This window comes from Pararge aegeria, chromosome Z (genome assembly GCF_905163445.1).
Source record: "Pararge aegeria chromosome Z, ilParAegt1.1, whole genome shotgun sequence".
Lineage (NCBI taxonomy): Eukaryota > Metazoa > Arthropoda > Insecta > Lepidoptera > Nymphalidae > Pararge > Pararge aegeria.
This window is the reverse complement of record NC_053208.1, coordinates 14,848,063-14,988,107: the sequence shown is the minus strand read 5'-3', so window position 1 is coordinate 14,988,107 and position 140,045 is coordinate 14,848,063. Positions and strand designations below refer to the sequence as shown.

General features: G+C 33.8%; 5 protein-coding genes and 1 non-coding gene across 17 annotated transcripts; 2 read left to right on the top strand and 4 right to left on the bottom strand.

Annotated features, from left to right (window-relative positions):
- Positions 1-8,275: 8,275 nt before the first annotated feature.
- LOC120636602 (pyruvate dehydrogenase [acetyl-transferring]-phosphatase 1, mitochondrial) lies at positions 8,276-12,934 on the bottom strand. 2 transcript variants are annotated; one of them, XM_039908148.1, is made up of 5 exons: positions 12,634-12,934; positions 11,652-11,790; positions 10,175-10,341; positions 9,218-9,392; positions 8,276-9,100 (listed from the first exon to the last, which is right to left on the bottom strand). In XM_039908148.1, the coding sequence occupies exons 1-5, from the start codon at positions 12,820-12,822 to the stop codon at positions 8,406-8,408; spliced, it is 1,365 nt and encodes a 454-aa protein (XP_039764082.1). In that variant the 5' UTR covers positions 12,823-12,934; the 3' UTR covers positions 8,276-8,405. The 2 variants fall into 2 exon arrangements, with proteins under 2 accessions (XP_039764082.1, XP_039764081.1); XM_039908147.1 differs by having other exon boundaries at positions 8,276-9,392.
- A 4,956-nt stretch (positions 12,935-17,890) lies between these two features.
- On the top strand, positions 17,891-40,721 carry LOC120636212 (vesicle-associated membrane protein-associated protein A-like). 4 transcript variants are annotated; one of them, XM_039907577.1, is made up of 8 exons: positions 17,891-18,063; positions 20,884-21,036; positions 21,473-21,576; positions 22,664-22,744; positions 24,149-24,226; positions 26,240-26,317; positions 27,211-27,324; positions 38,451-40,721. In XM_039907577.1, the coding sequence occupies exons 1-8, from the start codon at positions 18,012-18,014 to the stop codon at positions 38,607-38,609; spliced, it is 819 nt and encodes a 272-aa protein (XP_039763511.1). In that variant the 5' UTR covers positions 17,891-18,011; the 3' UTR covers positions 38,610-40,721. The 4 variants fall into 4 exon arrangements, with proteins under 4 accessions (XP_039763511.1, XP_039763510.1, XP_039763512.1 ...); XM_039907576.1 differs by having other exon boundaries at positions 20,872-21,036; XM_039907578.1 differs by lacking the exon at positions 26,240-26,317 and having other exon boundaries at positions 20,872-21,036.
- Positions 22,222-22,311, bottom strand: LOC120636702. Its single transcript, XR_005659394.1, has one exon. It is a non-coding gene; the product is annotated as a U6atac minor spliceosomal RNA (small nuclear RNA).
- An 11,936-nt stretch (positions 40,722-52,657) lies between the features above and the next one.
- LOC120636552 lies at positions 52,658-53,370 on the bottom strand. The gene is made up of 2 exons (XM_039908082.1): positions 53,062-53,370; positions 52,658-52,968 (listed from the first exon to the last, which is right to left on the bottom strand). Exons 1-2 carry the CDS (start codon positions 53,190-53,192, stop codon positions 52,752-52,754), a joined length of 348 nt encoding a protein of 115 aa, XP_039764016.1. The 5' UTR covers positions 53,193-53,370; the 3' UTR covers positions 52,658-52,751.
- Positions 53,371-77,994: 24,624 nt separating this feature from the next.
- Positions 77,995-94,703, bottom strand: LOC120636089. Of its 5 annotated transcripts, XM_039907385.1 has the most exons (11): positions 94,494-94,703; positions 90,985-91,110; positions 90,444-90,617; positions 89,813-90,354; positions 87,320-89,716; positions 86,829-87,009; positions 86,685-86,756; positions 85,641-85,818; positions 84,206-84,443; positions 81,882-83,045; positions 77,995-81,592 (listed from the first exon to the last, which is right to left on the bottom strand). In XM_039907385.1, the coding sequence occupies exons 2-11, from the start codon at positions 91,092-91,094 to the stop codon at positions 81,150-81,152; spliced, it is 5,499 nt and encodes a 1,832-aa protein (XP_039763319.1). In that variant the 5' UTR covers positions 91,095-91,110; positions 94,494-94,703; the 3' UTR covers positions 77,995-81,149. The 5 variants fall into 5 exon arrangements, with proteins under 5 accessions (XP_039763319.1, XP_039763315.1, XP_039763316.1 ...); XM_039907381.1 differs by having other exon boundaries at positions 87,320-90,354; XM_039907382.1 differs by having other exon boundaries at positions 77,995-81,589; positions 87,320-90,354.
- A 6,180-nt stretch (positions 94,704-100,883) lies between these two features.
- On the top strand, positions 100,884-138,798 carry LOC120636352 (MAGUK p55 subfamily member 7). Of its 4 annotated transcripts, none has more exons than XM_039907797.1 (11): positions 100,884-101,014; positions 101,761-102,035; positions 102,136-102,267; positions 102,581-102,610; positions 104,333-104,500; positions 105,750-105,946; positions 106,857-106,972; positions 108,248-108,565; positions 134,277-134,447; positions 135,891-136,063; positions 136,204-138,798. In XM_039907797.1, exons 1-11 carry the CDS (start codon positions 100,984-100,986, stop codon positions 136,378-136,380), a joined length of 1,788 nt encoding a protein of 595 aa, XP_039763731.1. In that variant the 5' UTR covers positions 100,884-100,983; the 3' UTR covers positions 136,381-138,798. The 4 variants fall into 4 exon arrangements, with proteins under 4 accessions (XP_039763731.1, XP_039763730.1, XP_039763734.1 ...); XM_039907796.1 differs by having other exon boundaries at positions 106,857-106,999; XM_039907800.1 differs by lacking the exon at positions 102,581-102,610.
- Positions 138,799-140,045: the final 1,247 nt, after the last annotated feature.

The following is a 140,045-nucleotide window of genomic DNA, read 5'->3' as shown; positions in this document are numbered from 1 at the left end:
ATTTCACCTTTGGTCGGCTTTTGTAACAACAGAAATCGGAAAGATAATGTTAATTGACAATGGGATTGAAAAGACAACTTATTTTTTTTTCTTACGGTGCTTTATTGTACTGAGGATTTTGATGATACCAAAATTTTTTCAAATGTTTTAATTAATATTTTACAAATAAAAAAAAGGGTTTGTTTCTAGCGACGTCGTAGCGGCGTAGGTAGTGGTTTCTAGTTGTCTCACACCGAACGGCCGCGAGGAGATCTATTTTCAACGTTGAATAAATATAATTTTTAATAAAAAAGTCCGGACTATTTTACTTGAAACTTGAGTCCAGTTTAAGGATCTTTTTTTAAAATTCCTTAAACAATAATAATTCTTTTTTTATAAGCTTGATTATATCTATAGCATCGCATTCTCGTCGTATGGTGATTAATAAAAACAAAAAAGTTTGATTGTAGGCCAATTATATTTAAACATTGCAACCCACACAAATACTTATTTCTATTTATAGGTATTACAATACATTATATTTAGCCTAAAATTGACAATGTTATTATATTTTATTCAGTAACGAAATACAAGTTCAAACGGCGTATTCTTCGAATCACATTCGTATTTGAACTTAACTAATTTAAAATGATCTGATTTCCTAATCTATTAATCATTTTAACAAAATTACCTTAAGAGTGCAGTAAATCCAGCAAATTTCCACGAATCTGTCAGGAGGACCGAATCCTTTATACCAAATGGCAGATTTACGCTCACGTGGGTGGGATTTTAGTTTACTCTAAGACACTCAGTAGTATCAAATAAGTCGCTGGAAACAAGCAGCTCATGACTGTTGATTTTGGCTTGACAAAAGACATATGCCCAGCAGTGGAAGTCAATTGGTTGAAACTATGATGAAGACTGCAGAGCCATTAGGATATGTTTTCGAATAAACAGACGACAAAAAACAAGAGACAGCGATTGTACTCTGTTTGCTGAATATATGGAGGGTAGAGGTAAGGAGAGTCATCTTATATGGGAGAAAAGTTGAAAAAGTGTCCAGTTGTATGCGCTAAATAATAGTTCAAAAATCCTCCACAATGGCGCTGGTGGATGCACAGGGTATGGTATGAATGTAGCAATCGTAGATGAATTGAAGTATGCAGAGTTAAAAAATTTAATGTCATTATCGACTAAAGTTTTTAATTATTGAGAATTTCAACAACTTACGTTGTACAAAATATTGTGGTTAATATAACCTTACTTCCTTGTTTATTTTTCAAGCCTACTCTAACAATATTTATATTTGGCGCTTCTTTTAAGAGTTACCTTGATGCAAATGTGGCGCCATCCTAATTTAATACATTTTGACGACACTTTTTCATATACACAGATGATCCTCCTTACCTCTACCCTCCATAGCTGAATATACCCTCGCCCACCATATAACAGTCGAATCGTGTCAGATTGGCTTTACTTCAAAGTTAAGTTTGTCAACTTGATAATAAGTAGGTGTATAGATGGCCTTACTACCATCGCTTACACCAGTATTATATATATTGTTGACGTTTTGTTACAGAATTATAATCCTATTTTTTAAGACGTTATATTTCAAATGAAATGTTTAAAGCGATGGTAGTAAAGACGCAGAAAGCATTAATTTTGTCTGTCATTGCACAACATTTGACCCCACCACAAGTTGCTGATTTACGCTAACACTCCGATACCTTTGTTTACTTAAACTTAGATACCGCTATGTGTAGTGATCACTATACTTATTATTACTAGATATATTTGAAACACAATACCGCAACGATATACACATTTCTAAACTACAAGAAAAGAGAAGGTTGGTACTTAGCGAGTAAAATATTAAATTTTAGTCTGGCTTGCTTACTATACCCTGAAAAGCTATCAAAGTTTTACTGCTTTTCTTTAGTGACAACCGACATTAAAATATTTTTATGGTAATCCAAATCTAAATCAACAAAAGAAAAGTCAGTATATTTCTAGGGTTTTATTAGATAGACGTAGTAAGTCTAGACTGGAATTAACTTAACTCATAATTTAGGGCCAATAATTTAGGGCCAATTTGTATGTACCTTTTAATATAATGCATCAGTAACTGCGCAGTTAAACTTTCATAGCTCATATCTCGGATCGTCAAACCGTAGAAGGTTGTTTCGTATAATACTTATTTGTATGAATGTCAGTTAAAACCCATCATAATACAGATTTAAAACGTGAGTGTTAATTAAAATATAAGTAAATTGCAATTCATACGCAACCAACGTCAGTAAACAGTATTGTAAACATCAATTTGTACTAAGTTATTAATTACTCATAAAAAGTGCTTGCTGATGTCATAATATTTTCAGTAGGTACTGAAAAAATGTGTGGAGGCTCTAGTGTCAGCCTTCGATCGACTTATTACTCACCAGATAAATACATACTACACCAGGTTAATACATGGGCGTACCCAGCTTCTGGTCCAGGGGAGGGGGGCAAGTGAGTTTTTTAAGTCACATCGATCGCGGCTGTTTTGTGAAATTTTTAGAAGACCCTCTTTAATCGCATTTTTTTGTCTGTCTGTATGTATCTTGGCCGCCATACATTTTGAAGACAGTTCATTCATTTTCTGAGAGATTCCCAGAGGGGGGCAGGGAAGGGCAGCTGCGCCGTGGGTACGCCCATGATACTTTTTAAACGTATTGCTAGACTATTTTATAATTCTTTGTTTATTTTCTTATATAACTACAGATAAACCCAAATTTAACCAGCCGGTTTTCTATTTAAATACATTTTTTAAATCGGGTAATACCTATATGTAGCGGAAGACTTAAGTTCTTTGTATATCATGTTTTAAAATATTTATGCTACATATTTTGTTACGTTTTAATTTTGATTATTTTTCAAATATTTATTCTTCAAATTAATTTGCATAACAAGTAATTCCATAGTGTCAAAACAAGCGGTAATCTGTTTTTCTATATATACAAATTTCACATGAAATTTAGTATCACATTATGTTATTTATATATAATGAAAGGGTTAAGTAGTTCTTTGGATTTTCAGTTTAGTGTAAATATACTTCTGTAAGGGTTCATCTATAATAATTGTACTTTGTGAAGAATAAAGTTTATAATTGCTCTTAAATACATAATTTATAATGTGATAATTTGTTATTTTTTGTGGTAATAATTACTCCTAATTTTAATTCTATCTAGCAGGAATATAATAAAGCATGTTCGAGATAACACCTAGGACACTGTATCTCCCAGGAAATCAACAATTCTAGCGGATATATCCATATAATTTATCGGCGCGTCCCCTATTTTAAATATCTGATAATCACAGTAATTTAAGTTTTGCACCAAGTACCTTTGATATGAAAATATATTTGAAAATGTTATATAAAATAGACACCTACTCAAAGGCTACGCCCGGCTCAACCTCTGAACTGAGCCTATATCCTAAAGACAGATAAAGCTATAAGATTCATTCCTTATTTTGTTCCTTCGGTTTAAGTATAGATATATAAGGTGGGTCAATTTTTAGGATTCTGTACCTAAAGGTTAAAACCGGAGACTATTACTAAGACTAGCAGCAGTGGCGTGCACTTTCTACATGCACAAAAGCACTGCATACCCATATTATTTTAAATAACTCGTACTGGAGGGGAATTTTTCAATTTTATGCCATGTACCTACTTTGACACGCCACGCGCCACTGACTAGCAGTGGCGTGCATAGAGGGTATGCACAATGTATGGAGATAATATAAAATTAAGGAAATCTCCAGTACAAGTTATAAACACTTAAGGATAGGCTTTTTATAACTCTTACAATGCCTATCCTTAAGTTTTTTATTACTCATTTTCTTTCATTTCATATTCACTCATTGGAAATTTTCTTCATTTTATATCATCTGCATAACCTGTGCATACCCTCTATGCACGCCACTGAAGACTAGATAGTTAACGCTGTCTATCTGTCGGTCTATCACAAAGCTCTCTCATGAACCGTGAGAGTTAGACAGTTAAGATTTTCACAGATCTATTTCTGTTGTCGCTATACAACAAATACGAAAAAAAAACGAATAAAACAGATATTTAATTATTTAAAAAAATGCCGTTTTTGTACTTAATGGTACGGAACCCCTAATCTCGAGTTCGAATCTAACTTTGCCGATTTTTATCAGTCAAGTGTGTGAGATTTTAACGACTAGTGTGGCGTCTGTACACTGGGACATCGATCAGGATAAGAATTAATCAGGCAGATATTATGAAAGCCAAAAATCCAACACAAAAGCGATAAATAAAAAACTTAGGATGTAAACTTGTATGCATATCATCTGATCGAATCTATTAAAATGCAAACATTAGTTTTTTAGTTTTCTTTTCCGTTAAAATAAGGTTGATAACGGCACTACTTTTAGTGGAGCACTCAATACATACACAGTATCACTAAATACCTACGTGTTTTTATAACGTATTTGAGAATAAGTTTTAATTTAATTACGTCATTATCATTATACTGCATAATGGTCAAAAAACGTACTACTATTATAGGAAACTGGCCTTATAGGAACAACCGCTAGGGGTAATAAACGCTGTGTCCCATAGATGCTTGTAAGCATAAGCTAAAGTAGTGCTTAAGAATCACATTAATAGCTCACAACATCGTTTTTATCAAGAAAGTTACAAAATATGTACCTATTTAGATTGCTACAATGCACGATGAAAAGAGAAGTCGAGGCGCAAATTTAAAAAACCAATTTAATAGGTTTGATTAAATTTAAATCTATACATATAATAAAATCGTAGACTAGCCTGTCTGCACATTAAAGATTTTTGTGAATATCTATTATAATGTAGTTACTGCCAGACATCTGTCAGATGAACTGTTCCTACGGGATGCTTTAAAAACAATCACAAACGCGGACAAAGTCGCCGGACAAAAGCTATTTAGTTAATAAAAGCTATTAAATTGGCTAGAGTTTAATTTCATCAATGCGCCATAATTTTTTCAATACATTTGTAAGTAATATAACGTATTTATTTGAAGCACCATTCAATGAGGGTCTAAAACTCCGGGAAAATATTATTTATCTCGTTTTAAATTCAAGATAATTAGTATCCCGTTACACAGGACGATATGTCAATAACTAGATCGAAGTAAACATTCTCAGCTATTTCCAAATTGTGATTCATAGGAAATGCCTGACGAGGTATCAGTTAGCCAAAGAAAATAGGCTTTGTCGTAGTCGGGGGTTTACTATATTGAAGTGGGATTATTATACCTACTCTCTTTTTTTTTTAACTGTCTTATTGTGTAAGCAATCAAATCATAGTTTTTATAAAAAAATATGTTTTTCAAATAAATTAAAAAAAGAGTACGCAAATAATGTTTTAAAATAATGAAAAGATTATTTGTGTAGGAGAAGTAACTAATGGAGAACGTTGGATTTTAGGCAGGAATCTAATATAAATATCCATAATAATTTATAAACAAACAAACATATAATCTGTTTAAGTCAAAAAAGTTTAATTTTTTACATAAAGGACCTTCTTTTGATATTTGAACGCGACCATTTTCTGTCAACTTGGCAGACAATTAGTTTTCACACACAATATCTCTCATATTCATCACCAACTTGACTCAAAATAAAGCAATGAAATTAAAGCTTCATAACACGTATCCTTTTTTATCTAATTTCACTCTTAAGATATTTTTATTCTGTATTTTTTTTAATGTAGGTACACCACGTGAAATTAAAGGATATCATATCATCACTCATGAATTCATAATGTGAAAATAATTTAATTGTTCACAATATTTGTTAATTTACGGCATACTTTCGTATAATCAACAAATAATAATTTACCATATAGAACGTGATATAAAGTTCACATGTACATACTTTAATTTAAATCTAGTCGGTGTGGAGGCGATATGGTATGCGAAGTACTTAATTGCCCGTTGGCTATTGTCGATGAACGTAACTATTATGACGTCATAACATCTTACAATGGATCTGCAGGCCTCTGCAGCAGGTAAACGAACTCTATCGCAATCAATGAATTTATCGAACGCTATAGAATGGACAACACCTAAACATACAATAATTGTCCTCGTTACAGTTTTATATCAAACAAATAAATGTTTTAGTCATAAAGCAACGTCTTTAAATGTATCAATTAATATAAATAAATAATTATACGACAACACACTCATCGCCATCTAGCCCCAAAGTAAGCCTAGTTTGTGTATGGGTACTAAAATGACTGATGAATATTTTTGTAAATAATATATTGAAATACTTATAATATACTCATAAACAAAATAAAACTCGATTGTTGATCACACAAACATTTCCCAGTTGTAGGAATCGAACCCACAGCCTTGGACACAGCAAGCAGGGTCGCTGCCCACTGAGCAAAACGTTATTAAACGTTCAAGTCAAAACTGTTCAAATTATTGACGGACTAGTTTACCTACTGTTGTGCCAACGGTTGTATAGTGTGTACACTAATACTAAAAGTACAAATCATAGATTGCACTGTGACTGACTAGTTATCAACACAAATTTAAAATAATCGAAATATAAATCAATTAAATAAAACAACCAATAGAAATATTACAATTACAATTCATAAACAAAATACATGCGCCAGCTGCAAAATATTGTAAATATGAAGTCCTTTTTGGCAGATATATTTCGTATGTTTTTAGCTTAGAACTTCTTGATTAGAATAGGTCCATCACAAACTTTCACTAGTCATCCATAGCGTATATTTATATGTATGGTATGTATGTATCCTTTTATTGAGAGCGACCTTAAAACTTAAAGTAGTTTTAAGGTCGCTCTCAATGAAAGGAAAATTGACTGAGGGTCCTAAACGACCCCTGATCTCATAGAAGCCCTCAGCTTCGGAGGTGGACAGCACCAAGTGTTAAAGATGCCAAAGTGGACTTCGTATTTCAAAAGGCAGAGCCCCGAAGCTCGTGGGAAATTATTATACTAAACTACGGATGTAGGTTGCAATTTTAGTAAGCCTTAAACTGTACAATTAGAAAATTGATTTTTTTTTAATTGTCATCTAACTTTTTAATACTTAATAGCCACGCTTAACGTCAATACATTTTGTGATTAATATGTACCTTTCTTATTCAACTAATAGGTGTTGCTTGGGGAAGAAAGGTTAATAGTAAAAAGTAATAGATTTACTTTTAGAAGGGGATGCAAAGCAATGTAAGGGAATGCTAAAATAGTTAACACATTTATAGTCAAACGGCAGGGTATCTAACGACAGGCTATCTTGTTGTCAAACGTAACTTTATTTTTTTTTGTAAGAAAAAGTGACGTTTGACAGCAATGATCGCAAGATTTACCCGTGTCGCAAGCCTATTGTGAGATATGAAATCACCTTGCGGGTGGGTATTGAACAGTCATTGTCAGTCGTTACGTAAACGGCGATTTACAAGAGAAAAAAATGGCTACATGGTCTCGACATGTAGTAGATCAAAGATTGATCTTAAAAAACGTGTTTTTTACGTGGTCTTACAAAATTATTTTTAATCAAATTAGATTTACTAAAATAATTTAGCTTTCTTTTTAGAATTCGGTATACCAAAAACAAAATGGATCATCGTCTTTTATGATTAACTAATAATTTTAAATGTTTTTATAACATGTTTCAAAACATTGGCAGGCCTGCCTGGGCTATATTGGTGGCAAGGGAGTTCAAACTGTTGTCGTAGATGTCAATTCCAAAAATAGAACGAAAATAATGTATTGAACCCTCAAAATACCATGTACACAACACCAGGTTGTTTATTATCCTAAATCAATTTGAAAGGCTACAATTTTTACCAGTTTCAGTATGGTTTTTCGCAACCAGTTAAGCATTAATGAGTAGCTTAGGATTAGAATAATTAAAGATGGCAGCCAGATATTTATTAAACGCTAATTCATCAAAACAAAACAAACTTTCAGCTTAAAAGTAAGGACGTTCTCGTAATTTCCCATGAGCTCCGTCTTTATAATCAAAATAATACTATTAATTGCAAATTATAGGAGCTATTCTTGTCTAAACATATGCACACAAACTAAATTAATTACAAATAAAAATTAATAAATTATAATGTATTCAAAAATAAATGTAGCGTTTTCTAGTGAAACAAAGAAAATGTAATACGAGTTTTCTTGTACCCATACTTCTTACATTTTCTTTGTCCAGTCAGTTTTACAATTTCAATTAAAAAATATTTAAACAATCACACATTTCTAACATTGAAACAAATAAATAAATTACATTTAAATTGTAATCATCTCATACTGAATAAAATAAGGAACAGTAAAATTCAATTCAAGTTTTGTTACATATAACATCCACAATTCAATGTAAATTATTGGATATAAATTTAAGCCGGACACTGCCTCAGAAATTCAGAGTCAAAATAAACAATGGTGACAGTCATATCATCTCTAAACATGCGACTAACATCAGATGATAAACTCAATAAATGTGCCAACCTTGAATGGTCTATTCCATATTCAGTACCTCCTATGGCATGCCTAATTAGATGAGTAGCCGCGTTCCTATCTTTTGGTTTACTTTTCAGACTCTCTTTTCTATGCAACAGTAGCTCATTTATATCACCAAGCTGAATATTCTTTTTCGGAAGTTGAAGAGGATTAAAAAATACCTTTCCTTTCATATGCTCTCCAACTAGTTTGACTGATTGTAACGGCGTCATCATATCCCACAAACCATCAGAGGCAATAATTAAAAATTTGTCCTTTGGTGTTAGTCGATGATAATAGACATCGGGTTTAGCTGTAAGATATGGCGGAGTGTAATAATTTGCCGGTATAGCCTTTTGACCAATCAAAGGTACTGCCACTTCGGATAAAATTTCAGCTTTCCACTTATATCTACAATCTCCTAAACTTCGTAATGGTGCAAGTTCTCCTAAGAGTCTATCCCTTCGTATCACAGTCTTGCGTTCTTCATCTGGATGCTCATTCCATATCCTTTTTAATTCGTCGAAATTTTCTGTGTTATGTTCTTTTGTTATTTTTCTAGCTACCCATTCATTATCCTCAGTCATTGTACCTACAACAGCATTACAGTCACCAACATTTGCTATGTACAAATGCGGTCCGTCTATATAAGACACACATGCTACTGCACCTGACAGTGCAACTGATAGTGTTTTATGATTAACGTTACCATTTTCTTTAAACGGTTCTACAACTTCTCTCGAAAGATCTTCATCTAAATGCATAATGCTTTTTTCCAAACATACTTTGACATCAATCTCATCTTTGGCAGTATTCGAGAGTTTACTCAAGTATTCGTTGAAACTTTTATCATAGATAAACTTTAGGTCTTGTACTATTTCTGCCTGAAAGTATAAATGTATTTGCATAAAATTAATGGACATTTTCAATTTAAAAGAAAACTTACGCGAAGCTAACACTCGCACTGGAGCTTTAGATTTGACAGCACCATTGATTTAATATTTTACTAATATTTATAAGCTCACCTGACAGCATTAATACGTTGATTGTCATGGTTTAAGTACGACACTGGATTGATGAATGAATTTAAATGTACCTTTATTCCTTGCATAGGAGAGTACATCGAGCAAAATCTTAGTAGACCCAATCTTCGAACAGTGCATGTTGCCAGTGATGACTCTTATGGCTCCGACACGTGGTCCGCTGACTATGGGTCTCATAAGTAGCCTCAGAGGCACACAGCGGGCGATGGAGAAAGCTATACGAGTGGGGAGATCCGTAGAAGCATCAGAGTTACCGACATACCTCAACAAGTCACGAAACTGAAGTAGCAATGGGCGGGGTACATAGCTCGGATAACCGATGGCCGATGGGGTCCCAGTTGCTAAAATGGAGACCTCGAGGTGGACAGATTACATCAAACGAGTCGCAGGGCGACGCTGGACCCAAGCGGCACAATACCGTACTTTGAACTCCCTACAAACGTCCTATGTCCAGCAGTAGACGTCAATCGGTTGATATGATGATGATGAATCTTATTCTAACAGTCACGTTCGTTACTTACACCCACAAACCCGCATCAATGGAGCTTGGCATGTTTACTACGACGGAATGAAACTATGCCTGTATTAATTAGTCTGAAAGTAATAATGAAAGGAACACTTACTCTGTCATTAAATGTATCGATTAATAGCTCTCTAGGTTCTTGTTTGATGTAGTTTTCCAATAACTCTTGAGGGAGGAGAGCAGCAGCAATATATTTGAACAGCCGCTTAGATACCACTTGGGCACATGCTGGACCACCATGACCATCAAATACTCCCATTAATAAACCTGTTATAAACAGAAAATTAAATATATTTTTTTATTAGGTGTATAAAAACCTATTACATACTGGGTCTTTTGGTATAGAAAATAAACGGCCTTGTGATTAAAATGCATTTAAAAACTTTTAAAAAAAAAATTAATATATATAATTAACTGGCCATACAAAAAAACCGATTGTTAAGTACGTCATAAGTATTACTTAAAGAAATGTTAATTTTATATGTAAAGTTTACAAGTCTGAAGAACTTGGAAATACATGCCTACATCTAATTTTAAATATTGCATTGTAACACGTGCGTTCACCTAAACCACATAGTCCTTAATCCACAAGAACAATGTTATTGAACATAACATAAAAACAGTACAGAAAATATGAATACATAGTGTTTTTGACAGGTCCAATACTTGTAGTTTTTGTAATACACAAAAATAGGTTACAAAGGAAGACCTGGAGGAAAGTATGAAGTAAATACAGGAGGTATTTACTTCATAGTTTCATCCACGTATTTATATATCAGCCTAATCGCCAATAACCATAAACCTATGGCTCCGAATCATGGTCGCTAACTAAGGGCCTCATAAGAAGGCTCAGAACCACTCAGCGGGCGATGGAGAGAGCTATGCTTCGAGTATCTCTAACATGATCAAATGTGGAGATCCGTAGAAAAACCAGAGTTACCGACGTAGCTCAATGAGTCGCGAAGCCGAAGTGGCAATGGGCGGGGCACATAGTTCGGAGGAGGGATGGACGTTGGAGTCCCAAGGTGCTGCAATGGCAGCCCCGCACTGGTAAGCGCAACGTTGGTCGACTCCCGTGGTGGTGGGTGGTACATTAGGCGCGTCGCAGGTAGCCGTGGTATTCAAGCGGCACAAAACCGTGGAATTTGGAGGCTATGTCTAGCTTTAGACGTCTATTTGATTGATATGATGATGATGATGATGAATTTACTTGAATATGTAGAACAAACATATTGGACGTTATATATTTAACATTATTTAGTTAATCTGAATAAAATTAATTTGATATGATTTGATATCATTAATATATATTACATTTATTTTGTTATTAATAACATATTTTTTGTAGATTTGGATACAAAATCTAAAGTTAGGTTAGGTTAAATTAGAACAAAGATATTCATGTGGTCATTCATACATTTGATGATATAGCCAACAAAACAATCTCATTTATAACATTTTCCATAACAAAAGCAGTCAAAACTGTTGACTTTGTGGTCTATGATGTCTGCATGAAATTTGCAGTTAAAAGTGATTTAAACTGGTTATAAATGTTGACTGTATCATAAATTGTTCACCTGGTGTCATCTTGCACTGTGCTTCACATCGAGTATCTTCAATAGGGTCATTTGATTGCAATTGATTGGAATCATATGATTTAACAGACCCATGCGAGAAATCTTTATTAAATTCATTTTTTCGAAGAATTACTGTCACCTGAAAAGTAATAATCAACATCATCGACCGTTCCAGTTTCTTCTGACAGAAATAAAAATCTCAACAAGCATTTGGTAAGGTGAGTGGTGCAATGATAGGTGTTCACGCTTGAGGTATCTCATATATAACACACAGTGGACCCAGGTAAACTGGCCACTGTCTAACCCAGCACCCTATGTCTTATATTGCATGACATGTCTATTATTATTGAATATATTTTTGAAAATCTTCACCAATGTAGAAAATGCATGATTGAAGGGGCTAAAACGCATAAAATCTAATCACAGGATCTGCAATTTTTCTATTTACAAGGTACTCTTTTGTAAAAAGTTCCTGCCTATAGGAAGCTTGCGCTGCCTATAGGGACTTAGGAACTACTCTATACTCAGACAAATTCGTTAGTTTGACACTGGCCTGCAAAATATTTGTCGCATTACAGATAATATTACTGTATATAGAGTGGACCCCTGAGTACCGACATTAACTACAACCATATTAAGCTGCTCATTATACTTACGTGACTTCTGCACAAAAAGGTTGAATATTATTTGTATAAAATTATTCACAAACACATCTCTTTCCACAGGTGTTGCAATATACATTTTGCAATGTAGTGCCAAAAAAGGGATTCAGAAGATTTAGGAGATATGATTGCTAATTATAAAACAGATGAACAATGAGCGAGTGGCTCTTTGGAGAGCATGCGAAGACGTCGGTCAGGGTTGCATCAATAACATGTTATAATACTTTGCAGAGGGTCAACTTTAAATCCTCTTTCTAGGAGAGGAGACCTGTGAGGAAATAATATTTAAAACACACTTAATTCAAGTAGCTGTAACTTACTTCTTGTGGTGACAAGAGGACTTCAACATCGTCTTTCTGGGTTTGACATATTGTACGAGAAGAATGAAAATAACGAGTCCTATCGCCCAAAACGTAACTTTTGTACCAAATACTTGACAACTTTTGTCTCAAGCTGCGATCTATTTTTGCGCATGTATTAAAAACTATATTTATATTTGAACAATTCATATTTAAATGAAAACCCAATTATTAAACGGGCATGTTACGCAATCACAAAATAAATAAATAAGGCTTTTTGTCTTCTTTTACTTAGTAATTGGTTTCATACAATACACCTTATTTTTTTTTTCTGGATCTAATCAATAAATTATATCACGAATGAAAATTTATGTAAATAAAACAATTTTTTTTATTTTTTTTTATTCCTTTTTTTTTTATTCACTGACAGTTTTTTTGGATCTGGGTTCTAGCTTTTTTATTAGCCTGAGGAACATAAAAATTCATGAGTAAAAACTTATGCAGATGGTATGCCACTGACGTCTGTTATTATTATTATATAATCATATACAATCGGTGTTTTACTAAAAAGATAACGTAATTATTATCTTAAGGAACCATAAGAAACACAATAGAGAAGTGAAGAACACCTTCATAATTTATATGTTTGATATGACAGGATTAAGGGGAGGAAAATAGGCGACTACGTGAATGATAGCCCAATTCTCAATTGCCTTTTATGCTGTGGGGTTCATTTTAATTTATGGAAATTTAAAATGCTCTGTCCTGCCATCCGATGTTGCCAGCCTTATTGAATAGTTTTAATATTAAACTATTTGATGTTTACAAAGGTTATTCATTGTTTGTTGTAAGGATCTTATAATATTAGTATTACAATAAAATATTATGTAAGCTTAATACGTGATTGGATCTCGGGGTTTACCGTTGATGATATCGACCATGTTAAAAAGCTTTTATTCGAGTTTTGCCAACAAAAATATCGAGTCGGAAGGATGGTAAAACACAGCGGGATATAGAAGACATCATCAGTGTTTTCAGGGATACAGATCCTGAGTACATGCCTATATTTATAGCGAAAGATCTGCAAAACTGAGTGAGTTGTGAGTTTTGATCACGTGGACGTGACTAGCCTTTTAAATGATTTGTTAATATTACAGGCAGCCATAAAAAATATGAAAGAAACATGTTCAATGAAGGAAATTATTTAAAATAGATAAATAATAAACGTATGACAATAAATCTCGGAGACTGCAGTAAATTGTAAACGAGGTGCAAGGCTGTCTAAAAGAGATTGTCATAGTGGACGGATCAATTTGCCGTATATTGATATAAGTGAGTCTGCGATCAATGAAGCAGCCGACGAACGTGCGGTTATAAGTACCACATTTTCTGTATCGCTAATGAAATCGCATTATCGCCAGTGTAATAAGCTGTCTATGGTTAAATAGTAAGTCTTAGAAGGGAGGAAAACTATGACAGAGTTAATTATAAATGGCAGAATGTCAGTCACAGGAGTCAGTAACGCTTGAAAAAATGGGAAATTTTGAGGAAAAATATTTAAATTCTGTAAAGTTGTATCCGCGAGGAAGCATACGCTGTTTTTAAATGAAGAAATATGGTCTAGGGGTATTTGTTTTAAGAGGGTCTGTTGTTTGTCTTTCAATTGATATGACTGCTGGCTTGGTGAAGGGACGGTCAAATCGGAGCGTAGCAATATTGTGGACAAAAGGTCTATTCGATTCAGTGTTATGTCGGTGCTAAAGTGTCAGAGTGATCAACTTGCTACTAATAATATTTGTGTGATGGCCGAGTAATGATAATATGTAGTATTTGTATGCCTGTAGATGTAGTAGAAAATATGCTTGAGTTTACGAACTGTTTAAGCGAAGTCAGTGCGCTAATAGAGAGCAACGATTCCGAGAGCATTTATATACTAGGAGATTTTAATGCACATGCAGTTGTTTAATTTCTGTGCAGAACATCGATGGGTATACGCCGATGTTGTGACTCTTGGGCGTTCGTCATAATTAGACAAAAATATTTCGTGACATACCTAAATAATAGTAAGAGATGGCTTGATTATTGTCTTTCGACAACGAATTCTGCACCGTTAGGGAAACTAAAATAGATTACAGAATCTACTAGTCAGATGACTTTTCGCTTATTGTGAAATGTAATATACAAACGATGATTTCAAAAAGAACAGCCGATTTGGCTGATTTCGTACACCAGCAGAGAGTGATCTGAGGAGAAAGAAGTGAAGACCAGATTATAAGTAGTAAGTTAAGGGAAGTGGATATCCCAGGGCAGTTTCATAATTGTGCTGATCGGTTTTGTAACAATTTCGACCATAGGCTTGTATTGGAGAGTATGTTTGTAGAATTTGTAAAAATATGATCTGATACAGCTATAGAGAACAGCTAAGTGTATTTAAATGTAGCAGAAGCGTAAATGTGTCATAGGGTGGAATAAGCACGTTCCCGCAGCTTACAAAAATGCTCAACAATCTGGAATCTGGTGTAATCTAAAAAATGGTGTTAGAAAAATCAGAACCAAATAAAGATGGATATCATGGAATCACAGGGTAAAATAACGATTTTAAGCAATTTTGGAAGTCTACAAATAAATGTTAGACCTAGCCTACCTAAGACCGTTGCAGACCATAAAAATCGCGAGCATAAAGATACATGTTTAAAAACCACTTTGCTGTTGCGTCTCCTTTAGGACCGTCGAGTAGAGGTGTCGATGCTGAGTCTAATCGTCTAGAAAATGTTTTACGTTTTTCAGCTAAGCAAGTAACGAAGATTGTTAGAAACATGAGCACAAGGAAGTCACCAAGACATGATTGTCTCAGCACTGAACACCTTAAATTTTTCATTTTTGTAGAGGTATGGTAATGTTTTACTCTTTACGCATGAGTCACTCCTATATTCCCAATGATATGATGTGTGCTGCTGTCGTGCCTATTCCGAAGAACAAGACTAGAGATATTTCAGATAAGCGTAACTACCAACCTGTCTACCTGTGGGCTACCATTATAGGCAAAATATTGGACAGCTTGCTTGACACGAATTTAAAACAAGTTTTAAATGCCCATGACGGACAATTTGATTTCAGATGCGGGATATCAACGGAGAGCATGATATTGTGTCTTAAGCAGAATGTACAATATTATACAGGGAGACGAACAACTGTGTATGCTTAGTTCTCTCGAGGGCATTTGACATGGTGTCATACGATGTTCTTTGCGAAAAGCTAAAGAAAGTTATTGTACCAATGGCGATTAAAAGGTTATTAAGATTTTGGAACTTAAACCAAATGAACTACGTTAGATTGAGGAGTGCGTTTTCCCTCGATTATAAGCTCGAGTGCGGTGTAAGACAAGGAGGTTTAACCTCACCAATCCTTTTTAACCTTTATGTGAATGACCTAATTGTTGAACTGAGCAGAAGACTGAACTGAGCATCTTAGTTATGCGGGGTCCAACGGTTAGAAAAAAAAGAGTTGTTAACAATTTGTGAGGGGTACGCATACAGACGTAGGCTCATATTTAATGACAAAAAGAGCGAATACATGATCATTAGGGCGAAATTTATATGCGATATAAGTACATATAAGTATACCGACGAAAGAGTGTGAAGTAAAATATAGTATCATACTGAATGGTTGCCGGCTTTAATATGTTTAGCATTTTAATTATGTAGGACATGTTTTTACCAATGACCTTAATCCTTAAGGTCATCGGTAGACATAGAACGAGAGCGTAGGGCTTTTGCTTTAGCGTTGGTCAACAGGTTTTACTATTGCAGCCAGGAAGCAAAAGTTGGTGCAAAGCCTTTTGTCAAACCTTTTACACTGGATCCCTGTGGACCAGCTATACACATACATCGCTAAACGCCATATTATTTCAGAATAATTATGGTTTTAGAACGCCGCGCTGTTGGGATTACTACGTTAATGTAGCGCATCTGAAATGTTTGCAAAGGCGCATACTGATGACATTTTTGCCATCAGAAAGAAACTAATAGCATCCTTCATAAAAAGAACGTGGGTGAGCAGTAACGGCATTCTGAAGGCATTTAGGCCTGTAAATATTTTAACTCCATGTAGGGCTGCCTGGAGGCAGAAATTCTAGTTTGTAACTATTATGTATATATTTTAAAATTAATATTTCATGTAATTTGTTTTTAAATTATTTGTTATATAATAGTGTAGATGGGTCATAGTTACCTTGGATAAAGCATTATACTTCGTTCTTCTTGCTAGGCATTTAGTAAGAAACCAATGTTATACTTTGGTATATCAATGTATAGCATAATACGTACTATAGAAAGGTTTACAAACAAAAACGTGTGTGTACCTATTAGTGCGTTAGTAGTTATACTTTTGTAGCTTTACAAGGTAAAAACCTTCTTAAAAATTTTATTTTTTCTAGGTTTGTAGCAAAAACAACACTAACAATAGAAAAAAAGGTGTTTAATCAAATTATCGGACAACCAAGTTTCGCTCAACACTAAAATTTGAGATTTTAGTACAATTGAATCAATTAAATCGCCGAAATGAGGCAACAGACTTTGACAATTGAAAGTGAAATGATACCCTTTTTTAGAAAAACTAAAATGTTTACTATAGCTAACTTCAGGGTGTCGGTATTCAGTGATGGAGTGCGCGCGCATCGTAAAAATTTAATCGTCATTTTTACCTAATGCGCCAAAAGGAGTATAGAGAAAAAATTTTTTCTTTAGAAATGCTAAATTAATAATTTAAATTTCTAGTTTTAGCAAATTTTGAAAATTGATAACTTTATTTAATTTACAAATCTCGTTCGTGCCTTCCTTAATCTACTCAATACATAGTGAATAACATTGATGGCTTTATGTATCTGGTTACCTCTTAAATCATTTTTAATGTTTGTGTAATGTATATTTTTAGATTAAAAAAAAATATTAATATATCATCATTATATCATCATTGGTCGGTAATTAAATTACTTAAAAATCTTAAGGTCAAAAGTCAACAGAATAAATAAGGTATTTAACAGTATGAAAAATATCGCTTGTGCTGGTGTAATCTTTAATTAATAAAACTTCATAAGACATAACTAGAAAATTTACTAGGTATATTTTTTTCTGCATAACATGTACAACAAATAGAATTATTATATTTTAAAAAATATTTTATAATTATTAAAATTGCTTATACCTAATATATAAAATGGCAACATTCAAACTATATAATTGGCAGTTGGCACTTTTCCACTTCCACACCGAAAGAAAGAGAACGCATGTTTAATGCGCATGTCGTATTCGTCATTCATCTTCACTGTGGCCGACATCTCGGAAATATCTGTAAAACGAAAATCTATCAATTTTTGCCTTCGGATACAATTTTAATACAAAATGCCTAACCAAGTGTTAATTATAGAGCCACAAAATGAACTCAAGTTCAAAGGTAAGTTATTATCGTTTAGTACTTCGAAAACTGCAACCGCCGCATTACAACTTGGGCAGTACCTATAGGTCGTGTTAACTGCTGACAAAATATGGAGTTTCTATTTCCAGATATCGGCATTTTGTCAGGGTGCGGCTTTATTTATTTGATGTTATTAAGTACAAATTTATACTTTGATGCACTAATAGTAATGTTTAATGTCCGAAACTAAGCCATCTTCTCGATCCGGGAAATGTAAAAATCTGTCAATTACATAGCGAAATCTGACCGACACTGATAGTGGATTGAAGCTAGCATAACGATTTTATGATCGCTTTACATCATCTTGTACAACTATTACTTTGATACACATGGTTCATATTGAGCATATTATGACATATCTCTAAACTGCATTTTGTGATACTACTGATACTATTCCAATAAATTTGTAGCTGTTATAATTCAGTGTTTTGCTAAATAAATAAATTTGTTGTTATGTCTTAAATTAAAAGCAACAATGTAATGTCACAATTTGTATTCTATGCATACAAGACAAAATAGGATGACAGGACATCACCCTATCCTTTTGAGTGTAGTTCAGGGCCAGAACTTGTAACTTGACTTATTCAAATATATTCTTCTTTACTACTTAAGTTATCCTGGTAGTGATAACGCCTTGTCATATGCTAAATCTTATGCTTAAATAGTTAAAATAGTAAACATAATATGATAATAAGCCTTGTAAACAGAAATTTTAGAGAATCCCTCAAATCAAAGATTAAACATGTGGTGTCATCCTTTGCCTACTCTCTTCTCTGTCTATAAGAATGGCTCTACTAAATTTATGATGTGATCTTATGATTTGAGATGAGAGCAATTATTAATTTCAGGCATCACTTAACCTCTGACAAAACTGAATTACCTATTGGTGTATTGTTTAACTCTAACAGTATGCACATACAGTTTTAAACTTGATTAAAGTTTCAAGAATATGTCAGTACATAATTTACAACAAATAAAAAACAAATAAAGTTCATTTACAGCATTGACAACTATCTCTGAGAAACAGATAAAAATAGTATCTTGGGATGAAAAACTCATTTAATGTATCCATTGAATCAATAACCCACACCCACATAATATATATACACACCCATACATGCATTTTATACCTAATCTCAGTATCTTTATTATTGTTGTAAGATCTATCATTAGCTATACAACCACCTAACCTTGAAAACAACTTTGATGTTAACTATTGATTTTCATGGATTAATAAATAAAATGAATATAATTGCATGTGAGTATGACATGCAAGCATGACAGGCAGGTGGACATTACATTTCCCAAAGGCTAAGTAAGCCTTTAAAATTCACATCTTATGTAACTAGTTTATAACTAGTTCTTAATTTGTGTAAAAAAATATTCATTTGGGATTTTTTTTTTTCATTTTAAATAATCTGGCTGGCTTGCACCACTATTGCGCTGATTTGAAAAACTTGAATGTAAAATATGCAATGATAATGCAATACTTGCAAATGTTAAATATAAGCAAAGTAAGCATAGTTATTGTAAGACAATACACTTGACCTGTGTAGGACACATTTACTAACAAGTCAAGTTATTTAAGAAGCATACAAAAAAGGAGTGCTTTTCTAATTTCACATTTTAATACACAAGTCACCAATATTTAATTATTTCACTAAACAGCAGGCCTTTTCTTACTAGTTTTTAGTTGTTCAAGAAACTTTTCTTATTGATGTTGAATTATGTGCAAGATTCAGTACTTAATTGAATTCATTTAAAACAAAACATGGTTAATTTTTCCAAAAAAAAAATGTAATACCTAAGGTTTTAAGCACTTGTTATAAAATGAATGTTACAATGACATCCCAATGAATTATAGAGTATTTTGATTCATCAATAAAAAATATACTACAGCTTAATCAAATTAGATTAAATGATACATTGCAAGGTTGTATTGTTTGAGTGATAATTTGCTGTTATTGTTTGAGTGTAAGATGTTTGATCTATCAAACAATTGATGTGGTGACCATAATGTTATGTAAGCTAATTTCCTGCTACATAGGTTTATAGACTGAATTTGCCAACCATTTCATAAAGTGAAGAACTAGGTCAGTCACATATGTCTACTTAGGGCCAGATAAATAGTGGTTGCTAAGCGATGGCTTAAGTTAAGTAAGTTGCTTAGCATCTACTTTTGTTGAAATTCAACCTAATACTAAGCCAATGTTTAACTTAGCCATAATATAAAGTTTTGCAGATTTAGCACTTTCTAAGCATAGAATTTCAATATTAATGATAATTTTTTCACTTTAATGCAATAGCATGCTTTATGATTTATGCCACAACTCTATGGGTACTGTCAAAGCAAAGTTTAGTCAAGGACTTTGTTTGACTAAGAAAACTTTGTTTGACTTTGTTATTGACTAAGAAAAAAATAAATATTGATTCAATTTTAATATATAGTTAAGGTTACATTAAGGACTGTACTTGGGCTTGAACTATGACTATGCTGGTGCTAAGCAAAGCAATGCCCTTAGACCTGTTTATTTAAATTGGTATGAGAGACTGTGCTTAGCTGAGCTGAGCTGAGAACTTTTGATTAAAGCAATGACTATTTATCAGGGCTTCAGACACTGATACTACTATGTAGATGTTAGGAACAGGCAAAAATAAATCTAGTAGAGAATAATACAATAATATCATTTATTTTGCATTTTCTGGTTTATATCTACCCCAAAAATTAATAAACATTGGCAATACATTTTGTCTGCAATGATATGGTTTTATTATTGATTATTTTAGTTGATTATGCAGGAATCTTCGAGCTGAGTCATACGACATACATGCAGTTGACAAACCCATCTGAACATACGGTTTTGTTTAAAATCAAGACAACAGCGCCTAAGAAGTATTGTGTTCGCCCTAATTCTGGAGTGCTGAGTCCTAATTCTAAAGTTGACATAGCCAGTAAGTGTATGAATATTTAAACATTTACCCTTTATGAACTTATACATTGTTCTTATAACGATTCTGTGTTCCTAAAATAAAGTAAAAAAAAAAAGTATTAAAACAGAGAATATAATTTTTCTTTGCCAATATTACTTTGTACTATCTTGATATGAATTATCTTTCTAGAAAGATACTAATTTTTTGTATTTATTTCATTTCTTATATAAATTTTTTGTGTGTAACAAATATTTCAAACAATCAAATAATCATGAAATCTTCCTAAGAAAAGTTTATTTATTCATTCAAAAGAAACAGAATGTTTTTCAAAAGGTCAATTCGAACATTCAGCTGTGTGATATCATTATAGGTGTGTCTCCACACAACATCCAACTCATTAAGTGTCCATTCAATATGTAAGTATTTTAATAATTGTTCTACCCGTCTCTTATTACAGTTACACCCCAGCCGGTTCATGTTGATAACACTGAGAAACATAAACACAAGTTTATGGTGCAAAGTGTGATTGCTCCAGAAGGAAAGACGAACATAGATCAAGTGGTATGTATACTTGACATCAATTGATAGTAGTCCAACCATGATATAACTATAATACATAATACTTATAATTGTAGAACATTGATTTGTAGCTACATGGGTACTGCATGAAGGTATAATTCAGCAGACAACCAACAACACCTATTTTAGTAATCAGGTTATTTTTTGCGATACATCAGGGATTATGTGCTTATTAGCTGTATTATGCTCAATAGTCCTAATTAAACTAGTCTGGTTAATCGGATTAAGTATGTCTCACAATGTTTTTTTTTTTGTTATACAAATTTTGATGACATTTTTGCCACAGACGCATGCGTTGAGCCCTTCGATTTCAGACTACAATCAATTTGATATACCTATTTTACTAATATTTTAATTTTAAAAAGTATTTGCGAAAGTTTGTAAGGATGGCTGGATGGATGTTTGTTACTATTTCACCCAAAAACGTATGAACCAATTTGACTGAAAGTGGAATGGTGATAGATTATACCCTTTTTTTTATTTTTCGTTGGGAAATCCTCATGGATACCACCACACCACGGGGAGGCACAGTGGTTATGTCGGACTCGTACCGGCTAAAACCCCACGGTTTTCCAACAAGTCGCCTGGTGGCAGGGCCACGGGAACGCTTTCGTACACAACCGCGACAAAAAAATGTGGTAAAGATGTGCCTTCATAATTGTATGTGTTCCATCCTTGTCAAGGGGAGTGCTAACCGTCCCTCCTTTCGATAGACACAATAGATTATACCCTAGGATATCGCGGTCAACCGTTTGTAGGTGTTGGAGCCCGTTGACCTGCATCGGGACAGCGTTATAGGTCTATGCTCCAAATGCCTCATTCTTACGACAGGAGGCCAGCATTGGGACACATTAATATCATAGAAAATCATAGTCATATTCCTGAATATGATATTCTATGTTTGTAAAGCTCTAAGGCACCCTAGAAACCCGACAAAGATGTACCTGCCGTCAACCCAAGTTTTAGTACTACGCCGCGTAGAAACCAATAGTTAGTTCCGTTTTCATCTAAGACAATCAATCGCGTACTTTTCTTAAAAATAAAAAAACATGTTGTTTATATTTTTCAGTGGAAGGAAATAAGTCCTGATCAACTGATGGATTACAAACTGAAGTGCGTTTTTGAGTCGCCGCGAGGTGCCAATCAGAATGTAAGTTTACATAATAATTCTAGCGAGATGTTTATTTTTTTACAAACACAGCCAACTAGCATTATAGTCAGTTTCAGAACTTATATTATACGAGTCGCAGGGAATTATGGATACAAGTGGCACAACAACTTAGCGTGTGGCAATCCGTACAAAATGCAGTGTACGTTATACAGCTGAATTAATGATTAGACAGTTAATTGACAGACAAATAAATGTAATCAACAAATGCGATTACGGGAATTTTTGATTGAAAAACGCTCCTACTTCACCCTGCCTATAGTTTAATGTATTACGTCTATGTTGTCTTATGTGTGGTCACATGTGGATTCGAACCGCGACAGAGACAATTGGGAATTTATAATTTATGCATTTTCATTGGTTTGTTGGAAATAAGAACGTCAAATGAAAAACCTGCAATATACCTTTATTTAACTATGGAAAAACAGATTATACAAGGTTGGAAACGGGATGTAGTGAAAAACGTTTTCAAATACCGTGGGTTTTATTCAAAAGTAATCCAAAAAAATATATACAACGTGTAAATGAATACTGATATAATACTTCAGAGGCTTTAGAGGTATTATTTACTGTGTCTGAGACTTATCTGTGAAACCGAAACGCTAATAGTTCTTGAGTAAACCGTTGCCATTGTTTTTACTGAAAGGAATCAGATACAGCCATCACATGCAAAAGTAGAATCAAGTGCCTCCTGTCACTTTGTTAGGTACGTGTTGTGTAGCGAAGGTACTATGCACGTGTGGGCCTTTTATCTTGAATTGGGTTGTCATAAATAAACAGTTTGTATGGAAAATTAAATATGCTTCTTTTGATTATTTTCAAAGGATGATTCCTTATGAAATATACTTATGCGCCCTTCAACAGTATTTTGTAATTCTGTTACACGTTGTATATATGTATGTATTTTATTTATTATTTTATGTAGACCACCAATCCGCACTTGGCCAGCGTGGTTGACTACGACTAACCCTACTCATTAAGTGATTGGGCCTCTAATGGGTTGTACATGATGATGATAAATAACTATTATTTTTTAGACTAGAAACTACAAGGTTTAACTACAGTTTGTTTCGGTAGGCCTACTACAATGAATTACTTTTTGATTTATTTGCCACAGTGCAAGTTTGCACAATAAAATTAATATATACGAGTATACTATGATAACCACCACATAACATATTTCAATAATACGATGGATTTAACTTACACTGTATATTGAAAAAGTGTGACATTAAGGTACTTAAAGCTCAAGAAAACAGTATCTGTTTAAATATTTTACTTAAATGGAGCTTTATGAGTTTATCACTTCAACGAATTCCGAATCGGATTATCGTTCCATTGAAGAATGACACTTTTTTGTATATTAAAAATAAATATTACCCCAAGGATTCTGGTGACACTGCGGCGCCAACCGAAATCATCAAGAAGAGGGCGCCAGCGGAAGATGCTAAGCTATTAACAAAGGTAAGGACCACTTATAATATCACACTTAAGGTATTTTATATCTTTTATATATCTCAACAGGACACATGTATATAGTGACGCAATTCTGGGACAATTGAGACTAGGGAAGAGTAATACATATTTTGACACTGTAGTGTTTGTGCGCTTTTTCGAGGTTTATTTGCCCTATTTCATTAAATGAATATCCTTTCTATCGGAAACTTTTACTCTCATTTTAATCATGAAATCGTCAAAACAACTTGAGTGATTTTAATACTCATCTTAATGCATTTTAGTCACCTCAGGATTTCATTGTTTTCAATAGATAATAACAGAGGCAGTACACATAAGAATCTAAACGATTTCTGAGTCATAACTACAATTAATTTGTATCTAATATTGAAATATGAAAAATTATTATACTCTATAAATAACACAAGTGTTTATTTTTATTGCATTTAAAAGATACGCTTGTGCTATTTATAAAAAAAATGTTTATTACAGTATTTTTGTTCAAGTAATTGATATTTAAGTAAGTAAGTTAACGTAGGGCCAATAAGGCTAGACACATAATAAAAAGATACCGGAGATAATTGCGCGCCTGAGTTTAAGACAGTAGGTGTTACTGCCCTTTTTTTTAGCTCGCAATAAGTTTGAAATAGTATAAGAGTGTAAAACATACAATAGTTCAGTCAAAATAAACGAAATAATTACGTATTTAATCGACGCCTATTTCCGTTGGATTTAAATATTGAAATGTATGATTTTCTATGATATGAATAAAATCTATTATCACTGTATATTAAACACATAAATATATTAATATGATTTTGTTCCATCCATCATGTTAGTTACATAAAGAAAAATACACTTAAACTATAGCATTCATAAATATACGATAAATTTATTTTGGATTCAAATGGAATAAGCGATTTCTTTATATTTCGTATTTTAATAACCCTGAGAAGAAAGAAAAAAATAATCTGCCCGTGTCCTGAATTCCAAAATATCTGGCAATTATAAAATTTTATCAAAACTAGTTCAGCATTCTTGTTTAATGTTTAATGACCATAAATTATATTTGATTGGATTTGTGCAAGCAGGTTTTGAGCAATCCCCTTTTCAAAACTTCAGAGTTGGTACATATTTTTTTAGATATAAAAGTAAATTACAGATATGAAATAAATTACTATAATTTTTATTCAAGATTATCTTCTTCTAGCTTTTATTTCACGTTATGTCTTGTCGAGGTACAGCCGACACAACATTGCCTAATCGAATTGAAGACTGACTTAATGTTTTAGTTTTGGTATATTTTTACTACAATCCCGGGGAATGTTATTGCTGGTGGAATAACAACCTATATTGGTTCTTTTAACCCTACTTAATTTTTTTTATCTATTTAATGCCCCTAATTTGAGAAAGATTATTGACTAAAAAACTTAAGGATAGGCATTGTAAGAGTTATAAAAAGCCTACCCTTAAGTATTTATAACTCGTACTGGAGATTTTCTTCATTTTATAATATCTGCATACCTTGTGCATACCCTCTATGCACGCCACTGGGTACTAGGCTTCTTACACTCCCCATTTCAGCAATTTAAAAAGATAGTTTTTTCTTAACATCTTTTACCAGATGCCTATTTTCTATAAGGAACCTACCTACTCTTTCAAGTTTTATATACGCTATATAGTTCCTAATAGTTTGTGAATAGTTCGTTTCAGTGAGTGAGTTGTACTTCTCTTTTATTTGTACCACTAGAATGACCTTACTGAACTGGGTAATAATGCATGGAATTCTTTTATACCGCATTCACAATCATTACTATAAATACTCACAAGAGATCTGAACGCACTGTGTCTTTTATCCACACATCAGATTATTAAAAAACGGTGATACTCATATTGCCTGCATTTAAATGTGTTTTTTTTTCTGTGGATAACAATATTATCAGCGATCATAACATGAAAGGTATTCAAAAACAGCTGCTTTTAAAATTTGTCCAAGCTTGGCATGATAAATATATATTCCAGGATGCCGAAGGTCCCATCCAGAATGAAGTTAAGAGGAAGGATGATGACCACACGCCGGTATCTCCTAATGCAAAGACGGTACCGCTTTCATTATCTCACACTAAAATACGCATCACGTAGGTTACATCGCATAGTGCGAAGTGTTAAGGCTCATTTAGTTCTTACGCAATAAAAAATACGTTTTAATTAAAACCGCTGTTCTACTAGCCAAATAACAGCTATGCTATGTTACCTGTGGAGTCAAAAACAAATAAATAAACCTATTGGGAAAGGAACGATTTAAATAAATGAATCGCGTCATGACAAACTTTTGCGTTTTAAAACAATTTATTTATACCTGTTAGGTAAAATATAATTGATAAAACCCGAAAATCTTGAAAAAACTTGAAAGTCTGCTGTCAGAGCAAAATTAAAGGTCTAGTGAAATAACAAATATCAAACTTGCAAGTATCAACTCTTAAAGATTGACTCATATTCACGAACTTAACAAGAAGTGTTATAGTGTACTCAAACGCACAGTGTAGTGTCCACCGATAGTGTTTTATGAATAAACGAACTATAAATAGAAGAGATGGTTGATGAAAGGGAGAAAATGGCAGTTTGTATTTGTATCCTTTTCTCTCTGAAGCAAATAACATCCAAGTTTTTGAACATTGATCATCTCTTATATTTGGCCTTTGTTTAATCTGATTGGTAGAATCAATGCACATTTGGATGCACTTCAAAGAACTTCATAAAAACATGTTTGTGACTATGTGTGTAAAATTATAGAGTTTGGTATTGCCCTTACAATATAACTCATTCTTGGTTGCTCGCTATCCCTTCCAGCTATAACTGTAGTAAATAACGTTTCATTAGTTACTAAATGTTGCCTGATAGACTGCATGTTTGTTTTTCTTTGCATTCATAAACACGTAGTGGTGATGGTGAATATGCCATTGTATTTTTTTTATTTTTATTTATATTTCCAGACTTCTTTCCCAAAATCTGAAAATCTCGAAAGCGATTTGCAAAAGGCGACGAACGAAGTCATTCATTTGAGAGAGGAGGAAAGCAAATTAAGACATGAAAATCTGCGATTAAAAGTGAGTTTTCTTTTTGGGCATACATTTAATAATTTTTTACTGAATCTCAAGTGCAACATATAAATAAGTCTGTTGACTTTTGTCACTTGCTTACATAATATATCTTGTCCAGAATATCATTATTTTTTTTCGCTTTCATACAAGTAAACAACCATTTTTTTCACGATAAAAATTGTCTTTTTGACTGGCTTACATTGGCGTGATCTTGTATGCATCCACTGTTAATTATATCAAGGCAATCTTCAAAATTTGCTTCATTTACTATGATGAAAAATGACACTAATGATGAAAACGTTAAAGCATAATGTGCCCTGTGAAACGGCTGATTTCCTTTTCACAGATGATTACTTACATATTTTTTCACAATTATTTTCGTATATAACAAAACAAAATTTATAATTATTATTTTCTATAATATTACTTTTTAAAACATGTTAATTTTTTTAAAATGGATTTAATGGACATTGGACACATCAATTAAATTGCTTTTGTAAGTAAGAGAAAAAGACTCCATGGTTTCTTTTTTGAAATAAATGATAACAGATGGTCATGAGCTAAAAGCATAATGATACTGGCCACAATATACATTGGGGGTGGTTGATGAATCTAATGAAAGGTGTGGTAAGTTTGTCTAACATAGAAAATGTATTTTTCTAAACTATAAACAACGCAAGGTTTACAGGAACCCCACATGTTTGTAATGGTGTTGTCGCATGATTGTTCAATGTTAAACCGTCGTGGTAGTTCCTTACCGCGTAACTAACTTTGTTAAATCTATACTTAATCGAAACCGCTTTAGTGGTTTTGTGTACCGGAGTATTTTGTGTATCGGAAACGTGGATTATAATCCGGCCCCTGAAAGAGTGTGTTTCTGACAGTTGGGCATATAAAACTCAAAACAGTTGACATATCATTGTAAGGCAACGCCACTTCTGAGTTACTACACTTCTACTCATTAATGTCCTGTTAGAACGCAATCTTTAAACAGCCGAAATAGTTATTAGTTAAAAGCGAACAAAACTAAATACTTTAAGCTGAAAAGTAGTTTTCCGGCTCACCTGTAGAACTCCAATGTACTTACGTGATATTAGACAAATGTTAGTTACGCGCTATTGGACATAATGTGTATTAAGTAGATAAAAATCTTTGCATGGTTTTATCTGATGTCCCCCGCAAAAAACCTAATGTATGCAAAATAAAGGTGTGCCAATAAACACATTGAAAACTATTTATAACCAAAGGGATTATTAAAAAAGTCCAAAATTAGGTTGTCCGAAATCTAATACAATTTTTTTTATCCGTTGTTTTTCTGACTTAGTCCTTACAGTTACCAGCACTAAAAAAAAATGTTTTCAACACAGACACACTTTATTTATTTATTGCATAGCGAATGGTGTGTATAATGTTTTGATAATATACATATTATATAAATACATATTGCTGTACATATTATATGAATAACATTATTTATTAGAGTTACTACACAATAACCCAAATCTCACTAAAGGATTTTTTTATGACAACTCAAAAGGCATTAAACATTGTCCCTTTTACATATATGATAACAGCTGGCAACACCTATTGGTGGTCAGTAGACAGTCTAGCCTCGACTGGATTCCATTCAGCATGTTTAAAAGTGCCAGCAAATTTGGGATCCCAGTTTAATAGCTTTTTTAACTATATATATATATATATATATATATATATATATATATATATATTTAGATGGCAACTGTCGGTTACATCTAATCGCTACAACCTATAAAGTAACTGCAAATATTATCCCTAATCTATTGCCCGTTTTTCCGCATTGAAGAAGGACAGACGAACAAACACACATGAAATTAACGTATAATATGGGTTTCCATGATTTCGTTTACTGAAAACAAATTCTGAATGTTTTCTTTTATATTGCTCCAGCACTGAATACAACTTTTTTTTGTAACAGTTATATTATGAATATAATCTGATATGAAAGTTTCCATTTTTTTTGCATTATCATGTTATGCAATAAGCAAATAATGTCTTCAAGCCCTCATCTACTTATATACAGAACACATCAAATACATTCAACAACAGAGAAAGTACAGAAGAGGGCTTTCCTAATACCTTCCTACTATAGTGCTAATATTATTTTGTATAAAACGCGAATTTCAATTTTGCTGTCTTCAGCTTTGAATACCTATTTTTACCCGCGAATGCGTCCTTTACATTTCTGTCCCCGGGATTAACATTTCAAGTCGGAGTGGCATAGGTGAATCCGCACGAACCTTGCAAGGTATGCGCGTCAAATGCCTCTAGACGCGTTAATCATGTCGAACTTTTTGTGAAAGCGGGAGAACGTAAGATATAAGGGAACTCCGACTGTATTATATACCATCATGTTCAAAAAAATAAGAATTGTTATTATTGAATAAAATACATACTAACAGCAGTACAAGCTAGAAGGAAAAATAATTATGAAATAATGCCGATCGAGTATTAAAGTATTCTATCAATTGATTTTTAGAGAAATAGCTGTAAAAAGTTTATAAAAAAAATTGGGTGTGAGAGCCATAATATTAGCCAATGTAAAAAGATTCCAAGATAACATTAACATTATTCACACATACTATAACACACATATATACAATGTCTATATATGTTAATGTGAAATCATGTTATTACAAGAATTTAGTAAATAGATGAACTAGTAATAGGTACATTACATTGTTCCAAATTACCTACAACAGATAGGCGGGCATTAATATGTTACGGAAGATGGAATTATGTTAAGGAAGAATTGTGATTTAAACATTTATCGTTTGTTTGTCTGTATGTTGGTTTAACTGATTCCTAATATTCTCCGTAGAAACAACTTTGAATTGCTATATTAGGGTTGGATTACGTAGCTATCTTGTTGTTCTGGTTGTATCTTGAAAAGCTTTACTTTTATGATTGGATAAATAACCCGCACTTGCTTACGCTGCGTTTTTTTAATAATACGTATTTTCATAATCAAACTTAGCATCGAAAACGGGAGCTTAAGATAGGTCTCAGCCAGTCGGGTTACTTTTGAACTCAAGTTTGGAATATTTGGACTTTATTATTTACATACTAAATGCTTTGCGTTAAGATAAAGAAATAGCGAATTTATGTTGTTATATAATGTTATAACATATTTTGTTCACCATGGTTAACATTTCAATGAAAAATTACAATGAAAAAACTAAAATGCAAAGATGTAAAGTAAGCTTGATTTGCTTATAATCTGTGACAACCAAAAACCTGATAATTCGGCCACTGAAAGAATGCATTCTAGACGTCTGTCAGTTTGCCATATGAAACTAAAATTGATTTGGGGAAATAAAATAATTAATGCGCCATTGTTACAAGTTTATGACAAATGGAATATTAAATTGATGATATAATTCAGGAAATATTATGAATGCGAAAATGTATTTCTTTGATTTGAAAGCAACCAGCCGGCACGATTTTGACATTTACCAGGAAAACAAGCGGTTCTCACGGAAAAAAGTAATAAGCGCAGACGAGAACTTGGGCACAGCTAATCCTTTACTAGTATATAAAGCTGAAGAGTTTGTTTGTTTGGTTACTGTAACGCAATGTTATCGGGAACTACTTGTCTGATTTGAAAAAATATTTCTGTGTTAGATAGCACCAATGTAGAATGGTTTCAGAGTCGGAGTTTTTTCTTTTTGAGAGTTTCCGCTGCGTGCGCTGCCTAAACGGTTAAAGTTTAAATTAAATCGTGTATGACAAAGTTGTTTCCATTTAAGAGGTCTAAAAAAAGTCCGCGACAGCATATATCTATCTTTTAAGGTTGACGCGGACGAAGTTGAAAGGGACCGCTACTATAAAATAAACTATAAATTATCGTAAAGCAAGTCGCGTCGAAATTTACATCGTCCATTGAAATATGACCTGTCAGAAACTACAAGCTTAGTATTATTTTTTGTATAACATGTACTTTTGCAAAGTAACAACAAATTATCCCGTATCTTTCACAATCGTATACAATAACATAACCAAATTGGTACTTAGGTTAGTGACATTGGTCTTTGATTACACTTTATCACTTGTAACTGTTAGTGCTAGATTTTTAGCAAACAACTCAGTTCTTTTTTTATGTAGTTTAAAATCTATAGCTTTTGCGTCTAAAACTACGATAACTTAATAGCAACAGTTTTCGCTTTATCCGATTTAGGTTGAATTTCAAGAATAACATTTGTTAATTTATTGAATATATATTGTATTATTTCGACATTACGCTGAATATATATATATATATATTAATAATGAGTTGCATTTTGTGAAAACATGCTTTTATGCGCACATTGCGATTATTATTATGCCAAGGCGAAGCTTTTACAAAATGACCAGTTTATTAGTACTTGTATTTTCGACAACTTAATTAATATATATGGGCATCTTATTTCTTAAGTCCCTAAGGTTTATCCTTCATTTTGCATACTGTTCAAGAGTTTTATCGTAAGGAGCAAATTGTTTGTTAATACACGCGTTACTTACTCAATAATCAAAACACAGGTGTCCTCTCACTTAGGATGATTTGACCCGCTTCGCTGACCATCGACATATTCATCACCATCATCTTAACAATATCCCACTACTGAGTAGAAGCCTTCTCTCATATGGGAGATAGGATGGTTAATCTTTAACCAACCTCGATGCTCCAATGTGGCTTGGCGGACTTTAACGATTATTCATTATCACATGTCAGTGATAATAACCGAACCAAAGACCTAACATACCTATACTGAAGCATGCGAATGAACCGAACATTCGTTACTTCAGGCTGAAACTGACAATTTCTTATCAAATTAACTCAATACCTTACAATTTTTAGTCGGACCCCGGAATTGAACCAAGGATCTTGTGATCCGTAGTCTAATCACTAAACCAACGCGGCATTCGAGGCATCGATTTAATGAAAGTCACTCAATATTATAATTATGGGAATTCAGCTTTGATATCCTCGCCTTTATTTGCTTACATAAACATAAACGAAATAAAAAGTACCCTATCAATTCAACACCTTGAATTTGATAAATATGTAATAGCTTAATCATCCGATTTTTCCTGATCCTTAGTACCGTGTTATAAAGTACTAAAAAAATCACTTCACTCCGTTGCTGCGTGAAATAATTGCAAAACAAGAAACATATTAGCATTGATATTATTAGAAGGCAGGATCTAATGACATTCATGGAAAAATTGAACAGCGACTCGACCTTCGGAATCCGCTGCGCCATCGTATCAGCCACTTAGTAATCCTGCGGACATGACTGCGTTATCAAAGTAGCCTATTATAATAATTTACAAATATTCGTCTCTTAACTTACACCATACCGCGGAAGTGAAATTAAAGTTTTTAAAAAGAATAAAATTAAATAATACTTACGGTTTATCATGAGGTTATTTGTATATAACTATAAGAGAGATGCTAGCGACCAACTACTTCAATATGATCACCACGAGATAAATGTCTCACTGTGGAGCTCAGGCCATCATATTTCGTAGAAGGAAGATATTTTCGAGTGTAACATGATAATTTAAAAAAATTCACTATGCTTTGTCTAATTTAGGATGATAATATGGGCAGGTGCTAATGAAAAATAATGTTCCGGTAAAATATAATACAGATAATGACGTACTTTATTGATGGTACCGCTCAGTTAGTGAATGCCACGCGTAACCAACCACTAAAAATTATCGAAATAGGTTTTTTCAATAAAACTATATCAAGTCGTAACGTTCAATAAACAATAATTATCTACTAATATTATTATTTTATGTAAACATTAAAGCTATTTGCAATTATCTATCATGAAATTATTTGTTTAAAAATACTATTAGAAACATAAGAAACTATTTTAGTTTTAAAAATTAGAAATCATTACACTGTTATTCGTGTAGCAGTCGCGCAGCATCCAAAATTTAAAGATGGGAATGATTTTATCAAAAAATAAATGAAACATAAGTCAAAGTCAAAAATATCTTTATTCAAGTAGGCACATAGGTGGCACTTTTGATGCTTACATAAGAATTACACGGTAGTGAGATGATGCCGATAACCGCATTCGTAAACTATAATATTTTTTATATTTTTATAATAAAATATGATCGTGCATAGTTTTTTTTAAACCTTTCTATTCTATTTTCAGTTAGGGGATTGTTATGTGCGAATCTCTTCGTAGTGGTTTTTTTTAAATTTATTGTAAGGACTAATTTGTTTTAAGAGTTATTTTATTTTTCAGTCAAAAAACCCATTTTATCCTTTTTTTAAATATTACTTTTGATCTGACATGGGATTCGAACCTTAGACCTCCAACAAATTTCCTCGCAATCGAAGTGAAAAGCAATGTATGTATCTCGGTCATAAAACCTATTGTATGTCTTTGTATCTCAATCTACTATTTAAGAATTTTGATACTTAATTTGATCGCAATATCGATTGGTCGTCGGTCAAATAAAATCGATTTTAAGGTTATATTTTGTTTCATGTTTTTACACTTTCGATGAATGAAATGAAAAAGCACAAAGTTAAGTAATATATAGCATTCTACAACAAATTAAAATGGTAACCAAATTGAAAATCGAAGCTGACAATATTAATGCAAGTAATTCCGTTTGATTATCTATTATTTGCATAAGATTACAACAATGGAGCCCATTTAAAAGAAACAGCGCGCCCTGCACTTTTCTATTACTTTTATTTTGTGTATATATAGTATTGTATTATAGAAAAGTAATATTTATTTATTATAAATTACCATATTAGATACGGCGAAGACCTTAGAATTAAAATGAGTTTGATGCGCCGAAGATATTCTACGAAAAGGTCCGGAGTGATATCAGCAGATTATCTAGGAGACTGATAGACTTATCGAAATTGGATTACCACCTACAAACCGAAAGATAGTGGTCGGTGCACTAACAAAAATACATTCCCAAGGGTTCAGGCAGGCGGTCCGGTCGAAAAACATGCCAAAACCAAGACAACTAGTTGGTCTTCAAGCTTATGTCGACCCCAAATAACGTGGTATGAGGCCATGAAGAAGTGAAAGGACTGTCGGGATTACCTATTTAATTTGAATGCAATCAATCAATTTATCATTTTATCTTTTAATTTATTTATCTAATCAAGTTTATTATCTTTAGCCTTTAAGCGTTTTGGGTTATCTGTTAATCCGAATAGATTATTATCTAGCTCCTCGATACGTATAAATAAAAATTATAGTTATTTTCATACAAGTATACTATGTATGACGTGTGTATGTACGTATTTGCGTATGTTGCCTCTTGTTTCTCTTTAATGTTAAAGTTATCACCGTTTAGCTTATAAAACATACGTTTCATTTGTTAGATTTTTTACTTGTCACTTGCAAATAGGATAAAATCCTAACAAAATACTAGGTTACTTTTGTACGATGGGCCACTTATATATTGGAAAGTTTTTTGTAACGATACAAACACGAAATATTGGTTTGGTTGAAAAGGATGCGTTAGGCAAACGGGGCCAGGGATGGCCTGCTTATGCAACCAAAATATAAAACTGGTTTGTATTATGCCAAGGGACATCTATCATTTTGATACTTTCATGTAATTTTATCAATCACTCTGTGCATTTAGAGCATTTCCTGACGCGACCTTACTCATAAGGAAACACAAAACTGCATTTATTTGGTTTGCCTAAGTGATTAATATGTATTTTTTTATGTTTTAATTGTTATTGTGAGTTTAGAAAAAAATACATACAGTATTTAAGACGGACACACGTATGGCACCTGTCCGAACCTATAGATATAAAAATAGATAACATTAATCTCGAGGTCTTCACACCTATTTATTCGTTTTGAGTTTGGGTAAAAAATGCACTTTTACAAAAAAAAAAAAAAAATTTAGTTAATGAATACATTTACATTGTAATAAAAATTGCTATAATAATAGGCTACAAGGGGTCCACATCTCAGACGGCTAAATAAGTATAATACCTTTTTATTTTTCATTATAGACATTGTGACAATGATTTTAATTTCATTTGATTAATTATTTATACAGCATCATACATTAAATATAAGTGATACTTGCTGATACTGCACGCGCTATATCTCTACATAGTATAAAACAAGGTCGCTTTCCGCGTGATGTCTTTTTATCCACTAACTTATCCACCATTATGAATCTGGTTTCAGCAGCATTCTTATTAAGTGCAAAAGCGGCGATAGGCCAGTGGGTAGGCCTTCGACTTCACTTTCGGGGGGACGAGTTCGAATACCTAACTTTTCTAAGTTATGTGCGTTTTAACCCCTTCTAACTTGAGGAGACCCTGTAGTTTCAGTTTAAGTCTTTAGGTTTTTAAAGAACTTAAATTACCTCTTACATTATTTTTAAAGACCCTTTTAAAGTAAACCTACGGAAACCACGTAAATTTATTTTAGGGTGACTTGATTGCTCATCATCAATATCATTGCATATATTCTTTTAAGACTTTTTCATCATCATCATCACCATCATCACCATCATCACCATCATCTTCATATCAACCCATTATCGGCCCACTACAAAGCACGGGACTCCTCTCATAAGGCCGTAGTCCATCTCTCGGGCTAAGTGCGGATTATTAGACTTCACACATCTTTGCAACGTTATGAAGAACTAAGGCATGGTTGCCTTACAATATTTTCCTTCAAGTTTAGATCGAGTGATTTTAAAAACACACATAACTCCGAAAAGATAGAGGTGCGTGCCGGCAGTGGCGTGCATAGAGGGTATGCACAGGGTATTTAGATGATATAAATTGAAGAAAATCTTCACTTAGAGTTATAAAAAACTTAAGCATTAAAAGTTATCAAAAGCCCTACCCTTTAGTATTACTGGAGATTTTCGTCATTTTATATGGCGGGGATCAAACTCGGTGCCCCCGAATGAGTGACCGAAGTACTAACCATTATGCTATTTAGAATAAATAACAAATAACCATTAATTTCACACAGCAAAAGGCAAAACATACTGGAATCACTCTGATATGGCTCAGCAATCTGTAGTTGTTTTCTATGAAATATGATCATATCAAGTTACTATATGACCTCACTATCAACGGTATCGAATTTAATAGCGTTTACTATTAATGTTGTCATAAATTTAAATCAGGAAACATTAGCCAGGTAAGTAGATATGCTGTTTAATATATATAAAACTAATTAGTAATTAGTCGGGCTGATTTATGAATCTAAACCATCCAGGGTGCCCACCTAAACACATACCGAAAAATTCATTCAAATCGGTCCAGCCGTCTAGGAGGAGTTTAGTGACATACACACGCACACAAGAAATGTAAATTATATATAAAGATATATATTGATTCTTACTGATATCAGTAGGAATCAACAGTTTGTACCTAGCCTTTCTGAATCTCTAAATGATTTCTACAATTGGGAATCAGACTACATTTCAGTTTATGTTTTAAATAAATAATACTGCTTAAATATAACCATATTTTTTTTCGGTGTTTTATGTACCCAGAAACAGTTAGTTTTTAAAACTACTATACCTTTCAATTTCTTTCCAGTTTTATTTAGATAAAAAGAAAGTAATCGTGTAAAGAGCGCTGTCAGTAATGCTCGCTTGAACATAGGTGACGTCACGCCGTGTGTGACGTTAAATTATAAATAAATATTATTTCACAATAATATTAATTGCACAATCGTTTCGTGCTAAGAACATTTTATATAAATATATATATATTTTTTTAATTAACCAATATATATAATAGGCAGTAACGGACAGTACTGCCTATTATATATACTGCCTATTATATATCTTGGTGCTGCGTTTCTTCACTGTTTTTTTTCTAAATTATACCCGTGCGACGCCGGACGAGTGGCTAGTTTTAAGTTTTGAGGTGATTAAAATTATTTTATATACCTAGGTTTTTTCTTATCGTCTCTGAAAAAACAATGTGTGCCCCACGGTTTTACGTTTGTAATTATGGGTACCGTAGAGAAATGTTATATTTAGCATTTTCGATGCGCCAGTACCTTACTGACGAACGTAAATTATCTCTGGGTACCTTATTGACATACATATACTTTCCTATTATAGCGCTCGGTCGCGCAGTACTTCAATATCATATTTCCTAAACTATGTACATAGTATTTAGTATGATTATGTATGATTTAGATCAGTCAGGTCATCTTATGATTACCGCGATTGGGTACATTATCTTAGTTAATTCCCTGTGTATAAACTGTTCTGCCTGGAAGTTGGTGTACTGTGGCTCATACAAAAAAAAATGTGGCTGAACTGAATGGCTAATGAATAAGTATAATCTTTTATATAACTACCTCCCTAGCAGAGAGGGGAACGCTGTGGTTTTTCCCGGTGATTTTTATCTGGTCTCGTGGGAGGCTTCGGCCGTGGCTAGTTACGACAAAGATGTGCCAGGGGATTTAGCGTTCCTGTTCTAGCAGGAACGCTAAATCCCCTGGCACATCTATCCTAGCCCGACTGGAAGTATCTTTGCACTGGAAATATCTTTCAACAAGACTGAAGAGTACCGCTAATGCTATCGTATTGATATCAAAGTAGCAACCGTTACAGCGTAATGAATATTCGCTGTGAATTTTAATTATTTCTAGAAAACTACTGAGTGAAAACTACGAATGAGTTAAACATGAGTTATGAAGCAAATTTGTAAAAAACTAATCGTTTTATACAAAATATCTGGCAGATTAAAAGTTAAAGTTACTAGAAATTTAACTTTACAAAAATATTATAACTTGTTAAGGTAAACATGTATGCCGTGGTGTAATGACGGTGCGGTTAAGCGGCGATAGCCTAGCCGTCAGAACTTCGGCTTCATTTTAGTGGGGCCGAGTTCGTATACCACTACGGTAAAGGAAAACATCGTGAAGAAACCCTTGTGCAGTTCACCAAGAACTGTGCCAACATGGTGGACTAGGCTCTTTCTCATTGTGGGGGGAGACTAGTGCCGTGTAATGGATTGCGCTATGATGATCTTCAAACTTTTCTAAAAACATCTTTAAGGTCCGACTCCTTGTTAAAGTTGGCGAGCTTTCTATAAACAAGTGTATGTATTCCAGGAGGAGTTGCTCCGCGTCCACCAGGGGGGTGAGTCTCGCATGCCGCGCGGCCACTCGTACGGGCCGGAGAAGACTGAGCAGGTGGCGTTGATGCCGTGGATCGCCACCGCGATCGGCATGGCTCTGCTGGGAATTATCATCGGCAAGTTCCTCATGTGAATGCCGCTCGACGCTGCGGTGATGCGACGCCACCTCACAGATGCCGCTGTTACAACACTCCCAACGCATCCCTCACATACGGCAGCTTAAACATTTTAATTACTAGCCACTTCTAACTTTAAATGACTCGGTCGTGAGTGCGTCTCACGGCTCCGTTTTGGTTCCATCTCGGTTTCCGCTTTGTCACACTGAAAACATAGATAAAACATTAGCTATAGAGTCGAGCTTGAAAGTTAATTTTTTTCCGTGTCGCCTATTTGCTACATGAATCCCCCTTCCGTAAGTTTTCAAGTACAACTTGACATAGCGTTAGCGTTAATCTGTCACTATGACATGGACGGACCAATGATCCTCATGACGACTCCATACAAAATTTGTGGATTAATATTATCTTGAAAACTCACACTAGGGGCATAGTTCATTAAAATCTTGTACAATTGTTATAAGATTTACGCGCTTACAATTATAGTACTTAACTACCAAGTTTTAAAGCTCCAATTCGTATACCATACAGCCAGCGATATTGATAACGTTGGTAGGATAAAAATCAGTACTGCACATGAATGGTGACTTTTAAGCCTACAAACATTAGGTCTATTTCACTTTGAGATTACAGGTGATTGATGCACCAAAACCACTCCACGATTGTAAGCGTGAATATCTTATACATCATTTTTAAAGAATAACAGTTTTCTACTACAAGTAACTTCGGTTCTTGTTATTTGTAACCTCCTTGGATCCGAGAATCCGAAATAATCTAAGACTCATAAAATTCAAGTGCAAGTCGGGTACTGTTATGCGAGCAATAATCATTGTAGACACAGTTCTGGGACTTTACTGCTATAAGTTTAAAGCAGTGTTAAAATAATATTGTTGACGTTTAATTTCAGAACTATAATCCTATTTTTAGGACGACAAGATATTTCAAGATAATACTGTTTTAAGCGATGGTAGGAAGTTCTAATGCGTATGCGATGCGATGCTAAGATCTCTGAAACCAAACTAGTCTTCAAGTATTAACGCCGCTACACATTAATTCGAAGCTTAAAGTGTATTCCAGCAACATGGTAACGAGTTATAATGAGCAGGTTACATTGGGAGGGACAAGGAATAAATTTATTACTACATTATATGACTAACTCAAGCCCGTCGGTCAGTCTGTATCGTATCTTTTTTTATTTAAGTACTCTTAACTTATTTATATTGGTACGGATAAATATCCTTTCTAAATGATGAAGGAAATGTTCCTCCGAAGTTTATGTTATTAATTTTATTTGTATCTATTTTAAGTACGGACGGATCTTTGTTACATCGGCTGGTATCTGTCTTTAATAATCATTCGTACCTACTGTATTTTTTACAAATGAATGTAGGTCTGAACTAAAGATGCTTTTATTAGCACGCTTTAATATTTATGTATATCATAATCTTATAAACAACTAGCTTGAACTCCTTCTACGACTTCGTTTCCGTCTCCTATGGGAATACCAGAAAGTGTCAGGGAACCGTGGCTAGGAAAGGCTCTGTGCAAAGTTTCAAGTAAATCAGATGAATGATATTGGATATAAAGATATGCATAGATCACGGAAATATAATTTATCGTTTATACTTATCTATTTGATTTTGAAATAATACTTGACATTTGCACTTCGCACTTGCATAAACAAGTCGCAACTTGTTGACGGGGATAGCGTCAAGTATTTATCACGTCGTAACAGCTCTGCACCCATACTGACAACTCGTGGAGCCTTTACATATTAAAATTGGTGACGCTTTTGTAATAGTATAATCCCCGGGCCTTAATACAATCGCATGAAAAAATTAATATTGTCGACGCTCTTTTTTCAGTACTTTTCCCTAAAACAGTACCTATTATCTTAAAATTTGAAGACTTCCTTGAAATAAGGATTATGATTCTGAAACAAAACGTCAACAATATTAAAATAAAACCGCTTTAGTAGGCCTGCAGTCCCTAAACTGTATTCGCGAGATGGAAGTACCTGTAAAAGCAAAATTACTCAACATGACAGTTTTGTTGATAAAAGATGTAAAAGAGTGTGTGAAATGATTAATGGAAAATAATTATTTCACGATATTAAATTAGTAATATGACGATGTAGTTTTCTATATAATTAAATAAAAAAAAGTGATATAGCCAAAGCCCTTATGAAGGCAAAGAGCGTGACGATTCTAATATGTCCAAATTTACATCCGACCCGAACAGCGCTGTCTTGAGTACATGTTTGAATTGTATCGTTTTGATACGAACTTGATAGATCTACGAAGGTATTAGGTATATAATTTCATTGTACCGTTGTTTCTGATCAACGTTTCATGTTGCAATTGAAGCTAGCCGTTTGTCAAGAACTCCGAAAGGCCTTTGGCTCTAAGAATGGAACCTGATTTCGAGAATGCCCATTTCATTCCAGCTTCAATTACATTTTGTCGCGATTCGTATATAAAATCTACATACGATTTGATTTTTAAACGTATTGCAGTCAATTATAAAGAAGTAATATGTACTAACTAATATTACCTAATTTAATATTTTTTTATTTCGTCAAATTATCCAGAAATACGCAATAATAAGGAGAAAACAACTGCCTTGTTGGTCTAGTGTAAATCAAGGATCTCGCGATCGCAGGATTTTCTGTAAATACTTTTCAGTACCAGCCCGGAGTTAGTGAATTTGGAGTCAAGCTAAGTCGGACCAAATTTATCTTTCAGTTTCGGTCGTCAGTCGTTAAAGCCCCCAACATAGTTTGAAGCCTGTAACCTGCAGTGAGACGTTCACAGGCTATGATAAGGACTTATGAAGGGTTCAAATGTAATATAGGAACCCAATATTATAGACTTGTTATATACTACTAATAACTTAATATTACTAGTTCCTTTTTCTTTATTAATTAGGTTATAAGACGTTATCTATATTCAATCATATTGTTAATTTAGTCTGTAAGACTTATAAAATTTTTGGTACACAATTGACTTTCCTTAGGAGTAAAAATGAAGCCTATTTTACTCCCTGAATAATATTCTACTTGTCTATGAAAATCCCATTTAAATACCAAACAGACAAAATACATTTTCAAAAACTTTGGTTTGGGTTTTGCAACCATATAAAACCAGAAATTGACGATAATTACTAATAAAGTAGTTAAAACAGCTTCCATGGACAATATAACTGAACGATTTTTGACTTGACCATATTTCTGACTAAAAGGCTATCAACTTTACATTCATACTATTCATTCAGTAAAATGTTCTCTGTAGAAAAAACCTCTAGTTAATTTATATATTATTATATTTCTCCCAAGTTTCGGTAAACACACTATTAAAAATATAAAATTTTATTATTTTCAACGTCGCATGTTGAAAACATGACACGCTCTTAAGAACAACCTATCTTTTGGCAAAGTAGACTTAACAGTGAGTACTAGTTTATTTTGCTGGTCCAATTAATCAATTTATTTCTTTTTGGTGGTCTAATTCCAATTCCTCGGTCCAAATACTTGAGTAGATTGACTTAAGTACCGGGAAATTTTATGTTTAGTATCGACATCTGACATTAAGGCATATCCATTTAGTGACACAATTCAATATATTGTTCAATAATATATTTAATAAATTAAAAAACTGATTGTTATTAAACTAGTTAACATTTTTCATGACATCCATTACATCTGGTACCCTGAGAGGAAGCCAATGTTTAAGACATTGCAAATTAATGATTAATTAATTATGATAACAGTGATTAATAATCCTATTCGCCCAATAAGGATGATGGTACATTGATGGTACATAAGATCTATACAAACAAACAATATGTTTGTTTAATATGTAATCCCCTTCCTTTGCTTCTCTATAATATAAAAGTCCCCAGTTTAAAAAAAAAAAGCTCGCCTTATCGAACTTTTCACCTTGGCTCGCCTTTGTACCTACTTTTATAGTGTGCAGTATCATTGAAACAAACCAAGAATGTTAAAGTGGATAACAAGATGTACTGTATCGATATCATTTTTGTTTAGTTCCCAAGTGGTAAAGTTGATGGCTAAAGGATACTATGTTAAGCTTAATGTGAAGAATTATTGTTATTCTCCAAGTCATGACTTTTTGTTAAACGAGATACGATGAGAGATTAGGAGATGTGAGGTAAAGTTAATTTTTATCGAAAATAAATGAAACGCTAGGTGTTACAGTTACTGCTCGCATAATATAAGTACCTGGCATTACTAGTTTACTATTGTGATGTTCTCTATAATGCACGTGACTATATTATGATAATGTGTGTTAATTAGTTTATTGGAACTGTAGGGTACATGACTTGCAAAAATGGTTCACTTTTTTAATATGAAATAAAAGTTTTGAGAGATATTGCTTAAGGGGCGTTCAATATATACTCAGTGTAGGTTCTGCTAGTAATTATGATAATAAGAAGCGCACCGCGGTTTATGCGTGTTAAATTTTAAATTGTTAACTATCCTTTCCAAATAAACGTTATATCAAACACAAAAAACATTTTTCAATTCCTGATATTAGCGTAGTCGAATGCACCATTTCCTCAGCTGTATACTGGGATACTAAGCCTTTTTGTTGTTTCCTTTTTTCTTTTATACCCTAAGTTGTGGAGTGGTGTGCAAATAAAAAGTATAAATAAATAAATCTACAGTTATATTAGTCTCGATTAAGCACTTATCTAATTCGCTAATCTATGTGATTGATACTTTGTCAGTGCGAAAATAAAAAAAATGTTTCTCACCGACATCTACTTATAAAAAGGTATGAGAAGGAACTACAGGTGACGCCTTTTACGAACCAGAAATTTAGTGTCAATAAGAAAATACTAGATGAATAGGAAGCTGCCCAAATTAATAAAAAAACTGATTAAATCCATTGGAACCAATTTTATTCATTACATCTATCATTTATATCTGTCTGGACCCTGACTGACTGATCTATCATCGCACAACCTTAACCGATGGAGCAAGAAACTTGAAATTTTGGCAATAGGTTTATTTTATGACGTAGGAACCCACTAAGAAAGTTTTATTGAAATCTCCCAAAGGGTTAAATTTTAAAGGGGTTTTGTATGAAAGTACTTCATTTTTCAAGTTTCATCCATGGAATAGAATGGAATTTTGAATTTCGGTTAGAATGACCTGTTTCACGGTTTTTGTAAATTCCATATTCAATTGGTAATTCGTAATAAAGTTTGAACGCCCTAACCTCTTGAACAACATGTCTGACTTTTTTTGTATTTGATAGCTCAGAGAAAGGTTATTTAATATCACGCTCACTATCTTAATTTGCAAAAGAATGAATATCGAGGGTAGATTACGCAGTAGTTATATATCGTGTAGGCGAATGAAGTTTGTATGGGAAACTCTTGTGGTACGCGGGTAAAGTTGTCGGAAACCGCTTGCTACTTGGTATTTGTACCTTACAAGATCGAGGTGTAAAAATTTCAGGAATGAGTGCGTTCTTTTCGGAGGTTTTCTATGTTGTTTTCATAATTGTGACATTTACAATGTATTTTATATATACTAGAAATTAGGGCTAATGTAATTAGGGCTCGCTAGTGTTTGGTGAAAGTAAGCGAAAGATTATGTTATGTAATAACAAGGTTAATTATTCATAATAACTTGTTACGCTAGAAGGGGTTTTGTAATAAGTAGTTTGTTATAGCATCGCACTGAATAATATCTGCACAGGATACGAGGGTTAATCGTATTAAATATATAATATACTAAATTCACACGAGAAATTTAAGTAAGCATAATAACTAATTTTAGGCGTTACTTCTAGTGGTTTTGGTCAATTTTATAGTGAACTAATACATTTGTTACTATATAAATACATCGCTAGGTTTTTCCTTCTTTAAACCTTTTTTTATTCCAATCATGCGATGCCCTTTAATGCGCTAGCTTGTAGAATTGCTGACTGTTGCTTTATAGCTAATTTGGCACTGATTGTACTATAAAGATCCTTATCATATTGTATATCTAATAATAACGATATCTGTACGGAGAGGTACCAGTTACATTACACAGTTGCCTTACTATCAATATAAACTTTATATGTGTATACATATGAATGTTAATAAACGTATTAGATAATTTAAATAAAAGTTGTGACACACCAAAAATAAGAGTTCCTCAGTCCTAATATATAATTTCTGTGTCGACTGGCTTTGGATGGTATATTGAACGCTCCTCGTATCATGTATTTGAGAACCGTCCGATCCCGCAATGTGCATATCACGAACATTTTTCCCTTTATCCTTCGGTCAACGGGATCTGAGATAATTAAGATTATCACGTATATACAGAAGCAGAAGTTGCCTTGCGTTATTGTACGACATTTAGACATAATAGCAAAGCTTTAAAATATAAGGGTTTGATGGTATTTTGTACTAAATTTAAATCTTAAAATACGCATTGTCACTCCCCCGCGTCATTCCTTAGTATATGTAGATATCATTGTCGTGTGTGTACCTATCTCGGTTCTTTATGTTTTTAAAGTGTTTATATTTTTGCAATACAAATAATGTCATGTACCCAATTCCCCTTTATTTCCCCCTCGCTATCGGAATACTACTACTGCCTACGTATGTGTTACTTATGATTAGATGACGGAATGTTTAGAGTTTTTTCGTTCAGTAACTTTGTAATAATAAGATCTTTTAATTTTATTTTCTTTATTTAATATAATACATATATATTTATATATTTATCTATGTGTGCGGGACTGAGCTGCAAATGATAAATGAAACTACATTAGAGATATTTTATTAAAAGTATTTCTAATAAGCTCTTATATATATTATGTACGTATGTAAACCTTTCATAACATTGTGATTCGGCGTCTAAACAATTGAGCACAATGTACCTAATACAGTCATATACGTTTCGCAATCACTTGAGATTTGGCTGTCAAAGTTACGCATCGATAATTTTCGCTTTTAAATTAATTTGTGTAAGTGTCATACCAATCTCGTATTCAAATTTGTATCTTTCTACAAACTTAAATTCATTTTGACCAGAGTAAGTTATATTCAAATGCATGAATATCAAACAAGCTGCTTTCTAAATACGATTCACCTAAAATCGACACATAAATTCTCATATAAATAATGTATATGGGATGTTTTCGAATCGTATATTTTATATAGCATTGAATATTTATAAACAGATGTAAGTCCGTAAATATTATCGTTAGTTCGAAAATCTTTAGCAATTCATGTATTGGCATATAACTTACTATGAAATCTTCAGAAATGTAATACTTGAAAAAGGGAATATAAATATTTTGTGCAATTGTATGACATAATAAATAACCAATTTATGTTTCGATACTAACCGACATTAGGTGTAAGATACTTCAAACTTGACATTTTCTAACTAATATCGAACTTTGCATTTATATAATTATTTTTTAAACCTAGTACTAATAGTACTTACATTAATATAATCGCATTTAGGGGGTTTCAAAACATTATTTTGATATAATTAAAATACAAATAAAGAATATTGGAATTGTTTGACATTAGGCTTATTTTCTTGTTTCCATTACTGTTTAATGATGGAATTGTATCACAATATTTCCAGTGACATTGCTCTCTTGGGAAACTAAACATTTATTTGTCTATAATTCAACTGACATTTCATATTTTTCACATTTATTTTAAGTTACATATCTACTCAATTTTCTAAATTATTATTAATTTAAATTATTTCTGCATCTACTTCGCTTTTGTTTTGTAACGCTATGTATAAAGATACCTACTCTAATGTGTAATTCAAATTCTTCTTTCCAAATTTTTTTTTCTCAAATGTGAAATAACTAATATGAAATGAAAATACCCTGTACACAAAAATTGTAGTAATACAAAATACACAAATAGCAAAATATACAATAAATTGTATGAGATTCCTACAAATATTATATCATACAATGTATAAGCAAGCCTTAAAAAAAGAAAATGACAAATAGCCAGCCATAAACAATATAAAGAAAGAATTACATTTTCTTTAGAGATGAAAGAACTACAGTGATAATAACTGAGAAACTCAAACCGTTATTTAAAATAAAAAGTAGTTGAATTGATACAGTACAAGAGAGACAGAATATGAGTAAATGACGAAATTCTTTCTACCTTAGAAATTTAGGTTCTTATTAAATAATCTCGAAATTATTATTATATAATTGACCATATTTGCTTTTGATCGGAAGATAAAATATGAAGATTATTTATTTTAAAGATTTCAACTTAATATATATATTGTATTCGCAAGAAACAGTCTTACGGAGCAATCGAGCGCAAAACGTAGGTTCCAATAAACAGCACAATTACAATGAATGAAAGAATCATAATCTTCTCGAGCTGCCTTATATGTAACTATTTGAAATAAACACTATATACAATCTCCACACAATTAACACACTTCTTAGTTTAGTACATTTAGATTAAAATGATATTTCTAATGTGATAACAATATTGCTAATTTATATTTAACAAAGTGAGGCTACAGCTAATTCTTTCTTACAATCAATGGATATCAAAAACATTATGAAACTAATTAGAGATTTACCTTATTAACTTCAGCGAAAAAAATTATTAATTTTTTGATTTTTCCAATTATTAAAACTTGTACTTTAATAACGTCTGTGTTGTGAAAAGGGAAATCAATATTTTTTTACAAAAATTAAAGCGCTGTATTATTCATCTACATCTACAATGCGGTCGGGTGTACTAAGTTTCTTCACAATGATATTCGGATATACGTATTATACGCGTACTCCGGGATATGATGTCCTTATATTACTGTATAATGTGTGCTTCTGCAAATATAATAAATGTATATATATATATATATAGAGCAATTAATAATGTCAGAAAATGTTAGCTAATTGCAGTGGTTACTTCTTCATATAATTTTCGGGCGCACTTCTTATAACTTGCATGCGTTTTTAGAGCACATACGCATCTGGTGAGGATTTCTTATCACTAGCTTTTGTATGACGAACTTGTAGTTAATTTACCTATATATCAAATAAAAATATAGCAATAGTAATTTAACTGTTTATAAGCTTTTGATATTTAAAAATTTTAATGAGTAAATAATTTTGACTGCGTATCAAATTATTCTTTTATACACCAACCTTCATCATTCTCAGCCTATTAATGTGCTAGTAATGTGCACCGGTCATCTCACTTATAGGAGGAAGGAATTTACAGATTACATCAACTACCGCAGCTCAAGTGTGGGTTGGCGCATCTTGAGCATATGCACTTAAATTAACCATATAAAATTAAGGACAGTCTCCTCGTTTACTTTGTATGTCTGTTCTGTACTTTTAGAGAATTAACTGTATTAAGTTGTCAGAAAATTACGCAGTGACAACCATAACTTGAACTGTTGAGCTTTTAAGAGCAAATGGTCGCAGTTTACAATAGAAGCAGCAAGAAAAAAAAACTTGATAATATAACACAATAATTCACTCAACATTCATTACAATCAGGGTTGCCAATTTTTTAAAAGGCTACTTTTATAAAATCTCTGAAATACAAGTTATTTAAAGGTGAAACATTTTCAACCTAGTCTTGTATAATTAAAACTGTTAGCGGTTTGCAAATTTTATATTCCCTTCGTCATAAATATAAAGTATTATTACAAAATCATTTCTCAAATGAATGCGACGTTCATAAATAGTACACCTTATAATAACAGCAAATAATAAATGTATTACGTTTGATGAATAATTTCTGCCTTTTTATGCATGTATCGTGATTTTTTGTTTTAATTAGATGAGGCGTACGTGAATTTCATTTGAAGCGAGAATATTTTGTATTGAATATGGTCGTTTTTTTTTTTACAATAAGCATTAAGCTCTATTCAAACTGAGGCGAAATCCTTGGGACAAATACTAAAACGATCAAACGACGCAAAAGGCTGCCCTCACACAGCTGGAACGAATGTCTCTCTGAATTCATAATAATATTTCAGAAGACCTGTAAGAATGATACTGGCAAGAGTTACGAATTCCGGTTCGGATTATTTGAGAATATGATTTCAGAACGCACGTACGGGAAGCAGATTATGAATAATTTACTATGCATATACCAAAAGCATTGCGATTAGTATTAATTCCTCTTCCATAAAGGCGTTTGCCCGTGTCGGAAATCACGAGGCTACTGATTAATCTGAATTTAAGATTATCAATTCAGAGAGACAATCGGGCTGTTTGAGGCCAGCCTAAAGCAGGATGCCGTATCTTGCACGGCCGGAATAAATTTTAATATCACGGGCTAAACACGAATGTGCTTATCTTGTGTCTTAATAACTAACGTACGTTATCTTGAATACTGTGATACTTCTGTTGCTAATACTACTTGCAAACCGTAATGCTTCTTCTTCTTCGCAGTCTTAAAAATTAAGAGTTCCTACATTAAGGAACCAAGAATAAAACTTCGAAGTCAAGTCAGATTGAAAGGCCGAGCGAGCTAATTGCTCATAATTGCGTCCTCGGCAGGTTTCGACTGTGTTTGAATAGAGATTTACATTTCGAACCTGTCGCAACAACTCTTAATGTCTTAACGCGTCATTCTAATACAAAATAATTTAGTGTAATTGCATAAAACATCAATGATTAGTGATATTGATTCATAATTTTGTATATTAAAGAACTTTAAAGTTCTGTTAAAGTGCGGCATTATTATAATAAAAAACACTATAATGTAATTCAATTAAAATTCATGTTACTGATTAATAGTTTTGTAAAATATATTTAAATAATGTAATGACTTTTATCAACTCATCTGTATAACTTTTTTCAAAAGCGTTTTTACGTAATCTCCTAAATGAATGAGACATTGGGAAAGATGGTTTTAAATTTTTCAATAAAAATAGCATGCTTAATATAAATTAAAGGATGCAGACATTGTATTGTAATTTGGAAAACGAACATTTATTTTTTATGCGAATGTTATATATTTTTAGGCTAAATTGTTATTGTTTTATTTAAATATACAAAATTCAGTCGTCAAATGGTACAAAAGATCTGAGCCTGTTTTTGTTTCTTTAATTTGACATAGTGCACACAAAATAACACATTCCTTTTGCCAGTAAACATTGTTTGCGTTTACAAATTTTAAAATAAAGTCATTAGTTATTCAGAGAATCCTTTACCCTAATTGGAAGAAAAAAGATAATTTTTACACAAATTCAACCAGCTGCAACGTAAAGGATGTATGCGTTAATTTAAAACTATTTCTGTTTTAGTGACGCCCGATTTCATTTTAATTTGTTTCTTCAGTCTACAGTTAATAAAGCTAATTAAACGTTTTCGTTTGCTTTCAAACATGAATTCTATCTTCGTGCAGGATAAATACGCGCGATAAAATACTTAAATAGTAATTATTTAAAAATACTATAATTTAACCCATATATTTTATAATTTTTGCAGTATGGTAAAAATAACACATTCAGTCAGTTACTTACAAGAATTAGTGTGAAAAATATAACCATTAATATTTTTTCTATAAGTATGTTTTAAATTTGTTGGCAACAAAGATTAAGCGGCCAGTGAGAGAAATCGCTTTTGAAAAAACAATAGTATTATAAGCGCCTATTGTGGTATTCAATTAAAATTATTTTCAATTTGGTGGTGTCATGTAAGTTATCTTTTATGGGAGATGATGTATTGGGAAAACGCCATTTGTGCATAAATCTGTAGGGCTTTTTTTTACAATAGATACATTTTAATTAAATTTAACGTATGGTATTGTTGTTATATTAAACTATTATGCTATATTGTATCGTTTTCTGAAATAAATTAATTTATTTGGAATGTCCGAAATTCTTTATAAAATTATTCAAGCAGATGATTTAATTATTTGGTTTAAGAAAACTGAAAGTTTGAATAATTTAGACTCCCATACTCGATTCTAGTTCTTTAGCTCCGGCTTTTGGCCGTTTGTAAAACAAAAATTAGAAGCACAGGATTTGTGACTCAAAAACGAGAGACATTAGGTTCATTTAAATTTGACAATACAGAGCTCAATACTCGAAAACGACCCCCTGGATTTCGAGGGAGCAAATTTGGTAATAAGTCTACTGCTATAGGAACTTCATCATCTTTTATATGATAGCAGTGAGATATACATAGATAGTGGTGCCAATCAAGTTGTACACAAATCTCTTAACAAAATTGAAGTTTAAAAGTAGTGTCCATTATTATTTGCGTTCTTTACAGCCATATGAATCAGCCATTTTCAAACTGTAATCAGAAATGGCAGTATTGTAAGACTAGCCTATGAATGTCTTTCAATGTCATAGGCTCACGATATTCGCGCATGTAGAATTATGTCTGCACCCATTTCGATATTTTTTTCTGCAATAATAGGTTTATTTTTAGTTTATTCAATTATTAGAAGACAAAACAAACCGACGTGACGGTGGTAGTTCAGTGATTTGTTGTCAACAGAGTTAAGGCGCAGTTATGTTTCAGATTTTAGGGGTTTACGCGCTCTTATAATATTTAAAATGTTTTATATTTGTAAAAAATAAGTATGTTGTGTAACACACATTCATTGCTTAACCCATTTTCGATTGAAAAACTTCAAGATGGCGGCCCCAAAATGAATCTGTCAGAATTAAAAAAAAAAAGTTTTTTGAAAATCTGATAACAGATTCATTGTTAAATACACTAAGCGGACGCCCATATCGATTTTTAAACCAATCTGCTCAATGTACAACAACTTCAAGATGGCGGCCACTTTTTTTTATTCTGATAGCAGATTCGTAGGTGGTGTACACAAGGCCGCTCAGATATCGATTTAGGAAGCAATCAGTTCAATAACCAAAAACTTCAAGATGGCGGACACTTTTTTTTTCTTAACTTTCTTCCACGAGGCCACCCAGATTTCGTTTTTGGAAGCAATCAGTTCAATAAACAAAAAGTTCAAGATGTTGACCACTTTTTTTTAAATTCTGATAGCAGATTCATTGTTGGTGTCCGGGAGGCCGCCCAGATTTTGATTTTTCTTATTCCACTACCTTTACTCCAATCTCACCTGATGATAAGTGATGATGCATTCTAAGATGGTAGCGGGCTAACCAGTTTAGAGAGTATGTTATAACTAACATACTAAATATAACTATTGAAACCATACCCCTTATCAGTTTCTAGGCGACATCGTACCGGACTGCTAAATCGCTTAGGCGACGAACGAAGCCCACCAGACCAGACCAGAGAAAATTCAGAAATTATAAATTCCCAAATTGCCATAGAATTGAATCGAACCCGAGACCTCCAACTTAGAACTTTTGGAAGATTATAACTTTTTATTTTTTTGTGAAATTGCGTTTTCTGTAGGTTACCTATGCTAAAACAAAACAAGAAATTCTTTTTTCTGCTAGTTGCGATATCCGTCTGATAAGGTAACAACCTAATTAAATGACTACAGGAGCACGGGAGCAATAGCGGCGTAGGTGTCGCGTCGTTAACGTGGCGTGCCATACTGGCGCGTCGCGAGAGGAGGTGAAATTAAGGAAAATCGGGCCGTAAATACGAAACAACGAATATTTACTAATTGAAAAAGAGCGCGACAAGAATTGGGTTTTTGAATTTTTTTTTTTTTTGTCATTAATGGAAAGATCATAATATATAAGTTTTATAACAAAACTATTTTTTTTTTTTTCTTAATAATTCAAAAGTTATTTCAAAATAAAAATTAATTTTTGAATCCAGTACCGAAGACGCGCCGACAGCGTCTGAACAAACCCGAGCGCGTGTGACGTCATAATGTTAGTTTTCACTCATTGCAGTGGATGTAGAAACAATAAGTACAGTGTTTTGATCTATTTAATTTTGTTGTCATTGTTAAATATTTAAATTTATATTGAAAATGTCGAACCTCAAAAGTTATCGTTCTTGTTTTGTACCGTTATGTACTAATACTACAAAAACAACTTCTGACAAAATGTTTTTAAATGTTCCCCAAGATGACAAACGACGAAATAAATGGTTAACGCTTCACTTCTGCGATGGGTCCACATAAGTAATGCTAATGCATGTTTGCAACCACTTGTAGACATAATGTAAAAGATTTTATTGCTGATAACATCAAACAACTTAGATTTAATAGGAGTATAAATTACCCGCGGAAGCTGCACAGTCATGGCACTGAACATCCTGAATTTTTCTTGACTTTTCATCAATAGTTAAAGTAACTGAATAAGCTTTACTCCAAACTCGGTGTTCTGGGCAGACCCGTCCTTTTACAATACAAATATTTTTTTTACGACTTAGTTGAACATAACCTATAGCTTTGTCGCCATAACTCTCACGCGATGCTCTACAATTTATGAAATAAATAATTATATTTAATATAATGGTGAATAAATACTTAAATATTTTTATTTATTATATTATTTTTTAACAGACTTACCTTGATGCCTTGGCACCTCGAACTTCAGCAGAATTAAACCGAACGTCATTTTTTAAAAAATTGGTTATCATAAAAATATCAACATCAGGAATATTATCAGACTTTGCCTTCATAAATCCTTTATCACACATAGCTAATCGGAACCAACTAACAACTCGTTTTTTAGCAATAAATTTTCAATATTATTGTTTAGTCACGTATAAGCCGTAAACGCCGTACTGTTATTAAATAGCTACAACATTATGACGTCACAACTATGGTGACCAATCATGGCGCGTTTATAGTCACGTGATTTTTTTTTAAATTTGATCAATTTTTAATTGTTTATAATTTATTGAAAAATTTTTTTTTTTTAAGTTTTTTACATCAAATATCAATATTATTAATAACAAAGTTTTAAAATACATAAAAAAATCAATAATTTTTTTTTTTCAAAACCCCAATTGCGTTATAATATTTTAAATTTTATATTATACTAGTTGTACCCTGGCCCGCTTCGCTGTGGCACATTGTGATTGAATGGTTGAGAAAAATAGATAAAAACAATCCTTGATGCGTATTATTATCATGCTAAAATTTCAGCCCGATCATTGCAGAACTTTTTGAGTTTTTGAAGCGTACACAAACCAACATAACATATATATATATTTATATATAAATAGAAATGTATGTGTTTTAGCACTAAAGATGTCCCTCCTACTTCCAGAGGCAACCAGTATTATTTGGAAATTATAGATAGTTGGTTGCAATCATTGACCCCATGCCTATTTAAGCTGCTAAGCTGCGTTCCAGTCCGAAGGGTGTCATTTCATAGGATGTGTTCCTTGCATGGCATTCAGTGTTCCTCTGTTTATGTAACAAATTATGGATTTTCACTAACCATTAGGTTACCACAGCTTGGTCCATCATTTATTACTATAAATAAACCTTTAGGATGGTATCAACAATTATAATTATATAAATAATTTTAACGCCCCCACAATCTCCTCTAGGGCTAAAATTTTTCGAAATCTGATAGTAAGTTACCTTAATTTAACAAACATGAAAATTTATTAAATTTTAAGTCTGTGGGAATTTTAGTATAAATTTTTTTCATTAGCACCCCCGTAACCGATTTTGTGATTTAAACTTCATTCAATACATTCTTGTTTGCTCGTAACATAGCCCAAAAAAATTCTGTCCAAATTTCATGTCTAAAAGAGTTAAAATTCAAAATTTTGTTTTTTTATGATTTTTCTAATCATTAACACCCTCGCTTTACACTTCGGAGATTTAACACTTATAAAAAAGTTAGCCTATCCACACGTTGACTGCTGCCTAACATTAACAAATACGGTACACGAGTGCGGCAGGATTACACGCTAGGCGTGTTTTCAGCACTGGTGAAGCGTATTCGAAACAGGCGCTACGAGCATGCGGCCCCACACGCCTGGCGTGTTTAAACTTATCGCGACAGCTATGCGGCCTTTACGCTACAGGTGTGTTATTACATCACTCGAATTTTCTCATTTATTTATTGAAAAACATGAAAACCCAACACTTGTCGCATTTGAATAGCAATTTGTATTTTTTTGTTGAATAAAATAGAATAAAACTTTAATGTAGTCAACACAGATTTTCTTTTTTTCAAAAATAATCATTTTCTAAAGAGCTTTAAATATAGTGGCTTTACATCTGGTAGGTACACTATTTTACTATATTCAAAATCGCGGCAACGTTAACCTGTGTGTAACTTGTGAATGTCATTAACAATAAATAAGTAGAAAAACAGTATGAAATACCTACTTACATACGAATGCGGATTGCCGACAAAGAAGCAAATTTTAAAATAATATGCATTTTAAATATAATAATCCTTCCAGTAAATATACAGAACCATTGTTAAATTTACTTTTAAATTCGAAACAATAGTAACTCATTCCTGAGTAGTTTATTGGTACCGCTGGCCGCACCGATAAAGTTTATTTAAGACGATAAGAAAAAATAAGGATGCGGATGCATCGTTTTGTAATTCTGTCGGTATAATGGAATGCAAACCGATATTTATAAAATAAATTATTGACGATACCGATACCAATGAAAATAGTGCAGTTCGCCTGCACTATTTTCATCACTCAGGCGTACACATATTAAAAAATATACAAATAGTCGTCAAACTTATGTTGCGGATACCTTTATTGCAGAAAAACGTTGTAGAGTATGCTAAAATATAGGACGACGATCCTATATCGATATCAATATCTATTTCGCGTCCCTATAAAATATTTTAAAACAATGCAATTATCTATTATTATTTAGTGATCGATGGTATTATACTATTGTTGCAAATATTTGGTCGAAAACATGTTTTTTATATGAACTAGTTAGTTATACGTGTGATGGTCGATTCTCTCGATGGCATGGGACTTATTAAGAAATCTACACTCATGTATAATGATTAGATAACTCACAAAACAACGAATTTTAAGTAGGTATATTGTCTAATATATAATAAAACGTGATTGCGTTAACGTTTAACTAATATTTAATAAAACGTACTTGCGGTAACGTATAAAACACTTGTTGCGTAAAGGCCGCTCTAACAGTATATTTAAACAACACAGCGTTTATGTTTGCCGCACTCGCAGAACGCCGAAAAAACACGCCCAGCGTGTTCGGCCGCATCCTTGTAGGTATATTTATTTTAACACGCCTAGCGTGTTCGAGCCGCACACGCGTTACGTAGTTTTAAAACACAAACGTTGTGATTTCAGCGGCCAACGTGTTAAGTCAATGTATCCTCTACATGGATGCAAAATTTCAATTCAATCGGATGTATAGTTTAATAGTTTTAACGGAACAACCGTAAAAAACTCTATAGAAATATATTAGTATAGATATAGATTAAAATTGTATCCCGCTGGCCAGCGGTCGACTATTTAGTATTGAAATAGGTAGGTAGCTATTTTATTGTTTCGCAGAAAACAATCAGTTTTTAATCAAACTCTCCTACGACATGCGAGTCCTGTCACAGTAAATTTAGTAAATATATCTACTGTGGTCCCGCCGCGTCTGGCCACACAAAGTCAATATTATTTACAGTATATAAATATACTCAATGTTTTACCATTACTTCAATTCTTCAATACGAACCGCACTCAGGCCACATTATTGTCAATAATATTGACTTGTAAATGCGAAGAGCGTTAAGCAGTGGACTGGGTTTCTCACCATATGTATGCATACCGTAGGAAAATGGCATAAATCGCAAAACTCCTAATCCTACAAGAGTTATATATCAATTTTAGGGTAAGCACTGCTTTTGTGCATGTATGAAGTGCACGCCACTGGCATTAAGGACACAATTTTAACACTTGCTTAAAAGCACTGTTGTTTCATCAATTCTAAATGCCTAACCTGGTCGAACACTGTTCACACGGCTACCATAATGTATAAAGGAAGTAGTGAGTCAATTTATTTCTAGGGTACGCGTTTTATAGTCACAGTATATGTATTAAAACTACTGCTTTAACACATTTGGAAACTACGAACAAATTTTTGCAACGGTGCACTCACACAGATGTACGCACCGACAATGCCCCAAAGCTAATATAGCAGAATTTTAGTTAGGGGTACTAGCTTTTGGGCCTCGTACGTACGTGCATCTGTGTAAGTTTTCAGCTTTGAACATTTGTTCGTACCTTTTCTCCATACTGCTTTGATATATTGACCCTCGATATAGTCGGCTAGTCGCCAGTCGGAAGGTATAACAAAAAGACGGTAATATTTATGCACATGAACTTTAATAATATAAATATTTTAAATGACATACCTACATAGGTACAATAAACAATTTTGCTAACAATATACACATTCAAATAAACTCCAAGACTAAACAACCAATGACCGAACAACAAGTATGTTGTATAGGTAACATTAATACGTAAAAGTAGATACCTAAAAAATGGTGCTCTTAGTATAAAATTTACAAATTGAAAGCAAAGTGTTTTCAGTGTGTTGCATGTAAACTCCCCAAAAAGATTACAAAAAAATATAAATAATTGGTTGTTTATAAGAACGAATAAAACAAAAAAAAATATGTTAAAAAAAATTATAAAAGTTTGTAGAGTCACTTAAGGCGAAATTAGTCTAACTTGTAATAAATATGATGACAATTTACTTTTTTTTTTTTTTTTTTTAAATAATGGTTTTTTTAACCGACTTCAAAAAAGGAGGAGGCTGAATGTTCGAATGTATGCTTTATGTTATTTACTGATATCTTCGACAATGTGGTCAACATTTGAAAACAATTTTAATGTATGAAACGGTATATCTACCCTCGAGGTGGTCCCGATTTAAAAACGATTTTATTGTTTGAAAGGATACATTTCTCTCAAGGTGGCCCAATTTAAAATCCACAACTTATAAAATTTACATAGCTATAAAGCTATGTACGGACTTACTATGTTTGTTTTTCGCATAACAAATAAAATCTAGTGATGATTAAGGTATAACAAGTGATCTTGAAGTCGGTAGATTATTTTTATGTTTTTGATTTGCTGTATGAAACACGGTAATGAGAAAAGGTATTTGAAACAGACCTTTAGTAATTAGGTACATGCAATAATTATAACTAGGACTATGTAGTTGTGTATCAAATTTAGAACAGCGCTCGAATTAAAATTAGCCTTGTTTCTTTTTTATAAACCGTAAATATATTAATTTAGTCTTTAACATTCTTTGAACTCATCTAATTCTTTCTTTCGCTTAAATAGCTCGCGCGGTTTGAAAGAGCCGGCTCATCAGGCATGCGTTGGCTACTTCAAAGACACGGCACGAACATTTTGCGCCGCGATTCGGAGGTTTCAGGCGAATTATACTTTGTATTTAGATTTTCAGCGAAAAATTATATAAACCCTTCTGAATGATTATATTATGATCATTTCATTTAATATACAATAATTTATTACAAAATATCTTATGGGTTTATTTAAGCGGACGAACGATTTACATTGCATTAAGATCCTATAATTGAGGATTAGGTACTTTTATCCGTTAGATTATCGAGATTTGAAAAAAATGGAATCTAAAGGTATCAGTTTAAAAAACAAATTATTGGCTAATACTTGAACATGGCGATAGTTGCGACACAATCATTTACTACATTTTTAAAATTCGGGTGAGCGATTTATACATTTATATATGGAATAATTTTAAGAAATGTCTTCAACAGTTTCGAAATACTGATAATTAACAAAAGAAAAATCTAAAGAAAATTATATATCTATTATGTACGTATATGTTAAAGTTAAAAGTTTTCTCAGCTTAGTATTGCCCTCCTTAGCTACCGTTTACGTACCTACTTTCAAGTGTTTCACAGAGCGGAAGTATCAATAAGTAAATATCTATTGTGAGTTGTGACTCTACTGTTTCATAATAAAATGCTCTAACCAAATACGCATAATGACAATCATTAATTGTGTATGAAAATATCTAATAGATCGACATATATAGATAGATAGACTTTATCTATATTTAAAACTTCCTAAAGAATGTTGGTAATAAAATATACTATTTACTCTATATCCGAATAAGTAGTTAAGAAGGTACGTAATGACATTATTAGTATATTTTTCAAAACATTTGATTGTTTTTACCACCGTCGTGAAACCTAAATACATAAAGATATAGTCGGTAACTACGTTACATCTACGCAAATACAAACTGTGTAATAGGAAAATATAGTGCCGTTATTCAATGATCTACAAAACTGTTAATAAAAAAATTCTTTATACCTATTTTTTTTAACATAATACAGTAGAGTTAATACATACGTTACATACTATATGATGCTGGTAATAAGCCACGATAGCATAATCTAACTATTATTATTTTCACATCCCTACTACCTAAACCATATTTAATTTGGTGGGGTAGACTAATACCTGAATCTAACACTGAAATGCATAGTCAAAAGGTGAAATACTTATTACATTACATGTCATAGGCGGATCAAGCGTTTTGGGCTTAAAAACATTAATGCCATTTTCCCGCGAGTACGAAAATTATGAGCACCAACAAAATTTGTATCAAAAATAATTCTCACGACAAAAAATCGCCGTTAAGTTAAACCATTAGCTTTTATATATATAGCAGCATCCAAACTAAAACCAAACTATAAACTTTTAGTCTCAATAGTGTTAAACATATTGTGATTTTTTAAATACTTAATACCATAATGCTGGAAGTCGAGTCAACAACATAATGCAATGCTAAAATATATATTTTTGCAATGTTAAGTTTAATCTAGTAATGACGAAGCACGTCATTTTTCAGCATAAATTATTATTGGGCTAAAATAAGTTATAATTCCAATAAATAGAATGATATGAATGTACGTTTATCATTTCTGCATAATTCGCGCAACTAAATATCTTGCTACAATCGAAAACGATCGTTTATTTAACATACCTTGACGTGATAAATATAAGAATTATAATTCTAAAGCAATTCGTCGACAATATTAAAATAATACTGTTTTAAGCTAAGGTGGTAAGTCCGCAGCAATATCTTCTCTTCTAACTTAACTAATCTCCTGATATAAAGAAAGGCAAATTCTAGATGTTTGTTTGTATGTATGTAAGGGGTGATATTTGGAACTGCTAATCGGATTTCTAACGAAATGATATAAAGAGAGACTTTATCCCGGAATAATATAAAGACCATTTTCATTCTTTTCTGATCAGTTATATATAACATTTTTTTAATTACTTTCCAGTAGTATTTTTTAAATGTTAAAAAAATCTTATGTTATTTTATTTGTTTTTATGAAATTTAACATTTTTCTATTTTTAGTTAACATAAACTCACAACACAAAAATTTATCTGTTTTGATTGTTGACATAGTACGACAAGTAAAAAAGAATAGATTGCCATGCAGGTGAAACCGCCACTTTATTTTTCAGGAAATGATTTTTTTTCTACTGAACATTTGAGCAAGCCCATTCCAAAATTCGATTCCGAAGGCCAATCGAAATTGTTTCTGAAGTCATTAGACACGAAGAAGATCAAACAACTGATGCAAGTAATTTAACATCTGGTCGAATGCGATACAGTAGCCTTGACTTGGAACTATTTAATAGAACGTAAGTAGGTATATTTGTATATTAATTATAATAAAGTAATAATACTCATGGCTTAAATGTTAATAACAATGGCTGATGCAAACCCGAAAAGTAAATAATTGAATACTGAGAGCATCATCGAGATCATTCATAGGGCTATAAGTTACCCTCATTAAATATTTTTGTTTTATTATTTGATTATTTTTTTAAAGTATCTTATTATTTCGTAACATTAAAAGTACAGAAATATTTGAAAAATAATTTCTTTACATTCTTGTGACAATAGATTGTAACAGTTACAAAATAAATTAAATATCTAAATAATGAGCTTACAAACTATATCTACAAAGAATATAATTGTAAAAACAAAATTCTAAAGAGATTCTAATACAATCGAAGTCCGGTGTGAAGCTTTTGTAATAAAAAAAGTCTTACGCACTACAAAAAATAATTATAAAATTTTAAGAATATTAATACTTATGATTATATTTTAAAAATTACACATATTACCAATTAATTTTGAAGTGCCTAATTTCAAAAAGGCAATGCCTGTAATACCTACAGGTTTAATAAAAAAAACTACCTACACAATATGCATTTATTTTTTGCTAAGTTAATTATACAGTTGTTATTTAGGAAGCGGCAACACAGATAAAGAAATACGGAATAGGAGTTAGAGGAACTTGTAAATGAAATCAATTGCCCCGATTTTAGGGAACGCTCGGTATAATTTCTTTTAGCTTTATTTAGATAGTGGTTATTTCGCTTCATTCCACTTCTTTCGATTGCCGAAAAATAAAATTATATTTTCACAGGCTTCTTTTCTGCTAAATCAATTTCATGGACCCAAAGGCCAAGGCAAAAACCCAACCCAATTTCGCCTCAGTCACCACTCCCAAAATAACACTGTACATCAAGGGCGTTTACAATAGTACCTATAAACCTGTCTGAAAAACTATGACTCTATTTATTTCGAGTTATTAAGTACTTTATAAGCGTAAATAGATGGGAGGTCCGAGTTTTAAACTGGCTTGCCACGTTCGGTGATAATATATTTTCCTGATTTGCCTTCAATAATCGGATCTTTCAGTCACATATCTGGGTTATCTTGGGTTAGCCGAAATAACAGGAGTTCTATTTCGGATAAATTATATTCAATAGATAGAATTGTATAAATTTATAGCACTTGAATTGCCATGCCAAATCAGACAAACAGAAAAATATAAAAAAGTTACCAGAACTTCGGCAACTTTCAGAAACCTCATAAAGAGTTATTAAGCTAGTTCAAAATTACAACATTAAAATAGTTTAATCTACAGCTATGTTAATTACGGTTATATACTATAATAATAAAGACGTGTACTTTAGACACTTCTACTCATTGGAATAACATAGCACTTATTCATAGAATTTTTCTATATGATACTATAATACATTCTAAGAGACATCCCGAACAGGCCTTTTATTAGTTTGCCGACCAACGGCACAAAAACCGATTTATGGTGTGGTTTTCCATGATAAAAGGCTTAAAGTTGGTCGCCAAAAAAATTGTATTAAATTGTATACTGTTATGACTTAAAAATATTCATTAATTCTGTATTGAATCTTATAATAATAAAATCCCAGCGACTAGTAGACGTTAAATCTATAAAATAGGAGACTAATTAAATGGATAACAACTATATTACAAAATTAAAAATTTCATTACAGTGATTAAATGGAATAGATTTGATATAAAAATAACACAATAAGTTAAATAAAATAAATTATCATTATAATTATCTGTATCAATTATATTAAAATATATATATATATATATATATATATTATAAAAAAAATAAACACTGAATTAAGTACCAATTTTAATGTAAAACTGGCACCTGTATGATTGTTTTTCACTGTGAGACTTCAAAGTAACATAGTTAGAGCCCTACTAACGGACTGCTATCCAAACCTATAGGGTACTTCCCAATGCCCTGCAATCTTGATTTTTGGCACGAGTATTTTAGTACATCTTTTTAAAAGGTTTCTTGCACGTGTACACGGTGTCAAAGAAACATAGTGTGAATGCATGCTATCCGCCGCGCTAGTGCGAGATCAAACACGAGTGGTCAATCAACCCGATCAACTATCCTAGGCTATAAATATATAATATTACTAGCTGTTGCCCGCGACTTCGTCTGCGTTTGATTTTGTATTTTTAAAGCATTCAGTATCGCTAAGCCTTAAATTAGTATAGTAGTATTATATATATATAACATGTGACTGTCAATTAATTATAGAAAAATTATTTGCAATAAAATAAAATGGCGACTATAATTAAAAATCTAAACTATCCTATCTCTTAAGTTGGAACAGACTGCTCACGGTGTGCCAATTTAATTTAAAATCGGTTAAGTAGTTTAGGAGTCCATCGCGGACAAACATCGTGACAAGAGATTTATATATATTAAGATGTAATATTAATTGTAGTACGAATTATGGAAATACTCTAAGAAATTTATCAAAATCTTTTTGGGTGGTGAATTGGATAAGCAGTTAGTTCAACTACCGAATGGGTTTGAAGATTTGAATACTGGCTCACCTACTCCGTCCGTCTATATTTTTTCTTCTATATTGGGCCCATCCTAAAACCAGTTCATAATAAAACATAATTAAAAGTCAGGTAATCGAGAGAACTGAAAAAAATTAAAACCCGAATCATAGGGATTGGACCTGGAATAGCGTTTTATGGTTATTGAAGTTTAGTCAAAAGTCAATCTCAATCTATATTGTATTTTCAGGGTAGGAATATTTGATTGTACTTATTTAGTAAGTGAGTGAGTAAAAAGTCTGGATTTAACTCAAAGCCGTTAAAGAACGTTATTCTAACAGCATTGAGGTAAATCCAGACGTTGGTGAACAAAAATCAATACGTTTGAGCTTATTTGTTAGTTTAATATAGTTCAAACTTTTTACTGATTCCACCACCAATTACAACTTTAATAGCGTATAATTTAGAACATTTTATCTCCTTTAGAATATTTATTTATAAATGCTTTAGGTCTGGTCGCTAATTTGACAAAGCAGGAAATGGCTTGACAAATACCAGAAAATGGTAGAACAAAATACATAAAGGTCTTCGTGATTTCTATTTGTAATTGTTTCACTAGCAGGTTCTTAAAATACATTTAAGAAAAGTATATTAGTTTTATGATTTTTAACTATGTTAGAGGGATATTGTGATTTCTATCACATATAGTGATGGTAAAAGTCTGATTATATAAGGTAGGTAATTATTAATGCTATACTTAAGAACGCTTTGGTAAGTACCTACTGATTCGACATAAAGCGCTGCACAAACGTAGAAACTTTTTGTTACCGACAAGGAGTAAATAATTAATAACTAATAATAGGATAAAATAATAATTAATAAGTAACATGCAGCGAATATTATATATTATCATACGAGCTTCACTACATTTTATTTTCTTAGGGATGGAGTACCGAAAAATCTTTACACTCACGTTAAACTTTGCTCGAGTGCATAGACAATACAGAGAGTCACAAATGTAACGAGTAGGTATGTAATTCATGTTTTATAGCCATAAGCTCCTTAACATGGTCGATAAGTATTAGCCCGATAATCTCAAATAAAAAAATATATATACATACGTGCATAAATTATAAAAGACGAAAGAAATATGATGAAAATTAATTTTATATAATACCGGTATCGGACTAGAATACGCACCATAAATTGCTAAAGAATATCACAGAGAAAGCAAAATAAATAAAAAATCTTACAATAAATTCACGAATCTGATTGACTAGATAGCTGTGCAATTATGATACCCTACACACAATTAATAGTTTTCCCACATAATATAGGAACAGTTGCCGGAAATTAAACAATTCAGTCATAGCATCACCGGTCGTGCTATGTCCAGACACTGCCACAGTTTCCTAACTAAAGTCTCATGATCTACACATACGCAGCGCCCAATCTGGTTACTGAATTTGCTAATCAAACGTCCAAGGTTTGTACTAATGACTAAGACCTCTGTAAGATCTGAGGAATGCCTAGTCAAACCTAGAAGCCGTAGAGCTTCCTCCATTGACTAAACTATTTTTATCCAAAAAAAAAGTAAAGTAACAAGGAGCCTTTCCACTAGATTTGTACGAGAATTAGTTGGTCAGCATCGTTTGACACTGAGCGATGGATCGCTTTATTTTTGTGACTAAGTTTACCTTTCTATTTACATGCTAAAGCATGGCATGGGTTTGGTGAAGGCTTTAAGCATAAGAGATATGTTATGGACTTACTAAATTCGTTAATTTAATTCGATTCAAACATGCTAATAAATCATCGAATATCACCAATAAAACGCCTGCCAGTAGAATATATATGATAGAATGAGCCTAATGCTGGAAATGTGTGTGCACCTGATAAATATTTTCGTTTTATTTTCTTGGTTTTCAATTTAGTAGATTAAGCTCAGTATGCGCACTGAGGATGCCAGTGAAGGCGTCAAGCTAGAGACGTGTGTACTGAATTAATCAAAAGTTTTTTCTATACATTTAAATCATCAATTACAAAAATATTTCTAGGCACGCTAACGAACTCGCCCTAGCTCCCTCGGGCATCACTTTTCTAAAACTACATAGCTTAGCTAGAAAAATAAGCTTGGTAGAAAAAGTCACACACTGGAGGTGTTCACAACTTTCACCACTCAACTACCTCGCGTATTTCTACTGGAAAGTCGGCTTTACAGTGCAAATGCAATAATACTAAGTTAAGCGTGGAAAATTTTCTCGACAGCAAAAAGATCTAAATGTATGTACAGAGCCACTCAATTCGAGTTCAATTAAATACACAGTATTTTAAGTACCATAGAAAATCAATATGTAACGATAATACACATACGTATGACTACAAATTTGGGTTGTAACTAAGCAAAACAACATCTACATATTATGAGAGATTACTTTACATGCATTACTTAATTTTAATTCATCGTTTGAAATTATCAAAATATATACATTACGAGAAAATACATTCGTATTACTACGAGATAGAATGAGAATTATGGTAGCATTATTTCATGACGCGCATTTAAGCGCTTCCGTTATTTTTACATTACTTTAAATAATTACAGCGACGTAACTTATCCAACAAAACCTACATATTATGAGAATATACATTCGTATAACTACGAGTTAGAATGAGGACTATGGTAGCATTATTTCATGGCGCGCATTCAGCTATACCGTTATAGCTAAATTCATCAATAGCCTATATCAGTCCACTGCTGAGCTAAAGGCCTCTCCCAACGGGAGGTTTTCTGATTATCACTACGCTAGACAGACGGGTTGGTGATCGCAGTAGATCGTAGTAGTAGTACAGAGGACGCTGCTGCCCGTTCTCCGTAATATTCCCTTAGTCGCCTCGTACGACACCCGCGGGAAGAGGTGGGGTGGCAACAACTATATTCTGATCTGCCGTCACCACACAGCAAATAACTAAATTACTATATTTGAATTCAGCGTTTTAAATTATCAAAATAACATACATGTTTCGAGAAAATACTTTCGTATTACTACGAAATAGAATGAGAACTATGGTAGACATTATTTCATAGCGCGCATTTTAGCGCTACCGTTATAACTACACTACTTTTATTTATTACAGCAACGTAACATATCGAAACAACAGCTACATATTATGAGAATATTAATTCGTATAACTACGAGATAGAATGAGAATTATGGTAGCATTATTTCATGGCGCGCATTTAAGCGCTACCTTTATTTTTACATTACTTTGAATAATTACAGCGACGTAACTTATCAAACAAAACCTACATATTATGAGAATATACATTCGTATAACTACGAGATAGAATGAGAACTATGGTAGCATTATTTCATGGCGCGCATTTAAGCGCTACCTTTATTTTTACATTACTTGAATAATTACAGCGACGTAACTTATCAAACAAAACCTACATATTAAGAGAATATACATTCGTATAATTACGAGATAGAATGAGAATTTTGGTAGCATTATTTCATGGCGCGCATTTAGCGATACCGTTATTTTTACATTACTTTAATTAATTACAGCGACGTAACTTATCAAACAACATATACATATTATGAGAATATACATTCGTATAACTACGAGTTAGAATGAGAACTATGGTAGAAATTATTTCACGGCGCGCATTTAGCGATACCGTTTTAACTAAATTCATCAATAGCCTATATCAGTCCACTGCTGAGCTAAAGGCCTCTCCCAACGGGAGGGTTTCCCATTATCACCACGCTAGACAGACAGGTTGGTGATCGCAGTAGATCGTCGTAGTAGTACAGAGGACGCTGCTGCCCGTTCTCCGTAATATTCCCTTAGTCGCCTCGTACGACACCCGCGGGAAGAGGTGTGGTGGCAATAACTATATTCTGATCTGCCGTCACCACACAGCAAATAACTAAATTACTATATTTGAATTCAGCGTTTTAAATTATCAAAATAACATACATGTTTCGAGAAAATACTTTCGTATTACTACGAAATAGAATGAGAACTATGGTAGACATTATTTCATGGCGCGCATTTTAGCGCTACCGTTATAACTACACTACTTTTATTTATTACAGCAACGTAACATATCGAAACAACAGCTACATATTATGAGAATATTAATTCGTATAACTACGAGATAGAATGAGAATTATGGTAGCATTATTTCATGGCGCGCATTTAAGCTCTACCTTTATTTTTACATTACTTGAATAATTACAGCGACGTAACTTATCAAACAAAACCTACATATTATGAGAATATACATTCGTATAACTACGAAATAGAATGAGAACTATGGTAGCATTATTTCATGGCGCGCATTTGAGCGCTACCGTTATTTTTACATTACTTTAATTAATTACAGCGACGTAACTTATCAAACAACATATACATATTATGAGAATACACATTCGTATAACTACGAATTAGAATGAGAACTATGGTAGAAATTATTTCACGGCGCGCATTTAGCGATACCGTTTTAACTAAATTCATCAATAGCCTATATCAGTCCACTGCTGAGCTAAAGGCCTCTCCCAACGGGAGTGTTTCCCATTATCACCACGCTAGGCAGACGGGTTGGTGATCGCAGTAGATCGTCGTAGTAGTACAGAGGACGCTGCTGCCCGTTCTCCGTAATATTCCCTTAGTCGCCTCGTACGACACCCGCAGGAAGAGGTGGGGTGGCAACAACTATATTCTGATCTGCCGTCACCACACAGCAAATAACTAAATTACTATATTCGAATTCAGCGTTTTAAATTATCAAAATAACATACATGTTACGAGAAAATACTTTCGTATTACTACCACTATGGTAGACATTATTTCATGGCGCGCATTTAAGCGCTACCGTTATAACTACTCTACTTTTATTTATTGCAGCAACGTAACATATCGAAACAACAGCTACATATTATGAGAATATTAATTCGTATAACTAAGAGATAGAATGAGAATTATGGTAGCATTATTTCATGGCGCGCATTTTAGCGCTACCGTTATAACTACACTAATTTTATTTATTACAGCAACGTAACATATCGAAACAACAGCTACATATTATGAGAATATACATTCGTATAACTACGAGATAGAATGAGAACTATGGTAGCATTATTTCATGGCGCGCATTTGAGCGCTACCGTTATTTTTACATTACTTTGAATAATTACAGCGACGTAACTTATCAAACAACATATACATATTATGAGAATACACATTCGTATAACTACGAGATAGAATGAGGACTATGGTAGCATTATTTCATGGCGCGCATTTAGCGATACCGTTATAACTAAATTCATCAATAGCCTATATCAGTCCACTGCTGAGCTAAAGGCCTCTCCCAACGGGAGGTTTTCCCATTATCACCACGCTAGACGGACGGGTTGGTGATCGCAGTAGATCGTAGTAGTAGTACAGAGGACGCTGCTGCCCGTTCTCCGTAATATTCCCTTAGTCGCCTCGTACGACACCCGCGGGAAGAGGTGGGGTGGCAACAACTGTATTCTGATCTGCCGTCACCACACGGCAAATAACTAAATTACTATATTATTTGAATTCAGCGTTTTAAATTATCAAAATAACATACATATTACGAGAAAATACTTTCGTATTACTACGAGATAGAATGAGAAGTATGGTAGACATTATTTCATGGCGCGCATTTTAGCGCTACCGTTATAACTACACTAATTTTATTTATTACAGCAACGTAACATATCGAAACAACAGCTACATATTATGAGAATATTAATTCGTATAACTACGAGATAGAATGAGAATTATGGTAGCATTATTTCATGGCGCGCATTTAAGCGCTACCTTTATTTTTACATTACTTGAATAATTACAGCGACGTAACTTATCAAACAAAACCTACATATTAAGAGAATATACATTCGTATAATTACGAGATAGAATGAGAATTATGGTAGCATTATTTCATGGCGCGCATTTAGCGATACCGTTATTTTTACTTACTTTAATTAATTACAGCGACGTAACTTATCAAACAACATATACATATTATGAGAATATACATTCGTATAACTACGAGTTAGAATGAGAACTATGGTAGAAATTATTTCACGGCGCGCATTTAGCGATACCGTTTTAACTAAATTCATCAATAGCCTATATCAGTCCACTGCTGAGCTAAAGGCCTCTCCCAACGGGTGGGTTTCCCATTATCACCACGCTAGACAGACGGGTTGGTGATCGCAGTAGATCGTCGTAGTAGTACAGAGGACGCTGCTGCCCGTTCTCCGTAATATTCCCTTAGTCGCCTCGTACGACACCCGCGGGAAGAGGTGGGGTGGCAACAACTATATTCTGATCTGCCGTCACCACACAGCAAATAACTAAATTACTATATTCAAATTCAGCGTTTTAAATTATCAAAATAACATACATGTTACGAGAAAATACTTTCGTATTACTACCACTATGGTAGACATTATTTCATGGCGCGCATTTAAGCGCTACCGTTATAACTACTCTACTTTTATTTATTGCAGCAACGTAACATATCGAAACAACAGCTACATATTATGAGAATATTAATTCGTATAACTAAGAGATAGAATGAGAATTATGGTAGCATTATTTCATGGCGCGCATTTTAGCGCTACCGTTATAACTACACTAATTTTATTTATTACAGCAACGTAACATATCGAAACAACAGCTACATATTATGAGAATATACATTCGTATAACTACGAGATAGAATGAGAACTATGGTAGCATTATTTCATGGCGCGCATTTGAGCGCTACCGTTATTTTTACATTACTTTGAATAATTACAGCGACGTAACTTATCAAACAAAACCTACATATTATGAGAATATACATTCGTATAACTACGAAATAGAATGAGAACTATGGTAGCATTATTTCATGGCGCGCATTTGAGCGCTACCGTTATTTTTACATTACTTTAATTAATTACAGCGACGTAACTTATCAAACAACATATACATATTATGAGAATACACATTCGTATAACTACGAATTAGAATGAGAACTATGGTAGAAATTATTTCACGGCGCGCATTTAGCGATACCGTTTTAACTAAATTCATCAATAGCCTATATCAGTCCACTGCTGAGCTAAAGGCCTCTCCCAACGGGAGTGTTTCCCATTATCACCACGCTAGGCAGACGGGTTGGTGATCGCAGTAGATCGTCGTAGTAGTACAGAGAACGCTGCTGCCCGTTCTCCGTAATATTCCCTTAGTCGCCTCGTACGACACCAGCGGGAAGAGGTGGGGTGGCAACAACTATATTCTGATCTGCCGTCACCACACAGCAAATAACTAAATTACTATATTCGAATTCAGCGTTTTAAATTATCAAAATAACATACATGTTACGAGAAAATACTTTCGTATTACTACCACTATGGTAGACATTATTTCATGGCGCGCATTTAAGCGCTACCGTTATAACTACTCTACTTTTATTTATTGCAGCAACGTAACATATCGAAACAACAGCTACATATTATGAGAATATTAATTCGTATAACTAAGAGATAGAATGAGAATTATGGTAGCATTATTTCATGGCGCGCATTTTAGCGCTACCGTTATAACTACACTAATTTTATTTATTACAGCAACGTAACATATCGAAACAACAGCTACATATTATGAGAATATACATTCGTATAACTACGAGATAGAATGAGAACTATGGTAGCATTATTTCATGGCGCGCATTTGAGCGCTACCGTTATTTTTACATTACTTTGAATAATTACAGCAACGTAACATATCGAAACAACAGCTACATATTATGAGAATATACATTCGTATAACTACGAGATAGAATGAGAACTATGGTAGCATTATTTCATGGCGCGCATTTGAGCGCTACCGTTATTTTTACATTACTTTGAATAATTACAGCGACGTAACTTATCAAACAAAACCTACATATTATGAGAATATACATTCGTATAACTACGAAATAGAATGAGAACTATGGTAGCATTATTTCATGGCGCGCATTTGAGCGCTACCGTTATTTTTACATTACTTTAATTAATTACAGCGACGTAACTTATCAAACAACATATACATATTATGAGAATACACATTCGTATAACTACGAATTAGAATGAGAATTATGGTAGAAATTATTTCACGGCGCGCATTTAGCGATACCGTTTTAACTAAATTCATCAATAGCCTATATCAGTCCACTGCTGAGCTAAAGGCCTCTCCCAACGGGAGTGTTTCCCATTATCACCACGCTAGGCAGACGGGTTGGTGATCGCAGTAGATCGTCGTAGTAGTACAGAGAACGCTGCTGCCCGTTCTCCGTAATATTCCCTTAGTCGCCTCGTACGACACCCGCGGGAAGAGGTGGGGTGGCAACAACTATATTCTGATCTGCCGTCACCACACAGCAAATAACTAAATTACTATATTCGAATTCAGCGTTTTAAATTATCAAAATAACATACATGTTACGAGAAAATACTTTCGTATTACTACCACTATGGTAGACATTATTTCATGGCGCGCATTTAAGCGCTACCGTTATAACTACTCTACTTTTATTTATTGCAGCAACGTAACATATCGAAACAACAGCTACATATTATGAGAATATTAATTCGTATAACTAAGAGATAGAATGAGAATTATGGTAGCATTAATTCATGGCGCGCATTTTAGCGCTACCGTTATAACTACACTAATTTTATTTATTACAGCAACGTAACATATCGAAACAACAGCTACATATTATGAGAATATACATTCGTATAACTACGAGATAGAATGAGAACTATGGTAGCATTATTTCATGGCGCGCATTTGAGCGCTACCGTTATTTTTACATTACTTTGAATAATTACAGCGACGTAACTTATCAAACAAAACCTACATTTTATGAGAATATACATTCGTATAACTACGAGATAGAATGAGAATTATGGTAGCATTATTTCATGGCGCGCATTTAAGCGCTACCTTTATTTTTACATTACTTGAATAATTACAGCGACGTAACTTATCAACAACATATACATATTATGAGAATACACATTCGTATAACTACGAGATAGAATGAGGACTATGGTAGCATTATTTCATGGCGCGCATTTAGCGATACCGTTATAACTAAATTCATCAATAGCCTATATCAGTCCACTGCTGAGCTAAAGGCCTCTCCCAACGGGAGGTTTTCCCATTATCACCACGCTAGACGGACGGGTTGGTGATCGCAGTAGATCGTAGTAGTAGTACAGAGGACGCTGCTGCCCGTTCTCCGTAATATTCCCTTAGTCGCCTCGTACGACACCCGCGGGAAGAGGTGGGGTGGCAACAACTGTATTCTGATCTGCCGTCACCACACGGCAAATAACTAAATTACTATATTTGAATTCAGCGTTTTAAATTATCAAAATAACATACATGTTACGAGAAAATACTTTCGTATTACTACGAGATAGAATGAGAAGTATGGTAGACATTATTTCATGGCGCGCATTTTAGCGCTACCGTTATAACTACACTAATTTTATTTATTACAGCAACGTAACATATCAAAACAACAGCTACATATTATGAGAATATTAATTCGTATAACTACGAGATAGAATGAGAATTATGGTAGCATTATTTCATGGCGCGCATTTAAGCGCTACCTCTATTTTTACATTACTTGAATAATTACAGCGACGTAACTTATCAAACAAAACCTACATATTAAGAGAATATACATTCGTATAATTACGAGATAGAATGAGAATTATGGTAGCATTATTTCATGGCGCGCATTTAGCGATACCGTTATTTTTACTTACTTTAATTAATTACAGCGACGTAACTTATCAAACAACATATACATATTATGAGAATATACATTCGTATAACTACGAGTTAGAATGAGAACTATGGTAGAAATTATTTCACGGCGCGCATTTAGCGATACCGTTTTAACTAAATTCATCAATAGCCTATATCAGTCCACTGCTGAGCTAAAGGCCTCTCCCAACGGGTGGGTTTCCCATTATCACCACGCTAGACAGACGGGTTGGTGATCGCAGTAGATCGTAGTAGTAGTACAGAGGACGCTGCTGCCCGTTCTCCGTAATATTCCCTTAGTCGCCTCGTACGACACCCGCGGGAAGAGGTGGGGTGGCAACAACTGTATTCTGATCTGCCGTCACCACACGGCAAATAACTAAATTACTATATTTGAATTCAGCGTTTTAAATTATCAAAATAACATACATGTTACGAGAAAATACTTTCGTATTACTACGAGATAGAATGAGAAGTATGGTAGACATTATTTCATGGCGCGCATTTTAGCGCTACCGTTATAACTACACTAATTTTATTTATTACAGCAACGTAACATATCAAAACAATAGCTACATATTATGAGAATATTAATTCGTATAACTCCGAGATAGAATGAGAATTATGGTAGCATTATTTCATGGCGCGCATTTAAGCGCTACCTTTATTTTTACATTACTTGAATAATTACAGCGACGTAACTTATCAAACAAAACCTACATATTAAGAGAATATTAATTCGTATAACTACGAGATAGAATGAGAATTATGGTAGCATTATTTCATGGCGCGCATTTAAGCGCTACCTCTATTTTTACATTACTTGAATAATTACAGCGACGTAACTTATCAAACAAAACCTACATATTAAGAGAATATACATTCGTATAATTACGAGATAGAATGAGAATTATGGTAGCATTATTTCATGGCGCGCATTTAGCGATACCGTTATTTTTACTTACTTTAATTAATTACAGCGACGTAACTTATCAAACAACATATACATATTATGAGAATATACATTCGTATAACTACGAGTTAGAATGAGAACTATGGTAGAAATTATTTCACGGCGCGCATTTAGCGATACCGTTTTAACTAAATTCATCAATAGCCTATATCAGTCCACTGCTGAGCTAAAGGCCTCTCCCAACGGGTGGGTTTCCCATTATCACCACGCTAGACAGACGGGTTGGTGATCGCAGTAGATCGTAGTAGTAGTACAGAGGACGCTGCTGCCCGTTCTCCGTAATATTCCCTTAGTCGCCTCGTACGACACCCGCGGGAAGAGGTGGGGTGGCAACAACTGTATTCTGATCTGCCGTCACCACACGGCAAATAACTAAATTACTATATTTGAATTCAGCGTTTTAAATTATCAAAATAACATACATGTTACGAGAAAATACTTTCGTATTACTACGAGATAGAATGAGAAGTATGGTAGACATTATTTCATGGCGCGCATTTTAGCGCTACCGTTATAACTACACTAATTTTATTTATTACAGCAACGTAACATATCAAAACAACAGCTACATATTATGAGAATATTAATTCGTATAACTCCGAGATAGAATGAGAATTATGGTAGCATTATTTCATGGCGCGCATTTAAGCGCTACCTTTATTTTTACATTACTTGAATAATTACAGCGACGTAACTTATCAAACAAAACCTACATATTAAGAGAATATACATTCGTATAATTACGAGATAGAATGAGAATTATGGTAGCATTATTTCATGGCGCGCATTTAGCGATACCGGTTTTTTTACATTACTTTAATTAATTACAGCGACGTAACTTATCAAACAACATATACATATTATGAGAATATACATTCGTATAACTACGAGTTAGAATGAGAACTATGGTAGAAATTATTTCACGGCGCGCATTTAGCGATACCGTTTTAACTAAATTCATCAATAGCCTATATCAGTCCACTGCTGAGCTAAAGGCCTCTCCCAACGGGAGGGTTTCCCATTATCACCACGCTAGACAGACGGGTTGGTGATCGCAGTAGATCGTCGTAGTAGTACAGAGGACGCTGCTGCCCGTTCTCCGTAATATTCCCTTAGTCGCCTCGTACGACACCCGCGGGAAGAGGTGGGGTGGCAACAACTATATTCTGATCTGCCGTCACCACACAGCAAATAACTAAATTACTATATTTGAATTCAGCGTTTTAAATTATCAAAATAACATACATGTTTCGAGAAAATACTTTCGTATTACTACGAAATAGAATGAGAACTATGGTAGACATTATTTCATGGCGCGCATTTTAGCGCTACCGTTATAACTACACTACTTTTATTTATTACAGCAACGTAACATATCGAAACAACAGCTACATATTATGAGAATATTAATTCGTATAACTACGAGATAGAATGAGAATTATGGTAGCATTATTTCATGGCGCGCATTTAGCGATACCGGTTTTTTTACATTACTTTAATTAATTACAGCGACGTAACTTATCAAACAACATATACATATTATGAGAATATACATTCGTATAACTACGAGTTAGAATGAGAACTATGGTAGAAATTATTTCACGGCGCGCATTTAGCGATACCGTTTTAACTAAATTCATCAATAGCCTATATCAGTCCACTGCTGAGCTAAAGGCCTCTCCCAACGGGAGGGTTTCCCATTATCACCACGCTAGACAGACGGGTTGGTGATCGCAGTAGATCGTCGTAGTAGTACAGAGGACGCTGCTGCCCGTTCTCCGTAATATTCCCTTAGTCGCCTCGTACGACACCCGCGGGAAGAGGTGGGGTGGCAACAACTATATTCTGATCTGCCGTCACCACACAGCAAATAACTAAATTACTATATTCGAATTCAGCGTTTTAAATTATCAAAATAACATACATGTTACGAGAAAATACTTTCGTATTACTACCACTATGGTAGACATTATTTCATGGCGCGCATTTTAGCGCTACCGTTATAACTACTCTACTTTTATTTATTGCAGCAACGTAACATATCGAAACAACAGCTACATATTATGAGAATATTAATTCGTATAACTAAGAGATAGAATGAGAATTATGGTAGCATTATTTCATGGCGCGCATTTAAGCGCTACCTTTATTTATACATTACTTGAATAATTACAGCGACGTAACTTATCAAACAAAACCTACATATTATGAGAATATACATTCGTATAACTACGAGATAGAATGAGAACTATGGTAGCATTATTTCATGTCGCGCATTTGAGCGCTACCGTTATTTTTACATTACTTTGAATAATTACAGCGACGTAACTTATCAAACAAAACCTACATTTTATGAGAATATACATTCGTATAACTACGAGATAGAATGAGAATTATGGTAGCATTATTTCATGGCGCGCATTTAAGCGCTACCTTTATTTTTACATTACTTGAATAATTACAGCGACGTAACTTATCAAACAAAACCTACATATTATGAGAATATTAATTCGTATAACTACGAGATAGAATGAGAATTATGGTAGCATTTTTTCATGGCGCGCATTTAAGCGCTACCTTTATTTTTACATTACTTTGAATAATTACAGCGACGTAACTTATCAAACAAAACCTACATTTTATGAGAATATACATTCGTATAATTACGAGATAAAACGAGAACTATGGTAGATTTATTTCATGGCGCGCATTTGAGCGCTACCGTTATTTTTACATTACTTTAAATAATTACAGCGACGTAACTTATCCAACAAAACCTACATATTATGAGAATATACATTCGTATAACTACGAGTTAGAATGAGAACTATGGTAGAAATTATTTCATGGCGCGCATTTAAGCGCTACCTTTTTTTTTACATAACTTGAATAATTACAGCGACGTAACTTATCAAACAAAACCTACATATTATGAGAATATACATTCGTATAACTACGAGATAGAATGAGAACTATGGTAGCATTATTTCATGGCGCGCATTTGAGCGCTACCGTTATTTTTACATTACTTTGAATAATTACAGCGACGTAACTTATCAAACAAAATCTACATTTTATGAGAATATACATTCGTATAATTACGAGATAGAATGAGAATTATGGTAGCATTATGTCATGGCGCGCATTTAAGCGCTACCTTTATTTTTACATTACTTGAATAATTACAGCGACGTAACTTATCAAACAACATATACATATTATGAGAATACACATTCGTATAACTACGAGATAGAATGAGGACTATGGTAGCATTATTTCATGGCGCGCATTTAGCGATACCGTTATAACTTAATTCATCAATAGCCTATATTAGTCCACTGCTGAGCTAAAGGCCTCTCTCAACGGGAGGTTTTCCCATTATCACCACGCTAGACCGACGGGTTGGTGATCGCAGTAGATCGTAGTAGTAGTACAGAGGACGCTGCTGCCCGTTCTCCGTAATATTCCCTTAGTCGCCTCGTACGACACCCGCGGGAAGAGGTGGGGTGGCAACAACTGTATTCTGATCTGCCGTCACCACACGGCAAATAACTAAATTACTATATTTGAATTCAGCGTTTTAAATTATCAAAATAACATACATGTTACGAGAAAATACTTTCGTATTACTACGAGATAGAATGAGAACTATGGTAGACATTATTTCATGGCGCGCATTTTAGCGCTACCGTCATTTTTACATTACTTTAAATAATTACAGCGACGTCACTTTTCAAACAAAACCTACATATTATGAGAATATTAATTCGTATAACTACGAGATAGAATGAGAATTATGGTAGCATTATTTCATGGGGCGCATTTAAGCGCTACCGTTATTTTTACATTACTTTGAATAATTACAGCGACGTAACTTATCAAACAAAACCTACATATTATGAGAATATTAATTCGTATAACTACGAGATAGAATGAGAACTATGGTAGCATTATTTCATGGCGCGCATTTGAGCGCTACCGTTATTTTTACATTACTTTGAATAATTACAGCGACGTAACTTATCAAACAAAATCTACATTTTATGAGAATATACATTCGTATAATTACGAGATAGAATGAGAATTATGGTAGCATTATGTCATGGCGCGCATTTAAGCGCTACCTTTATTTTTACATTACTTGAATAATTACAGCGACGTAACTTATCAAACAACATATACATATTATGAGAATACACATTCGTATAACTACGAGATAGAATGAGGACTATGGTAGCATTATTTCATGGCGCGCATTTAGCGATACCGTTATAACTTAATTCATCAATAGCCTATATCAGTCCACTGCTGAGCTAAAGGCCTCTCTCAACGGGAGGTTTTCCCATTATCACCACGCTAGACCGACGGGTTGGTGATCGCAGTAGATCGTAGTAGTAGTACAGAGGACGCTGCTGCCCGTTCTCCGTAATATTCCCTTAGTCGCCTCGTACGACACCCGCGGGAAGAGGTGGGGTGGCAACAACTGTATTCTGATCTGCCGTCACCACACGGCAAATAACTAAATTACTATATTTGAATTCAGCGTTTTAAATTATCAAAATAACATACATGTTACGAGAAAATACTTTCGTATTACTACGAGATAGAATGAGAACTATGGTAGACATTATTTCATGGCGCGCATTTTAGCGCTACCGTTATAACTACACTACTTTTATTTATTACAGCAACGTAACATATCGAAACAACAGCTACATATTATGAGAATATTAATTCGTATAACTACGAGATAGAATGAGAATTATGGTAGCATTATTTCATGGGGCGCATTTAAGCGCTACCGTTATTTTTACATTACTTTGAATAATTACAGCGACGTCACTTTTCAAACAAAACCTACATATTATGAGAATATTAATTCGTATAACTACGAGATAGAATGAGAATTATGGTAGCATTATTTCATGGGGCGCATTTAAGCGCTACCGTTATTTTTACATTACTTTGAATAATTACAGCGACGTAACTTATCAAACAAAACCTACATATTATGAGAATATACATTAGTATAACTACGAGATAGAATGAGAATTATGGTAGAATTATTATATGAAGCGCATTTTAACGCTACCGTTATTTTTACATTACTTTAATTAATTACAGCGACGTAACTTATCAAACAACATCTACATATTATGAGAATATATATTCGGATAACTACGAGTTAGAATGAGAACTATGGTAGATATTATTTCATGGCGCGCAATTAGCGATACCGTTATAACTACATTAATCAAAAGCCTATAGCAGTCCACTGCTGCACTAAAGACGTCACCCAACGGGAGTGTTTCCCATTATCACCATGCTGGACAGACGGTTGGGTGAACGCAGTAGATGGTAGTAGTAGTACAGAGGACGCTGCTGCCCGTTCTTCGTTATTTTTCCTTAGTCGCCTCGTACGACACCCGCGAAAAGAGTTGGGGTGGTGACCACTGTATTCTGATCTGCCGTCACCACACGGCAAATAACTACATTGCTGTAATTTAATTCAGCATTTTAAATTATCAAAACAACATATCCATTTTATGAGAATAAACATATGCATTACGACGAGATAGGATGAGAACGATGGTATAAATTTTATCATGGCGCTTAGTACCGCTACCGTTGTAACTACATCACTTTACTTTATTACAGCGTTTTACATTTACTTTTGAGAATATACACAGTGGCGTGCAACTCGCAGATGCATAAAAGCAGTGCTTACCCTGACCTCAGGGTAAGCATATGCCTTTTTTTCAGCTAAAATAGAACTTCATAATAATTGGATTTTATTTTGATTTTGGATTGTAAACAGTTTCCCTTTAATAAAAAATAATACTTGAAATATAATTAAAATCTTATAATACTAGCTGGGGTATTCACGATAGAACATTATTTGTCGGGTAAATCATTTATTCGTTGCTCGAATTAATGCGCCCTCTGCATGGATACTATTAAATGCATACGTTGTTAGAAAGTGCAAGAACACGATTTTGCTTCTTTCTATGTTTTCCATTTTTATAAAAAATGTAGTAATATTATTTTATTTATTTGTAACACATTTGTGTACTATGAAAATATTACGGACATATTTTGACTATGATATTCTCGTCGCTGTCGATCGCCAAGCGCCATTATTGTTTATCTTTTACCTTCTGTCATAACAATTTATATTCACTGAACTAGGTTTTTTACACATCATGATGTAGTGAGATACATTAACCTTTGTGAGAGTACTGGTTGTAGTTATTGATAGGAATATTGTAAAAAAGGACTTATATTCGGCGTGTGATCTGATGGTTCACTGTGCTCGAGAAAGGTAGATAAGTTTGAAAAAATCCGTAACTAACGTTTTATTGAGATTATTTGCAAAAGAAGGAATGTACCTACAACACGCGGCACTTAAAAAGAGATCTGACTGACTCACTTAAACAGGCGATTTTATTCATACAAATTACCTAAGAATAACAGTGATCAGGTTCTTTGTTTCATTATTTATTTACGTTAGTTTATTGCCGACACTAAAAAAACATTAAATTAATGGAATCGCTGTATTGGCAGACAATAATAAAAACTGATTTACTGCGCTTGTCGGTAGTCGGAGAGTTTACTATACATAGGAGATGCAATCTACATAATACCAAATGGGTTTCGCAAAAATCAAAACATCATGTTAAATACCTTCTTTTTTTTAATGCATACCATGATCGAAAACCCTATGCACGCCACTGAATATACTTACGTATTACTACGAGATAGGATGAGAGCTATGTTAGACATTTTATCGCCACCGTTATAACTACATTCAACAACTGTATTTTGATATGCTGTCACCTCACGGCATATAACTACATTACTTTACTTTATTTCAGCGTTTTTGTGAGAATATGTATTACTACGAAATAGGATGAGAACTATAGAAGCCATTATCTCATGTTGCGCATTGTAGCGCTACCGTTATTACATTACTTTACTTTATTAAAGCGTTTTAAATTACTTTTTGAGAATATACATAGGTATTATTAATCGTTCTCATCCTATGAGAACGATAATAGACAATATCTCATGGCGCGCATTGAAACGCTACAGTTATAATTGATACAGTTATATTCGTTAACTTAACGAATTCGAAACATTAAATACATTACATGTAAATATACAAAGTAAAATAAAAATACTCGAAAGCTCTCTCCTGTAGTTCATCATTAAAACCAATAAACTTTTTTTCTACGATTTTTCAAAATTTAGTATTAATTTATTTCATACAAAAAAAAAACATTTATTTCTGTAAGTAACATTACACTTTGAATAGAAAAGCAGGAGAACAGCGAAACAATCACCATAGACGACAGTGTATCGGTTGTCAATCCACTGTAAACAGTTCGCGGGCCGTTGCCGATGTTACATTACAGAGCAGTAACAAGAAGAGTATCATTGTAAAATATTAAGTATTTAATATTTTACAAACGAGTTAAAGAAGAGTCGTTAGTATTATTTAATGTAAACAACTAAAGGCCGAGAGCTTTATGGTGTTTTTATATTCAACCCTGTATATAGGAAAAGATTATCTACTTATAAATTCTCATAAATTATCGATAAAAATATGATTTTTTTTACTTTATAGAGCCTTGTCTATATTAGTTGTTTTATCGCCAAACGTGGGTTCGTCCTTTAAAAACGTTCCTGAACGTTCCATTACGGGAATATGATGCTCCCGTTCATTATCTTCTCGTCTTGTTGAATTTTTTATACCAGATTTAGATTGTTTGCGAGTTTGCGAGTGACTCATCTGGAACTCCTTTCCAACTTTTGGTACAATTTTTGCCGAGCTCGATTTGGTGGCGTTCATCAAAGATCCAGATATCTTACGATCGCAAGACTTCGTTTTGCCTTTTGTGTTCGCTTGAATATTGGCGTGCGACAATCTAGCTAAGGTCACTTGCTTATTAGTGCTGCCGTTGGCGGATATTGAATTTTGATTCAAATAAACTGGTATTTTAGTTTTAACGTTAGCGTTTAACAACGATGATGGTGAAAGACCGTGACATTTTGGTATCACTGCTGTAAAACAAAAAAATAATTGTATCAATAACTAAACAGAACTTATTAACAAAGAGCATGTTTAGTAACATTTTCTTCTTCGAATATTAAGAGTTTTTAATTTTGGCGAGCGATTGGAAGCGATTCAGCGTTTGGGTGCGATGCCACGTGGAAACCGATTGAGTTGCCATACACCAAAGAGATTAGCTCGCTACCATCTTAAGATTGCATCATCACTTCCGCCGTTGAGATCAAGTGAAGTGCTAACTTGCAGTGGAATACAAGGAAAAAGTCATGAAAGATTACTCACAATCTACGGATCCCTTGCTGGTATGTTTAGTTTTGGTGTAGGTGGCATACCGATTGCTATTTTGAGATTCGCTCAACGAATCAGTGGATGGTTCCGCGGTACGTGGCCTTGAAGAAGTAGCCAGACTATCCTGAGACATGGCGTGTGCTTTATGTTCACATTTTTGGGCAACCGTCATACGATTACTTCGCAAGTTCCGACTTTGGATTGGGCTTGAATTTCTCGAAGATTCACTGGATGAGATGACTTTGTTGACGAATTTTTTCGGCGGAGCTTTTCTCTCTTTTTCTTTAACAAGGCGGGGTTCTAAATACCTAGGTTTCGTATTTCCAAATAGTAGTGGGCGAGCGGTTGAAGATTTATTACTCACGACGACACGATCTTGGGAAGTTAATGATTTGGTCTGATTAAATTTCGCACGTTCTTCCTGCGCTTTGGTCGTCCGCACTTTAGGTATGGTGACTTTATTCGGCTTTTTAATATCTCTTAGTTCGCTGTTGCTTGTCACCTTATCTTTCGAGCCCATCACAACGACCGGCTTCGGCTTATAAGGAACAAAGGAATTTCGTACTTTTTCCATATCCAAACTTCGAGTAGTGGAAGTATTGGCAGTTTTGTTTGGCTTGTAATGGTAATTGTTTTTGTTTTTTACATCTGGAGGCATCGATGTAGTGAGTGGTATAGCTTGGGGGCCATACATAATGCAGCCGAGTTCTCGAAGTCGCCTTCGAAGGTCTGACGGAAGGTCCTTGAAGGCCTGGGTGCCTACGACTCTGGGAGCAGCTCTCACTAAAGCTCCCTCGCATTGCAGTCGCCAGCTGCTAGCGTGAGTGAAGAGAAGATTGTTCGGCTCTGGTACCTTGGATATCTGGTTTCCGTTAGTTATGAGATCCGGCTTCGATAAATGTTGGCTTCGGATTTCCTTTACCAAGTGTGAGAGGAAAGCGTACGCCCGGCACGTCTCATCAGGTGGGGCCCATTCTATGGCAGCGGCGAGACAGTCGTCCAAAGCTTGTTTGGCGGGTGGAGGCGCATCTGGGGTGGTAGATATCACTTCCAGCACCGCCAGTAACCTTGGCGCAGTGAAATGTGCTGCAGCGTTAACCATACGACGACACATTCGCGCTACACTATCTGCCCATCTGTTATTTTGTAGTGATGCCACTGAAATTATAAAGAGGATAATTTTATCCTTCGATTCCCAGTACACCATTTGACTAAAAAGCTCATTTGGAATTAGTTCGTGTTAATATGTATTTCATAATATAAGCACTAGCCTTACATAATTGCATTTTAATTGAGTGTAAGTCGCGGCAATAAAAGCTGACATTGAACTGTCGATTCATATGGTAAATACAAAAATAAATTTTCATCTCTCCCGTTAGATTTACGTTTTAGTAATACTTGACTAATACGTGAAGCTGAGTTTTTGAAAAGAGTATCGTATGGCAGCTATACTGCCGAGGAGTTCTTAGAATCCATCTAGTTTTTTGAGGCTTTTGAGTTTATAACTTGAGTTTTAAATATAAAAAAAACCTATTTATATTTTCATCTACTTATAGCAAACAAAAGATTTTTATTATGATCCCTTTACATTATATGACAGTTCACTTATTAGAATAATGAAATTGTATTAATATTAATATTTATTTGTATTTATTATAATTCAGAAGTGCGACTATTTTCATATAATATAATATAAATTATATAATATAATATAAGTTGGTTTGGCGGCTGAATATCTATTTATTCCTCTAATAAAATCACAATCTAGATGCCACAGGAATCTAAAAGTGAGATCTTAATCTATGTCGAATAGGATATAACTGCCAAGCTATACCAGCCTAAAAATGTTATCTTGTAGAACCAAATAATTAATCAAAATAAAAACTAACTACCAAAACACTACCACCATTTAACCAGTATTATCTACTTTAATATTATTGATTCTCTTTTTTAAGAAATTCACAAGTAATTTTAAAACATACTGCTTCAAGCGTTGCTAGTAAGTAAACATATATATTATTTTTGAACATTAAAGTCTTAATCTTCTCAACGTGTCATACATGTCAGATCTTATCGAGCGACCTTGAGAGCGTTTTTGCACTAGTTCTGATCCAAATCCGAGAAAATACGGATCGAGAAAACTCTTCACTGAATTCGGCTGATCGACTATTGTGCTATCCGATACTTTTAACGCTCCGTAATGAAATGCTTAAACTTCTAAAAACTCAAATTGGACTTAGAGATCTAGACATGGATCTTGTAAATCTCAAGAGCGTATTTTCTCAGGTTCGGGTACTTGTCAATTAAATATTTCACACCTGTTAAACCACATCCATAAACGGTGTCAATAAGATTTTCAATTGTTAAATTAACGATATGTTCTTGATAGCATTTGTCCAACAGCTCCTTAGGCAATGTAGCGAAAGCTTTAGTGGGCCAGACTTTTGCGAAATACTTCGTAATCCACCGTAGGCATTTGCGGTATAAGTCATCTAATCCATAAACTGATGATAGTGGAAAGCATTCCAATACACCGGCTGTGCAAACTTGACATGGCTAAAAAGCATTATATGATTAAAAGTTATTTTAAGTTATTTATAATTTAGAATATATTACTGATGGTTAATATTAGGCTGCAAAAAAGGCTCGGTATGTCGTCCATAGATTCAGGCCTCTTTATCCAGGGCGACCAGTATGGGCGTAGTTTGGTAACGAGCAGTACAACTTCTGATAAGTAAATCACACAAACGTTCAAACGCTATATACCCCGACCTAAAACCGATCGATACCTACTATAATATATATCTTCACTCAGTCGGCTCCCAAGTATCCTAGCTTTAGAAAAAAGGCCTATAATATGACAATAAAATTAAATACCGTCTGTGGGTTTTTGATTCAAAGAATTTAGAATGATCCAAAAAACAAAAAACTTGAGTTATATTAACAGTATCCTTAGATATAGATACATAATGTGACATGAACAGTAAGGGGATTTAAGCCTACTGTTATATCAAAAAAAGTCGTCTAAGAAAAGTGAGGTTTATAATTTGTACCTTCAAACACGCTTCTGTCACGGTGTTCAGTGAAACAATTATTGTAGTATGATTTTTGCATAATATCTGTTTACTTGTACTATCACTCATATTTTATGAATATTTTTGCAAATGAAAAAAAGAGAATAAAAAATTATGATTTTTCAACCTTAATGAAAAATTGAGATTTTAAGTCTCTCAGTATCGTGTGTCTTGTAAACAAAAAAAGATGTGGTAGGATGCCTATCATTTCATAAAAATGTTAATTTAAAACACATTTTGAAATCGCAACACGTACTATATTTAGAATATTCATACACAAGTTATGTTACAATTTTAAATTTAATTTAAAAAATGCATAGGGTAAAACTGATATAGAAGACGGAGTGGGACAGTCGTCTCTGTTTCGAAAAGCCTATATTCCTCACTATTGCAATAAAATTGTTAGTATATGTTTAAATAAGAAGCGCAGCTACAAAAAACCCCCACAGATCCTCGTGTTTACTGAACTTGGTTCTAAACTAAAGGTACTGTAAAGATGAAGTATCATTGACAGCCTCATAAATGAGTTTCACTATATAGTTGTGAGTCATGACCCGATGAGCTATACGTGTGCCGAATCAAAGACGTATTTGTACTTGTAGTAATCTTAGCAGCCACGAGATAACTTCTTTGTCGAACCTGTTAAATGTAAAATAAAAATATCGAGAAATATAAATACCCGATGAAAGTGATGACAATATTTAGCTTTCAACGTAAACATTATTGCTTCTTTCAATCCTTCCAGGCCCAGCATATCGGCGATTGTCGCCAGTTCCACAATACTGATAGAATCGGGAATAGTCGAAAGACCCGAATATATATGGCATAGCGCAAAATGTACCACATTGAACGAAAACCTAAAAAAAACACTGCTATTATATACTCAAATCAGGTCGATCAAATGCGGGTCGCAGCGTAAAGCTCTACACCTGTCTTTATGTATATAAACATTGGCGACGGCAAGCTATTGGGACCCTGGGACCCATAATTATCAATTTAACAAATTTTATACTGACTTATCTATCGAGGCCATATTGCAATATTTTTGCAAATAATCGAACGATATAGCCTAGTAGCAGCTCCAAAAAGTTGACTCGAGTCAGTAAGCAAATTTGAATATTTGAAGGAAAATCGGGCATCTATCAGTCATCTCATTGATATTATAACAATAACATGGTATAAAAATCTTAAAACAAAAATCAAAATTGTATTCTTTGTTGAATCGTAACCATTTCTACCGTTTTTTTTTTTTATTTGTGCTAGTGGTCACGCCCCATTAATGAGGGCGTGACCTATTTGAATTTATTGAGTAGAGTTAGTAAGCAAGCTTAGAATTTTTGCTTGCTTCGCATGTTTCGGCCCCGGACAAACTATATTTGGGAACACTTAATTAAGAACTCCCAGCCCGCAATAACCATTAGACATTTTGAATTTGAATATGATTACCACTTTTTCTGGTCGATGGCACATGGTCTATCTGAGCAGTTTCCTACATCATATGAGATTACTAAAAATAAAATATTACCATAATTACCCGGTTATAGATTTTTATTATATATGTAAATTGAAGTTACTTAGTATATTTCTTAACTCGGAAGTTAAAAGACTTAAGACAGGCTCGTTCTTCTCATTTAATTATATTATTATAAAAATATTACATAAAACAGTAATTTAATGTAATATTATATTTAAATAATATAATTTGTACATTATATTTACTCACGGAGGTAACACGATGACGTTTCCAGCGCTTTCCACCCAACCTCCACTTAGAATACCGGCAAAATATTGACACCTAAAATTTACATAAGCTTAAGATTATTAATACTAGAAAAAAAAAGTAACAGTTAATATTCAGAAATACAACCTTGATGACAATATACACTTGTGGGCCTTGATTCTTTTCCCTGATACTTCCACTATAACATCTGGAGCTATTTCTTCCAAAAACATCCGTAACAAGTCTTGGCCAAGTCGAGACTGACAATTACCGATTAAGCTAGATGTCTGACTTGTTTCTTCGGTGGTACTATTTTCTGAAATTAAATCTATACAAATAAATTAAGTTGAAGTGTCTGCCTAAGATTTCAAAAAAACTGCTTTTAAAGCTTAAAATTAAAACCATATTTAGGGTTCCCAAAGGCAATTCAGTCAAAGGCAAATTAGGTTTTAAATAATTATCTTTATATCAATTGGTCCCAGCTTAACTTCGGAACGACAAAACCGACTTTGACAGAGCTTTCATACATGGGTAAGAACTTTGCAAGAAGTCTAGGTTATTTTATAGCTTAAAAACGAAAAAACTTAGTATACAATATATTCTTCAACAAATTTTAATAAATAAAAGCACATTCTCACCGATTACAGAGCGACTACTTTGAACGCTGCTGATTTCGGAGACGTCTGACAACTGTTCATCTATTTCACCGACACTTGATGAAACTCCGGGCCGCAAAGGCGATCGTGTTCTTCCAGATAATGAAATTGGCATACTTCTACTAAACTCGGTCTTTAAATGAGGAAATAGTCTGTTTAAGCTCAATGCATTTTCAGAATGAAATGAACTAATTACTTCACTAGACCTAGATGATACCGATTGAACATTTTTTTCGGGCCAATTTTTATCTGGAATCGATCTAGTCATCCTTGGATCGAAAGATTCTCTTTCAAAAATATCGGATTTTACGGTCGGTTTATCTAAATCTGATAACTTAACAAACAAATCTACCGTCTGATCTCCCGCATTGATGGTTTCCTCGTGTATAACATTTGCCGTGTTCATCATTAAAGATTTATCTCCAAAAACACGTTGCAGAGTTTGTTTTTCAACTTTGTTCTCAGTTTCATAGAATTCATTACTTTTTGGACTTTTATTGGGCTCCGGAATAGATATAATTTCCAATATACTGATGTTAGGATCATTACAGAGGGACTCATATCTCTCGAAACTCATACTATGATCGTGTGATTTTGAAGAAACACTTGCTTTTTTTTCGTTGCTTACGGATTTTGGAGATTTAGGCTTTGAAGAGCTTTTAAATTCGATTACTTGTTTTTTATTACTCAGGGAAGATGACAATCTAGAAGGCATCTCTTTGAGTGTTGTATTTTCTCCCAAATCTATATACATAGAAAACATGTTCATTTTTTCATTGCTGTTGTCATTTGTTGGTTTTTCCGGAGGTAAAGGATCTGGCAAAGTGGACAGATCTATGAAAAATTTATGACCAGATTTTTCACTGCTATCAGAGTCAACAGAACTTCGGCTTTTACAATTATCACTGCTACTTGATGCTTTTGTTTCATTCTTCAAGTTTTCGAAATTTCTATCACCAGGCTTTTTACAGTTGAAGTTAGATGAGGGTATCTCTGGTTCCATTTCTTTTGGATTAGACATATCAACAACCCAAGCCGATACGTATACAGGTTTCGGCTTTTTGGAGACGCTATTATCATCTTCATTTAAAAATGATTCACACGTCACTGTGGACGTGTTTTCTATTTTTCGTCGAATTAAAGGACTGCTAGTTTGAATTCCTAATTTAGGAGTACGAACTTCTTCTATTGAAGTACCACTTGAAACAATAGGAGAAGATTCATTATACTTACCAGATAGAAAACTGGAATAGCTCTCTCTGCTAATAATGGTTTCGTGTTCACTTTCTTCAGATTCATATTGTTTTAAAGAAGATATTTTTAGTGACATGATAGAATTGTGAGGTGTTGTGCCCATATAATCAGTGTTAGATGCAAGCGAGACTGTCTTTTCATTTTCTAAAGTAGGAACAAAGTTTGTTTCAATTGAACTTTTACTGACCGGAATAATCTTAGTACTCAAAGAATCTTCAGTAATAGGAGTCATCTCAAATATAGTAGGAGATAAATCCTTGTGTATGGAATCTGTATCTTTGTTATCGCCTTGTTCTAATGAGTCATCATTATCGTTACTTTCAGACCATTCACCTGGGCTAGTATCTGGTTTAATAACTGTAGAACATGGCACTGGTTTACTGGGAGTAGGTACTAAGTCGATATCTGTACCAATAGTATTTAAATTTTGAGAATGGACAGAAAGGTTTTCTTCATCTGCCAAACTCGCCGCATCGATAAAACATGGCGTTGAATGTTTAGTAAAAAAATTCTGAATATTCTTATCGTCATTACTAGAAGGATTTTCCTTTAAAGGCTTGTAGTGGTTTAAATACAGGCGTTCATTGTGTATAAATTTGTCACAAATTTCTTTGTCTGTTATTTTTGGGGGGAAAACAGACTCCCAAGATCCAGTCTCAGAAGAAACTGACGAAGATTCTAGAATAACAATTTCCTCATTCTGCCGCTGTTTTTCTTCTTTAGACGACTTGCAGCATGTTATATCATTTTGTTTTCCAAGACACACATTTCTTTGACTATTTAAGCCCTCTGCCCCGGAAATACCATTCAAAGATGAAGTTCCAGTATGAATTTTAACTCTCTGAGCCTGAATACCATCAGCGTCTGGGCTTGAGATTGATTCTTGTGAATGATTAGCTTCTTCTGTAGTAAATTCATTCAAGGTACTTTCAGTTAATGATATATCTGTTAACGTGACATCTTTATGGCTAGTTAAACTTTCCAACATACCAGTATTTTCCAGACCAGAATCGGAAGAAGTAAAGATATTTTCCATTTTGGTACTATTATCACCAACATTTAATTGAGGCAAACACCCAGAAGATCCCAAGGCGGGAGAGCACGTATATGCAGCAGATAAGTAATCTGAAGAAGAACTAGGGTCGTCAGTTATTAAGCTATCCGGAGAATATGTAGGGTCTAATATTTTTTCAGCTAATATATCATTAGAAATTGTCTTACTTAAATTATCTTCAAAGCCTTTATGCGTTTGAAATGTTTTTGTACTTTGATTAGGTTTGGATTGATTGGATTTCTTCTCACAATTTTTGACAAAAGTAATTTCATTGGGCAATTCGTTATAAATATCACAATTATTGGAATGTTTTGTAGTTTTAGAAGAGTGACTAGATATAAGTGACAATGAAGTGGGTTTATTCCGTTGTAAAACTTTATGTGATTCTCTATCTTGCGATTTTATTATAGTATGGAAAGCATTTGACAATGCATCTTGTTCTATTAATTCTTGTTCTAGTAAATTTCTCTCTATATGTACCAGAGCATAGTATTCTTTTGTTAATTCTGTACTTGGACTAAGACATGAAATTTGTGGGTATTTATTGTCTGTATAAGGACTTGTACAGCTGGGTGTTAAAAATACATCAATGTCATCTGCGTTTTCTTTTGTTATATTTGACTCGGACAAACTATTGAATATTTTACTTTTAAGAAAAATCAAAATTTCCTTTTCCTGATTTTTTATATCACATTCAGTGTAGGCATCACTGAAAAAGACGATACACAAATAATTTAAACAACCTATTTTACAGATTAATGTTAAATTTATAATTCAAAACAGAAAATATAAACTAACCTTATGAATGAATATATTTCATCAAAGATTTCTTTTCCAATATTAACATGCAGAATAGCTTCAAGCTTGTTGTAAAATACGTTTGTACGTGCTTTCAGTATACAAGAATGGGTTAGTATTTTTAATTTTCCACAAACCACTTCCAAATCAGAATAAATTGATTCATCAAATATTCTGCAAACAAGCCAAGTAAAACATAATAATTAGTAATAAGTAATAGAAATACATGTAAAAAATAGGTTAATTGTTATTATAAAATACACATTCAAAAATTACTATGTTTTCAATTGAATTTATTCATCTACTCAAAAATAGATACTTGGTCTGATCAATTATTTTGATAGGTAATTTGCCATATATTCAAAAATTTATTTTAACAAAACAAATTATGTTTAAAACTTATTTATATTCTCAGAATATCTGTAGAATTGTAAATATGGAATTAGAAATCTGAATATGTCTTTCATAGATAATGAGTTATAAAATGGCCACAATAAGAAATAGGCATGCACACATCCATACATATAAATATATTTCATACCTTGCTACATCCTCCTCAAGTTGTCTCTGTAGGTAAAGTTCTAGTTTAGAAGCTTCATCTGAAGCAGAAGAATCACTAGCCGCTACCGGCTTAAATCTTGGGTCCGGCATTAAGCATTTCTTACACCTTATATAGTTACAAAAGAAAACTTTTAAAAAGTATTTCTATATTTACTTAGAAATAAAAAAGATATGTTAGGTAGTGAAAATTTTTAAATATTCCAGAGGCCTATATCAAATTTTGTAATCCAATGTCTATAAGTACTTGAATAAATTTTTTATACTCAGCACCATTAGTGAGATTTGCATGACAGAAAGAAAGAAAACTCTTATTATTTTTGTATTCATTTATGTCTGACATTTCATGAAATGTACATATATAAATTAAATTGCACTAGTGCATGTAGTTATTACCTTTGTTTTACACCATATAATGTAAAACACGAAACATTTGTAAAAGAATATATACTTGGACAGGATATATTTTGGTCATCATGTCCACATGTGGGTATTATGGTGGGTGTTTTTCCACTCATGCTACCCACAACGCTCGTGTTAATCCCTTAAGGATCAGCTCATGGAACATTGAAATCTAAGGTAATTTTTCTGTATTTATCACAAACGAGCGAGATGCAAACACTGTCGTACCATCCTTTCTATTTTCAGGCCCCTATATAAGAACCTCTAGATAAGACCAGAACGCAGGAATTTTCGTCATCCAGTAGCTAAGCTATAATCGCATACTTAAACTCCAAATTTTTTGTTTCTAGTTCAGACGGACTTCTAATCATAGATAAAAGCATATCTATTTTATGTTGGATCGGTGGTCGAGTTGACACTTCAAAAAGAAGAGAGCAGAAGACAGCATTGTCAATGCTGAATGCATGTGTTGCATGATCAACAGCCTAAAATGAGACACTAGCCTCCAATTACTAATACCAGTATGGGCTATTATCTCGCTCAACAAACATAGGTTACAACCGCTAATGTATAAAGAATATTCAACAACCAAGTCACACAACATTAACTATAATAATAAAGAAATTGAAGTAAGAAACCTTTAACTTGGCACAACTTTGTCTAGATTTCATTACTTTTTAGAGATAAACAAACAGCTCCATCGAGACTTGGCTAGTTTTTTACAGAATGTTTTTGGTGGGATTAATATATTTCAGGAAGTTGATACTTCTTCCTGTACTTTAAAAGCAAGTAAGTCAAATGTACGTTTATTGATTCCATTTATATTTTACTAGCTGTTGCCCGCGACTTCGTCTGCATTTGATTTTATTTTTCGATGTGGCATTCAATTAAATTTAATTCTAAAAAAAATTCAAGTATTCAGTATAGCTAAGCCAAAGGTTAAATGAGGAGTTTCTGCTGTCTGCTGAGGAGTTCTGTCCTCTATCTCCAACCACATTCATCAGGTCTACACAGTTTGGGCAAAATTAAACACATATTATAACCTCTATAGTACAAAAATAATTATTTAAATCGGTTATAATTTGTCAGTTATGGTGTAAAATCGTCAAACACTCATCCCCTCTCCTAAAGGTACCGAGCGAACCAAAGTAGGGATTATTTATTTTTTATACAAAGCTAGTTAAAAATGGGTTACTCTAACTTAAACTTGCCATAGATTATAATTATAATTTAAAAACATATTTAATTTCTCCTAATTCAATTTCAATTTTATTTGGTAACATTACCTAATAAAATTGGCAACCCTATACCATTGGAATGACTTGAAATTGTATTCAAATGTGAGTATGAATGTAGGTAAAATATCATTTGTATCTTAACTCTTGCTGTTGCCGTAGTAAACCATGACCCACCTATGATCTTAAATGTAAAACCAGCTGATGTTATTGTTGCAACTGCATATGACACCAAATAATATTGTTGCCATTGTGATCTCCTTTCAAATGCACACAATAAATAATAGCATGTAAAAATACAGAGATTTTAACTATTAATACTGGCAAAGGCATATTCAAAAATTTTATAATTTGACCACAAATATAATTTAAGGTCAATCTATAAATTTTAGAATATATATAAAAAACTACCAAGAACGGAAACTAAAACAAATAAAATTTAAACTTCACACCATGTAACATACATGGCCGATTGGTGAAATAGGGTGCAAGCCTGCCTTTTCATTACAAGGCTCTGGGTTCGATTCCCACAACTGGAAAATGTTTGTGTTGAACATGAATGTTGTTCGGTGTCTGGGTGTTTATTTGTATTTCCGTATATAAACCATAAAAATTTCATCAGTCATCTTAGTACCCATAAAACAAGCTAGACTTACTTTGGGGCTTTTTTTATATTCAAATAAAGAACACTGAACTGCATAAGACTTATTTCAGTAACACTAGTCAGTGGGAGGTTAAAAGCGAAGAAGAATAGGTAAAATAAGAAAATAATAAATAATCACTAATAAGCAATTGCTTGTAAACTACTTACTTGTTGGCTTGCTATTTATAATTACAAAAATTACAAATATTACCACCTAACATATAATACAAATTTAGGAAGAATTGTGGCATTCATTCTCAGTTTAAAAAGGGAGTATTAGCGTGATTAAACTAACATAATAGGTGCCCAGTGTGCTCAACACAAGGCCAGTTTAATTCTGTAGCATGAACTATACATAGACAATAAATCTGTTTCTGCTTATAGTGCCCATATACAGACATATTATATTATATTAAATTAAATAATTATATATAATATGTAATAAAAAAATTATAATGAAATTATGGTTCATTTATTATGTCACATAGAATTCCAAATACTAGATTTGTACCAGAGGTTAAGCAATTTTTTATTGGTGATTCTAGTACCTAGTAGTACTGACAAGCTGCAGCGGCAACTCAACTTTTCTTAGTTTCCACAACATATAGCCAATATGGTATTAAATAGATAGGCAAGAATTTTTAACATTTACACTTAACGCTGCAAATGGTCAACAATAGCTGCCTATTCAACTGGTATTTAATCAGACTGTATGTTCACTGACAGTTTTACGTTCACTATGTTAGAGTTGGATGCATAAATAAAATTTTAAAAAACTAGATTCAAAAATATTTTTAAGGGCACACTACCACAATCCTAGTAACTACAATGCAGCATGTCACAACTCATAAATTTATATCAGAAAAAAAATGTCCAACCAACAGCACATTTGAATGCAATACATGTTTCTATTGTCTACAACCTAATAAATGACATCATTGATCTTACATACCAACACAGACATGGCATCAGTGTTATTTTAGTAATACTACTAAAAAAAGCTTTAGGTAGTTTAATATAAAATTTCAGTATCAGTAGTTACAAGAAAAACTTTATCGTATTTCATTTCATTTCATTAACACATTTTTCGCATATATTCATGTCTTACTATTTTTTTTAAGAGTTAAAAACATGTTGTCGTCTGCAGTTATTTGGGAAGCCAATAAGATAACACTGTTAACAGTAAACAAAATAATAATTCGCGTGACATACCAAATATATTCCAATAAGCGCAGAACTTCAGAGATATTTTCCACAAAAGAAACTAAAATAATATGATAAAGTTCACTGCAGATATCATTTTCACATAAAATAAAAGAACACTTCCAAAGCACGAAAGAGTTTCGTTTTAATGTTTTACTAATAATTAATTTTCAGTTATTCTTTACCGATGGAATCATTATTTCTTTAGTAGTTAACGCGTTTTTCCTTCTTCACTGACACTATAATCCACTCTTACCAAGTACCTACCTACCGATCGATCGCCACTAGCGCCGTTGTCATCGCATGACATATTGATACCGGTATTTTAATGACCAATTTGTGATTTATCTGTATTTCTAACCCAAAACAGATTTCGAAAGAGTTTCGTCTTATAATGAAAAATTATATTATAGTGTTTAGGCATTGTATTAAGGCTTCAACAAGCTTACCTTTATAAAAATTTAAAACGAACACCTATGCGTTTATTTGGCAAGCAAAAAAGACGTAATAATTACAGACAGACTTCCTCCTCTCTTTCTGACAAAGCAAATTTTCTATCTCTCTGTTGCTGCCGTATCGCGCTTGCGTCATAAGACGTTTTACCCTGCGCAGTGCGATATGTAGCGTGCGTGGGCAAAAGGCGAAAGGCAGTGCATACAACGTCAGGTTGATATAGTATATCCGGATATCCGGTATATCCAGATACATTATAAGATATTATATCCGGTTAGCATAAAGTCTGCCTAAAAGCCACACTAGAGCTACACATTATTTTCTTCTTTTGCTTTTTTGGCTTTTAGGCGTGCCAAATGAGCACGTTGGAGTTAGACTACACATTAATAATTATGACGGAATAAGTTTATGCGCATGGCCACGGGCAGCCCGTGGTTCGTGCGCAACGTAGATCTCCACCGAGACCTCGATCTTCCCATCTTCCCACCATAGCCCAGTACTTAAAAAAAATATCAAAGGCCTACATTGAAAAAGCAATCCGACATCCCAACCCCCTAGTGGTCGAGGCGTCCACTTATACCCCCGCCACCGATGTCGAGCCTAGGCGGCGACGTCCGAAGCATGTCCTTTACGACCATGAGGATCAAATACCTACCGACAGACAATGTGTCCAAACAGCACACAAACACACAACCAAGACAGCGTCTTCACCGGCGAAGACGAGGGCCCCGACTTCTGACGTCATCCGGACGTGGAGGTCCGAGCTCTCGCAGGAGGCACCCTCGGGTCGACGTCTCACACTCTCTAACGCCCTCGATGTCGTCGAGCCCTGGGGCTCTTCTCATCGCGAGCTTTCGCGAGCTCCAGTACCCCGGTGACGCCGTAGCAACCCCTCAGGTGGTTATCGGCAAGTGTCCTTCCGAAAAAAAAAAAAATTGTAGCTTTCGTGGTGTTTTGTTTTCATGGATGGACGTAGTTTAGCGAGTATTTTGGCTAAAATTAATAATTTATTAACTATGTTATACAGAAGGGTTTTACCTTCGAATCTGGTGGAGTGACCTGAAAGACGGAGTGACGTACCCAAAAGATCCCAATGACTCTTACTATGACTCCGCTATCCATACCTTCGTCCGTCTGTCGGCGAGCTGTATCTCATGACTCTTTAAGGAAAATGGGATTTTCAAAGCGTGTGTTTCAATCTATTATCTAATGTCGCTTTAACAAAATATAGTGAAAATCAGTAAAGTTCGAGTCGGATTTATCTTTCTGTCAGCGGTCTGTACTTCATGAACCGTAAAAGGTAAGGAGAGGGTTGAAATTTTCAGTGTGTATATCTATTGTCGTTTTAACAACAATTATGAAAATTGGTCAAGTGGGAGTCGGGTCCGTCCAACTGCAATAGGTACAAAGTTAAAGTTTTCACAGTTTTTAGGTAGTTATGTCTAAAAATTCTCGCTATAACAACAAATGATAAAAACGGGTCAAGTGTGAATCAGACTCGCACACGTAGGGTAAGGATTATACGATTAAACGAAACCCCAAATGCGAAGATGCTACCCAATGGGGACGAAACTCCAACCATAAAAATCGAATTCAAGTGTCAATTTTATTTGGAGGTCGTCTTAAATTTCAATAGATCTCCAGTATAGGGTCTCATTGTAACTACAAAAACGAGCCCAACACGATAAACCTAGCTCTTCTTGTCTAGGAGTACCAGTTCCATCCGGCGCGGCGTAGGCTTCGTAAGTCACAAACAAAATAAGGGAAATAATATTTTGTAATACATTCCTCATTTCCAAACAATAATAATATGTGATTTTAGGTAAATATCTTTGTCAAATATTGAAGTACTTGAATGCGTAAACTATCAGTTTAGTTTCTTCCAGCGAACGAAAAAAGCATAGAAGCATTTCTCGTACTCAAAAATAGCGTAACGAAAACTATGCCGTGGTGGGAGGTGCTTATAAACTGTACCGCAAACGAATCTAGTTGACTCGCGACATTCGTGCGTAGTGGCGGCTAAACGAATTGCGTAAAACTAGATTTCAATAATTCAAAATGCCTTCATGTGTTGTGAAATGGTGTCGAAATCATACGGATCATCACCACAAGGATAGTGGAATAACTTTTCACGTGTAAGTACACCGATAACTATACTAAAATCTAAATAAATACAATTACGTATTATCCTTATGGATGGTGTTATGCCATATGTACCTAGTTAACACGTTGGCTGCTGAAAACACAACGTTTGTGTTTTAAAACTACGTAACGCGTGTGCGGCTCGAACACGCTAGGCGTGTTAAAATAAATGTACCTACAAGGATGCGGCCGAACACGCTGGGCATGTTTTTCCGGCGTTCTGCGAGTGCGGCAAACACAAACGCTGTGTTGTTTTAAATATACTGCTAGAGCGGCATTTACGCAAAAAGTGTGTTATACGTTACCGTAAGTATGTTTTATTAAATAATAGTTAAACGTTAACGCAATAAGTCTCATGCCATCGAGAGAATCAACCATCACACGTATAACTATAATAATGTTATAATTACTATAATAAAATAAAAAACATGTTTTCGACCAAATATTTGAAACAATAGTATAATACCATCAATCACTAATAATACCCACCTAGACAATTGCATTGTTTTAAAATATTTTATAGGGACGCTAAATAGATATTGATATCGATATAGGATCGTCGTCGTATATTTTAGCATACTCTTAAATGTTTTTCTGCAATAAAGGTTTCCGCAACATAAGTTTGATGTCTATTTGTATATTTTTTTAATATTTGTACACCTGAGTTCGTCTGCACTATTTTCACTGGTATCGGTATCGTCGATAATTTATTTTATAAATATCGGTTTGCATTCCATTATACCGACAGAAGTACAAAACGATGCATCCGCATCCCTATTTTTTCTTATCGTCTTGAATAAACCTTATCGGTGCGGCCAGCGGTACCCAATAAACTACTTAGTAATGAGTTACTATTGTTTGGAATTTAAAGTAAATTTAACAATGGTTCTGTATATTTACTGGAGGGATTATTATATTTAAATCGGCGTTTATTATGACGCTATTTTAATCTAATTTATTTTGTTTTCCTTATTGCATAAACTCATCCAACGATTCCAATCACGCTTGGTCTCGTGTCGTACGACAAATAGAAGAACCTATTAAGAGCTCTTTGCGACTCAAGTTCCTGCTTTTAAAGGGCGTGCGTTTATTGACTAATTGGTACTAGTTTCGAAAGACAATTTCTTAGAAACGCGTCTTCTATGCTTTTTTCGTTCGCTGGTTTCTTCCATGTAGTGTACTGTACGCACAGTGATCTTTTTGACACCAGCGATTGTTGAAATCTAGTACAGGTCTGCTCTGGACGGCGGGGTCCGATTTCCATCTAATAGATATTTTAAACGAACACCGTCTTATATCCCCAGTATGTAATACATAATAAGCCCTTAAATAAATGAATAAATAAAGTAGGTATAGTCGTAAAAATGTAATAGGCCCGATTTGACATTTGTGCAAGACTATAGAATGTAACTTGGAACTAAACTGAAAGAAACAATAAAATAAAAATCAATTACATACAGTGTTTTAAAAAATACGTAAATTTTTTTGGGACGTTAAATAATATGAAAGAATATATCCCGAGTATTCTTTTTGCGCTTACTTTATAGTAGCATGCAATTTATAATTGTTGCGAAACGTTCCGAAAACAGTTACGTTCTCAGTCTTTTTTTTTTTTTATACTAGAGCTGTAACCATTTTTTTTACTGAATATCGAAATTTAATATTGTGTTGTATCTTTACTGCAAAGAATGAGCTTGGTTCTCAAAATGGGTTCTAAATAATTAGTCTGAGTTGATGAAGCTGACCAAGCGGCACATGACTGAAGCGTCCCCGCGCGCACTGCGCAGTTTTCGTTCCTCATCTTGTAAAGTTGACTGTGCGCTTGTTGAAGTTTGATATATATTGTTTACTATTACGTTAACTATGGCTCTTCTATTTTGGACATTAATTTAAACATAGTGATTGGACTCGATTTTTGTTTTTGTTGTTATATAGTACTAACTCTGTTTCAACATGTTGAAAAGTGGACGTATAATCAACAGCCAGTCACGCGTATTGGTTGTGAAGTTAAAGGAATACTTTGAACGAACGAACACTTTACAATACATAATAATATCAATCAAGTACTGATACAAACTTGAATTGATTTATCGTGAGTATCGAGTCCCGAGTCTTATGGTTCCATAACTAGTTACGTCGCGATGACAAATGTCACAACGGGCCTATTACATTTTTACGACTATAACAGTATAAATAAAATACCGGAACTCGACTCGATCGCACTTAACTGCGAACATTAGAACACTGTGTTCGATCATAAACCAACGACTAAGTTTCATTGGTTAAACCTATTATTACAAGACTCAGCTCCATCAATTTGTAGGTAGTTACTATACTATATTATTTTTCTATTTTTATTCACTGCAATTAATTATGCTGTAACGTGCAGCACTGCATGCTCCGGTATTTACACAGTTCACGCGTCAAGTTATGATGAAAAGAATATAATGGCCCGTCAGTGGAAACGTTAATCTGATTTCTGTGGTATTTAGCCCCGGATGTATTACAAATTCGAATCGAGTAATCAATTATGTCACAGAAAGGAAAATATAACCCTTCTCTGATAACTAATTTGATATCGATTATGATGACACAAAATGAAAAAACATGCGTGTTATAATTTCTCTTCATTCCACTGACGTCTTTCCATATAAAATGACAACTAAAAATTTTGCCGATTTGAAGCGCTGATGAGAGTACTACAATAGGGTTGGGCCGAGTACTTTGTCGATAGTACTCATGGGCACTATTTCTGTTAAGATTTATCAAATTACAAAATATTGAAGCAATGATTGTTACAGGTCCCCATCTGATGGCTTGATGGCTGCTTAAACTGAGTTGGAAAATATTTCGATGTTTGGTTGTATATAACAAACATAATTTATTCATTGCATTTAAATTTTTTTTTGTCATGCCAAATTAAGGATAAAAGCGTCAGGTCTATATGGACTTAAATGGGACCATTTCAGCATGAATACTTTTCAAACAAAAAAATATGCAAAGCCGTAAAAATCTAACGAAGTAATGCCCTAGCAAATATTATAAAAAATATATAAACATCTTAATTTAAAAATAACCTCCTCCTTTTTGCAGTCGGTTAAAAAACTAATAGGTACATTTTCCGTTGTAAAGCCATTCCGATACCTTAAATAGAAGTCATGGATTGATATCGATTTTTTAAAAACTGTAAGTAGTTATCATCATTAGTGTTAGTTCCGAGAACCTTTACCATCGCTCTGAGCGCCAAGACTCAAAAGTGACAAAATCAAATGGCTTCAATACGGAGAAGTTAATTACAAGCAAAAGAAGATGTTTATAACCAGTTCTGCTTAGTATAATAGAGGCCAGTGCTTTATACCCTTGAAATTTATTTTATTTCAATCAATAATTGGACATATTATTTAATACAAATACCAATACATTGATAGTATTTGCCGTGATGAAGAAAGTTTATTCTTATACTCAATCCAGTTTAGATAGACATTTACGTCTATGGTCTGTGTTACCATAAGCACCCTAAGCAGATTGTATACCTATTGTATACCTACTAGGTACCTGTGCTTACTACTGGTCCTACACCAAATTGATCCTAAAAATGCACAATATACAATTTCAGGGCACTTTAAGGGTAGTTCATATTCTAAAAGCTCTCATTTTATAGACTTAAATTAATTAATAAGTAGAAAAAATATATTTACATAGTCATTTAGTGGACGACAATAAAATAAAAGATTTTAATTTGCAAAGGGTGGTTTATTATATAAGTGCTCTACAACAATAATTACAAATAATATATTATGTACTCGTGATTGTGGTGATTTACCTTATTTTTAATAGAACTAGAGTTAGAGTTTTGCCTTACGTACGTTTTCCTTGTTACCTATTCTAGTTTTATTGAGTGATTATGGATAGTGCAACAGACAACTGGGATCCTGGTATGTTTTAATTTTAATTAAATTTAATAAAAAATTGTTGTGTGCTTAAAAATAATATTTTTAGTGGAATAAATATAGTGGGTGTGAATTATTATTTTTAATTCACCCTTCCTTAATTGATATTTGTATAAATTAGAGATTACTTGTATAGGTAAGAGTTTTCAATTGCTAAAAAATCTTAGAAATTAAATTCAATGTGTCTATGTATTTACATTTTTTTTAAAATAATATTGTGAAAATTGAAAATATTATTGTAAGAATATTTTTAATAATATCATTGTAGTTTAAAGTTGCAGTATTCATGATTTGACAGAGATATTGATACAAGACTGATGACGAAATTTTTCTTAATGCTTTAGTAGCAGAGTAGCTCTGTAAAAATTTACGTTTAGCAAGAGAGACAAAGAAATTATGCCCCTACATGAACCTAAACTAATATGAACGTGAAACTTTTTATCATAATGAATTTTTTATGACTTAGCTTAAAATGATTGGCTTTATTAAATATTTATATTATTGCTCATATCCCTAATGTGTTATGGTTACTAAAAATATTTAAGCTTTACCCATGTTGAGTGGTTAACCTGTACTACACAACATGGCAGTTCACACATGAAATGTGAAATGTATATAAGCTTCTATACACTTAAATAACCTTATTATGTATTTTTGATAGATTATTTACCATCTTTATTATTTACTTAAAAGGCTGCAATTTTAACAATTATTGAATTATTCTGTTTTAGCTTTGACTAGGCTGCTATCTTCACTGAAAGAAGTGCAGTCAGGCGGAGAAGATGTTGCTTTTCTGAATGAACTTCTTCAATCAAGGCAACTGAATGCACTTGTTCAAGTACATAATAAAATAGTGGCAGCACAATGCAAGGATGACAAATTCTTTCCCCTTCTTTCTAATGCCATGCAAGTCACACTAGAAGTGTTAGAAATGTTTGGAAATGTGCATACAGTTTCAAAAGAGTTTGAAGAGCTGCTAATTTTACTACAGAAACCTCATTTACAGGTGTGTCATTTGTTAAATTTAGCAATTTAATATTTGTTGTTTTTAATTCATATAATGATTAGATTGGTATTATAACTTTTGTATCGTTGGAAAATTGCAGGCCATCCTCTGTACTCATGATGCTGTGGCACAAAAAGACTACTACCCTCATTTACCAGACATTCCACAAGATGTAGATGATGAAGAGGAAACTGTGAAAATAGTTCAACTAGTCAAAAGTGATGAACCACTGGTATGCACATCTCTTGGTATCAGAACATATAAAACCTTATGGTATTTATAGCATAAATAATACAAGTTCATTTAGAAATAGCAGCTACCTATAATTTATGTTATAAAAATTTAAGTATAAAATTATATTATTGAATATTTATATATTTTAGAATTTAATACACTTGAATGCTTCCATGGCTATAAGAGAATAAATAATATATTTGGTTATTTGCCTTATGCATAGTACAATTTTACATATGTACTATTCATGAGGTTATTAAAACAAACCATATTCAGAGAATGTTTTCAAGTAATTCATTTTTTATTAAAAGGGTGGAGCTCAGAGTGCCGAGCCAATAGTGGTAAGTATACAAGTTTACTGTTTAACACCATACTTTAATTTATCATTTTATTTTACTATATTTGTAATTCTTGTATTCCCTATTTTATACATACAGATTATAAACAGTCCTAATTAGGTGTTGTTTTTTATTTCTATAAATTCTATTTTTAGTTCTTCACATCCTTATTTCATTACAAAATATATTCATTTAATGTATTAGTTACATATTCAATTTGTATTTATGTTATTTAAATAATAATACTTCAGTACCTACCTATTAAACTAATTTTTATATATCTTTCAAGCAGTTCTTGTTATAAATCCACTTATTTATTAGCTGCTATCTCTAGATGTTGTTGCAATTTGTATTGTGGTATTTCCGCCTTTTCTTATTTTCCGTTTCATAATTTTCTTTCTCATGTATTTTTCACATACACAATACACATTGTTCTTGTCACACATTTTGTTGTTGCATATAAATAAAATTAGCGTAATAATATATGAGTGAAAGATGTAATTTATATTTTTATTTTACAGTAGGAGATTTACAGTTTTTTTTATTTAAGTATATAAAATAAAATTCGATAGGTCTGACATGGCAACTCCGACTAGCAGAGTTTGGCGTGTAAAGGATTGCACTACTTTAAGACCTGTCAATTTAGTTTGGTGTTGAAATTTGCATACGAAATAATCAGCAGTTGTAGGTAAATGGACGTGGGTCGAGGCTAGAATGCCCCTACGCCTCTCGGAAGCTATCACGGAGATAAGTCCCTGGGTCCTCTACCCAGTAAAATTATACATTTTATAAAAAGAATTATTACATAAGAAAATAAAATATTTACATTACAAAATAAAATGAATACGCTTTTAAGAAGAGTTTTTTGTTTTGTTTTTTTATACAAAATAGTCTTCTTAATCATTCTTTACAATTGTTACGATAATGTTATGTACAAATTCCGTACGCCGATGAATTTAACCTTATACGTACAATTGCACAACTTCATAATGCTTAAAATATTCAATCAGCATAGCAACGTATGAAAGAGTCTAACTGTGTGTGTATCTCTATCATTTTAAAATAAAATAGCGTGTATTTTCGCAGTGCGGGCTCGTTCTAACGTTTTATTTTGAAGGGCATAAATTTTAAATGATGAGGTTCCAAAAATGTTTATATTATTTTTTATATTTGATAGAATTCTTACACTTTTACGTTAGTAAATTTATCAGTGTAGCACCTAATAAAATGTACAATTTTATTTAGTTTGCTTTAAGAGAAATATTTAGTAATAATAATTAATTATTCTAAAAAATTTTCCCTGTAGTCTGGGGAGGTCGCATAGGCAAGTTAAGCCCCAGGTCACGTTTATTATCACTAAAATGAGAAAATAGTCGTAAATAAGCCAGACAGCCCGCATTAGTGCACTGAGGTAGTCTCAGGCTCCTCGCACAAATATTGACAATATTTCTTACCAATCAAGTATCAACCTACTTAAATTTCTCAATATTCTTCGCACACAGGCAATTTAATATACATAAACAGTTAAAATACACAGATAAACATCCATGCACCGAAAAACATTCATGACATCACAAAAACATTTTCCAGTTGTGAGAATCGAACCTTGGATAAAGAAAGCAGGATTTTGACCGAATCGGCACTTGGCCGTCAATAACATAAAACGAGAAACATCCGTTTTAATATTGAATACGATCCAGATGAATAATCATGTAATTATTTCAGGGTGCTACGATAAAGACAGATGAGGAGACTGGAAAAATCGTTATAGCCAGAGTAATGCACGGCGGTGCCGCAGACCGGTCAGGTCTTATACACGCCGGTGATGAAGTCATTGAAGTTAATGGTATAAGCGTGGAGAATAAAACACCGGCGGATGTGCTTTCTATCTTGGTAAGTTATTTTTATCACGTTGACGTCATGAGTACTCCTGATCGTCATCGAAGTATCTCTCGTCTCGTTCGCCCAAAAGTGATCTACGAATTCAGTAGTGCTATCTACACGGAAAATGTAGAGCAAAAGAATAAGCAATACTAAACTCAATCAAAAAGATTTTAGATTAGATTGATTATTCTTAGTTAATAGATATCGCGATGATGGATGAAGCGATTTCAATAAGGTATTTTTAAAGTGAGAAAACGAATATGTAGTTCGGTACAACAATATAAAAAGAACTAACCAAGCGCGAGTAGGACTCGCGCACGAATGGAACCCGTACCATTATCAATAAAAACGGCAAAAAAGTCATATCAGTTGGAAGTATTTCTTGTGACAGAGACATCATCTGTGAAAATTTCAACTGTCGTAACCAGATGAGATTCAGACATTCAGATGAACAGAGTAACAGACCGAAATATAGACACGGGTGGACAGCGGAGTCTTAGTAATAAAGGCTGCGTTTTACCCTTTGGTTACAGTACCTTAAAAACAATAAATGGTTTTAAATTTATTAAGCTCTCAGCATTCAGTAGGCTAAAATACAGATTTAATTAATTTATTATTGTTATATGCCAACCGAGCTTAGTGGTGTCGGCAGATCAGAATACAGATGTCTCCAGCCAATCGTGGGTGTCTTACGAGGCGACTAAGAGAATATAACAAAAAACGGGCAGCAGCGTCAGCTGTTCTACTACGACCATTTACTGCGATCACCATCCTAGCGTGGCAATTATGGCCAAACCGTCCCGACGCGAGAGGGCTTTGGTCCAGCAGTGGACTGAGGACTTATTGATGATGATTATATTGTCATATCTTATACAAATAGGAATTGAGAATGGTAGACATACTTATCTAGTCGCGCATGTTAGACCCATTGATGCCGTTAACATCACAATCTACGATCTACTAAACTGCTTGACCACTTACAGCACGTATTGTGTCGTGTCGGTTTAGCGCAAGCATGTTTTGGTCGTGTAATTTTTCAAATGTATTATTATTTGTGTCTTGGAACACTGGTGTAATGTGGCCACTCTGATGGGAGCTCATATATTCATGTTGAAACCACGTTTCAATTAATTCAAAATTCGTAAACTATTGTCATTAAGCAGTTAAACGGACACGACTGGCATATTAATTAGATTATAACTATTACTGCTAATATCCCGAATAAAACAAGATTATAGTTTTTTATTTTATGTTTCAGCAAAGTTCAGAGGGGACAATAACATTTAAATTAGTACCGTCCTTCGGAAAAGGTGGTTCCAGGGAGAGCAAAGTGAGAGTTCGTGCCCTATTTAATTATAATTCTTCTGAAGATCCATACATTCCATGTAAAGAAGCGGGTCTCAATTTCAAAAAGGGTGACATCTTGCACATCGTTTCGCAGGACGATGCATATTGGTAAGTTAATAATGCGTATCAGCAAGTAAGTTAACTAGTAATTTCGGATTGCGGTGCAATAAAAAAATACGCTATTACAAGAACTACAAAATTATATACCACGGTTTTCGCATACGTACTAGGTACAAAAAAAAGCTAACAAAATAAACCTACATACTATATAATCGAAGTATTTGTTAAGTATCAGAATGCCGGGAATATGTCAGGAGGCTGTTGTTTTTGAAATTTTTAGCAATTGTTAATGTAACATTATGACTTTTACATTTTCATCATTCGTATTCTTTTTACGTTTATAATATTGCAAGCCGCGAGGATTTCTTTATGAATTGAAATTTGCATATTATTATTTTAAGGTAAATTCTTTGCAGTGTTAATCAACTAATTGTTATAAAGTCAAGTTATATTTTTTATTCGATCAACAAGCTATGTAGACACGTCTGTGATGTAAGCAGAGAAACATCACTGGTTCACTGATGCAGAGCTGATAAGCCTTTAAAAATGCCCTCTCATCATTTGTCTATTAATGTAGTCCCACTGATATACACTGGGCGTCTCTTATAAAAGAAGTGGAGCTATAATTCTGAGGCGCAACGCCGGTGTCCTGCGCGTTTATAATTCAAATTCTATTTATTTCAAGTAGGTCTACACTTTTGAAACGTCAAGTATGTCTGTTTGTAAAGACTCTACTACCGGTTCGGGAAACAGATTCTACCGTCAAGAGCCGCCAAAAAATCAGTAGTTGCTTGCTTCCAACATAAAAAATTACAATCATTTTCTATCTTGCGGGAGATGAGAGCGAAGCTGGCTGCTTCCAATCTACCTTGTCATTATATATCGTTATATATAGATACGTCACATGCCTAATCTTAATAACAGTGATATTCATTATTTATTTTTCCATTGATTCCAGGTGGCAAGCTCGTCGTGAGGGAGATCGTGTGATGCGAGCTGGGCTCATACCATCCAGAGCTTTACAAGAGGGTCGTATCATACATGAGCGCCAAGCCGACCCGCAAACGATGGATGGTGAGCGGAGGCTTTCATTACAGTTCGGTTAATAATTATATACCTGGTGACTTTAAACACATAAGATATAAGGCTGATAAGAAATCTAGTATTTTAAATAAACACATCAAACACTATCACTTTATTAGTAACAAATAGACAGACATCGACAGTTAGTGACAGAGTATGCCTTAACAAAATGCTCCTTTATTTATAAACGTGATGGAGTTGATACGCAGTGTTTTGTAACGTTATTTATTTTTCTTTGTTAGCCTCGTTAATTTTTGGAATCACCCAATACATGATTTAAACGACATGACGGCCGAGTGGCGCAGTGGGCAGCGACCCTGCTTTCTGTATTGTCGTAGTATATTTATTTATTTATTTAAAAAAAAACATAGACGAAACATCCACAGACACAGCCGAAAAAGTGAAAAAATTTAAATTGTTTTGCATGGGAATTGACACTTCGGATTTGTTTCAATAGATGGCATCTTAGGTGGTACTAAGTAATCCGGGCGTCGATACCAAAATGGAATTTAATGCAACAAAGTGTTCGGGTATGACCTTTGGACGCAAACATTTAATTTTTTCCCCATTTGGAAGAGGCCTTTTGTGTGACAGTGACAGTAACGAGCTGGTCACAGACCAGCCCATTAATGTTTGTAAGATTCTTACTGAGAGGATAGGCTATCCATAGCTTCATAGCAAGACATCCTAGTTATTAGTGTCAATTACGTCTGTACATCAACGCAAATGTTTCCATTCTTATAGCGCTAAATGCATTGTTGACAGAGTAATCACACTGTGACATATTTGTGTGTGTGTACTGTGAGAAATGTAAATGCACTATGTTTTTAACTTGACTTGATTGTGTCAGAACAAAGCATAGTTACCAGTAGGCATTACTTTTTTATTAATTGATGTTAACCGTAATAAATGAATAAAAAAAAAATTAACATCCGGGTCATCTAGTCTAGTACATTAAAAAAATCATGCAAAATGTTTGAATTTTATGCAATTGATTGCGTTTTAATTATACAGAATTCTTTTTTCAATTATTATTTTATAGGTTACTGGTACCAAGGAACTGAAAAATTAAAGTTTTTGTAAACAAACCTAGGGCTTATCGCTTAAACTAGTTTAAAAAAAAAAAATGTCAGTTTATCCCTTGATAAATATAACAATAATAATTCAAAAACAAAACTTCAGCTGTATGAATATACTGCTTTAAGCTATGGTAATAAATGTCGTATGAACGTATTTTAACATAGTTTTTTTTATGCATCTTTTTAGGCAAACCCGCGCTTTGTAGTCCGTCACAAGCTAATTCCGATTGCGGACCGAAAACACCTTGTTCACCGACACCAAACGCCACAGCCCTGCTCCCATGCAAATCGCTACCCAAAGTCAAAAAGATCATATACGACATAAAAGAGAACGATGACTTTGATCGAGAAATTATTCCAACATACGAAGAGGTGGCCCGATTGTATCCACGTCCTGGGCTAGTGAGACCCATAGTGCTAGTTGGTGCGCCCGGCGTCGGTCGCAACGAACTACGGAGGCGGCTCATAGCAACTGATCCGGAGAAATATGTTACACCAGTGCCATGTAAGTATACAAATGCATGTGAATAATTTAAATGTGCGCGCTTTTGTTAATAGAACAAATAGTTTTATGTGCGCGCTTCGAATGTCGAAAGTTTGGGCTTATACATGTTAGGGATGCTAGAAGATGCTGACCGAGATCGTCCGGGGACTACTGTGGCTACGGGCTACGGGCTTATACAAGCCGAAAAGCCCGGCTTGGGATACAATAAATTTCCTAAAATAATTCATAATTTATAGCAATGAGGAAATAAAAACGATGTATTAACTTTGACTCAATACTGTATGCACAATGAGTATACAAACACTACGGCTGGAAGTGTGGTAGCAACCGGCCCATAGAATTACACTGCGCGATATCTGAACGCAGCGGTATGGAATATCCCGAACGAGGCGAACTTCAGAGTGGCGGCGATAGAATGCCAAAATATCAAGGGCGCGCACGAAAACCTCTCGCTTTGTATCACTCAATCGTTGGCTTGCATCGGGATTATTTTTCACTGCTTTTACCTATAGAAATTATTTAATAATTTATATGGACATAAAAAGCAACATTACTGGTTGAAGTTCGTCAGGATGTCAAATTTGAACAACTTCACACTTCTCCTATAGATTGTTGTGATTCATAATTTGAAGTTTATTATTTTTTGCGGAGTAGTGCATTTCATTGTTTTCTTTTTCATTATTAACTAAATTTAATTTAATAACAATGAGTTCAAATTGTGTGGAAATTGTATCTTGTGGCGGGCTCAGGTGTGTGCAAACGATAATTGGTGAACAAAAGGGAAATTATTTAACTTTTTTGGAAAAAAAACCAGCTAATAACATCACCGAAACCTACGCCAGACTTATGTATTTCTAAAAAATAGTAAAAATCATAAGAGACAATTTAATAGATCGGTATACAATACTCGTTTGGTTGTTGGATGCTCCCATTCTAATAAATTATTATTATTAAACTCTTTATTTGTATACCACAACATTTAAAATATAACAAAAACAGAAACATCGAAAGAAGTAGTAATACAAAAGGCGGCCTTATCGCTTAATAGCGATCTCTGCCAGGCAACCTTAGAATTAGGAAAAAAAAAGAAGAGGAGAATAGACTGCAGGTGGTACAAATATTAAAATACATACATGCAAATAACTACATGCCAATACATAAACTAGTGTGCACAAATAGATAAAAAGTAAATAATATAATAAATAAATAAATATAAAAATAAACTAATATATATAATAACAACACTTACATAATTAAATACTTTAACATACAATAAATGAGTAAGTACATATATACATACTATTAAAAGTCGTTAACAATATAATGGGCCTTAACTGCTCTTTTAAATATCGCCAGTGATTTGGATCGTCGTATGCTCAATGGAAGCGCATTCCACAATTCCACAGCTCGTACGCTAAACGAACGCTTATAAAATTTTGTCTTATGATAAGGCATACACAGCGTCAGCGCACGGCACGATCTTACACCAGATTGCTCACCAAGAAAAGTGAACTTCTCTTTTAAATACGAGGGAGTATTTAGATGAAATAACACACAGTACAGAAGAGAAAGTACATGCATATCCCGGCGACGACGAATAGGAAGCCACTTGAGTTTTTGTCGAAATACGGAAACATGGTCATATTTGCGAAGGCCAAATATGAACCGAATAGCCAGATTTTGAAGACGCTCAAGTTTATTAAGCTGATCCTCGGTCAGATTAAGAAAGCTTGCATCCGCATAATCGAGAATAGATAGAAAAAGAGAATGTGCTAGCATAACTTTGGTCGGAATTGGAAGAAATGATTGCAGCCTTCGCAACGAGCTCATCGCCACAAACACTTTCTGACTCAGCTCTTTGACATGCACTGTCCATGACAATTCCCGGTCGAGGTATACACCAAGATCTTTCACAGAGTCACAAAAAGGAATAGCGATGCCATTATAAATAACAGAAGGAATGCTCAGCCAATCAACCCTCGCGATCATTCCTGAGCTACCAATAACGATAGCTTTTGATTTTGCAGGATTGACCTTTAGCCCATATTGCCTGCTCCACTCAGAAATTGCAGCCATATCATTATTTATAGCTGCAATAGCAGAACCAAGATTTTGAAGGGTAGATGAGCGATATATTTGGATATCATCTGCATACATGTGATAGAGAGAAGAGATGTTTTGAGTAATAGAGTTAATGAAAATAGAAAAAAGTAAAGGAGATAACACGCCACCCTGAGGTACCCCAGCCGCTACATCACACCAAGACGAAAAGGACTCGTCAATCTGAATGCGCTGTCGACGGCCATTGAGGTAACTCCGAAACCAGTCTATTACTGATGGAGATATGTTAATAGAGCGTAAAAGACTAAGCAAGATGTCAAAGTCAACTGTATTAAAGGCATTGCTAAAGTCAAGCAGAATAAGAATTGTTAGCTGCTTGTTATCCATCGCCCATCGAATATCATCAGCTACTTTAGCAAGAGCAGTAGCCGTACTATGACCAGGACGAAAGCCAGATTGCAAAGAACTGAGAAGGTTATTCTTATTAAGAAAGAGACTAAGTTGTTGAGATACGAGTTTTTCAAGAACTTTTGAGAGAAATGGTAATATAGAAATGGGGCGAAAATCAGAAAACGATGAAGGGTTGTTTTTTTTAGGTAGAGGAATAATCTGAGCAAACTTCCATTCTTCAGGGAATTTGCTACAGAGAATGGAAGAGTTTAAGATATGGGTTAGAATAGGGGAAACAACGTCAAGAATTGGAATGATCATATTACGGGTAATGCTATCTACACCAACAGCATTCGATGCAATGGATATTATGCTCTTCTTAACATCACATTCAGTAAAAGACTCGAAGGTAAATGGTAAAAAGTTAGGAGTTGAGTGGGAAGAAAGAATACTAAGAGTACGTTCTTTATCGGAACTATTAATTGTATCAGAAGTAGAAAAATGTTTATTTAGGAGTTCGATATCAACGTTAATAGAAGATCTATGAGATGATTTGATGATGATGATTATATTGTTGGTATTGCATATTTTTTTCTCCTGAAAAGAACGTTTGGAACGCGGCTGGTTAAAATGACTTAAATAACTTTTCAGGTGCTATAAAAAGGCACCAGAATTCACATAAATATTTGAGTGCTGTTATTTAATTTTTAATTTCGACAAACAGCGCATAGAAACTTCTTTATCCCACCAATTATTAATTAAAATTTCTAAATCAATTAAAATCATAATTCGCGTGTTGACCATAATTGTAGTGATTTTCAAAGATTAGTTGATATTGTTTGTCATTTGGCACAACAAGAACTAACTTTTAGAGGTCATGACGAGTCCAATAGTTCATTACCTAAAGGAAATTTCGTAGAACTTGTATTGTTACTTTCAAAATACGATCTAGTTTTAGAAAAACACTAGCGGACCCCAGCGCCATCTGTCGGGCTGATTTGTGATTCTAAACCATCCAGGGTGCCAGCCAAACGCATATCAAAAAATTCATTCAAATCGGTCCAGTCGTTTAGGAGGAGTTCAGTGACATACACACGCACACAAGAAATATATATATAAAGATATGCAAAATCCACTAAGCGGTCAATCCGGGCCGAAGTTATTTATCTAATAAAATTCAAAATGACATTATTCATTCCGTAGCTGGTGTAATTAACTCTCGCGTCGATTTTGAAATTAATTTGACATCATTTGTTTCGGTAATTATCAATGAAACTCCCGATGTTAGCAACAGAGAAGTCTGTTAATATGTCTGAAAGTCGTACGTCGGACACACTTTAATATATTTTTATGGCTTGCCTATCTTCCTAGGAACGCCACTGTGTGCTGGTATGAGGGGCGTGTCTGCCGGTGTAATTACAGGCACACTGACACAGGGCGGCGCACGAAGTGTTCGTTGCATGCCCAGACTGCCCTGCAAAGTTTTGCTCATTTTGCAGTCGATGGGTTTACACTTACCATTAGGTAGGGTTTAGGTGCCATTTGCTTGGTCTGTCAATTGTAACTATTAAAAAAAAAAGCATTACAATACGTTTGTTGCATCTCACGCATTGAGATGCAACAAACGTAGCGTAACGTTTCGTTTCGTTACCTTAAATTATTATTTGTGTTAAACATTATCCCTATCCCTACTAATATTATAAATGTCAATGTAAGTTTGTTTGTTACGCTTTCACGCAAAAACTGCTTAACCGATGAAATTTTGTACACATATTCTTGGAAGTGTTAGAACTAATATAGGATACTTTTTATCCCGACATTAAGCTCGGTTTCTTTGGGAGAGGGGATCAAAATGTTTGACGATTTTACACTATAACTCCGACAAATTATAACCGATTTAAATAATTATTTTTGTTCTATAGAGTTTATATCATGTGTTTAATTTTGCCCAAACTTTATGTAGATCTGAATATGGTTGAAGATAGAGGACAGAACTCCTCAGCGAACAGCAGGAAACCCCTCATTTAGGGCTTAGCGATACTGAATACTTTAATTTTTTTAGAACTACAACTAAATTGAATGCCACATCAAAAAACAAATTAAACGCAGACGAAGTCGCGGGCAACATATAATGTTTTTGAACTCGATCAGATAGTTTTGTAATGAAAATTGGATTTCCAGTATAAACGAACGGTGTTGAAACTCGTACATTGACCATATTTAAGAACATCTTTAAAAAATTCTGCTAAAATTTTTACGTAAAAGAGCACTCTTTTTCTAAGCGTATTGTCGGCATTATGTATAAACTATGATCTTACTATGCTAGGATGATAATTTAATATAAACGTCAGTAAACCGATACGATTATCGATTATTATTGTCATTGACCTTTTAGTCAATAGTTTATAACACAAAGCACTTTTTTCTATTAAATTAATAACTTATTGATATGCCCATAAGCAGTGGCGTGCATAGAGGGTATGCACAGGGTATGCAGATGATATAAAATGAAGCAAACCTCCAGTACGAGTTATAAAATACTTAAAGATAGGCATTGTGAGAGTTATAAAAAAGTTCTACCCTTAAGTATTTATAACTCGTACTGGAGATTTTCTTAATTTTATATCATCTGCATACCCTGTGCATATCCTCTATGCACGCCACTGCCCTCGGCTTAATTGCTTATTTTTATTCGGCCCCGGTATGTTCCATTTCTTTTGTTTCCAAAACGATTTGACAGCCTGGATGTCTGTTATACGTAGCACTGCACGATGAGGACGGGATCCTCTAATGTAGTACGGCATTATTTGTAGTACAATTTACCGGCAAAGTGTACAAAAACGCAAAGGGCGTGCGTGAGCGGTCAAAGTTATCATCCTAAACTAAACAAAGCAAAGCATAAACAATCATTTTATACAATGCGATCGATGTTCAATAAAAATAAGTTTATTACTTCCTGGTGAAACTACCGCATTTATGCATCCCATCTGCGAGAATTCCCATTTCGTCTCGATAATGCGTTTAGGAAATTGCTTCGCTTTTGGATCGAATCCCTCTAATAATGAGATTCTCCGGGAAATGTACGAACAGTTGGATGGCGCCTTCCGGCATTGGTTGAAAATTGTTGCAGCGCGAATCGGAAATAAATTCTATTATTATTTTTTGTTATGTTTCATTGCTTTTATGTTTTCTTATATTATGATTTGATTTCATTTATTTTTAATACCCTGTTTACATTTTTATTTTTTGATGAAATGAGTTTATGAATTTTGGTGTGAAAGCTAAAATGATTTAATATTAAATTATAGTTCAAATACAAAATTCATTTATTTCTCTTAAACTCGGAAGGCAGATTCTACCGAGAAGAGCCGGCAAGAATCTCAGGGCTCTTCTTCAACAACATTTTATAGTTTAACAAGCTTTAAAATGAAGATGAGAGCGGGGTGGCCTGCTTCCAAGCAGCCTTGTTGTTAAGAAATTCATCAATCTTGTAGTACACTAATAATTAAATGTGTTTAATACATTGTTTAAACTCGGGCAAAGGTACAATCCAATATTACCCGTAGGTAATATTATTGATTACCTAATTGATATCGAAGTATCATGTTATAAAACTTTATGCTTTTATAAGCCCATCCCCACAAAGAATTTCTGTCCTTTTCTCAGATGATATAAATAAATATACTACGACAATACATACATCGCCATCTATCCCCAAAGTAAGCGTAGCTTGAGTTATGGGTTCTAACGGGGCTACTAACTTACGGGACGGAATCAAAGTCAATAGTCTGATAGTTGTAAAAATTTAATGGTTCCTAGTTCAAATATCGTATTGTTGTACCTGTGGGTCATTTCCCGATGGTTTATTATGGGAGGTTTCGGCCGTGGCTAGTTACCACCCTACAGACAAATCTGTCAAATGTTTCTTAATTACTCTGAAAAGGATTGATTGTTATAATATTTTGAAATTTGTTTTAATAGAGTTTATCCCATTTAAATATTTAATTAATTGAGATTAACGAATATTCTTATATTTAACCCAGGTCGTTGAGACATACTCTCAAGATACTAAACGAAATTATGCTGTATATTGAAGACGTTGCGACAGGATCTTTGGTATTATTTGTGATTGCACCGCGAATCAATCATATTCTATCCTACAGCTCAGCTTGGCTAAACCTGCTTGACTATCTATTATTGTACCACCCTCGAAAACTAAATAATTAAAAGAGATTAACGTTATGCGTTATTACGATGTAACATCATGTTATTCTTTACACTCAATTTTTTCGGTCTCTCAAATTACCAGAATTTTAGTATTCTGATTTATGTAATATCTCTTTTTATTATATTTTTGTTTGTTTTTATTTATATTTCAATATAAATAGCTTTTCTTCTATGTTTAAAACAAACTTTACACTAAAAAGTAAGGAAAAGAAGATTTTATTATAAATAATAAAACAAGTTTAAAAAAGTAGTGTATCCGAAAATTTGATAGTCAACGCGGGGAAATCTGATGATATGTCGCACAGTTGCTGCAAATGTTATCTTTAATGCATGCTTTAGCTACTCAACAAGTAGTTTTGATGCGGCGCGATATCCAAAAATGGCAGCTTTATAATAGACTTCATTTCGTTTAATAATCGTAGGCCATGCAGTTACTAACGTGTTAGATTTTATTGTCAATTTCATTAAAACCAGTTCGTTGCAGTGCTTTTTGTTAAGTTTAAACCTACCAATTTGTTTATTTATTCCTGCTTGCATTTGCTGCCGAATTTTTATTGTTTAGTTATAAGCGTTGCGTTACTTAAGTTATTAATAGTACCTCATGATAGTACTGAGCAATGTTGATCCTGAAGAGTACATACGCATGTCTTACGTCGCTTTTAAACACACTTGCGAGGAAAAACCGACTTGTATGTATTGCGACTAGGTTTTAGATAATTAATTATTTTAACAACTAGAAAAAGTCGGTATAGACCTTTTACAAAATGAAACCGAATCGTTTTAGTTGGCATTTTTACAGTTTCTGTTCTGGTTTCATTTTATTGTATAAACGTAATGAAATATTATTGGCACACTGAAACAAATATTTATGGCGATTTTTTTTTCTGCTTCGGTTACAAAGGCTGAAAAAAAAATTGCCATACAACAGATATTCACATAATTGTGAATAATAAAATAAAATGAAATTATATTAATGTTATGCAGGTGGTTTTGAAGATACGCAAGCCCTAACAAGTATATTAAAGTGTGACATTAAACATAAGTGTGGTATTGTGCAAAAAAAAAACACGTGTGTCTTGTAATTTTTTTTTCATTTGATTTTTTAAAAATTATTTAGACGTGACGTGACTGACGAGTAGATTCGTGATGTTTTGAAGGCGGTGGAAGTCATATTATATATGCACACACATCTGCAGTTTTCTTAGTGAAGATAAGCACAATCGTAGTCATAAACAGAACCTAATGTACATATCTTTAAAGCTAGCGAAATCATTATAAAATAAAAATCAGATATAAATAATTTTGGACTTTAAAGCAAGGATTATAAGGTCAGTTTCATTATGACGCTGAAATGTCTTTACCTATTGGATCGCATCAGAACTCCGTTTTGACGCGTCACAATACGGCGCGATGTGTAAATCATAATGTTAAGCTTGGTGTTATTATAATATCACTAGTACCTTCGATCAATAACATACTAGATGTGAAGGTTATATTAGAGTTACCTTTGTATTAGTTCATTATAAAAAAGAGATAAATAAACACATTTATTATATCAAGGTTACTATACAATTGATGAATTTCTTAAAGACAAGGATGTTTGGAAGCAGGCCGATCATGATGGTTTTATTCTTGGAAAAGAGTAGCGTTAGAATTTGTCTTCCGATCCATTGGTATAGTAACTACTAATAGAAGATTTGACGTTTCCCTAATTTTTATGCTAAGTATTATACTAACGTAACAAGTGTTCGTGAATAGTGAGAATCCACCAACGAATCGATAATTTAAAAAAAAAATCTTAATCTCTTTTTGCATTAAATTTCTAAAAAGATACTTTGCTATGAATGAATAAGTATTACAATATTTGTTTTTTTTGTATTTTGTGTAACACTGCATGTATGGGCAAACCTTTCCGTTGGTAGAGGTATATAGTCTGCTGTAAACACTAGAGTTGCCAACCGAACTCTAAAATATTAATATTTTGTTCTAATTTCATGCATGTGTACATTATACTGTAACACTACATGTGTTACACAAAATCACAATATACATATAAAAAAGAGTATTTTCGTGTACTCAATCAATTAACACTTAACAGAGATTTTAAGTACATTCTTTAACATTATCATCAATAGCATATAACAGTCAACTGTTGGACTAAACGCCTCTACCAATGGAAGGGTTTGCCCACCCATAATCACCAAGCTGGGCAGAATGGTTGGTGATTCGTTAAAATATCTATAACGAAATCATGCAAAGTTCTGAGCAAAATAGATCAAATGCACACCCCTCTTGACGTCACAGTTAACCTTTAATCGTGAAATAATAACGTACGCTTCGAGGCAAGGATTTAGAGAACGCTAATATCCTAACTCCGGGCTAGTTCTGAGACTATACACTAATAACAAAAAGCTTATTTTAAGATGGTTTGGCCGTGCATTAATTTACGTATACTCCCTACTTCCATACTAATGTAAAAAATGCAAACGTTGCGAAAGAAGGAACTTTTCAAATACATAGGGATCACTAAAAACAAAAGCAAACAAATCAAATATTATATTTTTTCCGTCGTCTATATTATAGATATTAAATAAAAAAAAAAAATAACTATATAACTTACATATTGTTTCTGAAACACTAACGTTTTTTGACAGCGGTGATAGCCTGATAGATGATAGTGATTAGGGCTTCAGCCTCTCTTTCGGAGGGACCTAGTTTGATCCGCGGCACTGACCATGAATGTTTTTCAGTGTCTGGGTGTTTATTTGTATATTATGTTTATTATTAATAAATATTCATAACTTTACTTAGTACCCCATAACACAAGCTATAGTTACTTTCGGGCTAGATGGCGATTTGTCATCATCGTCATCATCGTATCAACAAAGCATGGGTTCCCTCCAACAATGAGGAGGGGTTAAGGCCGTAGTCCACCACGCTGGCCCAGTGCGGATTAGTGGACTCCTCAGGCATGCCGGTGTCCCCACGATGTTTTCCTTCACCGTTAAAGCAATTGATATTTTAATTGCTTAAAACACACATAAGTTAGAAAAGTTAGAGGTGCGTGCTGGAATTCGAACTCGGCGTCCCGAAAATGAAGTCGAATAACTACTGGCCTAAGCACTGGGCTATCACCGCTGGTGATGTGAGTATTGTCGTTATATATTATTATTATTACGTGTATCATGTATCGTACGTTGAAGGGCGCAAACTCAGGTCGTACCAATATACTACAGTTAGGAATAACAAAGTACTTAAAACTGGAATAGAGCAACGACAACAAGCGAAAATAGTTTGTGTTAGACAGAGATATGAAACAGCTGGAGAAAGAGACACAATGTGAAAAACAGACACCGTCATGGACAGCTGGAAAACGAAGCCTCTAGCTTAAGCCTGAATTCGGTTAATTCTCGCAGTAAACCGCACGGAAGTAAACATAAACATAACAAAATGCCGGCATCACAAATGCGGCTGCTGCTGTCGGCAACAGAAAGGTAACAAGGGTAATATTACAATAAACAGTAACAGCTAAGCTGTATGTATAGCTCTAGCCTAGCCAAACAAGACTTCATGCAAACATTAACAAAATCAAATAAATTTATTTAAAGATGGTTAAGATGGCTTTGCAATGGTTATGGCTACGACCATAGCGGTTAATCCCCTTCAGCTTCAGCTTCAAAAGTTGGCTGCATGAACAAAATAGATTTGGATAACTGCAAATGAGTGTAATCATAAGAAAGGTGCTCATATTATAAACCCGCCAACTTGTATTGGAGCAGCGTGGTTTGTCTACGCTCTAACACTATGCTATGATCTAAAACAGTTAATATTTTACTTCCATTTTGATTGAAGCTTGGTGAGCGAACCGGTGCAGAGTTGAGAGTGGATTTGCATATGGGCCACGGAATCACAGGGGCCAAATGTTGGCTGGCTGACTTCATGGGTCGGTTGGCCTCTTTTTGATTGAACTCGCCTCTTCTTCGTGACGCGGCCACACTGGCAATGAGCCTGATTGAGACCGAGTGTTGGTTCCATGATTAACGAGTTTTAATCATGTTCACCAAGCGGAATATATAGTTACAATGATATTCCTCTAATCAACAGTATTATATATGTCTGTTGGACAAAGCTAGTTGACACGACGGAAGACCAACAAAAGCGGTTTTATATCTTCCTAATCTGAGATCTTGGTTAAGAGCTGAGTGAGAGAATAAAATAATTTATCGAACAGACTTAGCTCTGAAGCATACGCGGTTAAAAATATTCGTCATATGGTAGATATAGAAATTGGCTTGTGTATTTGAATTTCATTCACAGAATGATGTCCTACGGCATTCTATTATGGGGTAATGCTGCTGATATGAGTATTAGAAGTACAAAGGTTATTCATAAAAAGTAAATTGTATGTAAATAAAAAAAAACCTAGCAGGTGTAACCGCGATTGGTTTTGTTTTTAAATCATATTTTAATTTGTGAATCCACAATATGATAATGAGTACTTTTATCATGTTATAAAATGTGTTAATAAAGATGTGTACCGCAGAATCCAACGCTTACAAAACTCCGTATCATCTTTTCATCCAAAATACCTCTGTGCATGAAGTTGTCGAAAAGTGCGTGCGTGCGCCAGTGACTTATAGACGTGGTCGCTAACTGTGGGTCTCATAAGAGCTTCTTCGAAAGTCATAAATGCCTCGAACACCTACTACAGTGTTGTGATGGGGGATTTCAACGAAAGGCTGGGCAAGCGAAGCGGTGCAGAGTTGAGAGTGGGGCAATTTGGATATTGGTAACCGAGCGAATGGGGCCAAATGCTAGCCAACTTTATGGAGAAGGAGGCCTCTTTTTGATGAACTCCTTCAAATTCTCATTTCCTGTAAACCCTATATCCTGAGTGAGGTTGTGAAATTCTATGGGCAGTTATACAGTACCTCAACACAAAAGCCTGTTGAAAATTTGGCTAAAGACCCAAGAGCCAAATTGACCCGACACTTCACCGTAGATATCTAGGACGTCAGCCATTACGAGATTAGGATGGCTTTTAAAAAACTTAAGAACAGCAAGGCACCGGGTGATGAAGGAATCACAGCGGATGTAAAACCATACTTAAAGTTCTTCAGCGATTGTCCAATTCCGTCATTTACCAAGGCACAACGCCAGCGGCGTGGCACAGGAGCGTGGTGGTTTTGTTATTCAATAAAGGCGACTATATCTTGCTGAAGAACTACAGACCCATCTCGCTGCTGAGCCTGTCTACAAGTTGTTCTCGAGAGTCATTATAAATCGTCTCGCGAATAGGTTCGACGTTTTCCAGCCTCCCGAACAAGCCGATTTTCGAAAGCTCGTATATACGCTGCGGCAGTTTATACGGAAGACCGTACAGTATAACCGGCCACTTGGCTTAGCGTTTGTGGACTATGAGGAAAACCTTTGATTCGGTGGAAACCTGGGCTGTGTTAAGGTTCACTGCAGAGTTGCCGATATTGAAATTATTTGATTTTGACAATTTTGGCGCTGATAGCAATGGTGAAGTTTCTCAGAACTAACGCTAGTGATGCTACAGTTTAAAAATCGATAATAATCGGTAACTTCTGCTATTTAAAGGTGTCCAATTGCTTTTTAGTGGTTTCAAACTACTCTTAGTTTTTTAACCAACTTCAAAAAGGAGGAGTTTATCAATTCGTATATGTCAATATTTTTTTACCCTTGCTTGGACATAACTTCGTCATACTATAGATAAGATTAATTTAATCCGAAATAGGGACTATTCAATTCAAGTTTCATATAGATCTGATGAGAAGTTTTTGTACTTTAACGATTAATATATTGCATTACGTAAAATGAAGTGGGTTTTTATGTTGTCTTTTAAAATAATATTATTAAGATGATTTTCCGAGAATCGTAACTTATGATTTTATTTACAGTAATTTATCTAAACTTAATAAAACTATATGGAAGATTTCTGTACATTTTATATATTTAGAAAAATTTGACCGGGGGATGCTTTATAATCGATACTGAGTCCGAAACAAATTTTGGTATGTCTGTCTGTCCGGGCATCACGTGAAAACTACTGAACGGTTTTAAATCAAATTTGGTATAGTGGTAGCGTATATTCCGGGTCAACATATAGGATACTTTTTGTCCCGATAATCAAAAAGTTTCCTTCGGGGAATGGGATGAAATTTTTTATCAATTTTACTTCATAGTTCGTTAAATTTGAACCGATTTTAATAATTCTTTTTTATTTGAAAGTGTATACTATCAAGCAAGTATTGTCTAATTTTAATGAACATCTGATAAATATTGTATACATCACCACTGACCTCCAAAAGCCTTTTTATTTGGGGATTTCGAACAGATATGTACTTGTTAGCATTTTTTTGTTGAGTTTATTTATTTGCACTACGTTACTCAACTAGGCAAGTAGACTCTGTGGTGGCAACAAGCTAAACGCGATAGAATGACACTAAACGTCACACCGAAATATCACGATCGTGCTACCATCGGGTACGAAGACTCGATCACACTCAATGGCTTATATGGGACTTTTCTTTCACTGCTTTCACGCAAAGGAGTTTTAACGTATTTGGCTGAGACAATGTAGATTATTTAATAATTTAGTAAGGAGATCAAATGCCAGATTCTGAGTTGGAGTTAGTGACTGACAAGCGAGCGAATTTAAACAACTTTACGCGTGTTATGATTTGCGTTAGAACTAGTTCACAGATTAATGATTATTGATTAGTAAAAAGTAAGGAGTTTTTTTTATTGTTTTTTGAGTTGAAAATTGCATTTCACTAGTATTTTATCTTATAAATTTAAAAAAAATGTTAAATATCAGCTCAAATTCTTTTTGTGGCAAAATTTGTTGTGTTCAAACATTAATTGGCGAACAAAAGGTAAAAATACAGCTCTTTACTTCACCGAAACCTACACCAGATTTATGGATTACCCGTTATAATAATTTTTTTGTTGATATTGCATATTTTTTTGTAATGAAAAGAATGGTTGAATGGTTATGACAACTTATGAGGTGCTATAAATGTAAATTTCCAATGATAAATCGCGTGTTAACCTTAATCGTAGTGTTTTTAAATATAAGTTGAATATCAACTTTCATTGTTTCAAACATTAACAAGAACGGTGACTTTTAGAGATCATGACGAGTTAAATTAGTCCTTAAGGTAAAGGGCATGCTCAATTCAAATTCAAGACATAAAAAAATCAGGCAAATTCAAGACCCTAAGAATGCCACTGCCTAGGATAGAAAAAAAAAATCACAAAATATCTGCCTTTTTTTTCCATTCTAGCTCGCCAGAAAATAAGTTGTTATACTGACTTCTTGTGTACGTATGGAATGCCTTTTAAAAAATCCTCAGTATAATTGTTGGAACGTAAATATAAGTAATTATTCAACTTAGAACACCAATTTACGGTATTCGTATTTCGCAGCCATAATGATTTTAATGTAGAATCAGATGGAAACAACTAACAGAAATAGTGTCGATGAGTACTATGGATGAAGAACTCGGCACAACCCTATCGTAGAACTTTAAACTATTTTTAGCTGTCATTTTATATGGTAAAGCCTGTCTAGCGTATTATAGCCATAATTAGCCATAATTTTCTTTGAATGTGTTGATTTAGGTACTTTCCCGAACCTAATGAAACATAGTAGAATCATTCCTCTGTTTAAATCTGGTAATAAAAATGATATAAACAATTACAGACCTAGCTCAATCTTACCAGCTCTTAGTAAGATATTTGAAAAAATTATATTAAATCAACTTTTATATCATTTTAATGTAAATAACTTACTACACCCTGAGCAGTATGGCTTTACTAAAGGTCGTAGTACAACGGACGCAGGCGCTAAACTTATAAAATGTTTATGATGCCTGGGAATGTTCACAGAACGCTATGGGTGTTTTTTGTGATCTATCTAAAGCTTTCGATTGTGTTGATCATAAAACCTTGCTTCTTAAGCTAAGCCACTATGGTATCCAAAACGTTGCACTAAATTTGGTTGCCTCTTATCTCAGCAATAGAACCCAAAGAGTTTGCATAAATGATGCAGTCTCAGGGTTCAAATATCTCAATGGGTGTCCTACAAGGCTCGATTTTGGGTCCTTTTCTATTTTTAGTGTATATAAATGATCTACCGTACCATGTCAGTGAAACATGCGACATTGTATTGTTTGCAGATGATACATCTCTATTTTTTAAGACTGATAGGAGTAAAGATAACTCTGACGAAGTAAACCGTGTTATGTCGCATGTGTCGCACTGGTTTACAGTTAACAACTTACTTTTAAATGCAAAAAAAACAAAGTGTGTCGAATTTATCTTACCAAATGTAAAGAAAATTGATAAAAATATAATGATAAATGGCGAATCACTAAAAATAGAGACTTCCACAGTTTTTCTGGGCGTGACCTTGGATAATAAGCTACAGTGGGGTGCCCATATAGATTCACTAGCGGGTAAACTAAGCTCGGCTGTCTACGCAGTCAGAAAAATTAGACAGATTACTGACGTTGAAATAGCTAGGCTCGTTTATTTTGCGTACTTTCATAGTGTTATGTCCTATGGAATCTTGTTATGGGGTAAAGCAGCTGAAATCGAAACTATATTTATATTGCAGAAAAGAGCTGTACGGTCAATATATAAACTTAAATCACGCGAATCCCTCCGTGAGAAGTTTAAAGAAATAGGCATACTTACTGTAGCTTCACAATATATTTATAACAATATAGTATTTGTAAGACAACATATTAGTCTTTATAAACAAAAAGTGGACATAAACAGTCGACTTACAAGAAATGGTCATAAATTAGTGTCATCTGCATATCGTCTGCGTAAGGTACAGGGATCATTTGTGGGATTGAGTATACGCTTTTATAATATGATTCCTAAGGTGATTTTGGACCTGCCAATGCACAAGTTTAAAGAATTTGTTAAAACACATTTATTACAGCGAAGTTCCTATACAATTGATGAATTTTTTAATGACAAGGTTGCTTGGAAGCATCCGGCTCCGCTTTCAGCTCTCACAAGATAGAAAAATGAATGTTAAAATGCAAAATGTAAATTGTTGATGTTGGAAAAGAGCAACTGCTGAGTTTCTTGCCGGCTTCGGTAGAATCTGCCTTCCGAACCGGTGGTAGAATCACTACAAACAGACAGACTTGACGTTTCAAAAGTGCTTATATTAGGCCTACTTGAAATAAATGAATTTTGAATTTTGAATTTTGAATTTTATAATATAATAAAGGTCAGTGGTGCCAATTAAATGTAGAAATTTACTATGTATAGATCATATACTTCGTATTCCTTTTTTTCATAGTAGCAAGTATGATTATTCATTTTACTAGGCACCAATTAAAAAATGTTGTGGAAAATATGTATGTCTTGCGATTTAGTTTTATAACAAAGTTGGTCCTTTATTGTCCGTTTTTTAAGGTATTTAGTAGGTAGGTATGAAATATCTTATTTGATAGCCGAATATCAACTGCTCAAAACATTTTACAAAATATTGCTTATCCGGAAACCGGAATGCTTGAGTAGTTCTCCCAGCACTTCACCACCAGCTTCTTTATTTTGACAAGCATAAATTGCTTACCTACTATATACCATAACCGAAGCGCAACCAGTGTAATACTTAATATTGTGTAGTTTCGGTGGCCAGACATGGTCTCATCAGTTTCACTTGACCAAATGGTGGCTGTCTATAGCAAAGGCTTAAGTTACTTTTAAATATACTCCAATCTCTATAATATTTGATTTAGTTCCCTCGATTTCTCGAGGATCCCTTCAACAGGACCTGGACAGGATCTGGACCTGATGAAACATATGGGAAGTACACCGTCTTAAACAAAACTAAAATTCAAATCGGTGTATATGACAGAGTTCTGAGCTAAAAAAACATAATATCGCTTGTACATTTTATAAATATTTTCATTTGTTTGATCAGAACATGTCAATATAACCTTGTCATTTAATATTATAGAATCGTCAGAAAAATTATTAATAATAAACAAATATATTTAGAGATTTTCAAAAAACTGCAATATAAATATTTTTAACAACTGTTGAATTTTTATTCACTTTGCTATTCACAGTTGATCCGTTTGAAAATATTGGAAATAAATAACCCTAATTAATTTAGATATTTGCCACTAGCTGGCGTATAATTCAAGAAGTATGACATATACTTACGACCAATCCAAATTATTATTTTTAAATAGCGGAAACTACACAGACGTTTGACGTAAGCGTTATTTCCGTCAGAAAAATCTGAGTTTCTTCCTAGTCGCGCCTAAAGAAGTTTTACTTCAGAAACAGAATTGAGAATCTAGATAAAAGAGAATACTACTTTTTGTTACTTAAATATGAATTGAGAAAAGTTGGAGGCATTATCAAGCTAAACAACTTTTCTCTAAAAATCCGAATCATATATCTCATAGTTAAGGCAGCCTACTAAAGAAACGTTTTCGTTCGACCGTTTCTTCTCCGACTTACTTTGTAAATCTGACTACCACGAAAAGTTCTTTACTGTTTTCCGGTTAATAGGTATATAGCCTATAGCACTCACAAATAACGTGGCTGTATATAGCTGAAAGAATATTCGAAATCTGTTCAGTGGATCCAGAGATTTCCACTGACCAACTCACAAACTCACAAACTTTCCGCCTTTATAATATTAGTGTATAGATAACTATTATAGCATGCCATAAGTAAATGAAATATTAGCTAGCACTTCCCAATGATTCTCGATGATGATCTGCAACTTTACTCACACTTACACGGTTCTCGGATTTTATTATTTGATTTAAAAAAAATTAACCTCCGTAATAAAATAATTCACATAATCGAGTTTAAGCGCTCTTGCAAACCGTTTAAAGACGCGCTGCGACACGACGCGCGGCCTCTTAACAATGCGATTTCATTCTCCCTGTTTCAGATGTCGCTTTTCTATTAGGTACGAATAATCGACACCCCTAACTAATAATAGTCAAAATCTCTATGTCAATGCGTAACGTGCGCCTACGCTTTTATGTATCCTTATATAATAATATACTCTAACCAGCCAAAATTAAGGTTGAATTTGCTTTGTACGTTCTTACAAAGTCTTAGGGTTCTGTAACAAAATAATGAAATATACTCCTTTGGTTCGTCCGTCTGGCTTATTCCATTATTACTTCATTTATTTTATACTATAAAATAAAAATATATTGTAGCTTTATAGTGGGGCTAACTAGTTTGGCAAAAAACAAAAACAAAAAGTACACAAAGTTTGGACAAAATTACACACATATTATAACCTCTATAGTAGAAAAATAATTATTTAAATCGGTTATAATTTGTCGGAGTTATGGTGTAAAGCCGTCAAACACTTTCATCTCCTCTCCCAAAGGAACCGAGCTTAATGTCGGGATAAAAAGTATCCTATAATACTTCTAACACTTCCAAGAATATGTGTACAAAGTTTCATGAGGATCGGTTAAGTAGTTTTTGCTAAAAAGCGTAACAAACAAACTTACATTGAGATTTATAATATTAGTAGGGATTTCCTGCGAAGGTAGAGAACCCTTGATATGGTAGTCTTAATCAGCCTTCGTAATTTTCTTTGCGCATGTCTTTATCGTAGGATGTGTGCTATGATTGTAGGTGGCAGAATTGCGTCATTACAGTTATTGATTTTATAGCTACAATAGGTACATGAAATCTCCATGGAGATTGTTAAGGACGAAGGACATACATACCTATACATTGTTAACTTGATCATTTTCATATGTAAGAAAATAAGTATATTCGACCTCCCTGGCACAGCAGTTCTCTTGATAAGTAGGAGATCGGAATTTATAATTTCTGAACCTTCTCAGTTCAGAGGCTTAGTCCGCGGCTAGGAACCACCGTACCGACAAGGGCATGCCAAAAAGCAGTTGAGCGCTGCAGTTCCATAAGGCAGAGATTTTATCTAATTTAAATTGTATCAATAATGTAAAAAGATTGTTTAATGCCTAGTAATGAAGATTGAAAATTATCTTTTAATTTTTAAATTACTTCTGGGATTCCTGGGTCCAAGGGCTATGCACGCCACTGCTTCTCTGTGAAAATTAATAAATACAGTTTTAGCGGTGATTGCGATTGCAGTTGTTCTGGTATCCAAAAAGTGGAAAAGCTAAATACTTGGGTATACTTTTAGATCAGCGACTGTCATGGCATAATCATATTTATTTAGTTAACGTGCCTTTCGACCATGTATTTTAAGTGTTATCGTTTCTCCACTAATAATCTTTATAAGCTTTGTGACCTATTAACTGTCAGAAAATTGTATATCTTAAACTCTATTTTGAAAATGCATAATACAAAAGGTTTGATACTAGACTGAGTGGGAATCGAAGAATATGCAATGTTGTACTCAGACATAGAACAGCTTTTGCTCGTCGAAAATACATCACGCAAGCCACTCTTTACGATAAAATTAACAAAAATTTACTATGTACCATAAAACGTTTTTGAATGTAACAAATCTTTGACAGCCTGGCTGTAGACACTTAACCTTTGAAACCCTTTTAACTGGGGCGCTTCTTCAGTTTATTTCTATTTAAAATATAATCGATATGCGCGCACTTAATAAAATGTGCACAGTTTAGCCGCAGTTTTATCCACCCTCCGAGCGGTGGAAATAACATCCAAATAATATGTATTGGTAAACTTCTCCTTTGCCCTGCCGCCATGCTTTGGTAGGTGAACAAGTAGATTTTTCAGTGGATATAATCAGGTGTTAAGTTGTTTGTCTCCCGCCCAGGCTAGCCGTGCAAAGCCTAAATCCGGTTTCTTCTAGGTGGAATCTGCCTTTTAACAAAATTCAACATTTCAAAATGTATTATTCATATAGACCTTATCACTGGCACTTATGAAGCGTTCATATATTTAACATGTTAGTGATTGTTCGCTGCATTCGTTAACTTAAAACTAAAGCTAGGAGGGTTTCAAACGCGCCCTGGTCTAAGAAGACCCACAGACAAACTTAGCCAGATTTTTTTTCTTTGTTATCACCATCTCACGGTCGAGTTAAAGTTAAGCTATGTAAGTTAGAGCAATTCATCCCCAAGCTTATTTATCATACACTAGCGTACCCAGCCCGCTTCGCCGGGCTAGATTTTGCTTTATTTTATTTAAACAATAAACTTTAAACTTAAGTCTCAGCAAGAGAAAACCTGTGTTATCTAGTTTAAAGTATAGTTACTTGGAATAATTTCCAAGGCCGTTAATGTGTTAGTGAGGACTCTGCTCAATAAAAAAAGTTTGTACAGCCAATTTCTTAGCTGATATTGTAAAAAAATATAATGGCGAAACAGCTATCTGTCGTTTATAATAATTTGATAGGTGAGACCTGTCTTTGTACAAATTATTTATTTACATTTTTATAAACACAAGCTCAAAACTCAAACTCCCAAATTTTCTGCCAAGTATCCTATCAAAGGAGCTGAGTAGGCATGTCTCTACTCTTCTACTGCGAGTATTTAGTTTCAAAATCAGCAGCATAAAAGATAAATGGTTCATATTATTCCAAATCAGTTTAAGAATGAGGCGTTCTTCTATCATAGCAATCTCTTCCTATTTCTGCACTTCTGGTATAACGATTCGCAAAAACTTATAAAAATAGAATTTCTGCGTTTGTTCAAGGGACCCTTGCTAAAATAAAAAAGCTGTAGCTAACAGGGATTATTGTATCCGCAAGCCAAAGAGGGCTGCTTTCAAGCCAGCCAGCAGACATTTTTATAAACACAAGCTCAAAACTCAAACTCCCAAATTTTCTGCCAATTATCCTATCAAAGGAGCTGAGTAGGCATGTCTCTACTCTTCTACTGCGAGTATTTAGTTTCAATATCAGCAGCATAAAAGATAAATTGTTCATATTATTCTAAATCAGTTTAAGAATGAGGCGTTCTTCTATCAGAGCAATCTCTTCCTATTTCTGCAAAACGTACAAAACTCCCGTACCATAAGGGTTATTTTCTTGGTGTGGCATATTTTAACAATATGAAAATGTATACATAAGAATACATTTAAAGAATCTAAGAAGTTGTAAAGTTTTATTAATGTAGTGTTGTTAAAATTGTCTCTTTTTCCAAAAAGTAATATTAAATTAAAAGTTTAATTGAAGAAACAATAGTCTTTAAGTCAGATTTAGGTAAACAGGTGTCCAATACAGTGTGTCCATGTAGATGTGAATTAAGAAATAAGCCCTTATTACATTCAATCTCATCGCTATGCATATACGTTTTTGTGGATTTTGATTTACTTGGTTTGGGTGAATAAACTGTTAGGATGATTTAGTTTTAAGATATTGAATCCATCGCACACATTCCTCGATTTTATGTGATCCGCACATTCTACTAAACTATTGATTTATTACACTTATTTATGTTTTAATGAAACGATTTGATTTGGGCAATAAATACAAATTAATAATTAAAACAAAATAATTTAAAGAGAACGTTTGAACAGCTGTTAATCGCAGGGTTGCCGCACCAAAAACCTGAACCACCAACCTGTGGTAGACGTTCCAAAAGTGCTTGTAAGGTAGTCCTTCAGCTTAGAACTCGGATAAATATTTTTGAGCCTGCTCTTGAAGTGAAGGTCGATAGGTTTTTTTCTGGCTAGTTTTAAAAATATCATTATTTCAGGCTGTAATCCTATTTTTACTAGTACAGACTATCGCTGAAAAAGTAGCTTTCTAAATGAGAAAGAATTTCTCGAATCGGTTAAGTAGTTTTTGAGTTAATTCATCAGTAGTTAGTTTGTAAAGTTGTACCTATACAAACATATAAAAATAAAATCTTTCATATTAATAAATATCAGTACTATAGACTAGCTCGAGACTTAGTTCGCGATTTTCTGATTTACCGTGAGATAACGAAGTGAATTTACTACTTAGCCCGTCTCGCGAAAGCAAGCTACATGCAAATTCGAAATTTCTTCATGGTTAGTTCCAATAGCTTTCTATAAGTAAGCTTATCAGACAAAAAGACACTTGAGCTTTCGTAACACATTCAAGACGAATTTCATAAAGGAAGTTTATAACAAAATTTTCCTAAAGACCCGTGTTGCATAAATGATTCCTGTATTGTGTAGATATGTGACCTTTTCCATTCCAGAAGCTTCCGTCGTGGCTTAAATCAATATATAAAAGCCATATAATTTCTACTTAAATACTACCATGTACGTCCGGGTCTCGTATACTGCGCATGTCTCGGGTATCTAGGGCTAGCCAATCTGGCATGTTGTTAGGTCTTAGGGTAAGCTTGCGTCTGTTGCATTTATTGATTTTGTGGCCTGCGTGCCTGGACTGTTACAATTTTTATGAACAGTATGTTATATTATGCCACGCTAGGCTCTTCAATTTATAATTGTTACAACACTTATTAATAATCATCATTATCATCATATCAACCCTCCTCCCACAATGAGATAGGGTTAAGGCCGTAGTCCACCACGCTGGCCCAGTGCGGCTTGGTGGACTCCACATACCTATAAGAACAAGGCATGCAGGTTTCCCCACGATGTTTTCGTTCACCGTTGAAGCAAGTAATATTTTAATTACTGAAAGATCAAATTGAATTGTTCTGTTTCTCAGATTTAAAGATGTTCTGAAAACACATGTGAATAGTTGCAAAATCGCTCCCTCAAGTTGGGAAAACTTAACTCAGAGAAGAACAGACTGGAGACGTTTTGTGCATAAATTTGAAATCAGATGAGGAGTGAACTCGATTTTAAACACTAACCATCTTAAATAAAAACCACACTCCAACAAAGTGTTATTTGATTGTGTCCTATGACCTATCTCTCTGATACTGCTTACCGTTGTATCGACGTCTTTTAACTTCTTTTAAATAAATTAAAAAAAAATTTGAAATTAGAATTATACAACGTTAACTTTCTGAGCCATCTTCTTCATAATTATTATTCCATTGCTGTTCTGAATGGTCCCGAGTTCTGAAGATTCTTGGCCGTAATCGTGGCACATCTATACATACAGACATCCGGACATCAGCGATTTTATTTCATTTTCAAAATAATGTTTTAAACATTTCGAATGTGCTTCTTAAAGCGTAAAGTACTGACTTCGTTAAGATTGATTCGTCACTTTCTTATCCAAATGTAGACTTTGCCAATGACAACCTGGACTGATCTGATAATGACTGCTTTTCCCAGTCATGATGGAATCACTAAATCATTCATTGGCGGAGTTATCTGGGATATCACAGATGTATAATGGGAACAGGACTAAACCTAATATGTACGTTCCTAGTTCTGAATATCCATCTGCTTTCCGCAATGATAACGATATGAAGTAATAAAGTAAAGTACCAGGTCAAGTCATTATCACCTGGACAGTTCTGAACAGGGAGTGTTGCACACTGATCGAAACTACTTGTAAAAGTAAGGAATGAGGAAAAAATGTTACTAGAATCTAGAATATGGGACTTATCTTCGATACAGTTGACAACAATATAGACGAATTACATTGAGTAATATGACCACTTTGAAGGTGTTGACAAAGTGTCATGTTGGTCCCTACCTTGACGTCCACCTTAACCTCCCATAATAATACCGAGGACAAGATCCAAGCTAGTGAAGTACCGCATAACATTTTTTTTAAATAGTTGTACAGCTCTGTATGGCACACCTCATTCTGGGAAGTAATACAACAATGCTTATTTTTGACGCCAAGCAGCAATGTTGCAATGCTATGCTCTGATCTGAAGAGCGTAGTTTCCAGTGTAATTACACATGAGGCATGAAGTGTAATAACATAAAATATGAGGCATAATAACCGCGCCTTAGGTTGATGGACAAAGCCTAAAGACTGTAAAAGCTGTTGTAGTGCCAAAGGATGGGTTGGTTGAATGAAAGAATCCATATTTTGAAACGAACTCATAATAATAATATTGGGCTATATAAAAAGGCATTTAGGTATTCTAGTGCTAATTTAAAACTACTTTAGCTTTGCCCGGGATGCGTAAATTGCGCATGCTTGTGACCTAGGGAGTCTAGAGAGTGGGTGGTTGGGTGGATTGCGTCTGCTGCATTATTGATTTTATAGCATCAACCCGGAGGTCGGGATTTTTGCCACACCCAGCGACTTTATTTATGCTAGGTACCTATAAACTAAACCGACTTTGCAAAAGTGAAAAGGCATCTCGCAAATCGTCCCCTAACATCTTTTGCACCAAGTAAACCCAAATTACGTTCCATCAGACGTGATTGTTATCAGACCGATTACCCAGTACATAAGTCTGCCTGTTTGTGAAAGTCCTGTCTATAACGGCTCATCCGTTACAAATATTTTACCGATCAAACACACATATAAATATTACAAATGCGAAAGTAAGGATGGGTTTCAATCACGAATGAAACTTAGCATAGAGATAGATTATGGTCTAGCATACCATATAGGCTACTATGTATATACCATGCCGGGAAATTTACGGTTCCCGTGGGATACGTTCGTTTTTTGTTTTTTACAGAGCACGTGATTGACATGTTGTTTTGAGTGGTAGTTCGGGGTTCAGATAATAATATAGTCAAGCACATCAAAGTTTCCACGCTAATGAAATCCTAAATAATAAAATGCTGTTATTTTGAAACAAAAGAGAAACACTTCAGTTGTATTTATTTTTAAATAGACGCGAAGGACTTTCGAACACACACACCCCTTATTGGACGGACTTTTATTTATTCACTTCGAAAAATACTCTCTTATTTATTCAAACGAATACTCTCTCAAATTTTAGATTTTTACATGCAACCGATGCTCTTCCAGTCACTAAAAGGAATTCCCTCTTATGGTTATTGCTTGATTATTAAAAAAAATAAAGTTTGTAGAAGACATTTTGTGCCCACATAACGGGTCAGGACACGATTACCTGAAAAAATAAGATATCTCATCTCAAACGAGCACTGTTTTTTAAAAATCTTATATGTATATAAAAATTTAGTTTGGTCCGAAACAAAAGAGCAAAATATTTCTTCCCAGTGCACTAGTTTAAATGGTTTTTTATTTGTGAAATTTTGAACGCTGTCTTATAAATGAGTTCGATTCTTAGCAGGGGTTTTATAATTTCTGAATTTTCTCTGGTCTCGTCTGGTGGGAGGCTTTAGATATGGCTAAGTCCCACCCTACCCGCGAAGTCATGCTGCCAAGCGATTTAGCATTCCGGTAGGATACAGAGTAGATACCAACCGTAGCACTAGTACGGGATCATACCACTAAAAGTTAGCCCACTAACATCTTAGATTACTCTCCATCTGTTTCTATCGAGTCAAGGGTCAAACATGTAGTGGATTAAAAACAAGCTATATCATTTGTACCCCTATATCATTTGGTTAAAATTGCTAAGTGATGGGACAAAAGTTAAAAACCATGAAGCAAACGTTAAAAAGCATAAGCTAGCTATTGTTCAACTTCCAGAATCACTCTCAACATTTGTTTTCAAATTCGATAGCATTAATGGTTATTTTTCAGTGTTGCAACAAGGCCATAAGGGTAGCTTTTACTGTTTTGGTAATGGAACTCTAAATCTAAAATGTTTACTATTCATGGTTCTTTGTGTTTCGTCAAAACTAAATTTTGAAAGTGATTTGAAAGCAACGCATAAGTCATTAGGTTTGGCATCATGCCATCTCTATACTTATTCATATTAAATGGGGATCTTGACATTGGGAGTGACTGGTTCTGGAAAATCGATAGAAGATACACAAAAAGATAGGGTGGGGTACCTATCCACCCTGCCTTATTGTGTATTGGGGTGGCTCTACCTTGTATCAGGTCAGACAAAATCTATACTACAACGCATGCGCCAGAAAGCTACTGCGAGTTTTCCGATTTCCCAGGGCTCACTTCTAGTTCCGTTCTCTTTTTGTTCGGTTGTGTATTCTTATTTACCTTTGTCTCCTTTGTTTGAACTCTTAATGCGTTTTGGTGTAATAATTTTGGAAAATTTTCACAAATCAGATACTTCGCGCGCACAAAAGACCAGTGAGCAAAATGGAAAGGAATATGTGTTTGTTACGCGTGAGAAAATGGAGCAGGATATCTCTGATGGGAAGTTCATAGAGCACGGAGAGTATAAGGGCAACCTCTATGGAACTTCGGCAGAGTGTGTAGAGACTATAGTTAATTCAGGTGAGTTAATTTATTTAATCGGTATTTTGTATTTTTGTTTGAGGTTATTAGTAAAAAGTATAATTTAAAATTGCTATATTGTTTGCATTAAGTTATTTTTATTAAAATTGCTGAATTATCTGTCATTTGTTTGCTGTCGGTTTTTCTTTAATATTTATCTTCTAAAGTAAAATTTATTTATATCCGTGTAAAGGTATTCTTGTTTCAATTTTTTATATTTTCGCATATGTACAAATGCTGTGGCGACCAGCATAGCGACAATAATTCTAAAACCTTACCTAGCTTTTTGTATGTCTCTATATTTTTATTGATCCGTTACTGACGCGCGCGTTAATATTAATCGCAAAAACTGCTCTTGCTCATTTTAAAGCTTGTTTCTGCACGGTTCCTTTGTTCGAAAGTGCCAGAACATGCACACCAGAATACAAAATGGCGGCCGGGTGACCATTTTTATATTTTCGCATTAATATACAAATGCCATGGCGATCAGCATAGCGACAATAGTCCTAAAACAATACCTATCATTTTAATTGGCATTATATTAGTTATCGAAAGTGCCAGAACACGCAAAACAGAATACAAAATGGCGGCCAGGGTCGCCATTTTGTTATATTCGTTCATATTGATTGCAAATAAGTATACACTACACATGCGCATTTCAAAGCGTTTTTATGCACATGCGCATTAGATTCCTTTGTTCGAAATTGCCTGAACATGCAAATATTAATACAAAATGGCGGCCCAGACCGTCCTTTTTATGTTTTCGCACAAATATACAATTGCCATGGCGATCGGCATAGCGAAAATTATTATAAAACAATGAATAAATCTTTAAATTGGCCTTATAATTGAATGTCATAATTTTTTATTAAACCTTTAATATTGGTTACACATACTTATACACTAAACACGCGCATTAGATTTCTTTGTTCGAAAGTGCCAGAACATGAAAAACTGAAACGGGTTGCAATTTCTTAATATTTGTTAATAATGATTGCAAGTAGGTGTATGTACACTGCACATGCTCATTGAGAGTGTTTATGCAGATGTGCTTTAGATTCCTTTGTTCGAAAGAGCCAGAACATGCAAAACAGAATACAAAATGGCGCTGGGCCATAATTTTATATTTTTCAATATTGATATCGCAATTTGTATTTTTGCAGTGTGCATATGCGCATCGCACATGCGCATTTGATTTTTTTTTCGAAAGGAAAAACAGAAAACCGGTCTGGTCCGCCATTTTGTTATGTGGTTTGCATGTTGCTTTGTTAGTGTCTACTAACAAATTACTTTATTTAATGTCATCATGCTTTCTATAATTTAGTGTCAAGTATTGGAACGGTTCGAGGTAATTGGTATCGATCCGGAACCTATGTTATTGTTGAACATAACCCAATAAAATAGCCGTGTATATATATATTAACAATAAACAATACATTTTAGGGCGTGTTTGTGTACTGAGCCCACACTGGCAGGCGCTTAAGATGCTGCGTACTCCTCGGCTACGCCCCTACATCGTATTTATAAAACCACCAACTTTAGAAAAGCTCATCAAGACTAGGACTGCTGCTAACGCTCGCTCGACTTTTGATAAGGAATGTTCACGAGCGTTTACGGTTAGTATTGTGTTTGAATCCTTACATTCTGTTTTCTTTTTACCAAGTAGGTTATACTTATCACTTATACTGTTTAATTTTCACATTTATAATGAGCCGCGTTGTGGAACTATTCAATTAAAGATAGTTGTTTGTTACAGGAGGAAGAGTTTACGGATATTATAAGATCTTCAAATCGCATAAATTTTCTATACGGCTACATGTTTGACGAAGAGATAGTTAACGAAGATTTGGCAGCCGCTCTTACACAGCTGCTGAAGATGGCGTGGAGAGTCCAGTCTGAACCTCTTTGGGTACCGGCGGCGTGGGTTCAGTGAGTCGTATCTGATTAGTTAAATTATATTTTATTGTGTTATAGTCTAGGGTAACCATTTAGTTGCGTTATATATTTTTGCGTTATCTGTAAAGTTTCGTTGTTACATTAGAATAAGTTAACTTTTAAATTACTCTCATATCGCTGGCGAAATGGGATAGTTTTGATGTTTGTTGTCGCGTAGGTTTATATTTATTTTTTATTATTTCGTTTTGATGTTGTAAATATGTATAAAGTCGCCACTATGCCTTTGTATTTTAACAAGAATGTGTGTCCTCACAGGTAAGTGTAAAGATTTAAGTTTTTTTTTTTCACCTTATTCAAAATGATGTACCCCGTTCTTTAGTTCTGATATTTGATACTTTAAATAAATTATAATAGTAAAATGAACTGGCATATATCCCCTGACATAGAACAAAAGGCGCAATATGTGGTTTGTAAGTATTTGAGTAGTTGATTAAATACTATCCCATTACGGAAGCTTAGTTGTAACTAGGTAGACTACGACTTGCTTCATAAGCATATTGAACAATGCTGTACCAAAACATGAAAATCGTTATCAAGCTCAATTTAAAATTTTTTTTTAAATTTTATCGAGTTTTTAGAAGTGAAACCAAACTTTCCTATTGTACTTATACCGGCTGAGGTTTTGAGATACTTATCATGGCAGCTACTTTAACCGATAAAGCTAGATAGATTTGTTATAAAATATCAGAGATTATAAAAATATCTTACTGTATTCAGAAATGAAGAAAATTAAACATTTTGTTCAAAACTATAACCTTGTACACAAACCTTATTCGCAGAACACGAACATGCTTACTTTTGTCTAAAGATGCCATTATTCAAACGCTCATCCTGTATATGTCAATGCATTGTATTTTGTTAATTGTTAATGACAACGTTTTATATGAATTAAATTAAAGTTATTCAATATTATTGATTACCTTTAAGTTAATCTCATTATCTTGAGAATTACTGACTTTATTCCATACATATATAAGTTATATTTTTAGGACAGAATCGTTGGAAAAGTGAGATAATTTGTAACTTATAAACTTAGAACTACTCCTATTTATTGGTTTTTATTTATCTGCAAGATATGATACATGATGGAGCATACTACGTTTCCTCATAATAAATAGGTAACTATACCCCCTGCAATAACAAAGATGGTGGTGAAATTAACTTAAACTCTTGTTTGTATTAAGAGACGACAGACTTATCAACCACAAAAATTAAATTTTTACTTTAGAAGCAATTGTTAGTTTATTATTCGGATGTTTGCCTTACAAGAAATAAAAAAAAAATCATGTCACCATTTATTCTTCGCAATTAATTACTTCAAAGGGTACTAAAATAAAATTTCTACGGACACACATTTTGTAAAGAGCGGATGAAGAGAAGAAAATCCTTATAGAAGAGGTTATGAACGCTTCGCGCCGTTTTGCTGTTTTACGTCATATGCCCGTAATATCTGAACTGTTTTCTTTGAAATGATTATCAGTCTGGTTGGCCCCGAAAATCTAATGCGATAGTTTTATGAACCGAAAAACTTTTTTATTTTTTATTTTTATTAGGTAAATATCATCCATTGCAATCCCACTTGATGCTAAGTTATAATGCGGCCTAAGGTGGAACACGCTCTCCTTGAAAATTCGAAGTAACCAATTAACAAATTACAGGAAAAAAATAAACAAAAAAAATTAACAAAAATACAGGAATCGGAGAAAACTCAAATCTGAATGGTATTTTAGATCTCCTCGGTGTCGTATTAGAAAGGAGGAAGCGAATTGGTTACATTACATAAAACGGAAGTCGGTAAGGGAGGCCGGCTACTTATTCTGCGACCAGATAATTTTACGTTAAAGTTTTTTTTTTAAATAATTTTATAACAAGATAGTTAAAAGCGCGCGGCCAAACAGTTCTTTTCCTCGTACGTATGCAATGTTATCCAAATTTCGAGGAATTTATTATGTTTTAAGGAGTTGAAACGAAACTGAGTCAATCCATGAATGATGTTTTTTTTTTATATTTATAATGATTAGTACACATTATTGAATTCGGCTAATTTTTCCATTTTCCTTTATTTTTTTAAATTAGAGTTTGAATTCAAAAATTTATTTTTATTACGGTTTATTTTTTCTGTTTTTTAGAGGTCACGAAAAATTTGTTTTCATATTAAGACAAGGTTATGTTATGTTCCGTATTATTTGTCTAGTTAAGGTCTAGTTACATAAGAAAAAAGGCAACAATCGATCCACTCTTTATGATAATTAGATTTAAAATAAATCCGTCACTATGTAAATATAGCGTGGCGAGGTAAAGTTTAAATAAGGTCTAATTAATAACAATAGTAATAAATACCTCCTTCCTTCAATTCTTTACATAGCCTGGAGATTTTCCACCATCATTCTCCTCAGCCTATTAACTTCCCACTGTTGGCACAGGACTTTTTAGAAATAGGAATGCAGAGCTAACACCCTCCACTCTGCTCCAGTGCTTGTTGCCAGGCTTTAATTTTTCACGTTTGTCATGTAATTTCCGGTACCCCGACAAACGTGCTCTCCAAAGAACGGGATTGAACAACACATGTTTCCTAATTCCGGACTGCTCCTGAAAATTTCTACATAAATAAGCGTAAGACCTAACAACAGTTTTTTAGCTTGAACCTGGAATCAAATACAGCTATGATTTGTTTTCCAGTACTGGACCAACGAGACAGTTGAAAATTACCTAAAATTCAGCGTTATATGGCTAAATACGGTTAAATTTCTCAGTAACCCGATACGATACTCCACTATTATAGCGCGTCCTGTGCTTATAAAGAATGAAATAAAACTTCAAAATTAGCTTAATAACATTTAGACTAAACGCTTGTTTTTTTTTTTCTATATTTGTTGAATAAGAAATGTTTCTAATTTTTTGAGTAAGTAGTTTAAAATCGTATTTTTAGTATAGGAATATTTCTATTTGCCTTCATTCCAATGTGTAATGTCAAATAAAACGTGCACGGCGGAATCGAGTAGTTGTGAATATTAATTAAGTGTATTTAAGCAATAAAAAAATAAAAAAATGGTTAATATGAAATCAGATATCGTATTATTTTATAAGATATTAAAGTAATTACTAGTCAATACTTAACAAATGTAAATATTAGTTATGTGTTAGGATAATTAAACACTTCCGCATTTTTTTATTGCTACGGTATTTAAATTAATATAGAAACTATTCATTTTGTATTTGTCCACTTAGTTTTACTTTCGGTTCTAGGCACAACAGACATTTAGATTAGTGTAGTCCAATATAAAACAGTATAACTTATTTAAATACGTTTTTGTTGATTTTAAAATTTCTCGATTTGTATTCTTCACTACACTGTTCATTAGATATATTATTCAATGACCCAATTTTTTATTTTACCAAGGATCGCAATTAAACTCATTTGGGTTTAAGCGATAGTTCCAAAAGAAGCAAAATTATGATTTCAAATACTTCAACTTCTTTATTTATATTGAGGCGATAGCCTCAGATGTTTTCTTTCTAATGTAAGCTGTTCCGTTTTTTTATTTATATGACAAACACTCATAAAAGTTGCCTTAATTATGATAAGATCGAAAGGTACCGATAGATATTAAAAATCATAACAAACTATTACTAATAAAGTTT

Bases quoted from the DNA above. Each gene is read 5' to 3' on its own strand.
- LOC120636602 (XM_039908147.1), bottom strand. From the start codon at position 12,822: ATGAATTGTTCAAATATAAATATAGTTTTTAATACATGCGCAAAAATA. The intron at 11,791-12,633 runs GTAAGTTACAGC...ATTACTTTTCAG, and splicing joins TCCTCTTGTCACCACAAGAA to GTGACAGTAATTCTTCGAAA. The intron at 9,393-10,174 runs GTAAGTGTTCCT...TTATACTTTCAG, and splicing joins TCGATACATTTAATGACAGA to GCAGAAATAGTACAAGACCT.
- LOC120636212 (XM_039907576.1), top strand. From the start codon at position 18,012: ATGCCTAACCAAGTGTTAATTATAGAGCCACAAAATGAACTCAAGTTC. The intron at 21,577-22,663 runs GTATGTATACTT...TATATTTTTCAG, and splicing joins AGACGAACATAGATCAAGTG to TGGAAGGAAATAAGTCCTGA. The intron at 22,745-24,148 runs GTAAGTTTACAT...TATTACCCCAAG, and splicing joins CGCGAGGTGCCAATCAGAAT to GATTCTGGTGACACTGCGGC.
- LOC120636552 (XM_039908082.1), bottom strand. From the start codon at position 53,192: ATGTGTGATAAAGGATTTATGAAGGCAAAGTCTGATAATATTCCTGAT. The intron at 52,969-53,061 runs GTAAGTCTGTTA...CATAAATTGTAG, and splicing joins CGAGGTGCCAAGGCATCAAG to AGCATCGCGTGAGAGTTATG.
- LOC120636089 (XM_039907381.1), bottom strand. From the start codon at position 91,094: ATGCCGGACCCAAGATTTAAGCCGGTAGCGGCTAGTGATTCTTCTGCT. The intron at 86,757-86,828 runs GTTGTATTTCTG...TGTAAATTTTAG, and splicing joins AAGTGTATATTGTCATCAAG to GTGTCAATATTTTGCCGGTA. The intron at 85,819-86,684 runs GTGAGTAAATAT...TGTTTTTTTTAG, and splicing joins AACGTCATCGTGTTACCTCC to GTTTTCGTTCAATGTGGTAC.
- LOC120636352 (XM_039907796.1), top strand. From the start codon at position 100,984: ATGGATAGTGCAACAGACAACTGGGATCCTG. The intron at 107,000-108,247 runs GTTAATAATTAT...GCATCTTTTTAG, and splicing joins GAGGCTTTCATTACAGTTCG to GCAAACCCGCGCTTTGTAGT. The intron at 136,064-136,203 runs GTTAGTATTGTG...TGTTTGTTACAG, and splicing joins AATGTTCACGAGCGTTTACG to GAGGAAGAGTTTACGGATAT.